This window comes from Lepidochelys olivacea (assembly GCF_965140295.1).
Source record: "Lepidochelys olivacea isolate rLepOli2 genome assembly, chromosome: 1".
In the NCBI taxonomy this organism is placed as follows: domain Eukaryota; kingdom Metazoa; phylum Chordata; order Testudines; family Cheloniidae; genus Lepidochelys; species Lepidochelys olivacea.
In genome coordinates, this window is record NC_140411.1 from 316,154,132 (window position 1) to 316,298,310 (window position 144,179).

Sequence of the window (144,179 nt, forward strand, 5' to 3'; positions counted from 1 at the left end):
TGGTAATCTTGAAACCCAGTAAAGAGAGTATCCTGTATGTGACAAGATGCTGAGTGAGAAGCACTTAATCAGCCCCTATCAAGGGGAATGGATTGGGGCTGGTTGGATAGCCCTGTTGGACAGCGCCTGTCAGCCTCATTAGCCAGTTTGGGAGGAAGCTACAGGAAGTGGGGAAGAGAAAGGCCAGGCACAGAGGGAGGTGGGAGCCAGGAGCCTTCTGCTCTGTTGCTGGCCAGGCCTACATTTGGCAAAGTTGGCTGCAAAACCTGTACATAGGTGGAAAGTGGTGGTGGGAAAACAACTGTAAATAAAGAACACTGGTATTGCATCAAGCTGAGGCTTTCCTGACTGATCAGAGAGGGCAACAGGGGCCAAAATCAGAGGGGCCCAGCGTGTGCCTCACTTATACTGTAATATGTAAATGATCGACCAGAATGGTACAAAATATGGTCAGCTGACTAGGATTGAAATGTGCACCAAAACCACCTGCAGTGTTTTTATATGAGGTTAGATGATCACCTCTCACTCAGGCCCCTTTTACACCATGTAAAAGGGCTGGAGTGGCATAAGGGGGTCCTAAAAGCCACATATCCAGCTAGGGAGGATTCCCCCTGCACAAGCTCTGTGTAAGGCTGCCTTCTGACATGCAAACCCTTGCTTAGGGGCCACAGCACATGGTGCTGCAAAGGTTCTAGGCAGTGCAGTGGATCATAGGACCCTGAGGTGCTGCTGTAATTTAGACAAGCTCGTAGGATTATTTAAATTATGCTGGGGGTGGGAGGTCTCCATCCCACAAAACAGTCCAGGATTGGGAGGGCACAAAGGTGACTGCAAACCAGCTTAGCTCCCCCTGCCTCTGGGCTGCAAGTCCTACATTGCACCCAGAATATTTTTGGTGTACTGTCAGCTCTGCGATGGTGTTTTTATTGATGGACATGTGTTGTCTAATTTGAAATATGAACACATGGAAATGAAAAAGTATAAGTCTATTAGCAAGACAAAGGGAAGAAAGATCATATCCAAAAGATTGGTTCAGAAACAGATCTCTCTGACAGTTTCCCCACACTCAGTAATGAAAATCCACTGCCCAGATCATAAGGATTCCAGTAAACGCACATTGCCAGTATTATACCAGTAGATCATTATGTATGTATCACATGTAAGTCCTAATTTGCATTTATTGTGGCCTGTGACAAGTTGGGGGCTCTATACAACTTATGAATTCTGAATGATATTCTAGAATCATAGATTTTAAGGTCAGAAGGAACCATTAAGATCATCTAGTCTGACCTCCTGCACAACGCAGGCCACAGAATCTCACCCACCAACTCCTGTAACAAACCCCTAACTTATGTCTGAGCTATTGAAGTCCTCAAATCATGGTTTAAAGACTTCAGGGTGCAGAGAATCCTCCAGCAAGTGACCCATGTCCCACGCTGCAGAGGAAGGCGAAAAACCCCCATGTCCTCTGCCAATCTGCCCTGGAGGAAAATTCCTTCCCGACCCCAAATATGGTGATCAGCTAAACCCTGAGCATGTGGGCAAGACTCACCAGCCAGACACCCAGGAAAGAATTCTCTGTAGTAACTCAGATCCCTCCCCATCTAACATCCCATCACAGGCCATTGGGCATATCTATCGCTAATAGTCGAAGATCAATTAATTGCCAACATAAAATTACTGTGTTATGAAAAGCCTGTATATGTGTAGATCCACCATTGCTGAGAGGATGTGCAGCAGGTACACTCCAGACTGAGGACAATGAGAAGGGACTTAATATTTAATGATTTTGCTTTGACCACAATGGTTATGAGTAAGAACCACTGATCTGAAGAGAAAATCTGAAGACACTGATCTGTCTGAAGGGGGGGTGAGGTGGGAGGAGAGGAGAGTGGTGGGAAGTTACCAAAAGACAGAACCAAAGGTCCAGGTGTTGGAAGTGAGGGTGTATAAATAAGGAGAGCCATATTGGGCAGCTGAGAGGATGGTCACAGAGGATGAGTAAGAAGTCTCCATGATGAAGCAGCAATCCAGCATGTAGCAGCTTCATGAGGCAGGGGACCTTACCTGCTTTCCTCAATCCACATGGTCTTCCAAGGGAAGAGTAAGGTAGTGAGGGGCACTACATCAAAAATGTTTGTTTTCTAAATTATCTGTACTCTCTCATGCTTCATTTGATTAAGTAAAGGAAAATTAGGTTCTTAGAATCTGTGTGAAGTGTGTGTGAGTGTTTTATATGCTTCAGAATTATCACAGCCCTCCAAGAGAGCTAAACAGTAAACCACAAAGCTTACACCTTAGGGTGGAGCTCTGGGAGAGGTGTGTTTGAATGTGAGCAAATCTGCAGGAAACCATTGCACCCAGGGGCTTGGCAGCAGCACTATGGACTCTAGCTCTCAGAAAGCAGTGTTAGATGGCAGGTCTGCACCTCAAGACCCCAACAATAGGGCAGTAGCTGGACTTCGTTCAGGCTCCAAAGGCGAAAACACCTTGGGGGGATCTAGGGATACCGAGGCTTGTATTCACCTCACAGCAGTAGTCTGATGGGTGGCCAGCAGGGGGTGCCTGATCAGATCTGTGACATGCACCCCATTCCTGGAAGAGCCACGAGTCCGCACTGGCACCAATACATGACTGCTCCTATGTACAGAGGGGAAAATTAAATCTTGCCTTGGGCAAGCTACAGAAAGTGGTTAGCTGACTATATGCATTGGAATGACTCAGTTTCTCGTGCTTGTTGAATGGGGCCATAGAACTCCTCAGCTTCTGTTGATGTGGAAGGCAAGTGCCCTATGCAGGGGAGGTACTGAGCTCTCTTGAAGCCAGCCATCATTGAGAAACCTGGCTGTTGAAGCAGAAGTTTCGCCTTTCTTCGCTTATGGAAGGGAACTGAGGGCTTGTCTATACTTATAGCTAAATTGGTACTGCTGCAGCTGTGTCGATTTTAGTGGGTCTGGTGAAGACAAGCTAAGTTCATGGCAGAGCACTCTCCTGTTGACTTCTGTACTCCACCTCCCCGGAAACATAAGGTAAGTAGGTAAGAGAGCGTCGCCCATCGACATAGCACGGTGTAGACTCTGCTGTAAGTCGGCCCAAGTTACGTCAACTTCAGTTACATAACAGTTATAACCTATGTAACTGAAGTAGCGTAACTTAGGTTGACTTTCAGGGCTGGTCTACACTAAAGCTGCGAGAACACAAAGTGACCTCTGTCTCCATTGCCTTCTTTGAGCAATAGAGGCCTCTCTAAAGAGGTTTCCCAGTGTAGGGAATGTCCTTGAGCTTTTCTTGGTCAAACCTAGAGTCCTGCAGCCTACCAGACCTGCAGGTGACAACATCTGTCTGTCTTAAGTACTTATATGGCACTCATCACCATAGTATCTGAGCATTCTCAATCTTTAATGTCCATATCCTCACAACAGCCCTGTCAGGTAGGGTAGTGCTATTAATCCAATTTTTTGTTTTAAACGAATAGGGAACTGAGGCACAGAGAGACTAATTAATTTGCCCAAGGTCACACAGGAAGTCTGTGGCAGAGTAGGGAATTTAATCCAGGTCTCCCAATTCCCAGGCTAGTGCCACTGGACTATCCTTCCTCTGAGGAAGCAGCCCTCACTATTTATTACTTGCACCAAAGGCCATCCCACATCCAGTGCTGGTCAAGCCCTATATTTTTGAACTGGGATAGGTATCTTACTAGAACAGAGGCTTTTTCTCTCAAAACTAAACCTCCCCTTTGGGTATGAAGGCCGGGTAGTGTGTACAGCATAAATGGCTGTAGCTGAGCTCTAGTAAACCTTCTGACAAAATTAATCCCAGCTCTAAAGCTTAGTCTGAGTGTTGGTGGATGTCAGCGACCTCACCCACTAAGCTCTCCTATTGGGGCACATGGTAGGAAATTAAGGGAGGCTATATTGCTCTCAATTACATTTTAAAAGGGCCACTGAGGTGTTATGCACCTTAACCAGTGGCCCAAAACAGAATGCAAGGACTTGGCAACCCTATTGAACAGGCTTCCTTATCCAGGGGCATCTCTGCTGTTGTCCTTGTAGATACATGGGCAGGTATTAACTTTAAATCTGCCACTTTGGCCAGCTTTGTAGGGAAACTTGATCTTTTGCATGTGGTGTTGCTGTCCTGCTGCTCCCCTGCAGTGAAGGTACACTTAGCATCAGAAAAGTTTTCCAAACAGTGCCACTGTCATCCTGATGACCCTGCTTCCATTCAGCTTGCCCTCACTGCACAGCAGTGCCAAGAAAGGCGTTCCTGCGCCCTTTGTTAAACTGAAGCACTATTTAGGCATCATGACTCACCTAAGATCTGCTTTCAGAGTTGGGGAAGTGGGTGCACCTCCTAATTTTGTGTAAAACCTGAAATGTTGAACACAGAAGGTAGAATAAAACGTTTCTACTAAGGGCAAATAGTACTTACACTAAATTCAAAGCTCACATTTCTTTGGTGAAAAAAGGTCTGTCTTTCCCAATGAAGGGAAGCAAGAATCAGTCTTGTGATGCTATTGTTCCATTGTGCTATGTCACTTGAGGAATCAGACTATCGGAGGGATTGTCTAACTACCCTGTTTCTCTGATTTCTACACATTGGAAGTCTCTGCTCATGGAAAACTCAAGAATAGAATAGGAAAGAGTGTTGCAGGTCAGGATGGCATTGTATTAACAGTGACCTTGCACAGTGACATCCCACATTCTGTCTGTCAGTAGCTGATGTTAGTCCTTAATTTTCATGAGTATCATATTTACTTACACACACATTCTACAAGGAACAAATTTTCCAATACTCATTAAATGTAAGATACTGAAATCCAGAAGGAAGGTGTTTGCTGTGATTATCCAGATCTGAAAGTGTATTTCACTAGCTTTCACTAAAGAACATAAGTTTCTAATTGTGAGTAAAGCTTACTTCATAGACAACCAGCACATTTCGCTACATTAGAAACACTTTGAAATGTTGATTTGCAGGAGGAGGAGGATCTTAGCTCAGAGGTACTGTGGGTGGGACTAATTCATATCACAGTATTTAAGTTTTGGCATGAGAGAGAGTTGTCAGAGTAGAAGGTCTATTTCTAAAGGATAAATTGAAGAGTGAGGGTGGTTTTTTTTTCAATTTAAGATGCTAGCAGTTGATATTCAGATTCTTCTTGTAATAATTTTGGGGACTTCTGATTGCCAGATAATCCCCAGGATTGAAGAATGTCGACTCTCATGTTCTCAGGTAAACTACAATTTGTTTGTAGCTGTTATCTATGAATGTAATAGTTATATGCCACTACGATATTTATAAATGACATTTGTATTTATTTGCGTGGTTTGTCTTTGAGTATTCATAGTATCAAAACAGGAATTAAAATGTTCAAGCCTTCCTTAGACATCATTTTTATATTGCTGTAATTTTGGACTGAGTAAAACAATACGATATGACAAAGATGACAGTATATAGGAATACATCAGAAAGAAACTTTATCTTATGTACTTGGAGGTCAGAAATAAAAAGTATTTTATTTGTGGCCATTATTTTGGGGATTAAATTCTTACTATAACTGCAAGTTTTACAAGAACTGAGGGTGGTGCGATATTCAAGTGTCTAAATATCTTCGGAGCACAAATTCCATTGACTTGTGATGAATTGGAAAGTTTGAAGATGAAGAGTAAAACCTGTTTGCTAGGAGGTGCAAATGTGACTCCTAATTTTCATGAGTTACATGTGTGCACAGAAGAGAGAATGAACCACGTCATTTCTTAAAGGGAATTGAATTTTGTATTTTTTCATATATTCCCACATGGGGGCAGTATAGAGATGTTCTGGTTTATAATAATTCCTGACAACTAATAACAGAAATAATAAAACAAATCACTGAATAACTTATCTAAAGTTTAAACTAAAAAAAATTCAAAAATAAGGATGCTGTGATTTTGCTATCTTAATAGAAGTCCGTCTTGACATGAAATATTTAGCTGCTATTAAGAAGTGGAAGTGATGGTATGAAACAACAGTTTGGCTACATGTACAGAGTTCTGCTTGAGAATGTCATGGGATTGTGAAGCCCTTAGGGGCTGGATTGAGACATATCCTAAAAAGCTGCTTCAATGTGGCTGGACTGTACAGATATTACAAAAGCATGGGCTTGCGTACCATGATGAGCTGCCAAAATCTTAACAACCGGTTCCCTCCTCACCTCCTCATCCTCATGACCCACCCCCCGGGACTCCTGCCCCATCCAACCCCCCACGTTTCTTGACGTTCCCCTTCCCCAGGACCCCCTCCCCTGTCCCCTGACTGCCCCCAGAACTGGGCAGGAGGGTCTCGTGGGTCACTGTAGTGGGTGCCCACCCTGCCCCTAAGAGCCAGAGGGACCTGCCGGGGGGCGAGGTGGGGAGTCCCGGCGGTGCTTACCTGGGGCAGCTCCCAGGAAGCATCTGGCAGGTCCCTCTGGCTCCTAGGGGCGGGGAAGCGTAGCTGGGGGGCAGCAGGCAGAGCGGCCGCTCCCCCCACTGATCACATCAAAAGTGGTGCCTTAGGCGCCGACTCTGTGGATGCTCCGGGGCTGGAGCACCCAGGGGGAAAATTTGGTGGGTGCAGAGCACGCACCGGCAGCTTCCCCCCCCCCCCCGCGCCCGGCCCCGGCTCACCTCACCTCCGCTCTGCCTCCACCCCGAATGCACTGGCCCGCTCTGCTTCGCCGTGCCCCCGCCGCTTCCCGCGAATCAGCTGTTTGGGGTGGGCCAGGGAGCTGCTGGTGGGTGCTCTGCACCCACCAAATTTTCACCTTGGGTGCTCCAGCCCTGGAGCACCCATTGAGTCGGCGCCTAAGGCGCCACTTTTGGCCGGTTGTTAAATTTAGAAGCCCTTTTAGAACTGGTTGTTCCTCGTGGAACAATAGGTTCTAAAAGGGCTTCTAAATTTAACAACCGGTTCCAGTGAACCGGTGCGAACCGGGTCTAGCTCATCACTGCTTATATATATTAAATGTATGCCACAGTAGTTTGTTTTAAATTTTGATAGGCTGACTATACAGTAGACTATATCAATACTAAAGAGATGAGCAACATAGAAATGCCTGGAAGATTAAATATGTTGTTACGAGTAAAATAATAAAAAGGTATATTTACATTTTCATGTGTTTTGTGTTCATGAATTCAGATCATATGTGATTCCGATGTGCTTAAATATTATTTTACCACTGTGTTTTATTGTTCTGGAAATAGAAGAACCCTTGCTATATTTTGTCCATGCGTTCATGAAGTTTTATATATTTAAAGCCTATCAAAATATTTTAAAAATCACATGGGAGGCCTGATTTTCCTTTACACTAAGGCTCGTTTACATATCTCTGGCGGAGTAAAGATACCTTAAAGTGGGTGTAAATTACACTGATATTTTGCACTCACTTTAAGACTTTTACCCTGCCCGAGTATAAATGAGAATCAGATCCATGGTATGTATAATAATAATAGCACTTCGTCTTCAAAATATTATCCAAACGTTTTCTAGTTCTGAAGGCTAGGATAATTTTTAAAATATAGAGTATACTTTTGTTAATTATGCATACTAAAATAGTTTACTCTGATACAACAGAACCAACTGTAAAGTAACCTGAAATGCTTAAAAATATGACTGTGTACATGTTCTGCATGTAATTTTTCTGCTGTATTTAGTAGAATCCTGAATTCATCAATTAATTTCAACAGAAAGATGTTTTCTTTCTGTGAAAGATAATTATCCCAGTAGGACCAATTGGCCCAGACTTTCTCCTATAGTGTAAAGCTTATATATAGCATTTTCAACCTGCTGCAAGGAGTTTTTGCTGCAGGATGCACACTGATGTTGGAAAGTTTCCTGAGCATCTTGTTAGACCAAATCCTCTTGCTCTTTTCATTTGAATATTTTTTCTGCCTCAAACACACTTCCACTGGCATTGCCTTAAATGGGAGCAAGTTCCCTCCTGTGGAAACCTGAGTAAACTGGCTTTACATGGGACACTTACGGGGGGATAACATACACCCTTGAATCTACGAGCAGGTCCAAGGTTCAGCTCAGCACCTCCCTCCATGGCTGCTAATCATGGGTAGAAGGTGAATCCCCACTTTGGGGAGGCAAGCTCACGAGCCCTGCCCCTTCCACCCAAGGCCCTGCCCCCCCGCCCACAGGACAGAACCCCCTTCCCACCATATAAAAGGAGAAACCCTGACTCTGAGGGGCCCCCCCACGACCGAAGAAGCCCTGGCCTCCCTGCCCCGCCCGCCCCAGCCATATCAGGCCAAGTTGCTGCTGCTGCTCCCCAACCCACCGCCTCCCCCCGGAGTGCTAGGCTGAGCCACCGACCTCCCCTCCTCTGACAGCCTCCCTCCGCCCAGTGCCAGGCAAGGCTGAGCCGTCTGCCTCCCCTAATGCCGGGCAGGGCCGAGCCGCTGGCCCTCCCGCCAGAGTCGGGCCAAGTTGAACCGCCATCCCCCTAGCGCCAGCTCCTCTTGCCCCTGAAGGCCCTGCCCCCTTGCCAAGCCACCGGCCCCAGCACCTGGCCAAGCCTGCTCAGTCCACCAGCCGCTGGCTCTCCACGTCCCTCCTTACTCCCCTGTCCCAAGGAGGAGGGACGTGGTGATCAGCAGGGACGGGGTGGACGTGTGGAGTGGAGAAGGCGGTGGGGGTCTCAGAGAAGGGCCGGGGCCACTGCAGCCCAGGTGTCCAGCAGCAGGTCGGCGGCAGCTCCAGGGAAGGCAAGGCCGTCCCTGGTTTATTATACCCACCACCCATGCTGTTAATTATGCCACAAACTAGTGAATTTAAAAAAGGCCATGTGGGACTTGGCCTTTGAGGCTAGCAATTTGCAGGATCAGGCCCTTAATCAGACACCATTGATTAAAAATCCACATCTGTACATTTTTTTAACCTGCTATTGTTAGAAGTAGCATCCATAGAATCATGGAAATGCAGACTGGAAGGGACTTTGAGAAGTCATTAAGTCCAGCCCCGGGGGCTGAGGCTGGATCAAGTAAACCTAGAATATCCCTGATAGGGGTTTGTCCAACCTGTCCTTAAAAACCTTCAAAGATGGGGATTCCATAACATCCCTTGGAAGCCTATTCCAGAGCTTATCTACCCTTATAGTCAGAAAGCTTTTTCTCATATCTAACCTAATTCTCCCTTGCTGCAGATTAAGCCCATTACTTCTTGTCCTACCTTCAGTGGACATGGAGAACAATTGATCACCATCCTTCTTCATAAGAGCCCTTAACATATCTGAAGATTGTTATCAGATCTCCCTTCAGTTTTTTTTTCTCAAGACTAAACCTGCCCAGTTTGTTTAATCTTTCCTCATAAGTCAAGCTTTCTAAACCTTTTGTCATTTTTTCTGCTCTCTGGACTTTCTCCTATTTGTCCACATTTCCTAAAGTGAAGTGCCCATAACTGGAAGCAGTACGCCAGCTGAGACCTCACCAGTGCCACAGAGAGCAGAACAATTTCTTCTGGTGTGTCACATACCAAACTCCTATTAATACACCTCAAAATGATATTAGCTTTTTTCGCAGCTGCATCATATTCAATTTGTGATCCACTATAACACCCAGATCTTTTTCAGCAGTCCAATTACCTAACCAGCTATTCCCCATTTTGTAGATGGGCATTTGATTTTTCCTTCCTAAGTGAAGTACTTCGCACTTGTCTTTACTGAAGTTCATCCTGCTGAATACCTACCAATTTGCCAAGATGACGAGAACTAAGATTATGGAAAAATATTGTTTTTTCTCTATGTGCATTTGACACCATTTATTATGATTAGTTTCACTGTTTCCTCGGTATGGATAGTTTCTTCCCCTGATGTTTGTGTGGATCTTTCACAAGCAACAGGGAAGGGTATTTAAAAAAATACAAAAATGCAATTGCAAAACCACAAAAATTGGCAGGGGGATTCAGGAACCTGAAACTACTTTTCAGTAGTTTTGGTAGTTGACTAGATTTCAGCGTGACTATGTCTCTGAAATATTTCTAAGCTGTTCTGAGATCCTTTGGGAGATATGGCAAAAGAGCAAAGTATTGTTTTTACTTATTAAGAGGGATATGACAATTATCTGTTTTGAGGTAAGTGATGCTGAAAACACACTGTAATGGCAGTTTTGGATTTTGATTTTATTACCATTTATTTAATCACTATCCTTTTACAATAGATATAAGGCACCACCCATTGTTGGAGATATTCCATGTTTCATAATTACTGTGTCATATTAAAAATGCTGTATGCCACCTGGATCCCAGAAATATAAATGTAAAAGGACACTGCATATTTTTCAAATGTGAGGTGATAGATGTGCATAGCAGGGGATTATAACTCCCAGTACCCTCCTTCCCTTGGCACAGCCCCTTACTCTGGGCTAAGCAGGGACCACGTTTCTCATCAGCCCCTTTATCACAGCACATCCCTTTCCCCTGGTGGTAAGGGGAAAGGTCCCTCTTCAGGAAGTGGCTACGTTGTGTTTGGGAGTGGGAGCCATACGGCAGCAGGGAGCTGCAGAGAAGTCCCAGGAACTGTGGACAAAGCTGCATGTGGAGCAGGCTGTGAGTGCCGGACATCACAGCTGGGTGCAGGTCTGTGTGGGATTTATGGGGGAACAGCAGTGGCTGGGCAGGGACCCAGTGCAAAGAGGCCCCAAAGGGAAACACTAACTAAGCCTGACTTGCCACAAATACGATTTGCTTGAATAGAGAGTGGACGGGAGAGAGTGCCAAAGGTGGTAGGCCAGAAGAGCCCTGGCCCTCCATTGGACTGCCCTAGGAACCCAAACAGGAACGGTCATTGCTCACTTTGAATTGTGACTGTCAAAGCTCATGTTCTTGGAGTATTTGCAACCTTTCCCCAGGGGGGCTGGAACAATTTGTATAGTGGGGGTGCTGAGAGCCATTGAACCAAACTGTAAACATTGCATATAATGGAAACCACTTCAAGCCAGGGGGTGTTCCAGCACTCCCCACACTCGTAGTTCCAACACCTATGCCTTTCCCCTTTCCAGCCAGCCCTTTCCCTTAGCCATGTGTCTGAGTGGTTATTGGGACCCACCAGGGCTAGCGCCTACAAGGCCTAGCCGCTGTAGCACCTACAGTGGTTGCCTCCGAGACACAGTAAACCTGGCACACTCCTGGCATCCTAGGTTTGGGGTGCAGAGTAATTATAGTTACATGAACTCTTAAAAAACATAATGAAAATGCTCAGCTGTGGGCTTCCTGCTAGATAAAGGAACAAGTAGGTTTTTGTGGTATATTATGAATGCTCTTTCCTCCCTTGTGTAAAATAGTTTGGCTTCTCAGTTCACATGACTTTCTGGCACTTGAAGGATAAACACAATGGCCCTGCCCTGCATGTGTATGATAATAACTCCTATTGTTATCTAATATGCTTCAACTGTGAAAGTCATAGGGGAATCCCAGACTGTGATTGTAATTGTGTCCACGCCTCAGTAATCTTGCAATGGACAGTGTCTGAAAACTGCACACAGAGAATTAGACTTTTGCCAAATTCTTCTGCTCCACAGTTGGTAAGAATCAGGAGCGTTACATTAAAAAGATACTAAAAACTGAAAAATTTGAAATCATGTTTGTGTTGTCGCAAGTGAGTTGCAGTGATGTGTCCAAAAGTTCACAGGGAGAAGGAAGAAAGGAGGAAGCTTTAAATTCCACTTTGGGATTTCCCTGCAATGATAAAGGTTAAGTGATAGCCAGTGAATCAGGAGTGAGTTCTTTACTTATCTGATACTGCTACAGCCTGTTAACCTCATGCAAAGTTTACTTTAGTGACACTGTGCGCCTTCTTGGAACAAGGTCAGCCCCTCTAATCAAATCAATGTTGTACAAATACCATAATACAGCCCTCGAGCCAGATCTTCAGATGGTATAAGTGGGCATAACTCCATTGTTTGCTATAGTAAGTAATCAACATTTTTAAAAAAAAGCCTTTAAACCCCTAACCATTAAAAGGAATGGAAATGAGAAGCGAGGGTAACATACATAACGAATTACATTCCCTAACAGTTCAGCTGTTCTCTAACAAAAATCTACACTTCTGAAAATCAATCTTAGACATTAAAAATGTAGGCCAGGGATCAGAGACTTATGTGGGGAGACTTACGGCAGCATGGAATGAAAGGAACATGGGGACTATTCAGTGCATGCTTTTTTGTGTGTAAAGTCTGATATTTGGAGGAGTCATTTCACTTAAAATACTTTCTCTGGTGAAACCTTATCTCAGTGGTTTGTGTTAGTTTCCTCGGTTTCCTTTCTTGTGGTGACACCATTTCTGTCTGGCAGCTCAGTGTTTTGAAGTTTAGTGGGTTTAGGTGACTTGGTTCTCCGGCCAATTCATAAAATCCACCCCTTCCAGGGTCCAAGACAGTCCAGTGAAACAATCTTTGTCCTCACTGAGTCACATAGATCAATATTATCAATCCAGCCTCATTGTACACTGACCTGGGCCTTTGCTCCGTCCAGGTAGTGGGGCCCCAATTTAATGAACTGGCTGGTCCAGCCACCAGAGTGCAAGAAAACCCAGGGAGCAGACAGAAGGCCCAATTCTGAGTTCTGGCCACATGCTTGGCTAGCCACATCCCTGCTTCTCGCACAGGCGCTGTTGTTAACCTCTCATAATTTCATCACGAGTAGCAGGAGTTTGGGCTCTGCTGCAGCCAGTCTGGGGATGACAGCACGAGAAGCTCTAATCTTCACAACATTTCCAGCCTTTCTCAGCAGCGCTGCTTTTTTGTCTTCCCCATTTCCCTGCTGCCTGGGGAAAAACAGTCAATCACAGCTGCTGCAGAAGGCAGGCAGAGCTCTCCCCTCCTCCCCAGGAATTGAGAGAGGTGTTTGGGCAGGGAGAGGGACACGGAGCAGCTGATACCATTTTTGCAGTAGAGTAGAGGAAGGAGCAGAAAGAGCCCAGAAGCTGAGGGCTGCTCAGTTGCTCTTGCCTCTCTTGTGAAATATGAGTCAGCTGCTCCCTGCTTCTCCCCCTGCCCGCCCTTTATCTTGCAACCTCTCCGACTGGAGGAGGAGGAGAAGAGCGGTCCCCCAAGCTGTTCCTGGAAGCTGGGAAGACCTTGGAGGTAACGCATCTCAACAGCTGCAGGAGGTGCAGCAGTGCACTGGGGGAAAAGGGGAAATGTGGGGCTGGACACAGAATTGATGTATGTCTGGGGGTGGGTGTGCAGAGTTCATGTGGGACTGGGGGCTGGGAATACAAATTAACTGATGTGGGGCTGGGCATCTCGGAGTTGGGGTAAAATTAATTGTTTGTCGGTTTTGGGCGAAGCTGGAAGTTGTCTCCCATCAGGTGGCATGCAGCATTGCCAACTCTCATGGTGTTTTCGGGAGTGGTGGGATTTCAGAGGGTTCTGCAGCCCATCTCGTGATGACACAAGAAGCTTCAGCCTCCTAGTGAAGTTCAGCCCTGCTGGAAGTCAACAAAATCTCTCTCTTCTGCTTGCTGTTCTCATGGAAGGAGAAGGAGGAGGGTGAGCAAAGAACCCAGCCGCTCACGACAGCTCTGCTCTCTCCTCCCTCCTCCCCTCCTGTGAGAAACCTGGATTAGACAGTGCCCACTCCCCTGCAGCATCCAGCTTGGGAACAGACGGAGTCAGGGCCAGCCCCAGGCCAAATGGTGCCCCAGGTGAGGATCATCTTTGGCACTCCCCCTCCATTTGTTAAACTTTTGAATACCTTATTTTTTATTGCATTTATAGCCCATTTCATGACTTTTATGCACGATTTGCATGCATGATTCATCCCTGTCATATAAGATGATAAATTTGCACACGAGGATCTGTAAATCTGTATGTATGCTATATATAAGCAAATAAAATAAATGTTTCCTCTAAGCTTACAGAAACTTTTTAATTTTAAGAATAACTGAAATGTACTAACATCAAGAAATTGAACTGTGCACGACCATCGGGCGGACCAGTATTAAATAGTGTGACTGTAGGTGACAGCCTTAGAATGTTAACCGTAGTCCTGTAGTTCAAAAGGTCGCTTTTCTCGCCTTTGCCCTCGTGAGCTGAAGCCCAGCGTCAGAGAGATCCAAAGACTGGCCAATGGCATTTTCAAGCGATAAAATAGCAAGCGATGTCAGTCTGTCGTCGGCCATCATTGACTGAAGATACGTTTTAATGAGCCTGAGCTTTGAAAAGCTGCACTCGCCACTCGCGATTGTGACCAGCACCACGAGTGGGATCCTCAAAGCTACCCGCACTTTAGGAAAAGTGTTGCTATCAACAAAAACAGCACCCTGAGCCCGGTGCCCCCCAAGCCCAGCACCCCAGGTGGTCACCTGGGTCACCTGCCCCTAAATCCTGCCCTGGCCAGAGCGTGGTGAAGAGCTCCTGGGAGCTTCTTTTCCCAGCTTGGGAAAGGGGAAAAGGTGACCGTGCTACAGCACCCCCAGGCCTGGGAGAGGAGGATGGGGAACTCCATCAGGAGCAGTGGTGAGTGTGCTGGAAGTTGATGGAGGTGGGAGGGAAGTTTGCCAACAGTCCCTTGATATAAGGGATGTCCCTTATTTAAATAAAAAAGTGCCTGTCCCTTGCTAAATCAGTATGGGGTGCCTTTTCTCCTGTATTTCAACCTGGTGCACAGGGTCGCACCACCACTGAAATTTGGCCTGGGCACCCCTCCATGCCAGGTGGAGAGGCATCTGGACAAAATGTGAGTGGCGTTGCTGGTGGAGGGGTAGCCAGACTAAATGTGAGTGGCGTTGTGACCGGTGCACAGGGTTGCGATGCCATTCAAATTTGACTCAGGTTCCCCTCCGTCATGCCAGAGGTTCTGACTCAGCTCCCGGCATCTGCACAGAACATAAAGAGGAGCTGCAGTGGCTGCCAGGCACAGCACCCGGACCTGGGGAGAAAGAACCCCTAGGAGAAGTGGGGAGAAGAAGGCACTTGTCCCCAAAGGCTCAAGTCAAGACTGGGGACATCTGAGGCTTGTCCAGTATTTTTGAAATACAATGTTGCCGACCATAGTGCGTAGGTGAACTGAAGTGGGGACTGAATTGAGGAAGTGCGGGGGGGGGGGGGGGCTAAACTGATGGTGGGGCCTGGTGGGGGCTGAGCTGATGGGGATGGGGGCTTGTGAGTAGCGCTGCTGGTGGGGGCTGGACTGAAGGGGGTGGGGATGATGGGGGAAGGAGAGGCTGAACTGATGAGGAGGCTGGGTGTGGACAGAATTGAGGGGGACTTAGGAACAGGATTAATTGCTGGGTAGGGAATGGGCAGATGTGGGGGTGAGAGCTCCTGCAGAAGGGGCAAAAATCGCCTTACCTAATGCTTTTGGGATAGTGGGTGACACTAACTGTTGCACACACACTGGAGACGGGCGGGGTAGTTCAAAAATCTAAAGACAGACCAAAAAACCCTCACAATAGAGCTTTTTTTTAAAAAAAAGTTCATGGTTTTTTGGGCCAATCTCATAATTTTCAGGGTTCTGACTCATGGTTTTTGATCTCGTGAGGTTTACAATGCTGAGCATTACACACATTGGTGTAATCTGATCTCAGTTGTGTCGTCTAGCTGGAGTTGCTGCAACGGGGGTCAGAATAGCTTGATTCTATACATTTGTAAGCATTAGTAACTGTAATGCTTTCATATATGTACATTGGAGGTGGGAAGTGGGTTTCAAAAATCAGAAGACAGGCCAAAAAACCACAATTTAATCTTTTTTTAAAAAAAAACCTCTCTTGGTTTTGGGACCAATCTCAAGATTTTGTGAAGTCTGACTCATGAATTTTAAATTTTGAGGCTGGCAGTCCTCAGTGGATTAAGACAAAACTGAATCCCTGATATCAATAGGGAAGTCAAAGGGGGTATGTCTCTTCCTTGAAAGTCACTTGATCTCTGGGAACTACAAGTCCCAGGATGCCATGCTACTAGGGTCCAGGCAGTGCAGGACCAGGTACCTGTCTTTAAGGTACTCAATCACACATAGAGCTGTTCATGTCCAAAGAGCTTGCACACAATTTTATACATCAGCTTTGAGAAAGATAATATCTTTTAGTATTAGAACTGGATGGAAAATTATTGTTTTTCTCATGAAACATTTTTTTTCCATTTTTTTACCCAGCTTTTGTCAAAAAATTGAAAATGTTTTAGAGTTTTGATTCTTGACGAAACCCCAATTTTTTTATGAATATGATTTGTGTGTGTGTGTGTTTCATTTTCTGTTGGAAAATAGTTTTGTTCGAAAATTTGTATGTTTTTGTCCTCTTCGGTGATGGAAACTTCAGTGATGCTCTGGGTGGACTCAGCTGTCTGCTTGTGTGTATCTAATTGCAGAATCAAGGCTTTAAATACGAAAAAACCCTGTAGTCTCTCCATAATCGAGTACACTGCACTTACATAAAGTTATGGCTAAAACATATCCCCTGAAATGCTGAGGAAGATCCAAACTGGACTGGAACTTTGTGGCTAAAGCCGATCCCTGAACTGATACAATAATGTGTGTTGGAACATTCCATTTAACCACTCCACTTAGATTATGAGATTATGGTTCTGACCTTGGATTTACACCAGCGTGAATCCATTGGACCAAATTCTCTAGTCATCTCTGAAGAGGGATTTAAAAGGGATTGGAGTCATCTTCACGGATCATCTGGGCATATACTTAGAGTAGAATGATGAGACGGTCATTCAAGCCATATTTAAGTCTGCTTCATGCTGCTGGAGCATTTCAAGGCAGACATAAGAAGGCTGAGTATCTGGCTGACTATATTCTGACCTTTCAGCATAGGCCAAAGTACTCACCCTTTGAGCTGTGTAGGAGACATACACCCACTTAAGATAGGCATGGCTAGAAACAATAAAAAATCCTCTCAGTCCCCTTAATCATCTAGAGCTTAATTCATACTCTGCAAATGATCTACAATTGTCTAACTTGAAGGAAAAGGTTTCTGTCTAGTTGCCTTGAACTCTCTGTGATAACCTTCAACTAGTTTTGGAAAACTGATTATCTGGAAAAAGAAAAGGAGTACTTGTGGCACCTTAGAGATTAACAAATTTATTTGAGCATACTGATGAAGTGAGCTGTAGCTCACGAAAGCTTATGCTCAAATAAATTGGTTAGTCTCTAAGGTGCCACAAGTACTCCTTTTCTTTTTGCGGATACAGACTAACACGGCTGCTACTCTGAAACCTGTGATTATTTGAAGTTGCCCCTACTTGCCTTCCCTTTTCCAGAAAGTATGAATCACCGGGGCAATATTTCACAGCACTTTCTGTACATTCATTGTCTTCTCTTGAAAAACATTGAGGAAGTAGAATTTATTTCACTAAATACTTTATACTCTCTTCAATTTGTTTTCCCCTTTTATCCCTAAACATGCAAACTTCCTTGTTTTTTTTCCAGCTTCTTCCCCTCCCTGACCTGCTGTTCTCCCTCCTGTTATTGCAGTTACGTCTTTCTACAGACTCATTATTTGCAACAGTTTTTAATTGTCATATCTCTGTTTTGAAACTCTTTTATGCATTTTATAGCCTTTGTTTTAGTATTTCTCATTATATCCTACTGTGCATTCATTGCTTCCTTGTTTTACTCAAGCAGTAGGTGCCCTGTATTTTGTAAAATATTTCTGAATAGTAACTTGGAAAATGTGCATATACAAAAGAACAAGCTTTGTGTTCAGAGGTAGGAGACAGAGGAAGGTTTTAAATTCTCACTAAAACATTCCAGCTAATCAATAGGTAGATTTAGACTACACTTGATGTGACTTACGTCTCTTCAGTTTTTAGCTCAATTATTTTCACAACAGGTCCTTCCAGTAGTCCTTAATGTCATCCATTGGGTAGAGCCAGTGGCTCCACATATACAGTAAAACTGAATAGTGGGGCATTCACCCAACCTTGATATTTAGGGCCTCCCTTATGTTGAGCCAGTTGCCTGTTGTGTATTTATCTGGCTGTTTGAAATAACAATGAGGCACCAATCTTAATGCTCAAGGCACCTATGACACTGAATTATAATACAAAAGATGAATATGTCAAAAAGAAAAATAACCAGCAGCCCCACAAACAAAATGCTAATCAACAAGTAACCATGAAACAAAAATAAGACAAATTCCCCACTTTCCCTCTGCCTGTCCCTTAAGTGATATTCACTTCTTTAAGAGCCTTCTTGGGGAGAGTCTGCTTTGCTGTGTGCCATGAAGGTCAACAAATGCAGGCTGCTGTGGATCAAGGAGAGAGTACATTCCTAACAAAAGAGACCAATATGGAGAATATTCTTCAGAAACCCTGTCAGACTGAGATGGGTCTATCTTAAATTGCCCGTGTAGATCATTTTTAGAGATCAAAATCGTACTCCACCTGGAAACCCACAGGCAGCCAGTTCAAAGCAGGAAGCACTGTTTGAATAAGCTATTACCAGGACATTTGCTTATCAAGCTGGCTGCCACCTTCTGCACAAGCATTAGCTTCCCAATAGATTGAAAGTGCAGCCACAAGTAGAGCCAATGGGATTAACGGCAGAGTAAATTACCACTCAAGGTGAGTAAGAGAGGCAGAATCTTGCTCTTAGGGTAAGTCTGAGATTTTACTTCTTGTGTTGTGTAAGGGACAACTTTTTGTTATGACACCCCAGGAACAGCCCTGGGAAGGAGCTGTGCTTCAAAAAGTTGCACCTCCGTCCTTGTTGCTGAGTGGAAGTAATTTACTGTAGGTCTTCACAGAATGTAGGTTACTTCCCCCACCATGCTGGCTCCACCCCTTCTCTGTCCATTTGCACATGGTGGGGAGTAGCAGTCCTGCTCAGCCTACTGTGTAACCCCACTTCTGGATCAGCGCTCCCGGCAAGCCACGTGCTTAAAACCCCTTTCTATTTCCCTGTGCAGCAACTTAAAAGGAAGTTGCAATCTTGTCCTTAATAATCTGAATAGCGTTTAGTTTGTTAAAGCTCTTTAGGGGAAAAACAAATACTTTCGTGCAGTTCTGAGTTGAAGGAATTGTAGTAGTAAGTGATGGTTCAAAGGCTATATAAGTTAGGTGATATTTTTCCCTGTTTGAGGGTGCAGAAGACCTATAATTATTGAACCATGAATAGCGTATGCATGTGCTGTGAAAATTCCCCTGCACAGCTCTGCCAATGTATCTCAGCCCTGACATGCAGCATCCCTGGTATTTATGTTGAGAAATTGCCAGCTGTGCTTTGCAGTGTCAAATTTAGGTGTGGTTCTGTGATAAGCACCAGAAGAGTTGGGATGAGCCCAGCAAATTCAGTTTCCTTGATGAAAAGAGAACTTGAAGTTAGGTCTCCAAACATAAATGCCTAGAGCACGGATCCATTTCACAATCTCTAACTTCCTGAATTTACCATCTTCTTCTCTCTGAAGTCACCTACTGTTTAACTGACTTAATAATAATTTGTCTTAATACAGGTTTTAGGTTCTTTGGTTAACAAAAATATAGGGAAAGTATTAAAGTTTGCTTTCCATTCCGGGTTATAGTCTAAAACCTGGAGCTGATTTAATCTCAGTTTACAACTGATGGCAAACTTTGGTTTTACGATTGACGTGTCACAATCTACCAGCCACTGCTGGTGCAATACTAAATGCACCTACAGAATTTGCCTTGTTCATGCCATTAGTAACAGTGTTCTCACAGGTCAGTTAAATTCACAGAGGCAAAAAGCTAGTTCTGCATTCGGGGCCTAATCCGAAGAAAGAATTCCACGGATATCAGTGGTCTTTGGATTCAACACTTAATCAGCTAGAGAAGCATGAGTGAAAACAACATGGTGTTTGGTTTTTACGAAGGCCAAACTGTACTGTATAGTAGTGCTTGGCGCCCATTTGTGTGGTACAGAGGCCGTTGTAACATCAGAGTACTAGATACCTTCCATCTGAGACAATTTCAGTCATTCATAGTGGAAAGTGGCAAATTCAAATAGCTAGTAATGCTGTATTAAAGTGCACTGGTCTCATCAGTATACAAGCAATGCTGATGAAAATGTTGCTTAGAGAGAGACTAGTTGTGCCTTTCAAATGGGTGAGCTGGTAAAATTTTTTGACATTCCAGATATGGCGTGACATTGATTTATACCAGCTGAGTATCTGGCCAATTAAGAGCATTTTGGCTGCATTTTGTGCATAGTATATGATTCTGTTTTGTCTGTCATTACTGGTGTCATGTTTCCTAAAATATCAACTCAAATGCTTAGAAAAAGAGGTTGGCACATGCTGTCACTGCAGACAAACCTCTGTCTCCAAACCTCTGTCCCATCAGCAGCTATGGGCACACTACAACGGGCCAGATCCTCACTCCAAATCAGCATCACTCTGTCTGAATTTAAGACACAGTGTCTATCAGTGCCCTTTTTTGTGTTTGTATCACAATATTATCATCACAACATATATTCAGTGCATTTGAAAAAACGCAAGGGGAAAAATATCCCCCCTGGGTGTGATGCCTGAACGCAAAATTGCTTTGACTGGTGTTTCATTTGTGTGACAAATATGCAACACAGCAAAGAAATGCCAGAGGTATAATTACTGTACTTTTACACTCTTTCACAAGCACTCTTCCTCTTAGAATGCGCGCAGTTGCAGTTGTATGAAGAAGGCTCAGGATCATCATTCTCAGCCCCAGGAGCGATTTATGTGGTGGTGTTTCTCATTTTTGGATACAGTTAGGGATGTCAAGCGATTAAAAAATTTAATCACAATAAATTGTGAGATTTAAAAAAATTCATCACAATTAATTGTAGGATTAATCGCACTGTTAAATAATAATAGAATACCATTTATTTAAATATTTTTGGATATTTTCTACATTTTCAAATATATTGATTTCAATCACTGCACAGACTACGAAGTGTATAATGCTCACTTTATATTTATTTTTTATTACAAATATTTGTGCTGTAAAAAAAAGAAATAGTATTTTTCAAGTCACCTCATACAAGTACTGTAGTGCAACCTCTTTATCATGAAAGCTGAACTTACAAATGTAGAATTATGTAAAAAAAAACTACATTCAAAAATAAAACAGTGTAAAACTTTAGAGCCTGCAGGGCCACTCAGTCCTACTTCTTGTTCAGCCAGTCACTCATACAAACAAGTTTGTTTACATTTGCAGGAAATAATGCTGCCCGCTTCTTGTTTACAATGTCACCTGAAAGTGAGAACAGATGTTTGCATGTCACTGTTGTAGCCGGCATTGCTAAATATTTATGTGCCAGATGCACTAAAGATTCATATGTGCCTTCATTTTCAACCACTGTTTGAAAGGACATGCATCCATGCTGATGATGGGTTCTGCTCAATAACGATCCAAAGCAGAGCAGACCGACGCATGTTCACTTTCATCCTCTGAGTCAGATGCCACCAGCAGAAGGTTGATTTTCTTTTTTGATGGTTCAGTTTCTGTAGTTTCCGCATCAGAGTGTTGCTCTTTTAAGACTTCTGAAAGCATGCTCCACACCTCGTCCCTCTCAGATTTTGGAAGGCGCTTCAGATTCTTAAACCTTGGGCTGAGTGCTGTAGCTATCTTTAGACTTCTCACATTGGTACCTTCTTTGCGTTTTGTCAAATCTGCAGTGAATGTGTTCTTAAAATGATCAATGTGTGCTGGGTCATCATCCAAGACTGCTAGAATATAAAATACATGGCAGAATATGGGTAAAACAGAGCAGGAGACATACTGTTCTCCCTCAAGGAGTTCAGTCAAAATTTAATTAATGCATTATTTTTTTAACAAGCGTCATCAGCATGGAAGCATGTTCCCTGGAATGGTAGCCGAAGCCCGAAGGGGCATACGAATGTTTAGCATATCTGGCACATAAATACTTTGCACTGCCGGCTACAAAAGTGCCATGTGAACGCCTGTTCTCACTTTCTGGTGACATTGTAAATAAGAAGCCAGCAGCATTATCTCCCGTCAATGTAAACAAACTTGTTTGTCTTAGCAATTGGCAGAATAAGAAGTAGGACTGAGTGAACTTGTAGGCTCTAAAGTTTTACATTGTTTTGTTTTTCAGTGCAGTTATGTAACCAAAAAAATCTACCTTTGTAAGTTGAACTTTTATGATAAAGAGATTGCATTATGGTACTTGTATGAGGTGAATTGAAAAAATACTATTTCTTTAGTTTATCATTTTACAGTGCACATATTTGTAATCAAAAGTAAATATAAAGTGAGCACTGTACACTTTGTGTTTGTTATATTAATTTAAATCAATGTATTTGAGAATGTAGAAAAACATCCACAAATATTTAATAAATTTCAATTGGTATTCTATTTTTTAACAGGGCAATTAAAACTACAATGAATCGCAATTAATTTATTTAATTGCAATTAATTTTTTTGAGTTATCACGTGAGTTAACTGCGATTAAACGACAGACTTAGTTACAATATAAAGAACAAGATCAGTTGTAGCCAAGAAGCTTTTGGTGCAGCTCTGGGGAGAAAGGGAAAACTTAAAGGTGTCCTTTATTCACCCCACATTCTGGGGTCACTGCATTTGGCCAGTGTGCAGATTTAGAATAGCCCAAAGGTTGCTGTAAAGCTGCCCCAAAGGGCAGTCATAGGAATTTGCAATTGCCAGAATGGAGGGAAGCCTTTTTTTCTGGCCACACCTTCTACATTGGCAGTCTGCATTGTGGGTAGTAGTGTGATAACTGCTATGGTGGCTCTATTTCACCCAAAGATCTGCCAATATAGGAAAGAACTTCTATTTCCAGACCACTTGACTTTAGGGCTGTTTGCACCAGTGCAGTGGTTTTCAACCTTTTTTCATTTGCAGACCCCTAAAAAATTTCAAATGGAGGTGCAGACCCCTTTGGAAATCTTAGACATAGTTTGCTGACTCCCAGGGGTCTGCAGATCGTGGGCTGAAAACCATTGTTCTATGGTAATGGCAACCTTTCGTGGACCCCTTATATATAGTCTGTGGAGCCCCAAGGGTCCGTGAACCACAGGTTGAAAGCCGCCACACTAATGGATCAATGTAAAGTGACCAGAGAATGGCCCAAGATCAAGCCCATGATCTTTTAAAAATCATTATTTTTTAGCAAGTTTCAAAGTCTGCCTCTGACACACACACAACTATCCCACTGACCTGAAGTTGCTAAGAATTCTAGTATGCCACCTTCACCTGTGAGCTGGACACACCCCCTGCAAAAGAAAGCTGGTCAAAGTTACATGAAACTGAGGGCCAGCTCCTCAGAGGTGTTTAGGCTCCTGACTTCCATTGATTTCAATAGAAGATAGGAGCCTAAATACCTTTGAGGATCTGAGCCTGAGTCTTACTTTGACTCTTTGCCATTGTCACATGTCAGAAGGCACATTCTACTGCCTCACCTCTTCTTCTCTTGCCCCCAATTCCTCTGGGCATTCGGCAGAAAGGGGAACGTTTCTGCCTCTTCTTTTCTCTGCCAGTTTCATTCAAAAAATAAACCACCCAAAAATGTAAGCATTCTCCTCCTGATCCCGCTTTGCCTTCTGCACTCCCTCCCTACCACAAAAAAAGTAAACTTGTCAACATAGCCTCCGTTCTCTGAGAACCTGCTGTGCTAGCTAAAAAGGAGTCTATTTGCCCCGCACCCTCTATTCAGAAGACTGGATTTGGCTGTATCTGTTTAGATAACCTCTATCTACAATAGGTCAATTGCATAAATGGGGGAAACCCTAGAGAAACAGGAAACCCCCTAACTGTTTCTGTGTTGCGTAAGTATTTTTTGCTTAGGCTTTTTGCCAAGACAGATATGAATCAGAGATTTTATAGGTATAAGAACACTGTAATGCACTTCCTTTTTCAGAAAGTGTTTTTGAAAGAGGAAGAAGAATTCAGATTCCTGAATTAATGTGTGGGTTTTTTCATCGGCTTCAGTTTAGATATTTCCTGAAACAAAGACATAGAAAGTGGAAGATGAACTTCTTTAATGTATGTGAGTTCTTCTTTGGCAAATGGTCTCTATGACTCTGTCAAAATGTGTATGAAGGGGAAAAAACCCAGCTCCCATATAATGGGGAAAAAAATCAGGTACGAAAACAAGAAATTGCAACCAAGTGCTCACTGTAACTGTCTGGTATTTGTGAAAATCTGTCTGATTAGCTAAGGATTTTCTGCAAGAGCTCCATGTCTGAGGAGCTCTGCATCTGCAGGGAACCCTACTGAAGTGATTGGTTCCCTGTGCAGGTGCAAGGATCTGCCTGCAAGGTTCTCATCATAGGTTCAAGGCCATAACATGCTCATCACTGTATGGTTTGTGTGATCTAGGTACCATTAATAGGAGATCTGAGGCATCTAATCACTCTGAGGATGAAAATCTGGCTCCACTGAAGTCAATGGGATTTTTGCTATCGACTTCAGTGGAGCCAGGATTTCACCAGGGAGATTTTGCACTATAACCTTCTCAATAATCTTAACCCTCCCTCCCCCACAACAAACAAACAAACAAAAAGGAAGCATAGATAGTGAAAAATAGTTAACTATTCTAGTGATCGTCTCTTGGGCAATATTGACAGGTGTCAGGGAAGTCTCCAGAGCTGCTTAACCACAGCCTTGTCAATAGCCTGACCCTAAAATGGGAGGTTAGAAACAGGGATGTAATTTGCAAGATTGTCAGCAGCAAGAGAGATTGCTTCCCCAGTGATCAGTTGCTCAGCCCTTGAACAACAGTTGCCTTAAACATCTTCCTGAGAACTCTGACCAAGGAAGCCAACATCCCAATTCACCCACTTAATTTTTACACCTATCAGGGGCTTGAGTCAATTTTGCAGGTAGTCAGTTGCAATTCTTCAAGTACATCCAGAAATTCAATTAGTGAAACTTGTCCTTCTGCATAGAGCTGCAGAGTCCAGTAAAGAAATGGATTAAAAATAGATATATGTAACAGCAGCTAAAATTAGAGAGTGAACTTTATATTGAATGATCTGTTCCATTTCTGCTTTTTTAAAGTTTACTATTGCATTGCATTTTTTCAGAGAAAGTAATAGTTTTCTTTCAACTGACTATACTGTGTTGGGAAATACAAATAAGGAAATTGGATGATATTGTTTAAGAATTTTTGTTATGCAAAAATGCTCTCTGAGTAGAAATGATTTTACATGGTTTTGTACATAAGATCTCACATGTTGCAATATGTGCATTCATTTCATTCTCCCATGATCTGGGTTTCAAAGGTCCAGGGCAGCCACAAATCCCAGTGATGTCAGTCACTTGAAATATTTTGACTTAGATATATTCCAATCGAGTGGCAATTGTGTAAAGTAAGATTGGTTTTCCTTAGGTGTTCTTTATTAGGTGACATTGATGTATTTTATAAAGGTGGTACCTGCCTTTGCACGGAACTTACACTGCGTAGGCCCTGGCTAGCCAACAGAAATTTGTGAGAAGTGTCAGTCTGTGAGAAATTTTGATTAAATTTTTAGCCCATGAAAATTCGTGGCCACCTGTTTCTTTTTATCATTGATGAAAGTGTATTTGAAACACCACCATTCGGGCATGTCTGGTTTTATGGTTCACTTTTGACTTACTCCCATGGCAAAGGTGATGGCCTACCTCAAGCCAGTAGCGGAGCTAATAGGGAAGCTGCCTCCTCCCCTCCCCCTCCCCCCCAGTGGCCTTTAGGGGTATGTGTGGCACCTTTTCATACAGGTCTTGAGAGTGAGCTTGCTCCAGACTCATCCAGTAGTGGTGGCTCCTGGCCTGTGGGGCTGGGCCCAACTCCCCGCTTGGGGCATTGTGACATACTCCACAGGATCAAGTGGTGCTGTGACCCTGTGTGCCATGTTGCAAATCCACTCATGACAGAGGGGTGGCTGGGCCAAACCCGAATGGCACTGCAACACGGTGTGCCCCTGCAATGGAAATATTGGGAGGGTGGGTCTATTTTCCGCCTCCCCAATGGATTCTGCCCCCGCAATATCTTGTGGAGGCAAGAGTGGGCCCCAGCTATGTTATGCACATGTGCGTTGCAGGAATGAGGGGCAAAGACAAGAGTGGGACCCAGAGGAGGGGCTGGAGTGGCCACGGTGGTGCATGAGATAGGGATGGCCACAACGTAGGGTTGCCAACAGTCCCATATTACAAGGGATATCCCTTATTTAAATAGAAAATTGCCTGTCCCATTCTATACAGGATGCCTTTTATCGCGTATTTCAACAGCAGGGGGCCAGCACTCATGGGTGCATCTTTCCACTCTCCTCCAGACTCTGACCCTTTAATGCTGAGCAGTGAAAGTAGACAGGGTCGTGCTCTGGGGCCAGGGTCAGGTGGGAAGTGGAAAGATGCACGTTTAAGTACTGACCCCTGCTGGACAGGGCCCCCTGCTGACTCCAGCCCCAGAGTGCGGGCTGTCTGCTTTCCCTGTGCAGGTTCTGCAGGCAGGGCAAGTGGACAGGGCTGTGTGCCCTGGAGCTGTGCTGAAGGGCCAGGGTCAGAAAGGGGCTCTGTCTGGCAGGGGGTCAGTACTTCTGGGCTGTAACCTCCTCACTTGCAGAGTCTCTGCCAACATCCCCAGCAGAGGATCATAACTGCTGGTTGGTGGCTGGCTGCTGCAGCAGTGGGGGGAATGAGGTGGGCAGGAAGCCTGGTTCTGGCAGCAGAGACCACCTCTGCAGAGACCTGTCCGCTTCCCCTGCTGGACAGAGCCCCCTCCTGCCTTTGAGCATGGCCCCAGGTCTTTGTGCCTCCCTGATAACCTTATCGTGCCCCCTTTGGGGGCTACAACCCATAGTTTGGGAACCTCCGGCTATAGCGGAACTAATATTTGTAAATCATATAATTAGTGGCTAATCATATGAGTGAAGTAGTGGGAACACCAGGCAGGTCTCTTAGACTTAAAGAGACAAAAATGAGGAGACTGTGTAGATATAAAAGTCGGTGAGAAGAAAAAATACAACTGGGCCTTTTGTACTTTGTGCTGGTGTGAATTCCCTCTCAGGCATGGAGGTGAAACTGACCTGAAGCAGCACGCAGTAGCCAATGAATGTAAGAAAAACACTCAGGCCAAAGGTATGACAAATATTAGCAAATTCTTTGTCTCTTCAAACACTGAAAGTCACAGAATTGCAGCATGGGAAATTGCAACAGTTTACCACACAGAAAAACACAGCCTATGTTACAACAGCAAGGACTGTGATAATAAGCTTGCCAGTGATTCAAATCAAGTTTTGTGATTCAAATATTGCAAACCAGTTGTGTTGTGGAAGTACCAGAGCAGAGCTATTAGTGACCAATATTTTGGCCCCAAAGTCTGTGGGGGATTGTTTATGGGATTTATTACCATCGCCACTAGAACAGCATATGTATTTCTCTGTAGTGACCGATGCTTCAAATAAGGGGAATAGGAAGATGCTTCCAATGTGCCTACAATATTTCACCATATCAGCTGGCATTCAGTGCAAGCTGCTTGATTTTTATGAAGACAGTGATGACTCTGCAAAAAGCATTCATCATGCTGTAACAAACTGCCTAGAGAAACACCATCTTCATGTTAATTGTCTTACTGCATACTCTGCTGATAATGCAAATGTGAACTATGGGAAACACAGTTCAGTGTATCAGTTATGATGTTATGAAAATGACTGCATTTTGAAGGTGAAATGCCCTGCACACATGCTCAAATAAATTTGTTAGTCTCTAAGGTGCCACAAGTCCTCCTTTTCTTTTTGCGGATACAGACTAACCTGGCTGCTACTCTGAAACCTGCACACATAGTCCACAATACTTGCAAACATGCGAGTGATCAGCTGTCGGTTGACATAGAAACAATTGTGTTGAAAATTTACAACCGTTTTTTATGTCTGCAATACACAGAAAAGAACTCTGAAGTTTTTTTGAGTTTGTTGACATTGAATAGAAAGAAGTACTGCAACATGTGAATACAAGATGACTATCCCTTAACTCAGCAGTCGATCGATTTTTGAGAAACTGACCAGCAATTACAGCCTACTTCAAGTCACTAGGGGAGGCTTGTCCAGTAGCATTAAAGAATATTTTCGCAGAAGATGGCGAGTATGCCTGTATTATGGAAACCTACATGTGTTTTTCCCACAACGTGGCTTGTATCTTTGATGTATTTGTAAGAAAGTTGGAGGAATCAAAGTTATGCATTACTGACATGTACACAGAGATCATAGAATCATAGAATCATAGAATATCAGGGTTGGAAGGGACCTCAGGAGGTCATCTAGTCCAACCCCCTGCTCAAAAGCAGGACCAATTCCCAATTAAATCATCCCAGCCAGGGCTTTGTCAAGCCTGACCTTAAAAACTTCTAAGGAAGGAGATTCCACCACCTTCCTAGGCAACGCATTCCAGTGTTTCACCACCCTCCTAGTGAAAAAGTTTTTCCTAATATCCAACCTAAACCTCCCCCACTGCAACTTGAAATGTTGCCAATTTAAGATGAAGGTACTAAGTCAGAAAGAGGATTGCGTTTTTTTTTTTTTTATTCCAAGCCAAACAACTGATGGAAAAGCCACTTCCACAACAAAACGTAAAGTTAAAGAAGACTTCATTAAATTTTATGACTCTGTGTTTTTGTACAGTGGTAAATAGTTTGATTTCTCTACTGACAATGCAGTGATGAAGCTGAAACTCATTAGTCTCTCTGAGAAATTTAGTTTCTCAGATCTTGAGAATGTAACAGGCGCAATCAAAATGAGGGAAATTGTAAACATGGACCAGCTCTATGAGGAATTCTGCACTAGTCAAGATGTGATCGAAACATCAAGAAATGACATTTCCAAATCGATCAGTGAAAAATGGGTGTACGTGTTTCAGAAGTGTGGAAAAGAAAACTTGAGAAACTTGTTCCCAATTGTGTTGTTTGTACTTAGTGTGCCAGAATCAAACGCATTTGTAGAGAGGATTTTTTCATTAATGGGGAATAAATAGTTTGACGTACGAAACAGATGCATTGTAGATTTAATTAAAAGCGAACTCCAAATTTGCATAAACTTCCAGTATCCTGAAAAGATTTCTTCATCTTTGTACAACAAGATCAGGAGTTGCTGAGTGCTGCAAAAAGCAGCAAGAAATACAACTGGCAAATGTAGGTGAGTACTGCTTATTATTAATTAATTATTAATAATAATGATAATATTGGGAGGAGGCAGGAGGCAGGGGTGCTAAGAAAACAGTCCCTTATGTTTGAAATACAATGTTGGCAATCCTACCATCAGAGAGGAGGTGGGACTCCCCAGCCTAGCCCAGTCCCACCCTACAGTCACTGTGGGTCCCAGCGGAGACACCTGGCCCAAGGAGGGGCAGGAGCTCGTGTGCCAGCTGCCCGTATGGGGTGTAGGAAGGGACGGGATAGGGCGCCAGCACTTGGTCAGGTGGGGACACTGGGCTCTACCCACCAAGTAACTGCCATAGAAGCGGCAGTAGGAATTACTGGGATGCCCTTCCCCAGCCTGGAGCCAGCCTCCCTCCCTCCCCTCAGGGCTCAGCTCACTTCCCTCCCCCTTCTATTCCCCCATTCGCTCAGAGGTTCTGCCCTGCTCAATGCATTATTTGCCATTCAAATCTTCTATTTTTAGGTGCTTATAACTTCCTCAAAAGATTTCTTTTAAATTTCATACAAATCTTTTAAGCTGTTTTGGGGTATCAGTTTTCGCTTGTAAAGAGGTTTCTCAGATGCTCCTCGGTGCTCAGATAACTAAAAATGGTTTTGATTTAGAGCATTAAACTTGCTATTTTCTTAGTCTTGGTCCTGCAAACACTTTTATTCATGAGCTTAACATTAGATACATGAGTGTCGTCAATGGACTACTATGTGCATAAAAAGAACAGGAGTACTTGTGGCACATTAGAGACTAACAAATTTATTTGCGCATAAGCTTTCATGAGCTACAGCTCACTTCATCGGATGCATGCAGTGGACAATACAGTGGCGAGATTTTATAGACACAGAGAACATGAAACAATGGGTGTTACCATACAGACTGTAACGAGAATGATCAGGTAAGGTGAGCTATTACCTGCAGGAGAGAAAAAAAACCTTTTGTAGTGATAATCAAGGTGGGCCATTTCCAGCAGTTGACAAGAACGTGGGAGGAACAGTAGGGGGGGGCAGAAATAAACATGGGGAAATAGTTTTACTTTGTATAATGACACATCCACTCCCAGTCTTTGAGTAATGACATATCCACTCCCACTCAACTTGAATAAAGACTGGGAGTGGATGTGTCATTACACAAAGTAAAACTATTTCCCCATGTTTATTTCCCGCCCCCCTTACTGTTCCACACAGGTTCTTGTCAACTGCTGGAAATGGCCCACCTTGATATTCATGACAAAAGGTTTTTTTTCTCTCCTACTGGTAATAGCTCACCTTACCTGATCACTCTTGTTACAATGTGTATGGTAACACCCATTGTTTCATGTTCTCTGTGTAAATAAATCTCCCCACTGTATTTTCCACTGCATGCATCCGATGAAGTGAGCTGTAGCTCATGAAAGCTTATGCTCAAATAAATTTGTTAGTCTCTAAGGTGCCACAAGTACTACTTTTTTTTTTTTTTTTTGCGAATACAGACTAACATGGCTACTACTCAGATATCTGCATAAAGTTAAGCATGCATATAGATTTGCAGGACAGGCACCATAGATTTGTTCACTATCTTTGCCATGTATTTTTTTAAAAAAATTAAATAAATTTACAAGCAGAGTTCGGAAATCTCATCCTGCAATTCTGTTATCACTTCCTCCCACTTTTGCATGTATTTAGTTTAAGATTTTTCTTTTTTCTGTGAAGTGGGTGTAAAATTCTATCAGATCTGAATTCTCTGTTCAGACCAGTGGTAGCATTTAACACCTTCTTTGTACTGGCTTTTCCCTGAGGTAGATGACTATACCTGGAGGAAGGCAGTGGAAAATCAGGCCCCCTCTCCCTACTGTTTTATACCCAAATCCTTGCAAACACTTACCCACTTGATTAATCCCATTTGTGGGATTGGGGCCTGAATACTCTTAAATAAAAAAGCAAGTCTTATTGATTTGGAGGTGATTGATTTGACTTGTCATATACATAAATCCTCTTAAAAATTATTTGACTAATGTTAATATTATCAATTATTATATATATATATAGCTCCAAAAGTGTATGGAGGGTAGCACAAATAGGACAAGATCCCTGCACAATCAGCTTGTATTGGAAATGCAGACAGTCTAATATACTCTTTGACACAGTAAATATCATTGCCAATTTATTAAATCATAGTTGTATGAGAACATAAGAATGACCATAGTGGTCAGATCAAGGGTCCATCTAGCCCAGTATCCTGTCTTCTGACAATGGCCAGTGCCAGGTGCTTCAGAGGGAATGAACAGAACAGGGCAATTTCAAGTGATCCATCCCTTGTCGTACAGTTCTAGCTTTTGGCAGTTGGAGATTTAGGGACACCCGGAGCATGCGTTGTGTCCCTGACCATCTTGGCTAATAGCCATTGGTGGATGTAAGATTCCTGCGTCTCAGGGTCAGGGCGCCTCCTTTGGCAGTGCTGGGAACTCAGCAACCACACCAGATCTGTGAGCATCATGGCTTGTGGTGAGGCAACCAAATGAGCAATAGCTCAGGCCTCTTGGATGTGGGGGTTAGCGCTCGTCCAGCCATGAGTGTGGGGCCCAGTATAGGGGGACCTGGGCCTACCCTGCTCCACCATGTCCTAGCCCAGGTACCTTGAAGGGATGGGTGATTCTGTCACTAGGTTGGTTTGGAAACGTTAGATTGCTGCCTTGCCTCCCGGCAACACAACAGGATCAACTGTCTCATTCCCCTGGGCTGCTTCCTATTGGTATCAGGTTAGGTTGCTCTGTGGCCACTGTGGCCTGGTACCCAGTGACCCTGATGTGTGGCTCACTCTCTGCTTCCTCTTTGGGTTCCTGGGGCAGTGGCTGGCCTTGCCTCCAGGCTGGCTCAGGAAGTCGTCACCCGCCAAGCTGGTTGTGGGCTCCATGGGCAGTTTGGCTTTCTAGGAAAGATATCTGGCTCCAACTGAGCTGCAGAGCTCTGTTCTTATACTTCCTCCCCCCCCCACTTTCTGTGAGGGGGAAGGGGTGGGGTTAGCAGAGCCCAACAAGGTGAGTTAATTCCTTCTGTGCTGGTATGAGGCACATTACAATGGACCTACCCTCCATGAACGTATCTAATTCTTTTTTGAACCCAGTTATACTTTTGGCCTTCCAGCATCCGCAGGTTAACTATGTGTTGCATAAAGAAGTACTTTGTTATTAAATCTGCTGCCTATTAATTTATTGGGTGACCTGGAGTTCTTGTGTTATGTGAAGGGATATGGTTTGGTGGAATTGTTATAATGTAGTTCTTGTAAAGAACTTTAATACACAGATTGTAAATTGATCAAATTGGCCTCATTGACTCTGCGGGGGTTGACTCAGGCCCTTATGTCTTAGCATTGTGCATGTTTCTATCGTTGCGTTGTTAAAGGTAAGTCATGCTTCAGTTTTAAAAATGATTTATCGAATGAGCGAATATGGGGACTATTTGTTAAACTATGTTTATATTTACTTGTACACTAACTTTGAAGCATCTTTTTTCCTCAAAACAGTATTTTTAATTATCCTTATTTTTATTTGCAGGGCTTTCATTGTAAAAGCAAACCTTCCAGTAAGTATAAGCTATTCCATTTTGTGTTATTCTTAAATTATGGACAAAAAAAAAGATCTCTACAAGTAATAAATCCCCTCCAAGGCCACATCAGGGCAGCGTGATCATTTGACATGGTATTTAAAACCAGTTTCACAGAATTTTTCCCTAAAGTAAAACATTTTAAAAACTGATGGGTTACAATAAATGTTAGGATAATAGTTCTTATTGGCCACTGTTGGACAACAGGATACTGGTCTAGATGGTCATTTGGTCTAACCCAGTATGGCCGTTCTTATGTTCTTGAATTATTGCTTTATTGCTTTGTAATTTTCCTTACCTAGTATAATCATTGCTAAGATTTCTTCAGCCACCCCACCCAAATGTGGTTTTAATGACCTACAATCATTATTATTATTATTATTAGCTGTAAAATAATAATAATAATAATTAATAATAATCTATAGCAACAACAACTACTACTACTATGTGATAGATAGATTGGGGGGGAGGGATAGCTCAGTGGTTTGAGCATTGCTAAACCCAGGGTTGTGAGTTCAATCCCTGAGGGGACCATTTAGGGATCTGGGACAAATATTGGGGACTGGTCCTGCTTTGAGCAGGGGGTTGGGCTAGATGACCTCCTGAGGTCCCTTCCAACCCTGATATTCTATGATTTCTAGGATAGAGTGAAGAGAATCTGCAAAGCTTTGAAAGGGATGGGGTTAAAACATCTGCCTTCTCAAACAGCCAAACATTCTTGCAGCATGTTGCTGACCAGCATGAATGGACTGTCAGGTTCTTGTGGCAGGTACCAGTGAGTCTCACTTAGGATAAGGCAGGGGTGTTGGAACAATTTGCATAGTGGGGGTGCTGAGAACCATTGAACCAAACTCTAAACCATATGATGGAAGCCACTTCAAGCCAGGGAGTGCAGTAGCACCCCCAGCAACGCTAGTTCTAGCACCTATGGGATTAGGTATCGATTCCCTGAAGACTGAATTCTGTAGCTCTCACAGAAGGAAATGCAGGACCTGATAGAAGAAGCGGGGGCTTTGACCCTGTACTCTGCCTTGGCTAAAGCAAGCCATATTATCCTTTCTTGGGGCAGGCTGAGGAAGCCCTTTAGCATGATGTTTTGGCCTTAAAGGGAAGGTCACTTGTAACATTTATTTAGTTTGTTTGTTCCCAGAATTAGAATTGGGTCCGGATTGTGCTAGATACTGTATAAACACAGAGGTAGATACTGTCACTGAACTGAAGGCCCAGTTCTGCAAGGAATTCCGTTTGGATGTGAGGGTCCAGCCAAGCAGAGCCAGTAGCAGGATCGGGCCTATATCACACTTTTGTCTGAAAATTTGTACCCACTATCATTATTACAAGACACACAAGGGTGGCTAGAAGCGAAAGAGATTAGAAAATAACTTTTCTCTTTGTCCTCATTGTATTTCATTTGTGCATCTGACAGCATTTTGTGTACTGTCATTTCTACTGTTCCCCCGTCTAGTCAGTCATTTATTATTATTATATATTATTTATATTGTAAAAACACTTAAAATGGCCCCAGTCAGGTACTAGAGCCCTAAGGTACAACACACTGTACTCATACATAGACAAAAGATGGGCCCTGTCTCACAGAGGTTGCAATCTTGAGCACCAATTTTGCAAAAAATCAACCATGCACTTAATTGTAACTGCATGAGACATCCTATTGTCTTCAGTGGGACTTCTCACGTGAGTAAAATTAATCAGATTTGTAAATGTTCTCAGGATTGAGGTCTTCATTTCCCCTTTTTTTATGTGCGTCTTTTGTCAGCAACTGGAGAGAGAAAATACTGTTTATAAAGAAGAAAATGTGATAGTAAAATCCCCATAAAAATTGGGGCTCAAGAGGATTTAGGAACAAGTGTAATAGATGAAATTACTTTTAATTCATTTTTTAAAAACTGATTAGATTTCAACTTGATGGTGTCCATTCAATAACAATGTCTATAAAATCAGATTTTTGTCAGAAAAAGGGTTTGGCATCTGTGCATCGCTATGTAATCCCATATTCTGGAAAGTTTAAAATGGTGTGATATCTTGGTCCTATGCCATTTACCATTTTTTTTGTTGATTTGGAAGAAAACATAAAACAATCACTGATAAAGTTTGCAGATGACACGAACATTGGAGGTGAGATAAATAATGAAGAGGACAAGTCATGTAGAGTGAGCAATCTGGATCTCTTTGTATGCTGGGCACAAGCAACCAATATGCATTTTTTGGCAAAATTTGAATGTATGCATCTAGGAACAAAGAATGTAGGCCATACCTACTGGATGAGAGACTCTGTCCTTGGAAGCAGTGAGACAAAGATTTGGGAGTAATGGTGGCTGATCAGCTGAATATAAGCTCCCAGTGCACCACTGTGGCCAAAAGGCTAATGCTATGCTTGACCCATACACAGGAAACTCTCAAGGAGGAGAGAGAGGTTATTTTATGTCTGTATTTGGCACTATGCAGCTGCTGCTGAAATACTGTGTCCAATTCTGGTGTCCACAACTCAGAAAGGGTGCTGATAAATTGGAGAGGGTTCAAAGGAGAGCCACATAAATGATTAAAAGATTAGGAAACGTGCCCTATAGTGATACATTTAAGGAGCTTGAAGCGGTCTTGAAGGGGTCAACAAACATGTGGACAAGGAGGATCCAGTGGATATAATGTATTTAGATTTCCAGAAAGCCTTTGACAAGGTCCCTCAAAGGCTCTTACATAAATTAAGTTGTCATGGGATAAGAGGGAAGATCCTTTCATGGATTGAGAACTGGTTAAAAGACAGGGAACAAAGGGTAGGAATAAATGGTAAATTTTCAGAATGGAGAGGGGTAACTAATGGTGTTCCCCAAGGGTCAGTCCTGGGACCAATCCTATTCAACTTACTCATAAATGATCTGGAGAAAGGGGTAAACAATGAGGTGGCAAAGTTTGCAGACGATACTAAACTGCTCAAGATAGTTAAGACCAAAGCAGACTGTGAAGAACTTCAAAAAGATCTCACAAAACTAAGTGATTGGGCAACAAACTGGCAAATGAAATTTAATATAGATAAATGTAAAGTAATGCACATTGGAAAAAATAACCCCAACTATACATACAATATGATGGGGGCTAATTTAGCTACAACTAATCAGGAAAGAGATCTTGGAGTCATCGTGGATGGTTCTCTGAAGACATCCACGCAGTGTGCAGCGGCATTCAAAAAAGCAAACGGGATGTTAGGAATCATTAAAAAGGGATAGAGAATAAGACGGAGAATATCTTATTGCCCCTATATAAATCCATGGTACGCCTACATCTTGAATACTGCATACAGATGTGGTCTCCTCATCTCAAAAAAGATATACTGGCATTGGAAAAGGTTTGGAGAAGGGTAACTAAAATGATTAGGGGTTTGGAACGGGTTCCATATGAGGAGAGATTAAAGAGGCTAGGACTTTTCAGCTTGGAAAAGAGGAGACTAAGGCGGGATATGATAGAGGTATATAAAATCATGAGTGGTGTGGAGAAAGTGAATAAGGAAAAGTTATTTACTTGTTACCATAATATAAGAACTAGGGGCCACCAAATGAAATTAATGGGTAGCAGGTTTAAAACAAATAAAAGGAAGTTCTTCACTCAGTGCACAGTCAACCTGTGGAACTCCTTGCCTGAGGAGGTTGTGAAGGCTAGGACTATAACAGGGTTTAAAAGAGAACTAGATAAATTCATGGAGGTTAAGTCCATTAATGGCTATTAGCTGGGATGGGTAAGGAATGGTGTCCCAAGCCTCTGTTTGTCAGATGGTGGAGATGGATGGCAGGAGAGCGATCACTTGATCATTACCTGTTAGGTTCACTCCCTCTGGTGCACCTGGCATTGGCCATTGTCAGCAGACAGGATACAGGGCTAGATGGACCTTTGGTCTGACCCAGTATGGCCATTCTTAAGTTCTTATGAGCTCAACCTGTTTACCTTAACAAAGAAACAGTTAAGGGGTGACTTGATCATAGTCTATAAGTACTTATATGGGAAACAAATATTTGATAATGGGCTCTTCAACATAGAAGACAAAAGTATAACACGATCCAACAGCTGGACTCATTCAGACTGGAAACAAGGCATAATTTTTTAACAGTGAGGTTAATTACCATTGGAACAGTTTGCCAAAGGTCGTGGAGCATTCTCCATCACTGACAATTTTGACATCAAGATTGGAAGTTTTTCTAAAAGCTATGTTCTAAGTATTATTTTGGGGAAGTTCTAAGGCATGTGTTATACAGGAGGCCAGATTAGATGATCACAATGGTCCCTTCTAACCTTGGAATCTATGAATTCATGAAAACATGAGTGCAAACTTTTCAGAATTTACTACATGGTGATATCTATTTTAAACGGACATTGTCAACTTGAAAATCTAGTTAACTTCAGAACTGATGTATGTAGCAAGTATGTTTTGCTATTCATTAACCACAAGTTGAACTTCAGTTGTCTTCATGTGGGAGTATAACAAGTTGATTTGGAAGTGTGTTGAATCATCATAATAAATTGATCCAGAAGATGTTGGGGTAAATTTACAAGTGCTATGCAAAATGGCTTTATGGGTTCATATTCCTGTGAAGCAGTTTTAGTATACCTTTAGATATATTTGGAGATATACTGCAAGTATACTCAATACTTTAAAACACTTATAAGGGTGAAATTTCAGGTTAAAAATAATTAGAACTATGCTAGGATGTCAGATTCTATCTGTGATTCATTTACCTTGTATGTCCTCTGATTAAGGTTATTGTCTAATTTGAGCTTCTTGCCCCAGGCTTCAAATGATTGAAATAATATATGTCCATTCCTTATTCACCTCACAACCATAGTTTCTTCAGTCCAACTTGGAAAGGGTTGAGTTGTTCCAAGCTACCAGATATCATACATTTCTTTTTTGCTTGCTGCATCATATAACAAAGAATCAGCTGTGGCTGGACTGGTGGCAAAACCACATGGAAATTGTGTTCATGCTGAAAAGCAAGCCCTTGCAGATGTCTGACAGACCACCAAATTACGGGTGTCCATAATTAGCAATATTTCTATTAACAAAACACTAGGATAGAGGGATTATAACTATAATTATAGTTATATTTCATGTTCAGGCCAAATGTAGGTTGCACCTGCACTGTGGAGAAAAGTGTATCTTACAGCTGTCCTTTAGTGTAGGTTCCATTACTAATCAGGAATGTAAAGAAGTGTGTGTACTTTCTAAAGGTAACTGTCTAATGAGGGGGAAAAATAACAAAGGTGATAAAGATAGCACTTATGATGTTGAAGAATTAGTCAGAAATAAATAGGGCAGATACTGTCAGTCTCATAGTTCTGATTTCAGGAGTGTCTGAGAACATTTACAGGAGGGAATTCTTCTTTTCTTCTGTCATCTCTTCCCTCTACTGACCATTTGTTCTGAAACAAAATATATGTAGTCATGCAAAATCCATGCTATGAGGTATTTAAAATTATTATTTATTTGTTTACAAACAGTTTTATAGAACTGAAAAAAACTAATGTGAAGGGATCACTTCACTTTTACGCAGTACTTCGCTTTTCCTACCACTTCTTGGGTTGAATGTAATAGCCATTATTAGGGACAGCTGTGATGGAGTGGGATCTGAGAGTAAAATAAAGTTGGATTTTGGCCTCTACACTACAGTTATCACCCTTATAGCCATAAAATATGACTCTTTAGTTACTACTAATGGTCAAGATCTTAGTTTTAGATCTGATCTGAAGGAACATCTTCCGCAATATTGATCCCTAGAACCACTCTTGGGCAATTGTCAAATGCTGAGCCAAAGGGAAGAATGCATATCAGCTATGCATTGCCTGAAATTCTCCCATGCAGCTGCGGAATAGGCCTTTAACCCCGGGATCTAAATTCTGGGATCCAATAATATCAAACCCCAAGATGATATAGCAAAAGGCCAAATTAAATTAAGGTGATAACAATGCCAACTGAAACTCAGAAGGAGATATTGTTGAATCCACCCAAACGGAATATTTGTAAGATATATGAATTTTCAAGATAAAGATTCTTCTGTGTTTGTTCCATTTAATAGACTATGCATAGATCTTGTGTTGGCAACAAGAAGAAAGCCAAGGAAAGTGTGGGCCCCTTACTGAATGAGGGAGGCAACCTAGTGACAGAGGATGTGGAAAAAGCTAATGTACTCAATGCTTTTTTTGCCTCTGTCTTCACTAACAAGGTCAGCTCCCAGACTGCTGTGCTGGGCATCACAAAATGGGGAAGAGATGGCCAGCCCTCTGTGGAGATAGAGGTGGTTAAGGACTATTTAGAAAAGCTGGACGTGCACAAGTCCATGGGGCCGGACGAGTTGCATCCGAGAGTGCTGAAGGAATTGGCGGCTGTGATTGCAGAGCCATTGGCCATTATCTTTGAAAACTCGTGGCGAACGGGGGAAGTCCCGGATGACTGGAAAAAGGCTAATGTAGTGCCAATCTTTAAAAAAGGGAAGAAGGAGGATCCAGGGAACTACAGGCCAGTCAGCCTCACCTCAGTCCCTGGAAAAATCATGGAGCAGGTCCTCAAAGAATCAATCCTGAAGCACTTGCATGAGAGGAAAGTGATCAGGAACAGCCAGCATGGATTCACCAAGGGAAGGTCATGCCTGACTAATCTAATTGCCTTTTATGATAAGATTACTGGTTCTGTGATTGAAGGGAAAGCAGTGGATGTATTGTATCTTGACTTTAGCAAAGCTTTTGACATGGTCTCCCACAGTATTCTTGTCAGCAAGTTAAGGAAGTATGGGCTGGATGAATGCACTATAAGGTGGGTAGAAAGCTGGCTAGATTGTCGGGCTCAACGGGTAGTGATCAATGGCTCCATGTCTAGTTGGCAGCCGGTATCAAGTGGAGTGCCCCAAGGGTCGGTGCTGGGGCCGGTTTTGTTCAATATCTTCATAAATGATCTGGAGGATGGTGTGGATTGCACTCTCAGCAAATTTGTGGATGATACTAAACTGGGAGGAGTGGTAGATACGCTGGAGGGGAGGGATAGGATACAGAAGGACCTAGACAAATTGGAGGATTGGGCCAAAAGAAATCTGATGAGGTTCAATAAGGATAAGTGCAGGGTCCTGCACTTAGGATGGAAGAATCCAATGCACCGCTACAGACTAGGGACCGAATGGCTAGGCAGCAGTTCTGCGGAAAAGGACCTAGGGGTGACAGTGGACGAGAAGCTGGATATGAGTCAGCAGTGTGCCCTTGTTGCCAAGAAGGCCAATGGCATTTCGGGATGTATAAGTAGGGGCATAGCGAGCAGATCGAGGGACGTGATTGTTCCCCTCTATTCGACATTGGTGAGGCCTCATCTGGAGTACTGTGTCCAGTTTTGGGCCCCACACTACAAGAAGGATGTGGATAAATTGGAGAGAGTCCAGCGAAGGGCAACAAAAATGATTAGGGGTCTAGAACACATGACTTATGAGGAGAGGCTGAGGGAGCTGGGATTGTTTAGCCTGCAGAAGAGAAGAATGAGGGGGGATTTGATAGCTGCTTTCAACTACCTGAAAGGGGGTTCCAAAGAGGATGGCTCTAGACTGTTCTCAATGGTAGCAGATGACCGAACGAGGAGTAATGTTCTCAAGTTGCAGTGGGGGAGGTTTAGATTGGATATTAGGAAAAACTTTTTCACTAAGAGGGTGGTGAAACACTGGAATGCGTTACCTAGGGAGGTGGTGGAATCTCCTTCCTTAGAGGTTTTTAAGGTCAGGCCTGACAAAGCCCTGGCTGGGATGATTTAACTGGGAATTGGTCCTGCTTCGAGCAGGGGGTTGGACTAGATGACCTTCAGGGGTCCCTTCCAACCCTGATATTCTATGATTCTATGATTTTCCCTAAAATTAACTATAATCAAATATGAGAAAAAGCAATATTGTACAACAAGCATGTAGCATTTCCTGGAGACTTAATGCAGATGTTATTGCTTCTGGTTGCCATTTATATTCATAGAATCATAGAAATGTAGGGATGGAAGGGTCTTTGAGATGTCATCAAGTCCAGTCCGCTGCTCTGTAGCAGGACCAAGTAAACCTAGTCCATCCTTGATAAGTGTTTGTCCAACTTGTTTTTTAAACACTTCCAAAGACGGGGACTCCACGACCTTCCTTGGAAGCCTGTTCCAGAGCTTAACTACCCTTATAGTTATAAAGTTTTTCCTAATATCTAACCTAAATCTCCCTTTACTTCTTGTCCTACTTTCAGTGGATATGGAGAACAATTGATCACCATCCTCTTTATAAAAGCCTTTAACATATTGGGAGACTTTCAGGTTTTCCCTCAGTCTTCTTTTTTCAAGACTAAATATGTCCAGTTTTTTTCAACATTTCCTCATAGCTGAGGTTTTCTAAACCTTTTATAATTTTTGTTGCTCTCCTCTGGGCTCTTTCCAATTTGTCCACATCTTTCCTAAACTGTGGTGCCCAGAACTGGACACAATACTCCAGCTGGGGCCTCACCAGTGCCACTTAGAGTGGGACAATTGCCTTCTGTGTCTTACATAGAATACTCCTGTTAATATGCCCTGGAATCATATTAGCCTTTTTTGCAGCTGCATCACATTGAGGACTCATTGTTTGCGGTCCACTATAACCCCCAAATCCTTTTCAGCAGTACTACCACCTAGACAGTTATTCCCCATTTTGTAGTTGTGCATTTGATTTTTCCTTCCTCAGTGAAGTAATTTGCACTTTTCTTTATTGAATTTCTTCTTGTTGAATTCAAACTAATTCTACAATTTATCAAGATCATTTTGAATGCTTGCAATCCCTCCCAGCTTGGTGTCATCTGCAGATTTTGTAAGCAAACACTCTACTCCATTATCTAAGTCATTAATGAAAATATTGACTAGTACCGGACTCAGGACTGACCCCTGCGGAACCCCACTAGATATGCCCTCCCAATTTGACAGCAAACCATTGAAAACTACTCTTTGAGTATAGTCTTTCAATCAGTTGTGCATCCACCTTTTAATAAATTAATCTAGAGCACATTTCCCTAGTTTGCTTATGAGAATGTCTTGCAGAACCATGTCAAAAGCCTTACTAAAATCAAGGAATATCACATCTACTGCTTTCCCCCTATACACTAGGTCAGTAATCGTATCAAAGAAGGAAATGAAGTTGGTTTGGCATGATTTGTTCTTGACAAATCCATGGTGACTATTTCTTACAACTAAGGCTAAGATTTCGTCTTGGATATTTTTAGTAAAAGCCACGGACAGGTCGTGGGGGGTTCCCCATGCCCTACCATGGCAGCAGGGAGCTGTGGGTTTCCCCCTGCCCCACTGCAGCAGCGGAGACCTGCGGGACTCCCCTTGCCTTGCCATGGCAGCAGGGAGCTGTGAGGGTCTCCCTACCCCACGGCAGCAGCGAGGAGCTGCCAGTGTCCCCCTCCTGTCACCATGGTGGGAGCTGTGGGGTCCCTCAGCCCTGCTATGGCAGTGGAGAGCTGTGGAGGTCACCCTGTCCTGCCACAGCTGCGGGGAGCTGCCAGGATCCCCCTGCCCCATGGCGGTGTCTGGGGAGCTGCGGGCATCCCCCTGCCCCACCATAGCAGTGGGGTGCTGTGGGAAGTGGCAGGGGCCCCCTGCCCTGCGGCAGTGGTGGGGAGCTTCCAGTGTCCTCCTGCCCCGTGGCGGTGGCCTGGAACCTGTGGGGGTCCCCCTGCCATCGCTACTGGTGGGGACCTGCAGGGATCCCCTTTTCTCTGGCAGCAGCTAGGAGCTGCAGGGTACCCCCCCTGCCTGCAGCTGCTCGGAGCTGCAGGGCACCCCCACAGCCCATGGTGTCTGAGAGCTTGGGGGCCTGTTGCCTCAGGCAGCGGGGGTACCTCACAGCTCCCTGCTGCTGCGGGAGGCAGCGGGACCCTGTAGCTCCCAGCCACCAGGGCTGAAGTCACAGGGGTCTTTGGAAGTCATGGATTCCATGACTTCCGCGACCTCCATGAGAATACTGTAGCCTTACTTATAACCCTATTATCCTCCACGTGCCTATAAATTAATTATTTGACTCATTGTTTAATAATTTGCTCATATGAAAACAGTGCAGCCTGGTTACTCTGGGCTGCCGTGACAGAATATGAACCATCACATGTCAGACAATACTGTTCAAGAAAAGATCTCGGGATTTTGCAGCAATTTTTTCTAATTGAAGAGCTGCAACTAAAGCTGAATGCCATCTAGGATTCATATTGTTAAATACTAGGTAGCTCTGAAATTGTATGAACTAGGGTAAAAGGGCCTGATTTTCCACTCTTTTCCACTGGTTTTACGTTAGTGTATCTCCATTGAGTTCAGTGGAGTTCCATGTGCATAAAATCAGAGTAAAGGAGTAGAGAATCAGGGCCATAATGTTTATGTATTGTGGTTGCATTTGATATATAGCTCTCTTCTGTTTGGGGTCAAATTCAGACTCAATGTAAGTGGGTACTACTCCACTGAAATCAACAGAGATGCACACATTTGCATCAGGTGTCAGTTTGGCCTCTTGTGGATCTATTATGATGGGGTTCACCTGCCAACAGCAGCTGCTGAAACTCCCTCTTAAAGTGAGAACCCCACAGATTAGTGGGGACTGTGCTCAGGAGATAATAATGCCTCTGAGTATTAATATATCAGTGATTCTCTGCATCATTGGTGGGAAGATGATGTGCCCATGTCTTTCTCCCTTCACTCCTCACCTCCCTCTGTAGGGTTAGTGTTGTGGATATGGCTCATTCACCTTCCATGTGAGCAAATAGACATCCATGTGTGGAAGCTATTCTTGGCCACATACCCAAAGGACACATTTTAGCCCTTAGATTGTAAACTGTTTGGGGCAGGCACCTTGTCTTTTATTTGTTTGGCCAGTGCCATGCACTCCTGTAGTTCTGCAGAAATGATTAATATTAGTAATCATTGCATTGTTATGCACTAACACAGCTAAAATGAAGTGGTGCTGTAGTGTATGTGGCAAAGCCAATGTATTGCAATGGAGATTTCAGCAAATGCAGCCCAGCAACTCATTCAAACAACCTCTAGGTGGGTATGTGTTAAAATTCCTCACTTCAGAACACTACCCATGTAATTACAGATCTATACCAAAGCCCGATTAATCCGATATTCTTCACCCATGATTGCAAGACAACATCTTTTAGACAGAAAAGCATAACAAATACATGAGGGGTGAAACCAACTCTGCCTGCACAAATCCTGAATAATCATGCTCTATGTGGTGGGGGCTAGGGGAGTTGAAGAGGTGGCAAAGAGCTGCTGAAGCCCAGCAAGTTGCATGGGATTTTGGGGCCACACGACCACCACTCAACCCCTCTTTGCTTTCCACAATAGTCTCACATAGGATTGGCATGGAGACCCAAGCAGTGACGTGTAGGAGATGCACAACTCTGAGAAGGAAAATAAAGGAAGAAATAGTCAATATGTCTTGGATGTAGAAATGAACCACTATCTACATCACGAACAAAACCTCAGCCATGATAAATATGCCCCACACTTATCACTGATTGTGAGCTTCGTGGGCCGAAGGGCAAAGAAAATCCTATAGGTATGAAATGTTTACCCATGAATAGGGAAGCAACGGTGCCCCCCTGTGTAAAAATGACATTTATTAGCCGCCCAGACGGTCCCCTAGCCCCCATGGAATTAAATACTAAACCCAAGAGTGCCTCTGATCACAAAACAATGCACTTAATTGTTGTGAGAAAGCCTAAAAGCACTGACAGTGCAGTCATGTTCGGCGACTGCAACTGTGGGTAGGAACCTCCTTTTCTTCTCTTGAGCTGGGCAATTTGTCCCTGAACTGTGACTGGTGGATATTTCCTTCCGAAGCTGCGACACCACCCAAATGTACAACCAATTCAAATGATTTGCTATTCAGGCCTTTGATCTTCTGTTTTACTCATGATTCTTCTCATAGAAGCATTGGGGTGAAATCCAGGCTCCATTGAAGTCACCGCAAAATTTCCCATTGACTTCAGTAGGCCCAGGATTTCACCTTTGGATTTTTTTGGCCATGTTTGTGATCTTCTTTAAAATGCCATATGGCCAGCTGGATTTATATATATCTATATGTATTTTTGACATTCACAGCTGGTATTTTTAACAGTTTCTGCCGTGATGCTCCTGCCTCTTTATCTTCTACTGTATTGAAAAGCATGAAGCTCTCAACTGTGATGAAGTGTGTACAGGGAAGCCAATGCTCTCTTCACTTAAGCATCAAAGGGACACTGACTCTTGATGGTAGGCCAGCAGATTTGTTACTAAACCATTTTGGGGTTTGTTTTGCTGTTTGTTTATGGTCCTTCAGCCAGATTTTGTTCCGTATTGCAGTGTTCATATCCAAGATGAGTTGAATTAACTATATCAGTAAGATTTTATGGAACAGCGTATCTACTGCTTTACTAAAATCCAGAAGTGAAATCCTGGCCCTATGGAAGTCAACGGGAATTTTGCCATTGACTTCAGTGGAACAAGGATTGCACCCCAAGTATATTACAATAATCATTGGCCTGCTAAACCCAGGGTTGTGAGTTCAATCCTTGAAGGGGCCATTTAGGGATTTGGGGCAAAAATTGGGGATTAGTCCTGCTTTGAGAGGGGGTTGGACTAGATGACCTCCTGAGGTCCCTTCCAACCCTGATATTCTATGATTCTTCCACTAAAGTCTTGAGCCTATGGCTGCCTTTCTGTAGGTATATCTTTGTGCCTGTCTGACACTCTATTGACTTCATGATGGCCCAACAGTCCACCCACACAAAAGCAGCTATAGTATTGGGGCCTAAAGTTGTAATTCTGTCTAAAAATAAAATAAGAGTAATCAAGCTTTTTGGCATGAGCTATTCTTTGTAAGACCTTGCTTCTTTATGTGGACAATTCTCTGATCTTCTAGCTGTTTCATTATTTTTTTTTCTCTCATGACTTGCTCCTTTATTTCCCCATGGATAAAGATGCATTCCAACCAGAACATTGGGTCCAAGCCCTCTGACCTTTGGAGTGGTGTGCATTCAGATCCAAATATGAAACCTGACCTAACAAAGGCTTATTCACATGCTTAACTTTGCAAACTGTGAGTAGCCTGATTAAAGTCAAGTGCGTAACTTTAAGCACCTCTGTGACTTTCCAGAGTCAAGACCTTGGATTTGAATTCTGTTTTCCAGGTCTTTTTGTGCTAGGGATGGGAGTTAACTGATGGGATAGTAATTGCCAGGATCACTCTTCTTTACTTTTTTGAAGTAAATTTACTTTCTCCAGTCCTTCAAGACAATACTGCCCTGTTTTATGACAAAATAATTGTCAATGACATATTAATATGCTAATTCTCTTAATATTCCAGGCTGTATATTGTCAAGTCTGGCAGATTCATAAATATAAGTTTTTCCACAGGTCCTAGTTGCTGAGATGTATTTTCTTTATTTTTCTCAGTGAAGCATGTATAAAAAAGGAGTTCAGTATCATAGCTATTTTTGAGGTATTGTTAATCTAATATCCCTCCTCTTTTATTAATGCATTTATTTAGGTACCACTCCTGCAAAATCTTGTGATTAACAAAGTTAATGGGACTACTCATCTGCTTAAAGTTAAGCATGTGCATAAGGGTTTGCAGGATCAATGCTTTAATCTCTAGCAATAGTTATACCCTATGAAAATAAGAACATATATATGTATGACCTTATTTTGACATTCAGAAAAATCTCTGTATCTTGCACATAGAAGGAAACCTATGAATGCACTGCAAGTTTTGTAGTTTAGTTTATGTTTTGTTAAGATGTTGGAGGATCATCCTTTTAAAACATATTTAAAATTAATTTCAGAAAATATTCGTGGTCTCGAAATCTGTTCTCTGTCAGTGGACACGCAGCAGTCTCAGTGTGTGAATGTGAGATTTTCTAGAAAAACAAGCAACAAGCTTGGTGGAAGGAAGGTAGGTTCCCTCTTTTTGATTTGCTTAGCATAAAAATATTGTGAGCCTTTGGAGGAAAAAAAACAAGAATACATTTAATGCCTCTCTTTTCTTCATCCCACCACTGACTTTGCCAAAGTGTGTACATGATGATTATACTTCTGTTATGTTACCTGAAAACCTGCTGATAGGAGAATATAACTCAAATTGCATCACTTCTTTATGACATATAGACTCTGTAGTGGGGTGGTCACTCCACTTCTGCCCGGAGGGCTTAAAAGCAGCCCTAAGGGAGGACTGTGGCTGGGGAAGGCTGAATGGAGAAGCAGCCTCAGCTGTGGCCATGCCCCAATCAGGGCCCAGCTGGTCCTTAGAAGAGGGCAGTGGGCCAGGAACAGACAGTCTCTCTCTAGAGGGAGAAGGGCCTGGCTGCTGGGAAGCTGAACAGAGTACCTGAGGAGAGCAGGGCTAAGGAATAGGACTGGGGAGCTCCCGCCCGGAAAAGCCCCAGGCTGCGGCTTTGTCAAAGGCCAGAAAGGTGCAAGGGCGCAGCCCAGGGTAGGCAGAGGCAGTCGGTCCAAACTCCCCCTTGCCTGGGATGATTGGCTTATACAGACTGCAGTTGGCTCCAGTGAAAGGGGGCTAGATGGTGACTGGCAGTAGCCACTGAGGTGAGGTGGGGATAGTGGGTGGGTGGGGAGACCCAGAGAGCGGGTGTACTACCGGTGGCAGGGCCCAAGGACAAGGGGCACCGGGTCCAGGAGGGACACAAGGGGGCCAGCGGCAGCGAGGCACCAGCCTGCAGAGGGTGCTCCAGGTCAAAAGAGCTAATTCCCAGGATGACGGAGAGGAGGTGCCACAGGGGTGAGTCTCGCCCCATTACAGACTTCCTTCTTTACCACCTTTAATACTTGCTTCATTTGTCCTTTTGCAAGAGCTAGTGTGCTTTATAGAGCCTAGTTTTCAAACCAGCCTCAACATGACCTTTCATTTTGTGCCTGTGTGTGCTGTTTTGAACCTGCACTTGCTTATGGACCACGTCATTTAGACAGCTAAGTATGTGTGTATTCATTACTTACCTTAGGTGGTCAGTGTCTTTGAAAAATCTGACCTAGTATGTGGGAAAACAAGATGTTTTTTTTTATTTTAATGACTGATAGATTATAGCTTTTTATTAATATCTCAAGCATGTTGTTTTTTGTGCTTGTGTATATGTTATGAAAGGACCATATTGCCTCATGATGGGTGAAATGAGGTCTCTTTGATCAGGCTAGTGTTTTGCCTCTATCGCTGTAATATTATCCTGTGATCAAACGTACCCTAGTGCAGCATTCAGTTGGCCATGAACTGCTTGTAACATTGAAATTGAGGTAAATTTCATGTGCACTTCCCAGCAGCTTGTCTTGGCTTACATCCAGTAAACAGAACTGGTGACCTCAGTTGATCCTTACTTCCCTCAATTCCATGCCACAGACTGAAAATGAATAATTCCTGGATGAAATTAATGTAATTATTGTAAATTATTACCTCTAATACACATGTAAGAGACTCTGAAATCTGAGAAACAACTGATGACCTTTTAGAGACCTCATCTTTGGGAATCCTTTGGGAAAAGGTCAGATTTCACATTGGAATTTGTTCTGCCAGCAATGACTTGTACCAGATCTATGTATCCAATGTCAAAATCTAGCTGAGTTTGGATCAGAAATTCAGAAACTCTTGGAAATCCCTTCTGAAAATGTCTGAGAAGAATGTAAAAACAAACAAACAAACAATCATATGATCTCTAAGAATGTATAGTGGTGTTGTAAACAGAAGCCCGTTTGAGCAAAAGTGACTCATTGCTTAGACCTGTGATGTCATGTACCTTGTGTTCTGGAAGTTATGGAAAAACTTGATTTTAAATACATGTTTTAAACAGGTGCATGTGCAGTTTAATTGCTTTGAAGTCAATGTAGCACAACACATCTATGTGACCATGAAAACAATACCAAATTACTGTGAAGTCCAGTTGAGTCAGCAGTACTATGTTGAAGGTAAGAAACGATCTTTAAAGTGATGTATCAGAAAAATAACAATGACTAAGGCCAGACCTTCTGCTGGTATAAGTCAGCCTAGTCTCATCTGAGTCAGTGTGCCTGGGATGATTTACAACAGCTGAGGATCCGTTCGGCTGTTATTTTAATGATTTTGTTAGGTGTGCGCAAAATGGAGTCTCAAGGTTCACACACAAGTGTGTTTGCGAAACTGCAACCACAAATGTATCTGCAAGAAATGCAATTGTGCTAGTTAAATTGTCTTTGAATGTGCAAGTGTCAGGGGGTAGCCGTGTTAGTCTGCAGCCACAACAGATGCTGAAGAAGTGGTTTTTACCCATGAAAGCTTATGCCCAAGTAAATCTGTTAGTCTTTAGGGTGCCACTGGACTCCTTGTTTTTGAATTTGCAGTTACCCTATTTCAAGTTCAGTCCTGAGGGGGCTGTTACACAACTGCTCTGCACCTTGACCTGGGACTCTGGTACCTTTTGAAAGTTTGGCTCAAAGAGTAATTTTTTACATTAGATGTAAACAGTTTCGAACAAATATATTCAAAGATTAGAATAAGCCCTTTTGGGAGATTGTACATAGAAATTCAGAAAAAATGCACAGGGCTTTCTAGGGAAGCTTTTTGTTTTCAATTAATGTTCTGATCTACTACTTGTTTCTTTGTATACAGGTTGATGATAACAGTTCTAAACTATTTAAAGCACAGTGCATGACACTTGTCTATAAAACTGGTCAAATGACATTTCACAGATTTTTATTATATCCTGTTACGTGTTGCCATAAATTAGCGCTGTTGATTAATTGCAGTTAACTCATGCAATTGACTTAAAAAAAAATTAATCGCAATTAAAAAAACCTAATCTCGATTAATCGCAGTTTTAATCGCACTCTTAAACGATAAAATACCAATCGAAATTTATTAACTATTTTTGGAAGTTTTTCTACATTCTCAAATATATCGATTTAAATTACAACACAGAATACAAAGTGTACAGTGCTCACTTTATATTTTCATTTCAAATATTTGCACTGTAAAAATGATAAACAAAAGAAATAGTATTTTTCATGCCACCTCATACAAGTACCATAATGCAATCTCTTTATTGTGAAAGTGCAATTTACAAATGTAGATTTTTTTTTTGTTACATAACGGCACTCAAAAACAAAACAATACAAAACTTTAGAGCCTACAAATCCTGTTATTCTGCCAATTGCTAAGACAAACAAGTTTGTTTACATTGACACGGGAGATAATGCTGCCGGCTTCTTATTTATAATGTCACCTGAAAGTGAGAACAGGCGTTCACATGGCACTTTTGTAGCGGCAGTGCAAGGTGTTTACGTGCCAGATATGCTAAACATTCGCATACCTCTTCAAGCTTTGGCTACCATTCCAGGGGACATGTTTCCATGTTGATGATACTCGTTAGAAAAAAATGCGTTAATTAAATTTTGACTGAACTCCTTGGGGGAGAATAGTATGTCTCCTGCTTTGTGTTTTACCCGCATTCTGCCATTCTTATTAGAGCAGTCTCGGATGATGACCGAGCACATGCTGATCGGTTTAAGAACACTTTCACTGCAGATTTGACAAAACGCAAAGAAGGTACCAATGTGCGATTTCTAAAGATAGCTACAGCACTTGACCCAAGGTTTAAGAATCTGAAGTGCCTTCCGAAATTTGAGAGGGACTAGGTGTGGTGCATGCTATCAGAAGTCTTAAAAGAGCAACATTCTCATGCGGAAACTACAGAACCTGAACCATCAAAAAAGAAAATCAACCTTTTGCTGGTGGCATCTGACTCAGATGATGAAAGTGAACATGTGTCGGTCTGCACTACTTCGGATTATTATCAAGCAGAACCCATCTTCAGCATGGATGCATGTCCTCTGGAATGACAAAGGGACATCTGAATCTTTAGTCAGGGCCGGCCCACAACATTTTTGGCACCTGAGGCAGGGAGCTCAAATGATGCCCCCATGACCCCTTGCTTGGGCCAAAACTTTGAAAGATCTCAATTCTGCCTTCTTCCTGTTCTACTGCTCTCATGGTGTTATACCAATAAATTAAAAACCAGCAGGATCTTATTAAAGGGGAAAAGGCAAAATACCACATTTATTGTGAATACAGAAAGAATCATAGTAAGCAGTTAGTTATAGCTATAACATTCCATTCAATTTCATATTTATTCACACATTCATTCACACACACACACACAGGTTCTGCAAGGTTGTTATCATAGTTACCAGCCTTAGAGTTGCTCATGCCAAGCCACTGCCCAGGTGGCCTGGACATGAGGAGGGAGCAGGGCCTTGTCAGATGCTCATCTGATGCTCCTGGAAGTTGGTTTGCAGAATCAGACCCCCCAAAGTTCTCACTTTCTAGAGTCTATTTTTATAGGAATTTCTTCCTATGCCAGTCTGTGGGAATTGCTTGATCATGCTGTTGCTGAATCAGTCAGCAGATAGCACATTCCTGACGGCTCCGTGCTGCTAGATGTTATCTTGTTCTTTGGTGCTCCCATTCTTGAGGCTGTTGGGTGGATTCCAGTCTGCCCTCCCGGGGGGGGGAGGGGGAGTCCTCTGGTTATTTCCACTTGACGCCTTCTTCAGCCGATGGACACGGGATTCTTAGGCTGGCACCTCCCTGATCATTCAGTTATTATCCACACCAAGCATCTATCCACATTCATCCTCTATCTCTATTTTAATCACAGTTGTTAATACAACAAAAGGGTGGGGAGTCTCTGGGTGCTGTTTCTGTTGTTACAGAGTATTGCTTTGAGTCTCTCTCTCTGTGAATTGCTCTGAGAACAGACTCTGTCCTAGAATGTACTAACGCAATCAGCAGCTTGCAAGTTTCACACATAGAGGGAGAGAAACAGTACCAAAAACCAAGAGACCTCTTAATTAGTAATACCCTGGAATTTAAACTCTGGGGAATCAAACTTATTTGTGATTTTAATACAGAACTTCTTTAATATGATCCAACAATGGTACTGCTCTGCTACCTACCCCAATAAAGGAGAACTAACAACTTAAAATGCCTTGTTCAAAACTTTTAAGTAACACTTAACTTTCAAACGCCTGAACAGCAAATGTAACTTTTCTTGTCTGTATAGTAAACACTGGCATTTTTATCTGTTTTAATAATCGAAGTGGTGCTTTCTGTGCCTTCTTGGTTGCAAAGATTTGAACTGCTTCCAGAAGGTCCACAGTCTGGGCCAGCTCATGCCTATTGAGATGATTGCAAGGTCAACCAGCCTCTCCTGTGTCATTGTGGAATGTAGATGTGTTTTTATTAACTTCAGCTTAGAGAAGCTGCGTTCTCCACTGGCAACTGTTACAGGAAGTATTAGAAGTATGCACAGAGCAACAAAAACATTTGGAAAGAGGACGGTCATCTTATTTGTGCACATATATTCCAGAACAGCCTTTGGAGTTGATCCTGTTGAAATGTATCTCAAAAGGGCTTTCAGTTCGTCACCTAAATCACTCGCATCAATATCACGCATGTCATCATGTGTCAACACTGTCTCTAGTGCCCTGCATTGCTCGTGTAGGTCTTCTTCAGGTATAGTAAGGAGTTTTGGAATATCATACAACATCCCAAATATACTGCTGTGTTCCTCGAGCTGCATGAAACGTTCTTCAACTGACTGTATTGCACAATCTAGCACCTGGTTAAAGAATTCAACTTTGAATTGTTGTTTGGGGTCTCTTATGGGATTATCCTGTGCCTCGTAATCAAAATGTCTTCTTCTTTGGTGCCTCTTGTATTCTTGAATAGGTGGAAAAATAGCTTCTGTGCACTCTTCAGAATGTTTTGAAATCCCTCATCTGACCGGTAAGACTGTAGGTCTGACTTTGCTTTGTCCAGTTGTTCCATTGCTCCAGATATATCAAGGTCAACACCTTGGAGTCTGTTGCTTACAACACTTATTTCAAACAGTATGTCATGCCACAACACTAAGCCACATAGAAATTTGAAGTTACGTATGTTTCTGGTGATTCCATTTCCCTCTGCCACTGTTCTCCCAGGAACAGTTCCTGTTATAGCATTATCCTCCCTAATAGCAACTATGGCATCATCTATCTTCCCAATTTGGTGTGTGTTAGGCTTTATCGCCTCCACTCAACTTTCCCATCATGTGGCTTTCAGTGGTTTCAGTGTCAGAGGGGATGTTCCCAGATGTTGTTGCTTCAAAATTTGCCATCGATGAATTGATGCAGAGAGGAATACATAGATGCTTTGAATTACATTAAAAAATTCAGCAGCATCACTAGAAGCTGATGCTGCATCACTGACCACCAAGTTAAATGAAGGAGAACTGCATGGGACAAAAAAAAAGTCGAGGGTTTAACTCTCAGATCCGTGTCTGCACTCCTCTGTCCTTTCCTTTCATTTTGGCACCGTTATCATAGCCCTGACCTCTCATGTTAGCCATCGCAATTCCTGTATCTTCCAGCTTTTTAAGAAGCACATTTGTCATACCATCTCCTGTAGTATCGTCAATGTCAATAAATTCTAGAAAATGCTCTCTGACAGTCACCATTGCAGGGACATTTTCACTAGGTTCTGTTACAAAATGCACCATTAAAGTAATTTGTTCCGTATGGTTGATGTCAGGTGTGCAGTCCAGAATAACAGAGTAATATCTTGCTGACTTCAGATCTGCCACAATCTTCAGTTTGACTTTTGTTGCCAGTAACTGTATGATCTCATTTTGAATTGTTTTTTCAATGTAGTGGTGTGTGTGTACATTTCTTGGGTGGTGACTCTTCTTAGATGCTCCTGGAGTACAGCATCAAACTCAGCCATCAGCTCCACAATTTTAAGGAAGTTTCCATTGTTTGGCACATACAGCTGATCTGAAGTGCCACGCAGTGCTAGGTTTTGGTAGCAAACATTCTCACAATGGCAATGAGCCTTTTCAAAACATTTTGCCAGTAAAGAAACTCTGATGCAATCTTCTCTTGATGCTGATCATCTATGGTGGCCTTTAATGTTAGTCTCATCTCAAGCTCTTTCCACCTATGGAATGCTCTCTAGTGATTTTTGCTGCCTTCTTATGGCATGCCAGATTTCTAGCCAGATTTTTTCCAGTCCCTTGTTCCTGTAGAACCCAATGTTTCTGGAATGTTAGACTGGAAGAGTTTGCAACAAAAACAGCATGCAGCATTCTGGGTTTTTTGAGTACATAAGCCATGGCCTCTCCACTTTGTCACCATTGGGGATTTCACACCAGTAATGTGTTGGATGGAAACTTCAATTTTATTGTCTTTGGGGAACATGAAGTTTTTCACTTGCTGTGGCTCATTCTGTACAAGGAAGTCCCTCAGGTTACTGCTCAAGTGGGTCCACAATCCTGGATCATCTAGACTTAAGGAACTAAACGCAGCAGCAGCTGTTTCTTGCACCTCCACCACACTCTCTTCTCTGATCTACACTTTTCTTCAGGAATGTGCATGGTTACATCCTTTTGAGATGGAGATATGGATGCTGCAGTAGCTGCCAGGTCACCTGTACTATCTGGAAGATCAGTCATCTCCTCACCACTCCCAGCCTCAGTGAGGATGTAAGGCTCACCGTGAACATTTGTGTCTATATATCTCAGGAGAGCTCCTTCCTGCTTAGATAGAAAAGTTTCCTTTGCTTTTTCTTTTTCTGAATGCTGCCCCAGAGGGGCATTTTCTTCTTTCACTCATGACTGCTGTTCTGTGCCAGCTATAGTAGCTCTCAACACTCAGTTGAAGGGGACAAATAAGCAGGCTGGTGGCAGGTCCTGAGTGAGGGAAGATATCAGCGTCTTAAGGACCTAACTGGCTCCTACTACTTCAGTTGACTGACTGTTCTTCTCAAGTGGGTTCAGGGAAGTAGCAGGAAACAGGAACTCCCTGAGAAGCTGGTGTTAATCAGTCCAGGCTCTTGGGGGTGCTAGAGAGGTACATAAGAGGCTCCTCCTCCTCTCTCTCCTTGCAGCTCCTGCTGCTTTGTTATTCTCTCTTCTTTTCTCCTGCCTGCCTGTTATGTCTCTTGTGCCCTCCTCCAGCACAGCACTCCACCATCTCTGTGCATCTAGAGCAGAGAGAATGCATACACACCAGCAGCAGACACAATTTTCTACACTCTGGGTCCTAGTGGCACCCCTCCACAGTCTGGCATCTGAGGCGGCTGCCTCATGGTAAGGCCAGCCCTGTCTTTAGCACATCTGGCATGTAAATATCTTGCAACGCCTCCTACAACAGTGCCATGCAAACATCTGTTCTCACTTTCAGGTGACATTGTAAACAAGAAGTGGGCAGCATTATCTCCTGCAAATGTAAACAAACTTGTTTGTCTGAGTGATTGGCTGGAGAAGAAGTAGGACTGAGTGGACTTGTAGGCTCTAAAGTTTTACTTTGTTTTGTTTTTGAATGCAGTTATTTTTTGTACATAATTCTACATTTGTAAGTTCAACTTTCACAATAGAGATTGCACTACAGTATGTGCGTGAGGTGAATTGAAAAATAGTATGTCTTGTTTTTTACAAATTGGTAATAAAAAATAAATATAAAGTGAGCATTGTACGCTTTGTATTCTGTATTGAAATAAATATATTTCAAAATGCAGAAAACGTCCAAAAATATTTAAATAAATGGTATTCCGTTATGAGCTATCAGTGCAATTAATTGTGTAATTAATCACAATTTTTTTAATCGCTTGACAGCCCTACCATAAATATAAAACCTTGATGTTTAGCAAACATTTCAATTTCATGTTACATTACCTCACTTTTTATTGCATGAGAAATATAGTGTGTAACATCAAATTGGGCTTTCTAAAAACCTGCTTTTCATTTATACCACATTACATGGAAGAAGGAACAAAGATATACACTGAAAAATTGCTCCTGGCTTTGTATGGGGAAAAAGAAAACAAAAGCCTGCTCCAGTATTGATTTAGCCAAAAAAGTTAAGTCTAGATGTATAGAGTTAGTTAAGTGCATGTTTAAATCAATCCTTAACATGCTGTCAGAAATTAGTCCTATCTGCCAGGGTCTAAATCAGGGGTGGCCAACCTCAGTTTGAGAAGGAGCCAGAATTTACTAATGTACATTGATGAAAAGCCACAGTAATATGTCAGCATCCCCCTGCCCCCATCAGCTCCCAGCACCTCCTGCCCACTGGCAGCCTTGCTGATCAGTGCCTCCCCATTCCTCCCCACACCTCCTGATCAGTTCTTTTGTGGCATGCAGAAGGCTCTGGGGGGTGGGAGGAGCAAGGGCATGGTAAGCTCAGGGGAGGGGGCAGGAAGGAGTGGAGCGGGGGCAGGGCCTGCGGCAGAGCCAGGGGTTGAGCAGTGAGCACCCCCCGGCACACTGGAAAGTTGGCGCCTGTAGCTCCAGTCCCGGAGTCGGTGTCTATACAAGGAGCCGCATATTAACTTCTGCAGAGCCGCAGGTGGCTCCGGGTCTAAATTGACCTTTATGTTGGGCAAACTTCCTAGGAAGTTTCATTTCTCATAACAATAAACCTAAGAGGAAAGCAGCATGAAAAATGTTCACAAACATTTGTATAAGATAAATTATGTTGGGAAACTAGGGAGGAATGTCTTAAATTAATTGCAGGTAACAATGGATAAAGAAATGTGGTGTAACAGCCCAGATTGCAAATTTGTGTAAGGTTCTCATGAACATTTGTAGTGAGAGAGAGAGAAAGCCCAAACTGGCGAGAACTTCCTTAATACTAGTGTGAAGTGATCAGTGCGTGAGAAGGAAGGAAGCACTTTCTATGTGCCATTATCTTCTATGACTTTTTGTACTGGACATACATGTTCTGCCTTCAAAAACAAACCAACAAACAGAACAGGGGGATGATCCTCAAGTGCATTAGAGCAATTTCCTTCTAGGAGGTGCTCAGGACTATGGTGATGAAAGCCCCATAAATACCAGATAGATTTCTTATAGGTATATAGTTATCTCAACACTGCTGAAAACTCTTGTTCTATATTTTGCAGATTGCAGGAACAATGATGTGGGAAAACATATTCCAGTCTGTTTTGGTGAGCTGAGCGTCAATGGACATAAAACACATGCATCACATTGTCATTGTGCTTGTACAGTTGCATACAGTCAAGCAATCAAGATGGATAAATATTTTACAGCTGCCAAATATTCCAATGGACCATTCCCTGTTATGTCTATACCTGTATATCTATAATATTTTCTGCATTTCCAACTGTTATCAACAAAAATTATACAATTGGTAGAGCATGGGGTATTCTGCCAAATGTAAGGGTTTGGGCACATTGACTTGGAAACTGTAGATAAAGTGGGGTTAACACTTTGTTTAATATTAAATCTTACACACACAGGTTTGGCCTCCAGGTATACACTCAGGGACCTCTGCTGCAGACTTTAACTAGCATGGGAGTATTCCTACTGACATCAGTTAAATTTATAGTGACTATTGCTGGAGTGTACAGACTACAGGAAAGGTCCCTTTCTATTTAAAGGGATATGGCCAATTTAAAAAATCATGCTGAATATTTTTCTACCTACTATTCTTACAAGTAACACTTAGGATGGTTATAACTGGAAGAGCTTAGAGGAAAACCCAGCATTTTCTGTGATTTTGTAGTTTGAACATTTGACAGAACTTTGTATACAGCTAGGTTCACAATTTCCTCTATATTGTCAATCAGTCAGTTTCTCCTGTTGTTGGTGTGGGTCTTTCACACAGCAACAGGGGAAAGAAACACATTTTAAAAAATGAGCACCCGCAACTCCCCGTAAAGTCTTATGGTAGATCCACACGACAAGGGATCTCTTGCATATTTATCTACTACAGTTAGTATATTAAATTGTTCTATACTTTCAGTGTGGTTAATGCATGTTTATAAAATAACTATTTCCTACATGGCATAACCCTGTGTCAAGTGCTATATGATCATGTAAACAAAGAACTTACCATATAATGCCATTACCAACAAAAAGGGGGGCAAGAGTTTAGCATATGCTGGCTCCTTAAAGGGCAATGGAAATTTAATCATGTGTGCACAGTGAATAAAGTTTAATGAAAATCACATGTGCCAACAATACCCATTTGCTTCAAAGTGTAATTTTAAAGAGAGAGGGCTTCAAGGGGCAGTGTCAAGGGTGATAGCCTTAAAAACCAACCCTATTGAGGATAGACCTGTTTTTTAAATTTTTATCCTTTGACGTGTGTCTATTAATTTCCACCTCCATAGCCCTCCATCACCACCAAAAAGTTTTATGTTCCCCTCAGAGACATGCAGTATTTTCACTAGGTGGTCAGCTTCTTGTAGAATGTATAGTGGACAATGTGGAGTTTATCAATACCATTCTTTAAATGAATGAATGGACACAAATGATTGGAAGACCAAAGCTCCAACTTTACGCTGAACAATGTAACACAATGAATAATTAAAAGCAGCAGGTAGGATGTCCTTGTTAAATTCTAATATACCTGGTTCCTGATGCAACCAACAAAGTCCCTATGCCCCAACTATAGCTAAGCAAAATTTGGAATGTCTGTCCAGCCAGAAAGCCAGACATTTCAACATTTGTTTTTGTCCTTGTGAACAAATAAATTTTGTTTGCAGAACAGAAATTCTGAAAAACTGATCTGAAACTATCAAAACTGTTTCATTTTGACATTTTTGATCAAAAGAAAACATTATTTACATTCCCAAAATTGAAATGTTTTGTGTTAGTTTATTGAACTGAAGAAGCATATAGTGGTGCATTGCCTCATGGCAGTCGTTGTTTGGGAGCCTGATGCCTCATTCTTTCATGGGCAAGGCTCCCTGGCTATCCCTCCCATGATGCACCTAGAGTCCTGTGACTCCTCTGATGTACCAGGCAGCTCAGTCAGAGAGAAATCTGCATTGCATTATGGGAGATGAATTCTTCTGGGGAGCCCAGCCCATAAGAGAGTTAACTCTCATAAGGCAGTGTGCTGATACGAAAATGTAGTTCAATGTTTTGTTGAACTGATTTGAAACTAAATGTTTCAGATCAGTTCAACAAAACAAAATATTCTGATTTGGGCCCAACTGACCCAAATCAAAATATTTCATTTATATTTTCCTGACAATTTTTTGTAGTAATTTTCTCATGGGAAAATTTGGATTTTGTGAAAACTGCATTATTTTTCTGTTGCCTAATTTTTCAGCTCTAGTGCCAAACTACAGGCTGCAAAGGTTCTACAGAGGAATCTAAGCCCTATTTCAGTTGATAGACTGTACTATCATCCAAGAAACCAGACAAACACATTCTAGTGCCAGAGCTGAGCCATTGTGCAAAATCCTCATCCCTCAAGCCATGTAGCAGATTGATGCTGCTACAACAAATATTTCTTTTCTCAATGATGTGTGCAGCTTTGACAAAGACCACAAGAAGTATACATAGGAGTTGTTATTCAAAGACATTTTTAGACTGAGTATCAGGAAAAAGTTACTTGTGCCACCACTCTGCTCACTATGCTCCCACTCATATGCTAATATTTGCAAATATATATTAAAAAACCCCAGACTTCTGTGCATCTTGGACCATAGTTGCAAGGGCCGGGAAGATTCCTAGTTAGACCACCATAGAGGACCCCACAGCTAGACTGAAATTAACTTACCCAACAGCCAGCTATCCTGGCCCGTGGAGGCTTGGCAATAAAAGATTTTGTTCAGAAAGTAAAACATGCTTTTGGTCTAAGAGAAAGCTGCACATCTTTTTTAAATTTAATATTTTCTAGCCATAATCAGTTTCGGGAGAGACAGGCAGGGGGAATAACCCATGACTAGATTCTTCAAGTTCTAGAATTTACAGATGGAAACGCTGTTAAGGGACAGTAACAGCTATCTTGGCCTGATAACTGTTAGTTTAATTTTTTTTTAACTAACACTGAACTTCAATCTCATGAAAATCATTAAGTAGCATAAAAGAAGAGCATATTTGTGAGGACTTAAATATACATTGAATGAAATCAAATGTATCAATATGAGGGGGAATAAACACAAAAAATCAGTGATTGACAACGTAACTAGGAACCTATGTATAATAATTTAATGTGTTTATTTTGTTCTTATCTCAGCTGGGAAGTTGGATTATAATGTGGACAGGGCGAGGAAAACCATATCTGTGAATGTATCAGACTTTCTTCAAGACCAAGACTATTATGTTCGTTTATGTCACAAATGGTTTACCTGTGAAGACGTGGGGTCATTTGCTTTGGTGAGTAAGAATTTATTACAGGCTGGGAGTCTTTTCTCATTTGAATTTAGTGGGACTACTCTTAGTAATGAGTAACATGAGTAATGTTACTCGTATTTATGTGTTTGTACGATCTGGCCTAATCTTTTTATATGTAGTTTCATTGAAAGCCAGCTACTGCATAGAAGATGGTGAGTCCAGTAATTCTATTTAATTTCAGATAAAAAGGAAGGAGTCTTTGAAGTCAACTTCTTTGCAATATTCCCAGTTACTGCCTTGTCTCTGCATTGAGGTAAAATATTTTGATAACCTTCAGCATCTATCTCAGCCTTAAATAAAGGCGATCACCAAAAGTGCATTATTCCTGCCAATCTCTTTACAGCAAATTCTGTAGTATGAATGGCCAGATTCTGAGCCAGACTTAGCAAATCAGTGAGAAACTTAGAAACTTAGGTGCTTAGAAACTGCAGCGATTGGATTCTATGTCCATGAGCCTGCAGACACTTAGATTCATAGATTCCAAGGCCAGAAAGGACCACTGAGATCATTCTCATCTGACCTCCTGTATAACACGGGCCATAGAACTTTCCCCAGATAACTCCTATAGCAGATCTTTTAGAAGAAACATCCAATCTTGATTTAATAATTGTAAGTGCTGAAGAATCCATCACTGCCCTTGGTAAATTGGCCAGTGGTTAATTATCCTCATGTTAACAATGTATGCCTTATTTCCAGTCTGCAATTGCATAGTTTCAGCTTGCGCACATGCTTAAATAATGAAGCCAGTGGAACTACGCACATGCATAAGTGTTCAATTGGTTATCAGTAAAAAGGTCTAGGGTCTGTCCTAAACTCATTGAAATCAATGGCAAAACACCCATTGCCTTAAACGTGAGTAGGCTTGGGACCCAAAATTTATAAATCAACAGTGTTACATATTAGAAATGATATTGTGTCACTTCAGGAATTTAAAAGAGTTTGCTACTAATAAAACTTAAATTGGAATGTCAAGTAAATTAAATGAAAATCCAAACATAGACATTCAATTATGGAAAATATGAAAGAAAACCAGAATAATCCAACAGCTATTGTGACACATCTTTGGCTGGGATGTTTTGATGTGTTCTGACTTTGAATATGTGGGTTGAACTGCCTCAAAAATAGCAGATTTGAGAATATAATTGACTAGCTAATGGCAATTCTTTGGGTTGCAGGGTTGGTCGGCGATCCCAGATGCAAGGAGGACACAACTTTGCCCTTTTAAAAATGGCAAGTAGATTGTAATTATTGCATGGCAGAGTATTATTAGTCAGTTCCTGACATGTACCATCTCCTTAAATGTGCTTGTATATAAAATGACACTGCTTGGATTGCTCCATTTTAAGCAGTGACAGTTTTTATTTGTAATATAGAAAATAATTTTTAAAATGAGGTATTACTATGTATATTTTTCGTCCTATTTTTTTCTAATAGGCCAAATTGTGCTCTCAGTTCACGCCAACATAAATGCTAAGTTACTCTATTGATATCAAAATTGTGTAAATGGGAGCAGAATTTGGCTCTACTAATATAATTTTTGTTTCTTAATTCAAGCACAAGGAGGCCAGAATGAAACAGCTTGGAGCTCAGTTTTGGGAAGGGTTCATGAAGAAAGTTGGCTTTAAGGAAGTATTTGAAGGCAGGGGCCTGGCAGACAAGAAGGAGGAGGCTGTTGCAAATGTAAAGGGTGGATAAAGGAAGAGGACGAACTGAGTGTGGGAGTAGTTAATAGGGAGGAGCAGAGGAAACCTGAGTGGGAGTAGGAGATGATGTGAAGGAAAACGTGTAGTGGTTTAAAGAATGTAGAGCTTGAATCTGGTGCATTAATAAATAGGAAGCCGATAATAAATGTAAAATTATTTGCAGACTGTGAGCCTGATTGCAAACCTCTTCCTTGGGTGAGCAGTTACTCACACAGGTGCTTCCACTGAAGTCACAATCTGGCTTGCGGGAGTGGTAACAACTGAAAATGAAATAGGTTTTTATTATTTTGTGTGGTGAAGGGTTTCTGTCCTGCAGGAAATTCTCATACTTCAACATACGCTTTTATCTCAAACCAGGACAAAAAGTCAGAATACCAAAACTCTTGGCAGAACAAACAGTTCTGAAAGGTTTTGATTAGGAAATATCAAAATTTTTTTGTTCTGAGTCAATTCAGCATTAAACTGTGTACTCCTCAGGCACTGCTGGGGGAAGGGATAGCTCAGTGGTTTGAGCATTGGCCTGCTAAACCCAGGGTTGTGAGTGCAATCCTTGAGGGGGCCATTTAGGGATCTGGGGCAAAAATTGAGGATTGGCCCTGCTTTGAGCACGGGATTGGACTAGATGACCTCCTGAGGTCCCTTCCAACCCTGATATTCTATGATTCATGGGAAGTTGTAGTTCAGGTATCTCATGTCCCCTATAGGCTGGGCTTCTCAGCTAGATCACATCTCCCATGATGCTGGTCATGCTTGTGTTCACTTTTTTGTGAACATTCAAAGGACCTAGTTTTACTGATGTACCTACTTGCAGAAATATATTTTCCTCTTATTAGGTATTAGACAAATCCAAATTTCCAAGTTGCTTACATGAATATTTGCAGAATTACAATTTTAAATTTGCATGCTGGAAATTCTTCCACATTCATCCAATCAGGGAACAAAACCAATCGCAAATAATTAAGACAGCTCCAGTTTTCAACAGTGAGTGTTCAGTACACTGTTTGCAAACCAGAAAGCACGCACACCTTCCCCCTCCCCCGAAAATAAGTTGAATAAATCTGTGAAATTGCAGTCTGCTTGTGATGCTCAGGGAAGAGAAAAAGAAGCTAATTATGCAGATCAGTTTACTTGTGTGAATTATTCACTTATCTCTAATCATTATTCAGAGCCCTAGAACTCCACCTCTGAGTTTATTTGCTCTCTATAGAGTGAGTCTAATTTACCACTACCATGCCCTCTTGCATAGTCATTTACAGTTAAAGTGCGTGAAAAAGTCTTCCATTCTGATTGAGCCAAGGTTGCATGGGTGGAAATGATTACCCAAAGGGCCAGGGAAAGGAGAAGCTGGTCCTTAGGTTTTATTTTAAGTGCTGATGCATGAATTTTTTTTGTTTCAATACCATTTAGATTCATTTAATTGATCTCAAAAAATGCTTCTACTGTTTGTGCATAGATACAAAGGCACTGTGGGATAACATTGTATATAATTCAGCCACACAAACACTGGCCTGGAAACCAGCCTGTCCCGTGCACGTCACTGTTAACCTATGCAGGTTAACACAGTCGAATGACCAATGTGTAGATCTACAAAACGCATCAACTACAGCTCCAGAGAAAGTAAGCATTATTTAGTGTCATTAGGACTGTAAGACTAAGGGTGATATCCTAAATCCAATGCATAACATAAGTAGCTAGGATATGGAATAAGGGCAGTTGCAAATACTTGTTTCTGTTCTATCCTATCTACACAGGTTCTTATACAGCAGTCAGTTTGTTATTGTATAATAACAGCATGAGTTATTCAGAGAACTGAATACATGCTGTTGATAAAATGGTTTCATGGTAGAAATTCTTGTGAACCTAGAAATTTTTGCTGAAAACAATTTTTTTTGTTTCCTAAAATAACTGTGGCTTGATTTTCATGTACAGCAAAGCCCCTTTACACCACACTGAAAGTAAAAAAAAAAAAAAAAAAAAAGGAGTACTTGTGGCACCTTAGAGACTAACCAATTTATTTGAGCATAAGCTTTCGTGAGTTCACGAAAGCTTATGCTCAAATAAATTGGTTAGTCTCTAAGGTGCCACAAGTACTCCTTTTCTTTTTGCTAATACAGACTAACATGGCTGTTACTCTGAAACCTTCACACTGAAAGTGTAATGGCACCTTAGCATTTGTACCCACTTTAAGGTACAGTTGCACTCCCAGACTTGTGTAAAGAGCCTTAGTGTAAATAAGAATCAGTCTCCTTGAAATTGTGGGTGGCTTGATCCTTTCTGAAAAGTTATTTTCAGAACTAAGAGAATTTATAACTCAGCAGTGTTGCCAACTCTTGTGATTTAATCATGAGTCTTGTGATACTGAGTGCTTTTCCTAAAGCCCCAGATTCTGGATTCATATGGTTAGACAAGAATCTCAGCTTTCATTTTTTTAAAAAAAAGTAAGGTTCTATCTCTGATGGTTGTGGAGAAAAGATTGAAAATGTGACACCTAAAGACTGTAACACCAGAAGGCAAATAAAAAGAACCACAAATTCTTAATTTTTAAGTCTCATAATTGTTAAGCCAATCGTATGATATCCTGGCCGGGTGGTTAGTGATTATTCAGCCTTTACAATTGTCCTGATGTCTAGCTTTTAATAAAGCCCTGATCCACAAACACATGCATGCTTAATGTCACACATGTCAGTGGTCCCAGTGGGACTTCTTGTGTGCTTACAGTACAAGTCTTTGCAGAATAAAGGCCTAAGTTTGCTATGCTTGGCAATTGTCATGTAAAATTACCCAGCATTCAAACGGACAATGGATTTGCCACCAGAAGATAAATATTAAAATAAAAATGCCCTAGTGAATTTTGTATTTTCACTTAACGCTTTCCCCATTGTTGCTATTGGGCTAATTTTAGTGTTCAAACGCAGGGTGCATTCCCCCCCCCCTTTTTTTTTCTTTCTCTTTCTCTTTTCTTTATAAAGGGATTTGAGCTGAGTTGTGGACATGGTCTGGGTACAGAAGTGCAGCCAATGACATTCTTCACATTGTCCTCAAACTGTCTACGGCATAGAAATCAAACTTAGGTCATGACACTGCAAGCTGTTACCTGGGCACAAAGCCCTTACTACACGAGCACTTCCACTCGTTTCAATAGGATTACTTACATGAGTAAGGGTCACTCACTTGAATGAGTCTTTGAAGGATGTGGCCCCTTTTTAAAAAAAAACTGAGGCCTCGATTCTGAAAAACAACCTTTTCTGGAAGGGTACTTAAGCGCATGCTGAACTTTAAGCATGTGTGAAGTCCTAACTGAAGTCAGCGGGACTTCAGCACATGCTTGAAACAACAAGAGCTGTGTAATCGGTTTGTTATTGAATTAAAGAAAGCAAGTCATGACCAAATCAATTAGGTTTAGATTCAATGGGTCATATTCTCGTGTTTGCACAAATCTCCCATTGACATCATAGGAATTCCTATTTAATTAAGAGGGTAGAGTATGACCCATTGTATAAAACATACTATAAAAAAATTAACTACATTTCACTTCAAAATTAACTAGTTGTTTGTAATGTGATTTGAAAATGAGACATGCTATACTCATGCTAGGTATTACCAGATTAAATCCTGGTACCTTTGTATTCAGTGAAAACTCCCACTGAAGGTAGTGATTGGTCCATTATAATTAAATTGCTCTATGTGATTAACTGATTGACACATTTTAAAAAAAGAGAACACCTTCAGTTCCTTTTCTAATACATCAATTGTACAAGTGTTTGCAGCTCAGTGGTTTGTTCTTTCTGTTGATACTGGTTTGTAAAGCTGACTAATTCTGTGCACTCTCTTTTTCAAGCAGGTAAAATATTCCCGTGTAGACACTCATCCAAGACTTTGCATGAAGGTAAATTGCTTTTTTTGTAGATTAACCATTTACACCATCCCTCCTCATTTTGCAGGTATCAGCTACAAAAGATGCATCATAAATCTTTTGGAAGAATACTCCTTACCATATAACCCATGAAAAGAAAATAGGAATAAGAAATATTAGAATATTAGAAATATTTAGAAATATTTAATATGAAATATTAGAATAGGAGGATGTTGTGTTAAGGAAGTCAATAAAATGTCAGATATGAAAAATGGCTCATATGGGACCATATTCTGGCATCAATTTTTTTATTTTAATGGGCTTTAAAGCTGATGGCATAACATGGCTAATAGAAATGTGCTTTTACAATACGGCAAATTTGAGAATGAGAAGATGTAGATAAAAAGCAATGTATATTGCCATTCATTTGTTCTGTTTTCCCTGCTGTTACAAAGAAGGACTTTAGTACCTATTCCTGCCACCAGAACTGAAATTAAAATTCAGGGCCTGATTCTCCATTGCAGTGTGTAGTTATGGACACCTGGGCAAAGTGGGTGTGCAGCTCTGTGCTTCTGTTTGGGTAGTATTTTATACAGACTTTACACAGATGTAAATCGCTAGGCAAGGTAGAAAGCTATGGAAAATAAAGCACACAGAATTCAAGACTCCTCTCATTCATGCTGGTGCAAACTGGAAGTAACCCTATGGGAATCAGTGGAAATACACCAATATCAAAGTAATGGAAGGGAGGTCAGAATCAGGTCCTCAAAGCCAGTATTCCAAGTGTTCAACTGCAGATGAGAGAAATAGCGCTTGAGACACTGAAAAATACCAAAACTCCAGACTCAGTGTCTCTCCAACCCTCATAAGAATTTCATAGGTAAAGCTGAACCAAATTACATTAAATCATATGAATATTTGCCTAGTGTTCACCTGAGTCCACACCCAAGTGTGGCTTTGTTGGATTCTACATCCACACTGGAAAAGTTTCCAGTCCTAATAGTGGACCTGGTCTGACTTTTGAGTTTGCAGTGAAATACAAAATGAGGTGCGATTTGACATGTTTCCAGTATCATCATGAACATTTACCATATGCAGCTTTAATGATTGATAGTATCAAGGCCATAAAATAGAATAATAAAACTAACAGCCAATAAAAGAAATATGACTCAAGATAAAAACAAAACAATATTCATTAAGGGGAAGAAATCAGGATAGTTACTGTTCCCTAAGAGATAGGAATGGTTACGGCACAGCTTTAAGCTGACAATACTAAAAAGCAGAATAGAACGTTTTATGCCCTCATGCTGCAAGCACTCAAGCATGTGTTTAACTTTATGTACTTGAGTAATGGTGAATTCTTTGAATACTATGCATCCCTGGACCAAATCATACTGCTGCTGTTCAGGCAAAATAGCCAATGAAGTCAGTATAGGGCTCCCTATTGTTGTTTTTAAAATGCTTTTAAGCAACGGATTTTCTAAGTCAGTGGGACTGCATAGGAACGTAAAGTTAAACACTTGCATAAATGTTTGCAGAATTTGGCCCTTAGCGAGTATCAGAGCTTGGAGCATAACGTGGGAGGTTAAGCTGTGAATAATTCTTTTGCTGCTTTCTGGAATTCAGTGGCTGGCTTTAGCTGGATCTATAGCCACAAGTTCAAACTTCAAAATTCTGTTCTTCTAACAGCTTTCTTTATTTTCAGTTTACAACCAAGCAAGGCTCTTGGGTTCGATGCCCATTTGCTCATGGGAATTTCCCAGGTAAATAACTTTATTTTATTAAATTAAAATGACACATTAATAATTATATTAAATTAAATTAACCACTAGACTACAACCTCTCTCATCGAGTAAAGCTTGTGGTCTTGTTATATCCTCTGAATTGCATCAATAATATTTAACAGTGCAGGTTTTCCATTTGTAAGCTCCCACAGTTAATCAAGTATTTGTAAAGATAAATAATAACCTGTTCAAAATCAAGATAGCTATTGATATAACAGTTGACGGTATTCAAGCTGATAATGGTTTTATTTTAGCACAGCATGGTATCTACTGTTATAGTATCTCATACGTCATTCATTGTGTGAGTGATTACATTTAAAAATAACAGCCTTTCTCCCCATTTTCAAAGCTTGGAAAATGAGAATTGCTGCCCGGGCAGAACAGATACAAGTCTCCTTCATGTCGCAAACCAAGGCAAAATTTTCAGTGCTGGTGTGTAACAAGGCACAGCTGTCTTCATGTGACTCTGTTGGGATACGCCACTCAGTCTCAGCGGTTGGTATGCGTTATTTATCAGAAGTTGCTATCAATAAGGCAGCTTCAACATGTTTAATTTGAATTTATTGCCATCCATAACTCTGATGCCTGGACAAAACTAGCAAAAGCCAGGCACACGCACTTTGGAACAATATCCATAGTTAAAGCATTTAGTCCTAGTTCTGATCTCACCCTGATGTAAGACAGGAGTAACCACTGAAATTAAGTGAGTCACACCAGTGGAAGTGACTTTTGAGTGCTTGACTTTGTAACTTGAATGTTCTTTTAATGTTTTGTTGTTGTACTATTATAAATATGTGCACTTCATAGGCCCAATTCATTACTACTGGTGCAGGGATGTTCCAGAGCTATACCTCCCTGTGCCAGCTTGATTTGCTGTGCTGCAGGCAGTTTACACAAGACAGGGCCATACAGTGGATCCCACGTCTGACCTCCTTTGAGGTTTCTGATAGGGAGGGCAGCTTTATGCTCTGCTGGGCTTTTCATAGGACACCTGAGGGAATAGACTGCCTTGTGGATGCAGTACCACTGTACAGCCTATCCTTGAACTCCATGGACACAGCTGGCTATTTTTGACCCTTATTTTCTTGAAGAATTAGCAAGCACTGTGGGCCTCATTCTCACTTACACTAAGACATCTTTACACCAGTGTAAAGGAACGTTAAAATGGACATATATTATCCCCCCCACACACACCCTAGTTCCCTAGTTAAGGCCCCTTTCTTTGCCAGTTTGGTGTAAAGATGCCTTAGTGTCACTGAGAAACATGCACTGCATGTTATACAAGTACAGTGAGAGAATTGCGGGAATATCCTCAAGCCAACAGTATTTTTATAGAGCTGGTTGTAACTCAGAATTTCTGTTCTGTGGGAAATTCCGACATTTTGAAAAATGCTTTTGTTCTGATTTGGAATGGAAATGAGACGTTTTGAAATTTCTTGCAGGAAGGAAATTCTGAACAGTTTCATTTAGAAACAACATTCAGTTTTTGATGAATTGGCATTTTCCAATGGAAAAACCATTTTTGTTGGAAAATTCCTGACTACCTATACTTGTTCACATGTTACACTCAGTTATTGTGGCTGCAAGCCATTGTTTATGGTTATGGAAATAATAGCTTGTGGTTAATTCATCAGCAGACTAGGGGAATATGCTTGCAGTCTTCTGACAGGCACTCCATGTAGTTTACTCATATTCCTATTAGGCTAGAGCGCTCAATGCGTGTTTCTAAACCTACTCTGTGTGGAATGCCTAGTTTCACATTCGTATTTGGCTATATTCAAATAGGAAAATATTCTCTTTATCAGTGAATTTTCTGTTATCTAAAGTCCATTATTTTATTATTATTACTAAGGCACCTATCTTGGTAGCTAAGCATTGATCCTGGATGCACTTGGCCATATATGTATTCATTTCTGCATTGCTATGGGGAAACTGTTAGCGATCCCTATATTTAAATTTCCATTGTAAAGGATTCTTGCAACCTTTTTTTGAGACGCTCTCATGGCCTTCCTTTCTAGCAGGTCTTTGTTGTTCTGCAGGGAGAATGCCCTTGGCTAGCAAAGTGCCTCTTCCTGTCCCATGGCATTCTGATCAGCTTTTGCTGAGATTAAAAATTGTTGTTTCTCCTCTCCTCTCCCTTACATTCCTCAGGAAGTTTTGGCAGCATATCAAAATAATAATTATACACAAACATTCTATGGCTGGCCTCATGTTGCTACCAGCACAGCATCAGCAGCAGACACTGTCCTGGGAGCTCATAGAGCAGATGTTTTGGGTGGGGGAGAGGAGAGAGCTGGTCTGGTCTGGTCTGGGGGCACCACATGGGGCAGGAATCAGGCTGGACTTCTCTGGGACCCAGAGGCGTATCTTTGCCCCTCGGGCAACCCACATTGGGCTTGAGCACCCCCAACTCCTCAGGAGGATGGAGGAGAGAGAAGAAGAGAGTGAGGCTGGGTTCCCTGAACCCAGCACCTGGGCCCAGGAGAAGAAAGGAGAGCAGCAGAATACGGACCCTGGACTTCAGAAAAGCAGACTTTGACTCCCTCAGAGAACTGATGGGCAGGATCCCCTGGGAGAATAACATGAGGGGGAAAGGAGTCCAGGAGAGCTGGCTATATTTTAAAGAATCCTTATTGAGGTTACAGGGACAAACCATCCTGATGCGTAGAAAGACTAGTAAATATGGCAGGCGACCAGCTTGGCTTAACAGTGAAATCCTTGCTGATCTTTCAGCAGACGGTGCAGTAGGACTGCTAACTGTCATCGAACCACCACTTCCGCTGCCACTCTGCTTTCCTGCTCTTGTCTCGATAGCGAATTTCTCCATGTTTTGTCTCATGGGCTCCCACTTCCACTGCAACTCTACTCTCCTGAATCCATCTCGCAGGTCATCAGCCACTGCTTCTACTTCCACTCTGCTCTCTGGCTCTCCTGGTGGTCTCGCAGGGCCGCTTCCGCTGCAACTATGCTCGCTGCTCTTGTCTCGCCATAAAACAGCAAGCGTGCAGCCCGCTCAGCTGTTGTGTCCTGGCAGCAGACGGTGCAGTAGGTCTGCAATCCATCGTCATTGAACGACCGCTTCCGCTGCCACTCTGCTCTCCTGCAGACGCCATACCACGGCAAGCATGGAGCCCGCTCAGATCACCTCGACAGTTATGAGCATTGTAAACACCTCAGGCATTATCATGCAGTATATGCAGAACCAGAGCCTGCAAAAACAGACGAGGAGGTGATGGCAGCGCGGTGACGAGAGTGATGAGGACAAGGACACAGACTTCTCGGGCCCAGGCAATTTGGCCATCCTGGTGGCAATGGGGCAGGCTCATGCTGTGGAATGCAGATTGTGGGCCCTGTGAAACAAGCACAGACTGGTGGGACCGCATAGTGTTGCAAGTCTGGGATGATTCCCAGTGGCTGCAAAACTTTCGCATGCGTAAGGGTACTTTCATGGAACTTTGACTTGCTTTCCCTTGCCCTGAAGCTCAAGAATACCAAGATGAGAGCAGCCCTCATAGCTCACAAGCGAGTGGCAATAGCCCTCTGAAAGCTTGCAACAGCTACCGGTCAGTCGGGAATCAATTTGGAGTGGGCAAATTTACTGTGGGGGCTGCTGTGATCCAAGTTGCCAACGCAATCACTGAGCTGCTGCTACCAAGGGTAGTGACTCTGGGAAATGTGTGGGTTATAGTGGATGGCTTTGCTGCAATGGGATTCCCTAACTGTGGTGGGGCGATAGACGGAACACACATCCCTGTCTTGGGACTGGAACACCAAGGCAGCCAGTACATAAACCAAAAGGGGTACTTTTCAATGATGCTGCAAGCACTGGTGAATCACAAGGGACCTTTCACCAACATCAATGTGAGATGACCAGGAAAGGTACATGATGCTTGCATCTTCAGGAACTCTGGTCTGTTTCAAAAGCTGCAGGAAGGGATTTACTTTCCAGACCAGAAAATAACCGTTGGGGATGATGAAATGCCTATAGTTATCCTTGGGGACCCAGCCTACCTCTTAATGCCATGGCTCATGAAGCCATACACAGGCAGCCTGGACAGTAGTTAGGAGCTGTTCAACTACAGGCTGAGCAAGTGCAGAATGGTGGTAGAATGTGCATTTGGACGTTTAAAGGCGCGCTGGCGCAGTTTACTGACTCGCTTAGACCTCAGCGAAACCAATATTCCCACTGTTATTACTGCTTGCTGTGTGCTCCACAATATCTGAGAGTAAGGGGGGAGACATTTATGGTGGGGTGGAAGTTGAGGTAAATCACCTGGCTGCTGATTACACGCAGCCAGACACCAGAGCAGTTAGAGCACAGCAGGGCACGCTGCGCATCAGAGAAGCTTTGAAAACCAGTTTCATGGCTGACCAGGCTACAGTGTGACAGTTCTGTTTGTTTCTCCTTGAGGAAAACCCACCCCCTGGGTTCCATCTACTTCTCTGTAAGCCAACCACCCTTCCCTCCCTACTTCAATCACCGCTTCCAGAGACAATAAAGTCATTGCATGAATTTGAAACATTCTTAATTTGTCACACAAATAGGGGGATAACTGCCGAGGTAGCCCGGGAGGGGTGAGGGAAGCACCAGGTGGGGTAGGGGAGGAGGGAAGGACAAGGCCACACAGCACTTCAAAACTTATTGAATGCCAGCCTTCTGTTGCTTGGGCAGTCCTATGGGGTGGAGTGGTTGGGTGCCCAGAGGCCCTGCCATGTTCTTGGGTGTCTGGGTGAGGAGGCAATGGTACTTGGGGAGGAGGGTGGTTGATTACACAGGGGCTGCAGTGGCGGTCTGTGCCTTTCCTGCACCTCAACCATATGCCAGAGCATATCAGTTTGATCCTCCAGTAGCCTCAGCATTGCATCCTGCCTCCTCTCATCATGCTGTTGCCACCTCTCCTGTTGCTCCAGCCATCTATCCTCTCGTGCATCCCTCCTGTCCTCATTCATTTTGTGCTTTCCTGGCCGCTGCCATTGTCTGCCTCCACTCATTCTGCTGGGCTCTTTCAGTTTGGGTGGACTGCATGAGCTCAGAACACTTCATCGCGAGTGCGTTTTTTTTCACCTTCTTATCTGTGCTAGCCTCTGGGACAGAGATGCTAGTCCCAGCGTTGAAACATTTGCAGCTGTGGGAGAAAAAAAGGGAGATTAAAATTGAAAAAGACACACTGGCCATTTAAAAGGAAGGGCTGATGTTTTCAGGTTAATGTGCAGCACAAACACAACTACCCCCCCCCAATTCTCTGAGATGATCACTTCACCCCTCCCCCGACCCCGTGGCTAACAGCAGGGATGATTTCTTTTCAGCCACAGGCAAACAGGAATGGCCACCTCTGAATGTTCCCTGAATAAAACTCCCCTATTTCAACTAGGTGACTATGAATGATATCACTCTCCTGAGGATAACACAGAGAGATAAAGAACGGATGTTGCTTGAATGCCAGCAAACACCGGGACCACATGCTGCCATGCTTTCTTATGCAATGATTCCAGACTACATGCTACTGGCCTGGTGTGGTAAAGTGTCCTACCGTGGAGGACGCAATAAGGCTGTCCTCCCCAGAAACCTTTTGCAAAGGCTTTGGGAGTACCTCCAGGACAACTTCATTGAGATGTCCCTGGAAGATTTCCGCCCCAACCCCAGATACATGAACAGACTTTTCCAGTAGCTGTGCTGGCCACAAATACATCCCAAGTCTTCAGGGCAAAGTAATCATTAAACACGCTTGCTTTTAAACCGTGTATTATATTTATAAAGGTACACTCACCAGAGCTGCCTTCTCTGCCTTCAAGGTCTGGGAGCCCGGGTTGGGAGGGGTATTGGATCTCGGGTGATAAACAGCTCCTGGCTGTCAGGGAGAATGGCTTCTCAGCGCACACCAGGCAAGCGATCTTCAACCTCTCCCTCATCTTCCTCATCCCCAAAATCCTCGTCCCTGTTGCGTGAGACTCCCCACCCTTGCAGGAGTTCATGTACAGGGGTGGGGCACCTACAGTGGTAGGGGCACCCCCTAGAATTGCATGTAGCTCATCCAAGAAGCAGCATGTCTGGGGCTCTGACCCCAAGCAGGCTTTTGCCTCTTGGGTTTTTTGGTAGGCTTGCCTAAGCTCCTTAAGTTTCACGTGGCACTGCTGTGGGTCCCTGTGATAGCCTCTGTCCTTCATGCCCTTGGAGATTTTTTTTTTTCAAATATTTTGGCATTTCATCTCTTGGAATGGAGTTCTGATAGCACGCAATCGTCTCCCCATACAGTGATCAGATCCAGTACTTCCCATTCGGTTCATGCTGGACCTCTTTTGCAATTCTGGGACTCCATGGTCATCTTTGCTGATATCTGCACGGTCATCTGTGCTGATCAGCTTTCCACACTGGCCAAACAGGAAATGAAATTCAAAAGTTCGCAGGGGTTTTCCTGTCTACCTGGCCAGTGCATCCAAGTTCAGAGTGCTGTCCAGAGCGGTCACAATGGACCACTGTTGGATAGCTCCTGGAGTCCAATACAGTTTAATTGCGTCCACACTAACCCAAATTCAACCTGGCGATGTCTATTTCAGTGCTAATCCCCTCGTCGGATATTAGTCGATTTTAGGAGCCCATTAAGTTGACAAAAATAGCTTTGTTGTGTGGATGGGTGCAGGGTTAAATCGATCTAATGCTGCTAAATTTGACCTAAACTCATAGTGTAGACCAGGGCTAAGTAGGATTGGATCCGAGCCAGATATTATTGTGAAACTGGACATATCAAACAGGGTGCCAGTCTGTTCAGAAATGTCCATTGTTTCCATTGTCCTGTGGTACAGATTGACCTGGTCTCTTTAGTGACGATACAATGGGAACTCGCGTAGATTACACATGGTTCCCTGCCCCAAGACCATGAGCAATTTCCACCAGGGTCTCATGATGACTTAACACTGAGCTATTGTTCTCATAAACAATTGTTCATAGCCTGAATATTAATGTATTCACAATAGTTTTGGGTTAAGGCCATATTTACCTAATTTATCCCTGTCGTCTTCAGGAGCTTTGTTGAGGAAGGAAAAGCAGTACAGGGCCCATAGTTCCAGAGAAATAGTCATTTTCCTTTTTGCGCACAAGCCACAAATAACTATTTTAAGCAGCAGAACAATTTTTTTAGGGTAACTTTACCATCAGGTGCAAGTTTTTTCATGAAGTTGATAGATTTCCACTCCATACAGCTAAATTCAGTGCCTTGCACAATGACAGGTTTCAGAGTAGTAGCCGTGTTAGTCTGTATTTGCAAAAAGAAAAGGAGTACTTGTGGCACCTTAGAGACTAACCAATTTATTTGAGCATAAGCTCAAATAAGCTTTCGTGATGAAGTGAGCTGTAGCTCACGAAAGCTTATGCTCAAATAAATTGGTTAGTCTCTAAGGTGCCACAAGTCTTCCTTTTTTTTTTTGCGAATACAGACTAACACGGTTGCTACTCTGAAATTTACTATCAGGGTAATCCTTTCTCAGAGCACAGCCTGAGTAGCTGGCTGTGGGATGGGGAGATCTGCAGCACACAGGGCTCTCCCCTCTGGCCCAGCTAGGCCATGGAGTACAAGTAGAAGCCTTCGATGGCTTCTGCCATAGCCTCCCATCTTTAGCAACCTCCACGACTGGCATCCTCCCCTTCTGGGAGTGTGGGGGAAATGGAAAGTGGATCATTACCCAGTCTCCCTTCCTGGTCCACCCCCCAATCCACCTTATGCACTTCGACACAGTGCTGTGCTCCATAATGTGCTGGGATATGGGCCCTCTTCATGGGTTCCTCAAATCCTGCACCTCCTGAACCAAACTGGCTGCACTGTGCTCACGGCGTTCCGTACCCCTGAGGGAGGGAAGTCCTTAAAAGGAAAAGAACCTTCAATAATGAAAACAATCTGCCACATATTTTAAGGTAGTTAAATACATAACATTACTGACAAAAGAGCCAAAGAGCTGGAGGGAGACTATGCATTTTGGTTGCCCACAAGCTCTGAAGTTAACAGCTTTCCACTTTGTTTTCATCAGGGTGACTCTCAGCCCACATCTGTCAATATTTCAGGTGAAATATGTGGCTCAGAAGTTTGCATTCAGGTAGGTCTGCTGATTTGTAGATATACTCTGCACTAAATAAACAAGCTGGCGTGGAAATAAGAAACTGTGGGCAGTGTCGCAGCTGCCTCCTCCCAGCCAAATCTGACCATGACCCACTTGTAGGTTGCAAAGAGCATTATTAATAGTTTGAATGTGCTGCTGTTGTCCCTTGCTGAGCTTGTATTAATTATTTAAGGTCCATTCTTGATCTCTTATTTTTGTAGATGGCAACAGTGGAATATTAAGGGCTATTAAATTAACCCCTCCATCTATAAAACCTCTTATGATGAAAAGATTGGAGTCAGAAGGGCAGAGGGAAGTAACAAATGTATTAACATTTTCTAAAAAACAAGTCTAAGGACTTTAGCGCATTCAGGCATATGTATACAATAGTAAACAAGGAGACATGCAGCATACTAAGTGTACTGATACATATTTAAATGACTATTATTGAAACAGAGCTGGGCAAATAATATGCAAAAATGCCAGCACATATCTGTAGAACTGAGTTTTACTAACAGATATGTTCATAGAAAATGAATTTAAAACTCAAAGGTCTGATTCCACCTGGAAAGTGAGTGTTACATTTGTTTTTTATGAGTATTTTCACCAGAAACTTAGAACTATTTTTATTATTGTATAGCACCCAAAAGTATGCTAGGCACACTGGAAAACAAAAATCACTTTTTTAAAAACTAAACATCCAGAGTCAGATGGGCTTGGAGGCATGGGGAGGTAGAAAGTTCTTCTGGTGCTCTTCTTCTGGCAGCTGGCCTGGAAGGCTGTTGTCACTTTCTGTCTTTAGTCAGAAAGTGAAAGTGACAAGGGCCATCTAGAAAGGCAACTAGGGAACCCTTATTTTCCATCAGAAAATCATTCCAGCAGAAAATTCCCTCGTAGCTACATCTTCTGTAACCCTGAAAGTGACTAAGAGTGACACAAGTATAAGCTAAACCATTAAACAGATTTTTTTTTTAAAATCTGCATTCATTTCAGTAAACTAACAAGCCAATGTTTATTTTGCCAAAACAAATGATCATAAACAATATTGTTGAGAGGGATATAACCATTTTTTTCTTTCTTTTATAAAAGGTGGGGAGGACAGATGTAGATTATTCTGTTCCACTGCAGATCTGCGATATCCAATGCAGTAAGTACTAATAATGTGTCACATGAAAGATTGAGATAGAAGATGAGATGGGTTTGACAGCAGAATCAGGGTCTCCTGGGACTGACACAACAATCCCCATCCTTCTGGGCTGCAGATTTCAGAGTCAAATCCTGATCTCTTTACTCCGTAAGTAAAGGAGGAAGGGTGACATTGTGACTAAGACACGGAACTGGAACTCAGTAAACCTTCAAGGGTAAATTCCCAGCACTGCCACAGACTTTCTGTGTGACTCTGGGCAAGTCATTTAATCCCTCTGTGACTCAGTTCCCATTTGTACAAAGGGGATAATAGCACTTCCCTACCTCATGGAGGTATTGCAAGGATAAATTAATTAATGGTTTGAAAAGTTCTCAGATACAATGATGGGCTCAACTGTGTTTAAGTTTAAGTCCTAGCAATAAGCAATAGTGAGGTCAGATCAGGGCTCACAGCAGGGATAGCCCTGAGACAGGGATTTTGGATCTAAGGCACAATAGGAGAAGCGCTGAACTGAGAACTCTAGGTGCAGTCAAGCTGGGAAGAAGACTCCAATTGCACTTGGTCATCTTATTGTTCAGTTGCTGTAATAAATCAAATCAAATCACAGGAAGGGAGTGAGGGTTGAGACCATACATTGTCTATGGAGTGTTAAAAGCAGATGCGAAAATCACCTGCTCATAAGGCCCTTTGAAAAACATAGCTTTAGAGATATAATTCCTAGTACACATTTTGGTTGTACCATAAAAGCTCTTCACAGTTCACTTTAAGAAGCCTGGCTCTAAAAACGTTGGGGCCTGTAATTGTATCCTGGTGGCAGAGCTCTGAGGGAGTGCTTGTATGGGACTTGGTAACTCATTTTCTTTGAAAAATACAATACCGCATGAAGTCAAATACTTAAACACATTCATCACTACAGTTGAGGTTATCAGGATATAACTTTCCAGGACATGATAAAAGCATATAAAATAATGAAAGGTTAGAAAAGGTGGACTGGGAGATTCTGCTCTGTCTTTTATAACATAAGAACAAGGAGACATTTAATTAAATTGAAAGGTAGGAAATTAAAAACTGATAAAAGGAAATATTCTCCCCCATAATGTGACTAAACTGTGGAACTCCTTGCCATAGGAAGTTTTTTGGACAAAGGACTCAACAAGATTAAAAAAAGGCATTGGACACATATATGAATATTGAGAATATCCAGTTATAATTAAAGCTAATTAAAATTTTGTAGAGGGACTACAAAACCTCATGCTTTAGGTTTTAAGGCTAAGCCAATCTCTAACTATTAGAGATCAAGATAAGATCTAATGTGTCATGCAGATTATCCCACATTTGCCTACTGCAATGTTCACATACCTTCCTCTGAAGCAACTGAAACTGTCTACTTCAGAGGCAAGATACTGGACTTGATGGACCTCACTGTGATCCAGTATGGGTGCCTAGTTCCAGCTATTTGTTTGGAGGCTAAAAGAAATGCACTTTGTGGTCTGCAGCAAGTGTTATGTTTTTAGTGAATAGAGTCACTATTTAGAAATTATTTATTCTCAGATGTGCATTTTCCATAACAACAAATACATTTTTCCCAGCATTATCTTCCGAGAGTCAAGAAGATGATGAAAACTCCATAAGGATCATGTCCCTGTCAGCAATAATTTTAATCCTGGTGACAATGATGGCTCTCCTTGGACATAAAATTTTAACAGGTACATAATGAAGGGAATGTTAATTGGAGAATCAGTCCATATTTTCTTGACAATCTGGAATATAGATTTAAAAACAAATGGACATTAATGGTATATAGTGGAAAAATAGTTAAAAATCCTTCCCTAGCCTCCAGAATGAAGCTTTCCTCATTATCCATGCCCAGATGCCCCACCTGATCATTCACACAGTACCCTGGACTCCTGCCCCAGATAAAACCCTGGGAGAAGAGGCATGTTTTGTAGCATCTGCTGAGGGTCTCTAGATCTGGGCTCTGGTGAACTAAGGGAGAGGAAGTTAATGCCAAAGCTCAGGGCCTGCAACTGACAATGTCCTCTTGCTAACCCCTTTCTTCTTAAACAAGGGGACTGCTTGCTGAAGTCTCTGCGATGGTCATGGGTGCCAGGGTATTGCACAGAGAGGGAGGCAGTCTCTCAAGCAGCTAGCTTAAACAAAACTTGCTCCCAAGTATGTACCAAGAAGTATATGTCTGCAAAACATCAGGACAATTAGACTTCATTTACTCCCAGCCAGATTCTGGAATCCTTAATCACCTTGAATAGTGCCTTACTCCAAGAGTTGACCCATTGATTTCAATGGTACTATTTGTGAAGCAAGGTGCTAATCAGCATTTTATTATTTATTATGGTAGTGCCTAGGGATCAACCAAGATTAGGCCCCATTGTGCTAGGCACAGTACAAATATGGTGTAACAGACAATCCCTTCCCTAAAGAACTTGTAGTCTAAGGCAATGTCTACACTTAAAAACTTAGTGGCACAGCTGTACCGATACAGCTGTGCTGCTGTAGGGCTTGGTCTACACTGGGGGGAGGGAGGGATTGATCTAAGATATGCAACTTCAGCTACGAGAATAGCATAGCTGAATCTTAGATCGACTTAGAATCACTTACTTTGCGTCCTCGCGGCGTGGGATCAATGGCCGCCGCTCCCCCATCAACTCTGCTTCCGCCTCTCACCCTGGTGGAGTTCTGGAGTCGACGGCAGAGCGATCAGGGATCGATTTATCGCGTCTACACTAGACGCGATAAATCGATCCCCGATAGATCGATCACTACACGCTGATCCGGCGGGTAGTGTAGACGTGACCTAAGAGTGCTCGTGCAGAGAGCTCTCCCATTGATATAATAAAACCAGCTTAATGAGTGGTGGGAGAGCATCTCCTGCCAACATAACGCTGTGCACATGAGCACTTATGCCGGCGAAACATGTCGCTCAGGGGTGTGTGTGTGTGTTTTCCACACCCCTGAGTGACAAAGTTTTGCCGACATAAGTGCTTGGGTAGACATGGCCTAACTAGATAAGACAGGCGAAGAGTGGGGGAAAGGGAAATAGCATACACAGAGTAATCAGTGTGATGGCCTGCAAATATCCTGTTAATTCCATAATCTCTCTCTCTCTCTCTCTCTCTCATGGGTGGGGGATGGGGTTTAGTTGGAGGGGATTAGCCAAACAGCACAACAAGGGAAGGGAGAGGGGACAGTGAAGAGAAGAGGTGACTGAGGGGGACAGGGCAGTAAAGACCTTGAGGAGAGAGAGAAGGGTGTGAGGGGAAGGGGAGGAATGAGGCAGAGGTGAGGAGACTGGGAGAGAGCAGGATGGGGTTGGAGAAAACAGCCAGTCAATACAGGGCAGAGAAAGTGGAGTAAAAACTGTAGAAAATACTCTGAGCATGAGTTTAGGTATCAAAATCTGGCCCTCAGCATTCATACTTCATCTCACGTTTTTTTTACTGGGTAAGAGTAGGATTTGTCCTACATTGTAACCGAGGTTTTCATGCAGAGGGTGGCTGTTGTAATGATCAGTATAAGTACTGTTGGAGCTATGTAAGGGGTGCAAAACCATACAAAGAGATAAAAAACTTTAGTCAAAGTAGATACTTCAAACTCCCCCATTAACACTGCGCTTTCTCGCTGGTAACAGTCAGCGGCCGTGCTATTTTTCAGTTGTGACTCATGGTGCTAGAATGACTATCAGACCCTTTCCCAATCAGATCACTGTGCAAATATTTGTAAATGATTTTTCCTGGTTTGCTGTGGCATGGGATTGAGAAGAAAAGATCATCTTTATAGTTTTATGCCAGATATATTGCATGTCTTTACAATGAAATTATCATGTACATCTGTAAAAGCATCATCCAGCAGCAGTCCTCTCAAAATGGTTTTAATGTTTCCACTCTATTTTTCTGCCAGAAATTCAGCATCCAATAATTACAAAACCCTTATATCAGAGGTAAAATTAGTTCATGCTCATGAAGGTTAATCTATTTCCAAATTCAAGGCAACGTGTCCAACTGGCATATTTAATACATTATATTTTTTTCATCAGACATTGAAATTTGTATTCAGCATGACTTTCCCTCTGAAGCAACAGAGCTTAAGGAACTGGGTAGTCAGACCCTCATTTTTAAAAGCATTGCCTAAGACACAAGGCTTCTCTAATTTATACATTCTTTTCCATTTGACTGCTGTTTGCTTTCCCCCCTGCAATTTAAGGGATATGAATATTTCCAATGAGCTACTGCAAAAATAAATGTATGAATTAAAGTGAAAATAAAATGGCATCTTACATTATGATTTATTTCTCAGTTTTTCACAGAAAGAAACATGAAGGCAGAAGTCCAGCACAGATCATAAGGCAGAGGTAGTCAGCAATTCTCTTCAGTGTACAGCATGTCAGTTTTTTAATGTTCGTGAGAGATGTGGGATTGACAGTCCTGAAGAAGCCTTGGTAAAACCCTCTGTCCACAAAGCAGAGGCAATGGCTTTGTAATATCTGTACTGGAGTTAGTATTGTAGATCCCATTATACCTGGAAGTGGTCCTGATATTTCTCTGTCATTGACAAAACTCTTGCCCCTGCTGGAAGCACATGTTTCTCTTTGGGTTCCTGCCTGCACCTCATGATGTCAGAACTGACTGGGTACCATTGCAGGGAAAGGAAAGAATAAATGAATAAAGGAAGAGAAAGAGGGGAAAGTAGACTTCTCCATAATAAGAGTAGAAGGAAGCTCTGGACCCTCCCCCAGAAGAGGTGAGATGAACAGAGATAGAGAGCACCTCAAGCTCTCAAACTGAAAAGGCCCAGCCCAAAGAGGGAGGCAAAGGAGGGCAGGGGGAGAGAGGGAAACAGTCAGGGAAGAGGAAAAAAATATACTTTAAGCTTGATATGGAGGGATCATTGCTCAGCTGAGAGGGTGCTCCCATTCTCACACCATGCCAATCGCTGCCTTTCCAGAAGGAAAACTATGCCACTTAGCATGAAGTGTAATAATTTCTTTCTTTTGGACACCTGTGCACTCAAGCAGCCAAGTCCCTGAGTTGCTGAGAAGGGCTTAGAACTGTATAAATCCTAATGCTATACTGTTGCAATAGACTGTTCCAAATGAGGGGAAATGCCAATCTCCTGTCCTGTTTAGTTTCTCCACTAGAGCGAAGAGTACCTCTTCCTTGCATTGATGATGGTGGCTGGTGAATTTAGCAGAACTCTTTCAAGATCCTCAGCGTCCTTCTCAATATCAGGTTGACTTTACATGTTACTTGCTCACATGAATAGTCCACTCTCATGCAAACCGACTTTGGTAGGACTATTCACAAGTGTAAAAGGCTTTACAAGTGCAGAGTGTAACATTTTACATCTTCAGATGAGGGAGTATCAGTCTGTTTGCCTATATCTCAAGAACAGTAAACGTTGGTTAGATCATGTGGGTAGAGAATCTGTCCCACATTTTCCTGTGAATTGAATGGTTTATTTAAGATGCCAGAAATGGGCAAGTTTTGCACTCTAGTTGCCGTATTATGGGTACTTCAAGAATTACACATTTCTAATCTTCCTTTTAGAACCATAAACCTAAATTACTAAGTTATGGAATGGAAGAGATTTCTTATCAATGTTAATACATTTACTTCCCTCTAGTGAACTGAACCGTAGCTTTCTTTATTTTCTAGAGCCTTTCTGATAACTTTAGAGCACTGTGGCAAATCTTGCCATAGACAGACCTGTATCCCTGAAATTCTTCTCAGGTCTATCTCATAACTGCATTCAGTATTTTATGTATTGTATTTCTTTGAGTCAAAGGCATTTTTCCTGTTTTATTTTCTGGAAACAACTTTACAGCTTTGTTAAATAATTCCAAATTAAAATGACATTTCCTCTCCAGGGAACTAGATCCTCCTCCCATTAAGTTAATGGGAAAACCCCCATTGACTTCAAAGAGAAGCAGATCAGGCTTCTGGTTTCTTGGTTGTTTAAAACTTTTACATGAAATACAGTTCTTAAGAAAAGTATTTTGTCAAAATAATGAACTGAAGTGTTTGTCTTGTATTATAATGCTACTATTTATACTTGCAACTGAAAATAATACCACATACGATACAAAATGTTTAGTGTTTGTCATTTATTTCTTTTAAAACTCTCCAAACTCCTATCAAACATTCTTAATTCCTTTTGTGTAATAAGGAAGTGACATTAACAAAGACATGAACAATGTTGATGCCTGAAACCCATGTGGGATTGATTATGGGAGGTTGGGAGCAGGGGAGGGAAGGAGGGAGTGGAACAAGTGTTTGATCAATAAAATATATTTTCCATCTGCATGCCTTTTTGTTTTAGGATCCTCCAGGGGCAATTTAAAAAAGAAAAGAAAAAAGTGTGTCAATTGAAGACATGTTTGCCGAGCTGAAACATATGGTTCGCTAGGAGCCTGAGGGAGGAAAAAAAATTCTTGGCTTCTTTGATGTTAAAGCATATTACACCAAATGTGCATTTTACTGAGATGGTAGGGAGGATTGGGGTTGGGGAAGGTCTGCCTTATGCAGGACTGGAGCTCAAGGAGCAGGGGGGCACAGATAGCCTCTCTAAACCCTCCAGTTAGCTGAAAGTGTGGAGCTTTGCACTATGAAATGGATTTATAATTGAAGCACTGGTTAATTTACATATCTCTTTCCCCCTATAACTGTATACACACTTCTATCAGAATCAATGCAGGACAGTGGAGATAAATACCCTCCTGATATTTTACAGTTCTTTGCTCATATTGGACCAAATCCTGGCTCCTCCCACTTAGAATCCTAGAATCATAGAATATCAGGGTTGGAAGGGATCCCAGAAGGTCATCTAGTCCAACCCCCTGCTCGAAGCAGGACCAATTCCCAGTTAAATCATCCCAGCCAGGGCTTTGTCAAGCCTGACCTTAAAAACCTCTAAGGAAGGAGATTCTACCACCTACCTAGGTAACGCATTCCAGTGTTTCACCGCCCTCTTAGTGAAAAAGTTTTTCCTAATATCCAATCTAAACCTCCCCCACTGCAACTTGAGACCATTACTCCTCGTTCTGTCATCTGCTACCATTGAGAACAGTCTAGAGCCATCCTCTTTGGAACCCCCTTTCAGGTAGTTGAAAGCAGCTATCAAATCCCCCCTCATTCTTCTCTTCTGCAGGCTAAACAATCCCAGCTCCCTCAGCCTCTCCTCATAACTCATGTGTTCCAGTCCCCTAATCATTTTTGTTGCTCTTCGCTGGACTCTCTCCAATTTATCCACATCCTTCTTGAAGTGTGGGGCCCAAAACTGGACACAGTACTCCAGATGAGGCCTCACCAATGTCGAATAGACGGGAACGATCACATCCCTTGATCTGCTCGCTATGCCCCTACTTATACATCCCAAAATGCCATTGGCCTTCTTGGCAACAAGGGAACACTGCTGACTCATATCCAGCTTCTCGTCCACTGTCACCCCTAGGTCCTTTTCCGCAGAACTGCTGCCTAGCCATTCGGTCCCTAGTCTGTAGCTGTGCATTGGGTTCTTCCGTCCTAAGTGCAGGACCCTGCACTTATCCTTATTGAACCTCATCAGATTTCTTTTGGCCCAATCCTCCAATTTGTCTAGGTCCTTCTGTATCCTATCCCTCCCCTCCAGCGTATCTACCACTCCTCCCAGTTTAGTATCATCCGCAAATTTGCTGAGAGTGCAATCCACACCATCCTCCAGATCATTTATGAAGATATTGAACAAAACTGGCCCCAGGACCGACCCTTGGGGTACTCCACTTGATACCGGCTGCCAACTAGACATGGAGCCATTGATCACTACCCGTTGAGCCCGACAATCTAGCCAGCTTTCTACCCACCTTATAGTGCATTCATCCAGCCCATACTTCCTTAACTTGCTGACAAGAATACTGTGGGAGACCGTGTCAAAAGCTTTGCTAAAGTCAAGAAACAATACATCCACTGCTTTCCCTTCATCCACAGAACCAGTAATCTCATCATAAAAGGCGATTAGATTAGTCAGGCATGACCTTCCCTTGGTGAATCCATGCTGGCTGTTCCTGATCACTTTCCTCTCATGCAAGTGCTTCAGGATTGATTCTTTGAGGACCTGCTCCATGATTTTTCCAGGGACTGAGGTGAGGCTGACTGGCCTGTAGTTCCCAGGATCCTCCTTCTTCCCTTTTTTAAAGATTGGCACTACATTAGCCTTTTTCCAGTCATCCGGGACTTCCCCGGTTCGCCACGAGTTTTCAAAGATAATGGCCAATGGCTCTGCAATCACAGCCGCCAATTCCTTCATCACTCTCAGATGCAACTCGTCCGGCCCCATGGACTTGTGCACGTCCAGCTTTTCTAAATAGTCCCTAACCACCTCTATCTCCACAGAGGGCTGGCCATCTCTTCCCCATTTTGTGATGCCCAGCGCAGCATTCTGGGAGCTGACCTTGTTAGTGAAAACAGAGGCAAAAAAAGCATTGAGTACATTAGCTTTTTCCACATCCTCTGTCACTAGGTTGCCTCCCTCATTCAGTTCTCAGTGGTCTGTCACAATCTGGGTATATGGGTTAGTATTCTCTTCATCTGTCCCCAGCAGAGAACCCCTACCCAAAGCCAAAACCTGTTCACTAGGAAGGAAGGACTGGGTCCAATGTGCTTTGTTGCAATAACATCTTAGCCTACAATGTGACCCTGTCACCCTTCAAACTGAAATTGAATTGGGGTTTCTCACTATGAGTAAATGTGGTGGAATCTGGCCCCTGTGCTTGTGTAAAACTGCACTGAACTTAATGGAATTAAGATGGATTTACATGGGTGTAACTACAGAAAATGTAGCCTCCAATTACTAGTTTCTGAGAGGGAGAGTTGATGGCTATGCCTATAGTTAAGGTTGCCTGACACTTCCCAATTTATGACCCTGTTTTCATTTGCCTATAATTTTTTCAAACTTTAACCATCCCTACTGTCAGGGATGTGCCTTTTGCTATCCCTATGAAAAGCTGCACAACATGGCCAAGCTATGTGCCTTTGGAAAACTCCACTTGGTACATGCTCACTAGAGATGTTAGAGTTTAGCAGCTAAATTCTTTGAAGAAGCTAAGCCATACTTCCCCTGCAATTGCTTCTCCCAGCAGCCAGGGGCTGCTGTGGCAGCAAGTACCGGAAGTGAGAGCAGGGAGGAGAAGGAGAAAGTGGAATTAGTTATGTAGGAATGCAGAGTAGTGAGAAATGAGGGCTTGGGGGAACAGGTTGCAAAAGTCAGAGGATGGGGAGGAGCAGAAGAGAAAGGGGATAGCAGCAAAGGAGGAAGGGGGAGAGGGAGTGGGAGCATTGAACAGGAGCAGAGAGGGATTCGGGCAGGAGCTGGAGGGGTGGGATAGGAATAGAAGGGGACAGAGGCAGGCGGGGGCTGCAGAGGCAGAAGGGTCTATAACCACTATAGAACACTCTCCTCCAGAACCTAGAATGGGACCCAGGAGTCCTCAGTCTCAGTTTTCCAATATTTTTCACAGCTATTTCCTGGAAGTAGAGGAATGCTATGTCCCCACACCCTTTTAATAACTGGTCCACATAAAGGATAACAGTTTACTAATGCTGCCAGTTACAGCTGGTTTAGGAGACTTAACCAGATGACACTACACAAAGACATGTACAGCTCCTTACTGGCTAATAATGGCTAAAGCAAAATAAGAACTGGATCAAAACTACACCCTTTTCTGGACCTAATTCTGGTCGGGGACAGGAGTCCTGGCGGTGCCTTGCTACCACTCCAGCTGCTCCCAGATCCTGCTATAGCCCCATCTGGGGTCAGGAATCTGCTCCTTAGAGTGATCATCCTCCTCCAGCTGCACGATTTATGCTTTGGTGAACTTTCCACTGCTCAACCCTCTCTTTCTGCGCAGGGTTACAATGTCCTTCTTAAGGAGATGGTGACAGGCCATCACTCCGCTCTTCCCAAGTTGCTGTGGACTCACAGGCCTGTGTGCTCTCAGCTTCCCACGGTTTCCAGGGAGAACCCCTAGTGCGCCAGCCCTTCTCGAGGTCACCACCTCTTTGCCAGGGTCGAGCTGTAGACTCCTCTGCCCCTGGGACTGCTCACTACAATCCCCAGGGGAACCCTGTTACTGCAAATGTCCTTCTCTCTCCTAGGGCCAAGCCGCAGGCTCCTCCGCCCCTGAGACTGCTCACTGCAGTCCCCAGGGGGACCCCATTACTGCACAGTCCTTCTCACTGGTCACATACTCCCAGGGATTAACCGCCCCCCGAAACCACTCCTCTCTGAGCCTTCAGCACGCCTGGTCCTCGTCAATCCCCCTTCGTTTTACTGCTCCCCAGACACTTACTGCAGGAAGTGCCATCCATGGGGTGCAGTACATCCCACCGCTGCCACCAGTTGTCACGGAGTCCCTGAGCGATGCTCTGGAACTGCTCCCCATGAAGCCAGTCAGGACTCTGGGGCAGTCGCCTTCCTGTGAGCAGCCTGTCTTTGGGACACAAAGCTCACACAGCTTCCACCTTCCTGGGTCTGTGTTAAGAGGGAGGTTTATTCCTGTCTTCTGTAACTTTAAGGTTTTGCCCAGAGGGGGACTCTCTGTGTTTTGAATCTGAATACTCTGTAAAGTATTTTCCACCCTGATTTTACAGAGGTGATTTTTACCTTTCTTTTTTTAAAATAAAATCCTTTTAAGAACCTGACTGATTTTTCCATTGTTCCAAGATCCAGGGGTTTGGGTCTTTGATGATTTTTGTAACAAATTGGTTAGGATATTATTCTCAAGCCTCCCCAGGAAAGGGTGTGTGTAGGGCTTGGGGGGATGTTTTGGGGGAAAGACATCTCCAAGTGGTCTCTTTCCCTGTTCTTTGTTTAAAACGCTTGGTGGTGGCAGCATATTGTTCAAGGACAAGGCAAAGTTTGTACCTTGGGGAAGTTTTTAACCTAAGCTGGTAAGAATAAGCTTAGGGGGTCCTTCATGCGAGTCTCCACATCTGTACCCTAGAGTTCAGAGAGGGGAAGGAACCCTGACAGCCTCTCTCAACCACCTTTGAAGATCTGCAAGTGGAATCCAGCAGTCTGTCTGCTAAACCCATTATTGCTTCTTTGCACTTAGAGGTCACTTTGGGGTTTCCCTAGTGAGTTGGGCCCCACCAATTGTGATGATGTGCCTAAAGCATATCAGATTTTTGTCCATGTGCGATTAGCAGTTTCAGCGAGAAAGGAAAGACTTCTTGCAATCTGGGGATTTCCCAGAGGCACATCATGCTGTTGAGGGTTCATCTCAAGGGCCTGCCCCAAAGAAGTCCTAGATTTAGGAAAAATCTACAGTAGCTGATTCTGCTACTTCTGGGGAAGAGCCTTCAGCCTTTTCCTGAACATCTCTCTCCTGAAGAATAGTTGTGGCTCCCCTTCTACAAAGGCTTTGCTTCCACTACTGCGTGACAGGGAGTTCAGCCTAAAGTGATGGACTATTCAGGTTGCATTTAACTGAAGTATGAAATCTACGCACATTTGAAAAACCACATGAGGTGCCTGTCTGCTTCTTTCAATACCTAAATACCCTTGAAAATCTGGCCCTAGATGATTTGTCCAACATCATGCATGAAGTCTGAGGCAAAGCAGGGACCTGAACCTGTGTTACCCAAACCCCATGGTCATTCCCAACCAGTAGACCACCCTTCCTTGACTACACTGAAAGTAGTGGTCCTGGAGGGGAAGGACAAGAGTCTAGTCCTTTCTTTTTTCAGTAGCCTGGGGATGGGCCCCTTGTCTGCTTTGGGAATCTGTTCTACTATGAATGAAGTAGGAATGAATGTCTCTCCTTTCCTCTCTGTCACCTGTTCACCCCTTCCCTTTTCTTTTGTCTTTGTTTCATTCGGGTTCATCTAGACCCTCTTTTCTGTATTCCGAGACCTGAAGAGGCTGCATTTTCAATTAGGACCAGCTAGAGCTAAGGAATCCTGTGGAGAGGCAAGTGCTCCCAAGATGCTTAGATAATGTGTTCCAGTTGCTATAAAAACTGGATCAGGAAACTAGAACTGAGACTGGGACAATTCAGAGAAGGTTAGTTTGGAAGTCCATATTACATCTGCTCTCAAGCCATGGGGGAACTATGAAGTTCTTGGCTGTTTCATTATTTTCCTTGATTAGTAAATGTTTGGCATTTTACTTTGTGAGTAGCCTGCTATCAGCTGATCCTGGATGCTTGCTAGAGACACAGGGCTTGTCTACCTGGCCTTGCAGTGTGAGCTGCAATGCCCACTGAAGTGTTGAGCTGTAACTGCCTCACATAGAACCTGCCAGAACCAACTGTAAATGGGGCTATGTTCATGCAAACTAGGCACTTTTTCATTTGTGGTAGGAGGGTCTACATGGGGCAGTTACGGCTCTACACTCCGTGTGCACTGCAGTTCATTTCCCCCCCCGCTGCCCGCAGTCTGCACTGTGGGGCCATGTAGACAAGCTCACAATGCCTGGTGGGAAATGATTGCACCAGAACAGCTGCTATCATGCTGCTACCAGAGGGGTGGCCAGCTATTAGAGTGACCCTAAAGCACCAGCCATGCTCAGCAGCAGTCAGTGCCCTCTACAGAGGAGATATATAGTAACTGCAGTAGGAGAGGGCCAACCACTTGCGGGACTTATGCTTTGGTTAAACTGAATCAGCGCCTGCATTTCTGGCTGCTTAGCTCTTCTCAGTTGATGGATGGGATCCTCAAAAGCATATGGGAGGTCGCCCTGCTGATCCTTCACAAAACCCACCCACACTCTTCTGTTACCTCCCTGCTCAGAAAGGCAAATGATGGGCTGATGGGTCTGTGACAGTTCCCATTGTTGGTGCTGTGCTTTCCCAGAGGCAGAGTTCTGGAAGGCTGGGTTAAAAAGGCAGCAGCATTCATTGTAATAGCTGCAGAGAGATTTTTTAAAATGAAAATTTAGAATTGCTGGCTTTTAGAAAAACACAGCAAAAATTGGAGCGGGCCTAAAATGTTGTGCACAGAATTTCTCTCCTATCCCCATGTCACCGTGCCTTTGTGGGTCACAACTGAGAATACCAAATTCAGGACAAACTGCTGAGAAATAGGACGGACACACCCCAAAACTGGTGGTTATTCTCCCATAAGATATACCAAACCAGCAAGAAAAGTAAATTTCTGCTTCACCACACTAGCTAACAAGAAGCCAGAAAAGCAGTCTCCTTAGGCATTTCAGTCCTGTAGTCAACACCCAGCCACTAGACTTAAGGATGAGTGGTTCTTTAAAACCAATTTGATCAAACTAAAAGGTTCTTCTGATCCCAAAGGGCCAGCCACATACCCAGGTCAATATGCAACTCGGATCTTACCCAATAATCATGCTGTTGCCAAACCTTTAGTATCTAAAAATCTGAGTTTATTTATAGAAAGAAAGGTGAGTGTTAAAATTGGTTAAAGGAATCAAATATATACACTAATTACAAAGTTCTTGGTTCAAGCTTATGGGAGTGATGGAATGTAGAGGAGCAAAGACTCACTGCTGGTCATCTTGGGAATTAGGTCTTTCCAGCCCAGAGCACCCACTGCAGGCCAATATCTCGTTTGCTGCTGGCCCCCATGTACCTCCTGGACCCCAGTGCCCCTTTACCTTGGGGGTCTGCCCCAGCAGTACCCCCACTCTGGGTCTCCCAATCCAGGGGAACCCACAACCCTTTATCCCCACCTTGCCTCAGTGGCTAATGCCAGTCACCATCTAGCCCTTTTTCACTAGGGTAGACTGCAATGTAATAGCCACTCGTCATTGGCAAGGGGTTAGGACCAGCTGCCTCTGCTTATTCCCAAGCTGCCCGTCTACAGCCCCAGTACCTATCTGGGCCTTTACCAAGGCCTGCAGCCTAGGAGTTTACCAGGCTAGAGCTCCCCAGCTCACTTTGCCCTATCCCCTGCCCTGCTCTACTCAGGCACCTTTAGCTCCTAGGTAGCCAGCCTTTCTCCCTTTAGGGCTAGAGTGAGACTCCTCTACTTCTGGCCCACAGCCCTCTTATAAGGGCCAGCTGGGCCCTGATTGAGCTAGCCACAGCTGTGGGCAGCTACTCACTCAGCTTCCCCAGCTGTTCTTAATCCCTTTTACACAGCCACAGCCCTCTCCAGGACTGCTTTAACCCCTTCAGGGCAGGAGCAGGGTGATCACTCCTCTACATGGAATAAACTGCTGGCTTCCGAATCATTGGAATATCCTGAGTCCCTTGGTTAGAATGCTCCCATTAGTATAAGTTCATAGTTCAGAGGTTTGAGCAGGAAAAAGCAAAATGGAGCTGTTTCCAGAGCCTTTTATAGCTTCTGCCAAGTGAAGGGAAACCCACTGTCTCACTGTGGAAAATTACAGGTAACAAGATGGTGCTTGGAGTCATATGTCCACGCATGATTTCGCTTAGTATTAGCAGAGGTCACCGCAGGAAAGGCTATTAAGTGTAGATAGGCATCTTCCATGGCCCATTGTGAGTTAAGTGTTCCTCAGTGAGTCATTTAACTTGAATAGAATCATAGAATCATAGAATATCAGGGTTGGAAGGGACCCCAGAAGGTCATCTAGTCCAACCCCCTGCTCAAAGCAGGACCAATTCCCAGTTAAATCATCCCAGCCAGGGCTTTGTCAAGCCTGACCTTAAAAACCTCTAAGGAAGGAGATTCTACCACCTACCTAGGTAACGCATTCCAGTGTTTCACCACCCTCTTAGTGAAAAAGTTTTTCCTAATATCCAATCTAAACCTCCCCCACTGCAACTTGAGACCATTACTCCTCGTTCTGTCATCTGCTACCATTGAGAACAGTCTAGAGCCATCCTCTTTGGAACTCCCTTTCAGGTAGTTGAAAGCAACTATCAAATCCCCCCTCATTCTTCTCTTCTGCAGGCTAAACAATCCCAGCTCCCTCAGCCTCTCCTCATAACTCATGTGTTCCAGTCCCCTAATCATTTTTGTTGCCCTTCGCTGGACTCTCTCCAATTTATCCACAAATAGTCCCTTCAAGATGTGCAAGCTAAATACCTTGTGGGCATTGCCACAGGAGCAAACATATTTGAAGTACAGGTATAGAGCCAATACTCATAACTTCAAATACAAAAATGATACATGCATACAAATAGCATAATCATATTCAGCAAATCATAACCTTTCCCTAGACACTTTACTCAACATACTTTGTACAAGATTTGTTGCAATTATATAACAGTGTTAGCAACAATGATTTACATGGTCATATTTTATCAGATAACGTCACACCCCAGTCTTATAGGAGGGGGAGTGAGGTCCGGGTCATGTCTGAGTGAAAGAAAAATTTCAGCAAAACACATTCTGTCTTGTAGACATTGCCCCTTCAGCTGCAGCTTGCGATCAACAGTGCATGTATCTCCTAGAGAGAATATTCCACTACCCCCTAAATTAGGTCATGAAGGCGGCCAGACCTCATTAGGCTCAGGAAAAGAATATACCTATTCAGCAATTCATTAGTAGTAATTGGTAGTTTACAATAATTGGAATTAAATGTGTTTTTATGCTAATTTACTTGACAATGTGTGCCACAAATTATTTCCTGAAAGGACAAATTCCTGGGAAATTCAGTGCTCATTTCCCAGTAATTATAATACCCTGTAGTCCCTTGGCTATGCAACATAAGGACCAGCTTGTCAACCAATCAGGATTTAGCAAGGTTTGCTACTGCCTTTATGGGTGTGCAAGAAAGGGAGAGGACTCAAGGATCCTCCCCTTGTAAAGGCAAGACACATGCTAGAATTTAGATAAGGCTTTATAAGCCTATGGGCTCTCTGCTGTCTTCCCGGGAAGTGCTAGCCATCTGAAAGGGGTTGAGTCATAGCCTTTGTGGCCCCCACTCCCCTCCATTGTCCACAGGAGGTTGCTAGGTACAGAGCTCTTCCACACCCCATATCTCCCCACACAAGGCTGTCCCGCAATGACACAATCTAGCCCTTTATTTGTATCAATGCAATGTACCTATTTTTATAACATTTAACCAAAATTGTTATTTTCTTGGCCTGCATGTCCCCTTCCTGTCCACAACTTACTGCACCTGTAATTATTCTTGTCTCCCTATGCATTGCTGAATAATACAACTGGTGACATTAAATAAAGCTAAGGGCTGGAATATGTCACTGAATTCAACCAGTCATTCATTCCATAATGTGCTCCAAAGGGAAGTGTTCAGTAACATTTATTCTTTAACATGTCACTTGATAATTATTTCCTTAAATTATGCAAAGTACTGTTTGCTTTGGATGAATCATCCCCCTTCATCTTTTCAGTTGCAGTTTCTATCAGGTGTTTTCTGGCAGCTGCGGGAGCTGAACACTTATTTGATTAAACATGAAACATTTAACACCACAACCAAACCCAGCTAGAGCTGTGGGAGATATTTGGAAAGTAGCCAACAAAAAACACACTGAGTCTGGGTTCAAGGTTTGCTGCATTTCAGGTGCCTGAGAGGAGGAATTTTACCCTGTGATGAAATTTGCTTTCCCATTCAAAGATTTTTCCCAGAGTTGCACAGCCAGCTTCTCTGGCCAAGACCTGACACCCCTTATTTATTTATTCATTCCATCTTCTGGACTGTCCTATAGCCCACCACCTCCCCACTGCCTGCTGAGTCTTCATGAGGCACTGACAGGCCACTCAGACATACCTCTTGGGTGGCTACTGTCCTCCATAATCTTAAGGCCCTTGTGGGGGCTCTCATAAGCAGCCTGACTCACCCTCTCCTTGACAGGGCGGTGGCAGAGGATGGGTCAGGGAAACCCTCTCTCTCCTGCTGTAACAGGAGGGCAGACTAGATGATCAAAATGGTCCCTTCTGGCCTTGGAAGTTATGAACTGAGTCTTAGGGGTTGGTTGTATATTGTAAGGTCTTGAGTGGTGGAGTTTTTCTACAAGCTTCTATGATAGAAAGTGAAGTCCCATAATTGGAAGCATGCAGTTAGTTCCCAAGCTATAGTATTAGGCCATAGCTGCATCCTGAGGCATAGCCCCAAACACAATGAGAGGAGGGATTTCCTCTCCTCCTGACCTACAAGGTGCTTTCTAACAACACTTTCTTGTAGGGGAAAAAATGACCTTGTCTAATGCTCCCTCCCCACATCTAGATTAGCGCACCCCTCCACAGCACTGCCAGGGCCCACCAGAGAGTAAGAGAGGGAAGGAGGTCTCTAATTTCCTGGCAAATATAAACAAGGAGTCTTAGGATTTGATGAGGAGTGGCCAATGGTAATGTGAATTCCCTTTGGAGACCTGAATACCTTGAGGTTCAAAGCCAGTCTGAAGGGGAGTGGACTGTGGCTAACCCCCTGCAAATGGATCTGCAGGGTTCAGTTCATGAGCACCATTCTGAACTGAAAAGCCTGTGGTTTGCATGGCACCAGCAGGCACGGAGGAGAGAAGTCCATTCTCAGCAGGAAGCTGAGCAATTGACTGTGTAGTCATATTTGTTAAGACAGAATAGTATCTACAGGTGAGTGAATGACAAACCAGGTGAGGAGAGGAAGATTCTTACCACATGCTGTGTGTCATTAAAATCCAGCCATGGGGTAATCTGGGGGCATGCTCCTGAGAAAACCCCAGGTGTTCCAGGAGCATGTTTCTAAATAATTCTGCTGTGTGTGGGAGAAGGCCAGGTGGTGGTATAAATGAAGGGCCTTATCTTCTTGTTGCAACATGCACCAAATGAAATAACAATGCATTCATGCAACACCAATTAATATAAGCATTTCCAGGAGAAGACCAAGGTGGGGCACTTCACCTGGGTTCCTCTTACTCCCAGATGAGAGTTTGATAAATGGAACTAGCACCTGATTAACTAAAGCTAGCAGGCATTCACGGTAGATGCATTGCCCATAATTAATTAATGTCTTCACAAAAGGCAGAGGTGGTTTTGTCTATAATAGCTGTGGGGCCTGATTTTACTCTTACACTAGTGCAGGTCTTCTGACATCAGTAGAGTTACTCCAGCTTTAGATTCTAGAGAGGAAATAAGCTCATGGTAGTGCATCTTTCCAAGAACCTGGATTTATGACTTGACTAATAGGGGATTTTTAAAAAATCTCTGGTGTTACTATGCGCTTCAGTCACTAACCTGTTTAATTTGTAATTAACTTTTAATTTAGGGTTAGGGTTAACTTGTAGTTTACTTATGAACCTATGTTTGTTTTTAATGCAGCGACAGGGAACATAGACTGCAAGAGAAATCCATCCACTTCAGAGAGAGGAGACTGAGATAGCGCATGAAAATTTACTAGCCATCTTGCTATGAAATCACAATTCTACATAGTTTCAGGTGGAGACTAAAGAATGTAAACTAAAACAAGGGATAAGAGAGAGAATAAGGAAAGAGGAGGAAGGTGCAGCCTATGCTTAATTTGGTGCACATAGTCTCTAGCTGATGATATAGAGGAGGTGTTGCCTATCAGCTCTGTGTTCTTGGGGAACCAGGGCACAGTGGCCAGACTCACAAAAGACCTTCCAACCCCAGCCTCTGCTTGAACCAAAACCGATCAAAAGAAAGACTTACAAAAAGCATGAAAAGGCAGTGGGAGACGCACCTAAATCCCTGGCACAAGGGTGACAGGATTAAGGAAACTCCCCTAGCCTCATTTGCTTTGAATATGGGAAAAGGAGGCATCTCCACTAGCATACAGAATGGAGAACAAAGATTCCAAGGCAAGAACCACACGAAACTCTGGGACCTGAAAAGCAGGGAAGCACTGAATGATGGGGGATCTCTGCTCCAGATGTTAATGAACCCATACCTGCACACACCCACGTCAGTAGTTATCAGACCAATTCTAGTAATAAATCCTTTATTGGTATCCAAAATAGTGACGCTCCCTAATTGCATTGTGAGCTGCCTCCAAGGAACACTGCCAATAGCCAGGAATGGTCAGTTCCTGTTGCCTAGCCTGAACAAAACAACTTTGGTATACTCCCTTGAGCCATCAGTTTATCCATAAACAAATCTAGTGTTCTCCCTTGAGCCAAAAACCCCTACCTATGTTCAGGTAAGTGTTCTGATGCCTCGATTCAAAATCTGCAGCAGTTCCATTGGGACTTCATCTTCTCCTGACTTATCATGCTGGGGGCTCTACCTGACTCCAGCATTCTGGACCCTTAGCTACCACCACCATCTGGGACCCCTGATCAAGTCAAGCTTCATGGAGTGCCCCAAAATCCTGTGGGGTTTGCTCATCAAGTGGGTTACTATCATAACAATTGTAACGGGAAAGTGGGGATAGGGATGTGATGAACCTGGGACATATGAGGGTGGCAGCTTGGAAGTGCTACTTGAGCCAGTCAGCTTGGGAGTGCTGATTAACCCGGTCCTCTCAGATGTGCTCTGTTAATGAGTGTGTGTGTGTGTGTGTTTGATTCTGGGGCTGGAGGAACCCAGCCCTGGGGATCCTAGGTCCTGCAGCATAGCTCTGTTGGGAGGGAACTTGGAGAAGGGAGAAGTAGAGCTCCGTATGAGAACACAAGTGACGCAAGCAGTACATTGATAGAATTACAGAACACGCTCCCCTCCTCGCCAGAAGAGTAACCCTAATAAATGAGCATACCCCAAAGTAACGGGCAAATCTGGTAACAGAGGAATCTAGGCTTTTAAACATTATCATTATAATTTAGTTTTTCATATGAGGTTGTGTACAGGATATACATAGCTGCTTGAAAGCCATTCTCTGCTAAGGCCCAAAGATGTTGGTGTGGTCCAAGGAGTCAGAAATGTGTGAATTTCAGTCCTGGTTCTGAGAGTCACTTGACTTTACTGCCTCAGTTTCTTCATCTGCAAAATGGGGATTGTATGAGTTACTGTTAGTAAAGCTGCTCCCTACAGGTGGAATTATATCATCCCCACTCGATGGCAAGCACCTTCAATCCGCTCAAAATCCACCGCGTTTAATACTACTGACTTCAGTCCTTTGCTGTCTATTCTTCCCCTTTTCTCCTGTCTCACTCTGTATGGACACTATGAGGAATTATTACATTGGATTGCTCTCTATTCTTGTTTGTTCTAACTCTTGTCCCTTTTCCTCACTTCTTTTGTCTGAGAGTTTTCAAGATTTACATTATATACGCTTTGGGGTGGAAACTGGCTGTTAAAGAACTCTCTGTAGAGCACCAAAGTAATGGCACTATATAAAGATTTATTAAGTAGCTATTGCATTATTTTCTTAAAAATCATCAAATTTTAGTTTTAGCCACTTCCCCCGCCCTCCGTATTCCATTTTTCTGAAACCTGGTCAATATAATATGACACTCTGTATCTAAGGGGCATGTTGATTTCAATATTTGACTTTAATGTGGATTTCATTTCATCCGAAGTCATCTTGCAAGACTCTTTTGTAATCAGAGAGGAATATGAAAATATAAACCAAGTTGCAGAACCTGCTACCAGCACAACTTTGTTGCACTTTTAGAGCTGGGAGGAAAATGGTTTCCAGTGCCATGAAAATTTTTGAGATTTTAAAAAATATTCCTATTCCTCACTGAGATGAAACTGAGACCTTCCAATGAAAGAAAACAACAGAGGATGCCCTCCATCCCAGGGTAACTAATAGCCTTTATGGCACTCACCTGGAATGTAGGAGACCCATCTCAAGTCCCTATTCCAGAACAGGTTGAACATGGATTTAACACTTCTCAACTGAGCGCCCTAATCACCAGTTGCTTGGGTAGGGCATCTATCTCATTTTGACCAGGAATTCCATCATGGACCTGGACCATTTGCCACTGAAAGTTTTGTTGAAACTGCCATGTTCTTGTGAAAAGTTTCTAATGAGAACCCATTTTGTTGAAAAATTCCTGATCAGTTGTATTTTCTTTCCCTTAATCCTGCACTTTTAAAATTTTCTGGAATCCAAAAGTTGTTTCAGTTCTTTTTTATATTATTATTTTTTTTACTTATTTTATATCTTTGCTTTTCAACACAAACATCACAATCCAAAAAACTCCCCATAAAGTTGTAATTAGCACCTGTAACTTAGCTTCAGGCTAAGTACATAGAATACTTTAAAATCTAAGACTCACAAATTATCTTTTATATTAATTGTAGCTTAGACTGACATTTTGTTTTTAGCTATGGAAAGTCTTGACATCCAAGTCAAATAGTTAAATGTATAAGGAGGATGCTTGGTATGGTCTGTTAGGTTTCAAACTCTCTTCCAAAATAGTTTATTTGGGGCAAGAGAGTTGTGTCAAATACTTTCTATGTAATTGATACAAGCAATGTCTGTCATGTTCCCTGCTATGGCTGATCTACTAAAGGATAATAGCATACTACTGCTAACAACTAATGGAGTTACTTCCTTAGCTCAAGTGGTAGGCGTCTGTGTCATGGAGCTGCAGGTCCTGAGGTCAAAAACATTGCTGCTAACCTATATAGGGGTTTGTTATGCATACAGTTTCAAAGTTTATTATACTTGACCCTCGCATTGGCATTAAGTTTTGACTTGTATTCTACTTCATTTCAGGGGTGTAGCCACAGGTGGGCCTGGGTGGGCCGGAGCCCACCCACTTAGCAGCCAGGCCCACCCAAATCTGAGCAGGGTATGCAGCAGCCACGCACAATGAAGTGGTGAAGGACAGCGCCGAAGAGACATATTAGTGCCCCAGCTGTTCTGCTGCCCTGCCCCCCCTCCTCCCGGCCATACCATCCGGGATATGTGGTGGTGGGGAAGCAGGAGGATTGAAAAGGAGGTGACGGGAACCACCACCCTATGCACAGAATGCGAGGCCTGGGACCTCCCCCATGCAAAACACAGCATGGGCTGTTTGTGCTGGGAAATTAAACGCGTGAGGGGTGGCTGCCATGTCTACCCCCTGCCCCTGGAGGGGGAATGGTTGGGCCCCCATCGGCAGCTGCTCTGATGGGAGGGGGGTCACGGTACACGGGGGTGCTGCGTCGGGTCCCTGCCGGGTTCAACAACATGCAGCACCACGTCTGTGAGCATGGGGGGGAGGAGGAGGCGGCGCCGTGGCACCCACCAGGAGAGGTGAGCTGAATCTGTTGGAGAAAGAGCGGCTGGTAGTGATTGCCCAAGGTGAGGCTTGGGTGTACCCAACTCGGCAGGTGAAGCCCTGTGTCTGGGGGCACCAGGGCTAGGAAGAGGCTCTGGCACTGGGGGAGAAGCTGAGCTAGCACAGTCTGTCCTTGCCTGTCCAGCTGAAATTTGGGGCCCACCCAAATTTCCACTCCTAGCTACGCCACTGCTTCATTGCAGAAGATGATGGCTCATATAAAGTAAAACCGCTCATAATGTAATGACAAAAGCACAACCAATTTCCAGTTCTCTTTAAGAAAGCTTAATAGAAACCTGCTATGCCTTCATTTGCTGTGAAGTAGAATATAGTCTGGATGATTGGTTCAAAGTTAAGAAACGCCATTTAACAAGTAATTATGAACGTCAGACCAATAAAGGTAACAATGTTTCCTCTAAAGGGCACTGTAAATTAACCTATCCTCCATCAGAAAGTGCTTCCCATAATATATGAATCATAAAAGCTGGCCAGCCAATTCTGGGAACACCTGACAGAACCACAGAGCAACGTAATGTCACTAAGAGAAAAGCACAAACAATACGACAAATGTCATTGATGTCAGTCATTTTCCATGTGGGTGTGTGAGGAAGTGCAACTTCCTCTTCCAAGCAGGTCGTGGGTTTTCTGGGACACATGAGAATGATTCTGAGAAAGCCCCTTGGAGCCTCTGCAGATAATATTGAACAAATTGTAGTATAATTCCACGCTTGCCGAGGGAGTTTTCATTATTCTTGGGTGTCAGAGGTTAAAACAGCACATCTGAATGTTTTCAACCAATCTGTTTTATAATTTAAAAGTCATATAGTTATGGAAGAACCCTATAGTACTAGAGGTTGTATTAAATAGGCAAACCTGTCACGTTGCTGCTCATGGTCATAAGTATACTGCTCCCAGCCTCTTAAATAATTACTTTACATTGTAAAAACACAGTCACACCATCTCCTCCCGTGGATACATCCACAGAAAGGCCCATGGAGTACTGCAAACTGCAAGATTTACTTTGCAGAATTTCCTTCATGTTACCTGCAGCAGAGGTAAAGCAAACCCAACTCCATGGATCCCTGGGATTTCTGGGGAAACAGGCTTCAACTTTATCTTAGTCTAGTCTCTAGTTGCTGGGGTCTGCTCCCTCCAGCAGCCTGCCTTCTGCAGGAGCCATGCAAAAATTGGCAGACTTCCCCCAAAGGGCTGTGCAATAGCAGTCCTATCAGGGAACCAGCCCATCATTGCTGCCTACTTGGAGTTCCAAATAGATATCCAAGGGTACAGGGAGTCACTGAGCCTACATCCTACCCCCAAAGTGCCATAACACTCTGCTATCACAGAACTCCAGAGAAGCTTCTATGGGAGAGCTGGAGAGCTGGGATCAGGCCGCAGAGCTAGCAGTCACCCTGCACCCAATCTACACCTCACGGCTTTTCATATCTACTGCATGTGAGTGTGGCGGGGATGAACTGGCCCTTTTTGTTTTTAATGAGACATAGTAAAAAAACAAGGAGAGAAAGAGAGAGCACTAACATGATTTTAAAAACATAGTATGCAAAGCCACATTAGGACTTTCACTGTGCTGTGGCAGGTCCACATGGCCAGATACTGTGTGGCAAACTGCTGAGCTGTAGATTCATACCCTGACTTGCCATGCAATAACTTGCTCTGTAGCTATGCCCTTTAAAAGGAGAGAACTTCATGCTCATTTTATCCACTACAGAATGGCTATGCTCTATATGTTTTAGTGGTTAGTTTAATACTCCCCAGCAGTCTAGTTTGTGTCAGGTTACTAAGTGATGATAAGCTGAGTTGAGTTATGAAAATACTTAACACAAACTCTATTTTAATACGGAAGCATGATTAGCATGAGCAAAGCAAAGGTGATAAGAAATACAACTTCCTCTTTCCAGTGAGCATTTCAGCTTTCACATATTCACTGAACAGATTTTATAATCCTAGGGATTAAAACAGTATCCACTAATTGAGTCAACTACTTTATTGTCTGATGTCTTTTGCAAAAAATAATTATCAGTAGGGTCTACAGGACTTGTTAAACATGTCCTAAATTTTCTAAAAGTCAAGTTTTTGACAAAATTCCAAATTTAGATGAAAAACATTGGTGAAGTTTTGGACATTTTTTCTGTGTTTTGAACCACTATAAAGCTAATGAAAATAGCATACAAATTTCATCAAAAATTCAAATTTTGGAGGAAAATGTGCAAAAATGTTTTCCCCCGAGTTAAATTTTCCTTGTTTGTGTGCATTTTTTGACCAACTCTAGTAGTGATGTTGATGTGGGATCACCTGAAAAGGGTCAAGTTCATTTGAAAAATCTTGACAACAATAAATGCTAACTGCAAAAGTTACCTCTGTGCAAATAGCCAGCACAAGGTCTGCCCATTGCTCCAGACCTGTTTCAGCCAGTAGGGTTTGTGCTGGCCTGCTGCATGGGGGTGAATTTTTACATAGAATTAGGTGCCATGGAATTTTGTCAGTCTCCATGGTGTGCGGAAGCACAAGCCATGCCAGTTCAGCAGCACTTGGGACCGTAGTGGGGCAACTGCCCCACTCCTGGATAACAGGGGTTAAGGCTAGGCTGATCGGGGAAGCAGCCACAGCTGGGGCCACACACCAATCAGGCCACACCTGGCCCTGTTATAAGGGCTCGGGGAGGAGCTGGGTGACTCTCTCTAGCTGTGGAGAGAGAAGGACCTGGCTGCCTGGGAGCAGGGTACCAGGTGTAGAGCAGTGCTGGGGCAAAGGGAGCTGGGGAGCTTCAGCCTGGTAAACCCTCAGGCTGCAGGCCTTGGTGAAGGCCTATGAAGAGGTACTGGGGCTACAGAGGTGCAGCCTGGGAATAGGCAGAGGCAGCTGGTCCTAACCCCTTGCCAATGATGAGTGGCCATTACACTGCAGTCTGCCCCAGTGAACGGGGGCTAGATGATGACCAGCAGTAGCCACTGATGCAAGGTGGGGATAAAGGGTTGGGGGTTCCCCTGGGAGGGGAGACCCAGACTGTGGGTTAATGCTGGTGGCAGAAACCTAAGGTAAAGGGGTGCTGTGGTCCAGAAAGGACATGGGGGCCTAAGACAGGTGAGACACTGGCCAGCAGAGGGTGCTCTGAAGCTGGAGTAGAGCTAATTCCCTGGATGACCAGCGGGAGGTGCTGCGCTGGTGAGTCTCTCTCCACTATAGAGACAAAACATCTTTTGCACTGACCTAGACAGCAAGAAGCTTTGCAGGGCAGCCTGGATGACTATGGACTTGCATCATGAGCAATCTGCTGCTGTGAAAGCACAGAGTATAGTGGAGGTGTGCTGCCATAATCTTGTGTGGTGTATACAATTCTACTCTCTCCTGTATTGTCAGCTGAAGAGGGATACTTGGCTAGCTCTGTGCCAGCTGGCTGTGTCAACTCAGAACACCTGTTCAGCACAGCACGTGCAATAGTGACAGGTGCACTTGCTGCTCTACAAGGTGTGTGGAGAGACTTTCATTCATAAAGATGAATGGATACCTGTTGCCCAGGCAAGACACTACACCAGAGCATGTGGTTGCTAGCTGCTTTCCTGATGAACAGCAGCCCATGGGTAAAGAAGAGCAGGGATGCCTGGAGGGGATATTTCAGCTCTGGTGGGTGAATTTATTCACCAGTTTCCTCCATACACTCCTGCCTGTACCAAACCCAGCATTCCAAGTAATTAACCTCATTGACTACTCTGGAATACAGGTTGTGCATCACAGAAACCAAATCAAATGTCTGATTTTTTTTTTTTTTTTAGTGGGGGACCACAGTCAAAGAGAGGAGAGGGGCCATCTCATCCCTTGTCTGCCTTCTATTTTCACACCTGAAATAACAAACATTGCATTTTGGCCGACTGGCTGTGTGTGCCCCACAGGCTTTGCTGTGGCTCTGTCTTTCTCTCACTCAAATTTTTAAATGTAGGTTTCAATGTTGTTGCTGCTGTTTCTCTTTTGTAAGAGCCTGGCTGTTGAACTGATGCATCACTTCTTTTTCTTTTCCTTCACACGGCAATTTTAGCACATGGGTGCCTGTTTACTGCAAGTACAAGAGCCAAAATGGAGTATTTACAAACCCTAAGGAAAAATGTCTTATTAGTAAATGATTTTTTTAAATTACCAAAAAAAAAAAAACTGTTAGGAGGAAAGATGAGTGTGAGTAAAGAGGGGAAGAGAAATAAGTTATTACATGCACTGTGTAAGCTGGTGGGCTGTTTCACCATACCAGAGAAAGGAAGCAAACACCACACCCAAGTCCTGGTAAGGCCCTTGCCTCACGGTACAATGTCTTCTTTGAAAACAAGACATAAATAACAGAATAAAACAGCTGAACTGACAAATGCAGCTTGCAGTCCCTGGAGACATTTCCCTTGCCTCCACCAGCCAGTGGAAAGAGAACATACTTTATCCCCTAGACTCTCCTCTTCCTTTGGATATCCTGCCCTATGTAGTGATAGTCAGGGGTCCTTTAACTCTTTTCAGGTGGCTACTTCACCTGTCACACACCTGCAAGACAAATTTCCTTGTTCATGTACTGTACTTGAGGAGTCAGGGTAGCAAATGTTGTTCCTATATTTTTAAAAGGCTCTAAGGGTGATCCAGGGAAATACAGACCTGTAAATCTTACATCTGAACTTGCAGAACTTGTGGAAATGATCGTTAAGAATAGAACAGTAAAACACCTGGGAGATTATGATCTGCTAAAATCTAACTGTCATGGTATCTTGAAAGGATTATCACATCTCTGAAATCTGTTAGAATTTTTAATGTGTCAGTAATATAGTGGATGGAGGATAGCCAGTTGCCGTAACTTATTTAGCCATTCAAAAGGTCTTTGACCAAGTCCCTCCCAAGAAGCTATTAAAGAAACTAAGTAGTCATGGAGTGATAGGCAGTGTATTGTCATGGCTAAAAAGTGGGCCAAGAAACAGGACACAAAGTGCAGGACTTTCATTGTGGCAAAAGGTGAACACTGGAATACCTTGAGGTTCTCTATAAGGTCTGGTATTTAATAATTCATCCTCTGAAGAAGGGGTTGGCAATGGGGTGACAATTTTCAGATGACATAATTTAGGTGAGTCTAATCCAGCAAAGACTGCAAAGAACTTCAAATGGAAGTAATATGGCTAGGTGAAATTGCATTGACCTGCACTGAACTTTATCTGACATTGTATTGCTAAGTAAGTAACTTTGGAGTGAAATATAAACTACTAATATACCTGACAGGGTTCTAAAGTAACTATCCACACAGGAAAAAGGAATGAAGCATCAGTAAGGACAGCTCAATCAAAACCTCTACTCAATGTCCAGCTGAGGTAAAAAAAGAAAACATAATGATACATAAGGAAGAGGATGGAGAATAATATGGGAATATTACAGTACTGTTGTACAAACCAATGGTGCAGTCTTACCTGAAATACTGTGTGCAATGCTGGTCACCCTATCTCAAAACAGATGTTGCAAAATTAAAGGGAGTTCAGAGAAAGGTGAGGAGAATGATTAGAGACCTTGGAAAATCACTAATATGAAGAGATTGAACAGACTGAGATTGTTTTCCTTGGAAAAGAGACAAATGAGGGAACATGATAAAAGTATATAAAATGAATGGCCTAGAGAAGGGTGTGAGCTTCTGTTTTCAGTCTAATAACACAAAAACAAGGGGACAAATCTTGACGTGATAAAATGTGATTTCCCCCCCCCATTCAACATGTAATTAGACAGTGGAACTCATTGCCACAAGATAATATTGATATCAATAATTTAGCACAATTCAAAGATTCACGATTCAAAGATAGCCATTTATTTAGATAACAAGAATATTCAGAGTTATAATAGTGAATACCAAATGTATAGTTTTGGAAGTGATATAAAAATCTCATGCTTCAGGTTAATGGCAATCTCTAACTATGAGGAATTAGGATGAGATTTTTGAGGGGGATTATGCCACACCTGCCTACTATGGGGTTCTTACACTTTCCTCTGAAGTCTGATCCTGGCCACTGTCAGACACAGGACAGTGGCTTAGATGGAATTTGGCTCTGATCTAGTCTGGTAATTGGAAACTTTTGTTTATGCTGTTGTGAAAGAAGTGAGAATTTCTTCTTTTTCTCATTGACCTTTCCTGATTCTCCCCCTTCCCCCATTTTTAATAAAGGCTTCACAAATGTGAAAGACATTAAAAAGGAAAAATAAAATTAAGAGAAAAACATATATTCATATTCTATGACCAATGTAAGCACATAGTCTATGTAAGTGTTTGATAACCAGGGTTATGTAGAAAAGATTAAATATGAGAAACTACTAGTTCATAAAGAAATTGGACTACTGAACTCTGGAGAGACCAGGTTCAGCTTCACTGAGCCTATTACTAAGAAAACAAGAGGAAAGAGCTAATATCTAAATTATTTACCTAGCATTTAAAGAGTTAAGTAGTAATAAGAGTGGGCATTTGTACAATTAATTGTGCTTGTGCCTACATGTAACCAGGAAAGATATACCTATTCCAGAAAAGTCATCAGTAAAGAAATTGTAAAGTGAAAGAGAAATGTCTGGAGAGAAACTCTGTAAATCGCAATTATAGATGCATGTCTGAGGCACCCAGTCATCGCATGTGGCTATCATTCCTGAGGAACACTTCCTTCTGCTTCCCATAACCGTGTGTCTCATTTTGTGGGTTGGCCTCAGGTAAACAATTGCTACATTCCTATTTTCCTGTCTCTATCTGGAGCTGGGAATAGTGAGGAACTATACTGCAGCTGGCAATTGCTCATGAATGACTATTTGGTGAAGAGGCTGTGTATGCATGCAGTATGTATGGGAAAATCTTCCCCTTTCTTCTCTCCCATGGTTATTTTGTCCTCCTTTTTCTCCTCTCCCTGAGATCCTTCCATTCTTCACTACTGGGGTTCAGGCACGATGGCTGACATGCTATTTTCACTTTCTTTCCAGTCCAAAAACCAACAATTTTTGTTTTTCGGAAACCATGACAAATTTTGAAAAACAAAAAGAAACCCTATTTCCATATTGAAAACTTTGAAATTGGAGAGAAATTGGAGAAAAACTAAACCAGTTCTAGTCAATAACTATGATTTAGCTTAAATAATAACAATGGAAAATAGAGGGAGTCAGTGATAATAAAAGTAAATCACAAAGGTTCATCCAGAAGATATCACAATAGGAGTCTGTGGTGGAAAGGCTTTCTGTGTGTGTGTGGGTGGTGGGAAGGCAGAGAGGGATTACCAATACAACTTGAAAAACTTGCATCCTCTGGTCAGCCAGATCCCTCCTTTTTGGTCTCACTCAGCTCCTGTTTTGTCTATCTCCCTGTGAGAGACAGTTCATGTGAGTTACTCCCTTTGCTTTCCTACTGGCTGGCTTTTCAAGTCCAGTTTCAAATAGTTCTTGAGTAGGGCAGTGACCACCCTCCAAACCCATTTTGATGACTTGTATTCCAATATCTTTGGAATATGATTCCTTCCTAGAAACTGGCCTCCTTAGCCTTTATTTTAATAACTGAGCATTAGCTCTGCCAAACTAGTTATTGTTCATACGTGATCCCAATGCCTCTGCAACAACTTTAATCTCTGCAGCCATTATATTAGCTATTTCATCAGGCACTCTATAAAATGACCACACACAATGAATTAGTTTATCACTTCTCTCTGTCCAGTATGTTTCTCTGCAGATGGTAGCCCACACAGCCTTTTATATGTCTCTCTCACAGTCTGGCTGTGTGGGCTAACATCTGCTGCCAGGGTGTTTCCCACTCGATAATTGGTGTAATTGGCTAATGCTGCTGCTACTAATCCTGTAGCAGTTGTGCCCTGGGCTTCCGAAAAGGGTGATGGTTACAGTAAGGATGATGGTTACAATGCTGCCGAAAAATGGAAATGACATGCTTTCTATTTGGACATGAGGTACTGGTCCATATCACACATTGCCGATCCAGAAAACTTTCATTGAGAAAAACACTTTTTGACATACTGACTTTTCTGAATGCTCTTTTTTAAAAATCTAAATCTATAAACTTTCTATATTGCATGTGGAAACTCTCAACTTAAAAATGACTAACCCAAACATGTTAAATCAATATTAATTTAAATATACTCCATTCACTCCTGCCAAAAATATAAAATCATGCTTCTGAGTAGCAATGCTGTTTTGAAGCTTGGGCCTGAGAATTAATTTTATGGTCAAGATAAGGAGTTTTGATAGCAGACACTAATAAATCCTTTATTATAGTGGCTCTGTACGAGGCACTGTTGTAATAGTCAGATCACTGTAAAACAGATGATGGTCTCATTTCATCTGCAAATGTTCCCTCTTACCCTGCAATAGTGTTGTTTCAAAGATTAAAGCAGTAAACTTAGGCAAAACTGAATGGCTTCTGATGCAGCATTGAAGGTTTTAAGTTACCAGTTTTTGCATAAAATTGTATGTTCAGAGTCCCCTTAAATTGGTGGTAATAAAAAGAGGTGAGCCGAAGAGGCTTTGTTTTGGCTTTCCAAATCTTCATTGGTAAGGTTTGGTTGCATAAAATTAAAGCCAACTGTGGCTTGGATGAAGGGTCCATTTGAGCTGAACCTCCAAACTTTGGGGAATCCCTGAATCTGCTTCGATTAGCACAAGGAGTCTTTTGCTGAAGTTAATGCCATGACTCTTTAGTGCCAGTTACACAATGAAAAAGCTACAAAGCCCTGGTCTACACTAGGACTTTAGGTCGAATTTAGCAGCGTTAAATCGATGTAAACCTGCACCCGTCCACACAATGAAGCCCTTTATTTCGACTTAAAGGGCTCTTAAAATCGATTTCCTTACTCCACCCCTGACAAGTGGATTAGCGCTTAAATCGACGTTGCCGGCTCGAATTTGGGGTACCATCGACACAACTCGATGGTATTGGCCTCTGGGAGCTATCCCAGAGTGCTCTATTATGACCGCTCTGGACAGCACTCTCAACTCAGATGCACTGGCCAGGTAGACAGGAAAAGAACCACGAACTTTTGAATCTCATTTCCTGTTTGGCCAGCGTGGCAAGCTGCAGGTGACCATGCAGAGCTCATCAGCACAGGTGACCATGATGGAGTCCCAGAATCGCAAAAGAGCTCCAGCATGGACCGAACGGGAGGTACGGGATCTGATCGCTGTTTGGGGAGAGGAATCCGTGCTATCAGAACTCTGTTCCAGTTTTCGAAATGCCAAAACCTTTGTGAAAATCTCCCAGGGCATGAAGGACAGAGGCCATAACAGGGACCTGAAGCAGTGCCGCGTGAAACTGAAGGAGCTGAGGCAAGCCTACCAGAAAACCAGAGAGGCGAACAGCCGCTCTGGGTCAGAGCCCCAAACATGCCGCTTCTATGATGAGCTGCATGCCATTTTAGGGGGTTCAGCCACCACTACCCCAGCCGTGTTGTTTGACTCCTTCAATGGAGATGGAGGCAATATGGAAGCAGGTTTTGGGGACGAAGAAGAAGATGATAGCTCACAGCAAGCAAGCGGAGAAACCGGTTTTCCTGACAGCCAGGAACTGTTTCTCACCCTAGACCTGGAGCCAGTACCCCCCAAACCCACCCAAGGCTGCCTCCTGGACCCAGCAGGCGGAGAAGGGACCTCTGGTGAGTGTACCTTTTAAAATACTATACATGGTTTAAAAGCAAGCATGTGAAAGGATTACTTTGCCCTGGCATTTGCGGTTCTCCTAGATGTAGTCCTAAAGCCTTTGCAAAAGGTTTCTGGGGAGGGCAACCTTATTGCGTCCTTCATGGTAGGACACTTTACCACTCCAGGCCAGTAACACGTACTCGGGAATCATTGTAGAACAAAGCATTACAGTGTATGTTTGCTGGCATTCAAACAACATCCGTTCTTTATCTCTCTGTGTTATCCTCAGGAGAGTGAGATATAATTCATGGTCACCTGGTTGAAATAGAGTGCTTTTCTTCAGGGGACACTCAGAGGAGCCCATTCCTGCTGGGCTCTTTGCCTGTGGCTAAACAGAAATGTTCCCCGCTGTTAGCCACAGGGAGGGGGGAAGGTTGAGGGGGTAGTCACGCGGTGGGAGGAGGCAAAATGCGACCTTGTAACGAAAGCACATGTGCTACGTATGTAATGTTAACAGCAAGGTTTACCCTGAAAGAGTGTAGCCACTGTTTTATAAAATGTGTCTTTTTAAATACCGCTGTCCCTTTTTTTTTTCTCCACCAGCTGCATGTGTTTCAATGATCACAGGATCTTCTCCTTCCCAGAGGCTAGTGAAGCTTAGAAAGAAAAAAAAAATGCACTCGCGATGAAATGTTCTCTGAGCTCATGCTGTCCTCCCACACTGACAGAGCACAGACGAATGCGTGGAGGCAAATAATGTCAGAGTGCAGGAAAGCACAAAATGACCGGGAGGAGAGGTGGCGGGCTGAAGAGAGTAAGTGGCGGGCTGAAGAGAGTAAGTGGCGGGCTGAAGACAGGGCTGAAGCTCAAATGTGGCGGCAGCGTGATGAGAGGAGGCAGGATTCAATGCTGAGGCTGCTGCAGGACCAAACCAGTATGCTCCAGTGTATGGTTGAGCTGCAGCAAAGGCAGCTGGAGCACAGACTGCCACTGCAGCCCCTCTGTAACCAACCACCCTCCTCCCCAAGTTCCATAGCCTCCACACCCAAACGCCCAAGAACGCGGTGGGGGGGCCTCCGGCCAACCAGCCACTCCACCACAGAGGATTGCCCAAAAAAAAGAAGGCTGTCATTCAATACATTTTAAAGTTGTAAACTTTTAAAGTGCTGTGCTTAAAGTGCTGTGTGGCATTTTCCTTCCCTCCTCCACCACCCCTCCTGGGCTACCTTGGTAGTCATCCCCCTATTTGTGTGATGAATGAATAAAGAATGCATGAATGTGAAGCAACAATGACTTTATTGCCTCTGCAAGCGGTGATTGAAGGGAGGAGGGGCGGGTGGTTAGTTTACAGGGAAGTAGAGTGAACCAAGGGGCAGGGGGTTTCATCAAGGAGAAACAAACAGAACTTTCACACCGTAGCCTGGCCAGTCATGAAACTGGTTTTCAAAGCTTCTCTGATGCGTACCGCGCCCTCCTGTGCTCTTCTAACCACCCTGGTGTCTGGCTGTGCGTAACCAGCAGCCAGGCGATTTGCCTCAACCTCCCACCCCGCCATAAACGTCTCCCCCTTACTCTCACAGATATTGTGGAGCACACAGCAAGCAGTAATAACAGTGGGAATATTGGTTTCACTGAGGTCTAAGCGAGTCAGTAAACTGCGCCAGCGCGCCTTTAAACGTCCAAATGCACATTCTACCACCATTCTGCACTTGCTCAGCCTGTAGTTGAACAGGTCCTGACTACTGTCCAGGCTGCCTGTGTATGGCTTCATGAGCCATGGCATTAAGGGGTAGGCTGGGTCCCCAAGGATACATATAGGCATTTCAACATCCCCAACGGTTATTTTCTGGTCTGGGAATAAAGTCCCTTCCTGCAGCTTTTGAAACAGACCAGAGTTCCTGAAGATGCGAGCATCATGCACCTTTCCCGGCCATCCCATGTTGATGTTGGTGAAACGTCCCTTGTGATCCACCAGAGTTTGCAGCACTATCGAAAAGTACCCCTTGCGGTTTATGTACTCGGGGGCTTGGTGCTCCGGTGCCAAGATAGGGATATGGGTTCCGTCTATAGCCCCACCACAGTTAGGGAATCCCATTGCAGCAAAGCCATCCACTATGACCTGCACATTTCCCAGGGTCACTACCCTTGATATCAGCAGATCTTTGATTGCGTGGGCTACTTGCATCACAGCAGCCCCCACTGTAGATTTGCCCACTCCAAATTGATTCCCAACTGACCGGTAGCTGTCTGGCATTGCAAGCTTCCACAGGGTTATCGCCACTCGCTTCTCAACTGTGAGGGCTGCTCTCATCTTGGTATTCATGCGCCTCAGGGCAGGGGAAAGCAAGTCACAAAGTTCCATGAAAGTGCCCTTATGCATGCGAAAGTTTCGCAGCCACTGGGAATCGTCCCAGACCTGCAACACTATGCCGTCCCACCAGTCTGTGCTTGTTTCCCGAGCCCAGAATCGGCATTCCACAGCATGAACCTGCCCCATTAGCACCATGATGCATGCATTGGCAGGGCCCATGCTTTCAGAGAAATCTGTGTCCATGTCCTGATCACTCACGTGACCGCGCTGACGTCGCCTCCTCACCCGGTATCGCTTTGCCAGGTTCTGGTGCTGCATATACTGCTGGATAATGCGTGTGGTGTTTAATGTGCTCCTAATTGCCAAAGTGAGCTGAGCGGCCTCCATGCTTGTCTTGGTATGGCGTCCGCACAGAAAAAAGGCGCGGAACGATTGTCTGCCGTTGCTCTGACGGAGGGAGGGGCGACTGACGACACGGCTTACAGGGTTGGCTTCAGGGAGCTAAAATCAACAAAGGGGGTGCCTGTACATCAAGGAGTATTTCAGGCAGGACTTCACGGAGGGTTCCAATAAGAAATGGTGCACCTAAGTTATTGTTCTTATTGGAACAAGGAGGTTAGCCTGGCCTCTGATTGATACATGGCTAGATTTACCTCGCTGCACCTTCTCTGTGAATGACTGCAGTGTGACCTAGAGGAATGAGTCCCCTAGACAGGGGAGGAGGCAAATGAGTACAAAACAAATCTGGTCTATTTCTTGTTTTGATCCACTCCATCTGTCTTTTACATCTTTGGCTGGCAGCAGACGGTGCAGAAGGACTGCATGCCATCCACATCTCATGGCTGCTCGGCAGAAGATGGTACAGTACGACTGCTAGCAGTCTGTATCGCCTGCCCGCTCACCATAAGACGGTTCAATAGGACTGACTGCAGGACTAAAGAGAATGACCTGGTCAAGTCACTCCAAATTTAGTCCCTGCGCCCATGTCTGCCCAGGTGCTCCCAGCCGACGTGGCCAGGAGCACCTCGGACATGACGATGACGGCTACCAGTCGTACTGTACCGTCTGCTGCTACAAGGCAAGGGGTTGCTGCTACTGTGTAGCAATGCCGTACCGCGTCTGCCAGCACCCAGGAGACATAGGGTGACGGTTACCTGAGCGGGCTCCATGCTTGCCGTGGTATGGCGTCTGCACAGGTAACTCAGGAAAAAAGGCGCAAAATGATTGTCTGCCCTTGCTTTCACGGAGGGAGGGAGGGAACGGGGGCCTGAGAATATGTACCCAGAACCACCCGCGACAATGTTTTAGCCCCATCAGGCATTGGGATCTCAACCCAGAATTCCAATGGGCAGCAGAGACTGCGGGAACTGTGGGATAGCTATCCACAGTGCAACGCTCCGGAAGTCGACTCTAGCCTCGGTACTGTGGAAGCGCTCCACCGAGTTAATGCACTTAATGCACTTAGAGCATTTTCTGTGGGGACACACACACTTGAATATATAAAACCGATTTCTAAAAAACCGACTTCTATAAATTCGACCTTATTCCGTAGTGTAGACATACTCAAAGTCATTTGAATACAGTAGATGCCTCTTTTGGAATTCCTTGGTGCATAGTTTTGAGACCTGGTTAACTGAAATCACTGTATTATCAACAAAGCTGACTGAAATTCTGAATTTCAGTCCCATGGGAAATTTCAACATTTACTCTTTGGTCAAAAAGTAGAAATGTTGAAATTTTTCACAGAATCCAAATTCCAAAAAAATTCTATTTGGAAATGTCAAAACATTTACATACATACAAAACATTTCAGAATATTTTAATTAGGGTGACATACTGGTTGGGAATATCCTATTGCCCAGAATCCTGGAGCAAGCAGAAATGCTATCTGAGCAAGTCAAAGTATCAGCTGTATTAGCTGCCAGAAGAAGACACTAGGGGAAGCTGGGAGTAGGCGGAGGGTCATCAGGTGTAGCGGCATTACCCAGCTGGTTGGCAGTAGGGGATGAGTGGGAACTGAGCTGCCTCTGTGTGGTGGTGGTGAAGGAGTTGAGCAGACCAAAAGCAGTGAACTGCCATTCAGAGGGAAGAGGTGGAAGAAGGAGGGGCTGAGCAAAGCACAGATAGTCCGTGAGGAGGAAGGGGAGAATGCCCTACATTAGTGGTTGCCCCTGAAATACCATCAAGTCCACAAATGACACTGCACATGCATATTTCACAGAACTTTTAACCACCAGGCCACCTGCCTTTTGGGATATATTCCTAATGGTGGAAATACTGCGCCAAATCCTTGGTCCTGTTCCATTGGCTTTGTATAGCCAAACAGATTTAAACCTGGCTTAAAGGGCTAATTGGGGATTCTCCCAAAGTGGGGAATATCCTGGTGATGTAGGGGCAGCATAGCAGTTCTTACACTGTTCCAAGCCCTAATATAAGGTTTTGTCAGGAGAAACTGTTCCTTGGATGCAGGAATGGCCCTGGATGCAGGAATGGTAGCCAGTAGAAGAAAGAGAAGCCTTTAGGCTGCTCTTTTTTTGTGCCAGGGGTTGGTGCCGGTGCCTGCCAGCCCAAGATTGAGAAGCTGTAAAGGTGGCGTAGTGTCGCCTTTGTCTCTCTATCTGGGCTTGCGCCAAGAACAGATCGGCCCACCTGGAGCATACAGGCTATTGTTCTCGTCCTGCAGCACTGTAGTGGTAGAACCGGGGTTTTCCACACTAAACTTAAATCAAACAAGACCACAGATGCATATGCAGCAAAGCAGGCAGAGATATGTAAATGATGCAGAGATAAGTAAGTGGCCAAATGTAGCTGCTTTCCAGCCTATTGTGTAGCGGTTCGAAGGAGGAGCTGGGAAAAAGCATATTTGTGGATAGTCACAGTGAGGGCTCAACTGCAACAACAAGCAGTGCTAGCAGAGGACTAGCATAGTGCTATTCTGGATTTCAAACCAGTTAGACCTAATGCATGTCATTTATTGATGAGATTTTTCTCCTTGGATTTGAAAGAAATGACTGTCATCTCACTTCTGACTTGCAGCCTCAGACTGGTGGTGACAGTAGCATTTTAATTTATATTAAAAGAAGAAAAACGAAACATCTAAGATGAAGGGAGAGTTGCACTATAGTAAACATAAGGAACAAGAGTCCAAACCAGAAGAAGCAGAATGCAGAGGAAGGCTTTAGCTAATCACAGGAGCCATCATATTTAGGGTTGATTTATCTGAAAGAATGAGGCCATGGCCCCAGAATTAACGGAAACATGTCATCTTGATGGAAAGCTAACCATGAAGTTTTAAATGTTCATGGAGAAATGATCAGAATGTTTTCCCCCTAGGCTGGTCACAAGTGAGTGACAGAAATCCTTCTAGTTTATAAGTACTTTCATAGACTCATAGAATCATAGAATATCAGGGTTGGAAGGGACCCCAGAAGGTCATCTAGTCCAACCCCCTGCTCGAAGCAGGACCAATTCCCAGTTAAATCATCCCAGCCAGGGCTTTGTCAAGCCTGACCTTAAAAACCTCTAAGGAAGGAGATTCTACCACCTCCCTAGGTAACGCATTCCAGTGTTTCACCACCCTCTTAGTGAAAAAGTTTTTCCTAATATCCAATCTAAACCTCCCCCACTGCAACTTGAGACCATTACTCCTCGTTCTGTCATCTGCTACCATTGAGAACAGTCTAGAGCCATCCTCTTTGGAACCCCCTTTCAGGTAGTTGAAAGCAGCTATCAAATCCCCCCTCATTCTTCTCTTCTGCAGGCTAAACAATCCCAGCTCCCTCAGCCTCTCCTCATAACTCATGTGTTCCAGTCCCCTAATCATTTTTGTTGCCCTTCGCTGGACTCTCTCCAATTTATCCACATCCTTCTTGAAGTGTGGGGCCCAAAACTGGACACAGTACTCCAGATGAGGCCTCACCAATGTCGAATAGAGGGGAACGATCACGTCCCTCGATCTGCTCGCTATGCCCCTACTTATACATCCCAAAATGCCATTGGCCTTCTTGGCAACAAGGGCACACTGCTGACTCATATCCAGCTTCTCGTCCACTGTCACCCCTAGGTCCTTTTCCGCAGAACTGCTGCCTAGCCATTCGGTCCCTAGTCTGTAGCTGTGCATTGGGTTCTTCCGTCCTAAGTGCAGGACCCTGCACTTATCCTTATTGAACCTCATCAGATTTCTTTTGGCCCAATCCTCCAATTTGTCTAGGTCCTTCTGTATCCTATCCCTCCCCTCCAGCGTATCTACCACTCCTCCCAGTTTAGTATCATCCGCAAATTTGCTGAGAGTGCAATCCACACCATCCTCCAGATCATTTATGAAGATATTGAACAAAAACTTTAGGTACCAAGATAAAGAGTAAGTCACATGGGATAAACCAAGAACATTTTAATCATTTTTATTCAAAAAGGGGAAAAATGAATCAGAATAATAATACTAAAGCAATATAGTTTAAGAAAAAGAGAAGTTTGACAGATAAGCTGGCTTCCTGATCCAACTTCTTCTTCCAGTACAAGTGATGAAGTGTAGTTAAGTGGGTAGAACCTGTCATATGTACGATCATTTAGGCTAGTCATTTTTCTATGGCTAAAAGTTTCCAAATGTTGTTACACCATCTGACCAGTGTAGGCATAATGGTTTTTGCTTGGTTCTCAGTAATGGAAGGGAAGGGCTTTCAATTTCCTTTAAAATTCTGAGTATATTAGCACAAATAGCATAAATCTGAGTGAAAGCCCCTTATTCAGAGTTTGGGAATAAATGACAAGGATTTCACTTTCACAGTATGAACAGCCATTAACTGGTCTGCTAAATAGTAATAATTAGAGTGGACTAAGGCTAATTCCCCCTGACTCTCCAAAGCCTTTCTCAGGCAGGATATTTTTGTCTATTCCAAATGGGAGTTAATGGGAAAATATTGAAGATGTGTCTGATAGTTCAGCTAACCTAATGAAGAAAATGGAAGAACTAGCCTGGAGTATTTCTTTGTCAATGTCTATGCTATGTCAGAAATTATATAACTGCAACAGAAGGGATGTTTAATCAAACACGCGATACCTTGACACAATCATAATGAAATAGCAAGTGGATGTTTATTGTGCCCTTTGCAGAAGATAGGGAAAGCTTAAACACATGCTAACGTGAATGTGACAGTTATTGATCAAAACAATGCAGTGTAATTCCCGTAAAAAGGAAGTAGTGAGGGGAAGGACACATTTTCAGAGAAGTTTGTCATTGGGAGTTACCTGTGACAAGCAGAAGGGCAGAGGTTACAAGAGACCTCTTAATAACTTCTAGTATTTTTAGTTAACCTGTTTCTTTTGGCATCTTTCCTATGCAGTTTAAAATTATAGTTTTATGCAGAACCCTCCCCCCCCCCAACTGTTGTTGCAATGCTAAAGATGCAAAGTTAAGCTCCCCAAGGTTAGGAAATGCAAAGATTAAGGCTACATGTGCAAGGCTAAGGTGAAGGACTGACTTTAACAATGGCAGTGCAAGCTCCTGTGTTTGTTTCTCACTGATTTTCAAATCCAGCTCACTCAGTTTGCAAGTAAGAAGATGGCTTTTCTACCTGCTGAGCATGTGGCCTCCATCTGGAATTGGAAGGGCATTCTATGAATCTTCTGGCTTGCATATCACCAGCTACAAAGGTTTTTGTGGCAAATTTAACTTGTAGTTAAACCTGTAGCAACTCCAATGTCTTAATCTGGGACTGCCCATGCACAGCCAGAGGGCATATATAATTATGTATCTAATATATATTTTATGGTATGTATATATTTGGTGTGAATTCACTTTCCCTAGCTCAAACCTGATTAGTTACGCTTTGTGCAGGATGTTAAGTGGAATCTGGGGGATGGAATAGCCTGGGATAGGCCATGTGGTTGCAGAGTGATCCCTTCTGATGTACTACCCAGCTTACAGGCTGTAAGAATGGCCACTGACACTTCATATATACTATATAGAGTACTAGGGCCGCTGCTCTGATCTGTGTCACTGCAGATCCCCTGGGCTGTCTTCAGCTGATGTTAAATCTGTTTCAGTGTAATGTGTCCTGCCTTAACAAACATACTGATGTCAGCTGCTGCCCCATGACCCGATCACAGAATGATGTTCCTATCTTGTGGCACAGTACAGTGAGCATAGTGCTCATCCGACCCAACATTTTCCTATACTGTACTCATGGGGTCACTTTCTCTGAGGGACACTGGTGCAATTGACATTGCAGTAAATGGGAATGGCGTCCATGTGCCATAGGGCAGAATCTAGCTCCAAGCATATCATTCTTTCTCGCTTGGTGTGCCCTGAAGCGAAATGCTGCAGTGCTGACTGCGGGAATAGTGTCATCTAACCGGAAGAACTTGAGTTTTAATAGAAAAATTGGTATTTCTCAAGCTGCTTTGGAAGTCAATACTGAAGCCCTACGTGCAATTTTTGTCCTGGGACAATTCTGAGGAACTGGTAAATACAAAAATAGGAAGTGACATTGTAACATGGGGCTATTTCATCAAAGAACAAGGCTTGTCTATCCTTTGCTTTGAAATCTAGGGATGAAACAGCCACATGTAAGTGGTAAATGGGTCCTTGCTAGGAAGGCTGGTTTAAAAAGAAATATAAAATCTTTTTCATTAATTATTCTTAGGCCTGGTCTACACTGCGAGGGGAATTGATCTAAGTTAAGCAACTTTAGCTACATGAATAATGTAGCTGAAGTCGACGTACTTAGACCTACTCACCGCAGTGTCTTCACTGCGGTGAGTCAAGTGCTGCCGCTCCCCTGTCGACTCTGCCTGAGCATCTTGCGGTGCTGGAGTACAGGAGTTGATGGGAGAGCACTCGTGGGTTGATCTATTAAGTCTAGACTAGACGCGATAAATCGACCCCCGCTGGATCGATCACTGCCCGCCAATCCGGTGGGTAGTATAGACATACCCTTACTATGAATAGTCTGTGGGGAAAAAATAATCAAATTTGCTGTTTACCGAAACCTACAAACCTTTTCAGAATTTTACCTTAAAGATAATCCTCATCTGTCATGACTCATTACCACATTTTGACTTGCTCAGTACCATTTGGCAGCAGCATGAAATAGCATACACCTTCTAGGATTTCGTCTGCTCTTGCCAGTAAGACTGAACAGAAAGAATCAACACCAGAGATTAGGAAGCCAGCTAACTTCTCTAGTTTCTATTCTCCTTTTAGATACTCTCTTTTTGAGAAGAGAGAGCTATTATTCTGAAGTGGGCCACCACAAAGGCAGCTAATTCCACTGCCTTAGAGAAATTATATAAAATCGTTTCTGAATCAACATCCTCGCAAGCCTGATATGTTGAACCCTGCTCTCACCATTTCCTTGAATAAACTCCACTTCACAACTTGACCCACTAGCAGCAGACTTCCTATTCCTTAGAGCCTCTCCTTCAAATCTTAGAAGGCTTCTTCTGATTCAGGGTGTGTCTCAAATGGGATTGCTCTGACCTCGTCCCGGGGAATTTGAAAATGGGTTTTATTCCAGGGTTTCATGTACTATTAGAACAAACCTTGTCACACATTTCTGTCTTCTATCTCTGGTAAGACTTGCTGCAGTCTCACCCCCAAAACATAGTTCCGTTGAACATAATTTAAAGGGAAAATCACAAAAGAGATAACTAAAAAGAACAGGAGTACTTGTGGCACCTTAGAGACTAGCAAATTTAGTTAACTGTTATCAGGCTTATATTTGAAAATTCTGAAGACCATCTAATTCTGGCCATGAGACATGATGATTGTCTCCTTGGAGGCACTCAGCTTTTCAATTCCCAGTGGTATTTGATCGTTCTTAACATTTCCAAGGGGGGACTCAGCACCTCAGATGAGTGGACCTATATTCTCAAGTGAAGCTTAGCAGCTTGACGTATACTACTGCTTCACATGCTAAAAATGCCACTCCTGTTATCTTTAGTGCCACTGGGAAACTGTTCAGTGAAATACAAAGCCCTGAGAGGCAGCTTGGTATAGGGACTGAATGCCAGATTGAATGGGTCAATGATATTATTCAGCACCACCATTGTCCCGCTGTTCCTTCCCCTCCATAGACCTCTTTAAATAAACCAAACAGTCCCTCCTTATTATTAACATGTTCAAATACTTGAAGAATGATGAATGATGTGTCAGCAGTTAAAATAACCAGTGTAATGGTATGAAATGTTACATATGCTAATCTGGTAAAATTAAACAATCCTTAGTATAAATATTTATCTCTCAAAGCCTGATCTAAAGCCTATTAAAGTTAATGAAAGTCTGTTTCCATATGTTGTAGGGAAATTATAAGCCAAGTTTTCAAAATCACAGCACCTCATCCTTTGCGTGAAATTTGTCAATTTGCTCAGGATATGCATTATAATAACACTGCCCTGCCATCTAGTGGTTAGACAGAAGAATGCCTTCAAAGCTATTCAGAATATTATAACAATTAATTATTTAATTAATAAATATTATTAATGTTTATCTTAGACTGGCATACAGAAGGTTCAGTCAGGATCAAGCCTCATTATACCTGGTTGTGACTAGCAGTTCTAAGTGTATAGAATTTAAGTAATAAGTCACTTTAGTAATGAAAATGATTTAACTACAGCAACCTCTGGGAGAGAGCAGAATCAGCCAACCCAACCCCCTCAGAATAGCTTCCAGCAAACTGGCTAATTCCACCTAGTACGTGCACATAGCAATTCATACCCATTGGCTGTACAACAATGGGACTCAGCGTATGAAGAAATAGGAAAAAATCTCAGGTATGAAATGTTTCACTCAGACCACAAAATTGTTTAAAAAATCAGCCTTATTTTGAATCTGAGCTTCAAACTAGCAGGGATTTGTTACAACTTTCTTCATGATCATGAGCTATTTGTTGAGATGTCTGTGTGATTTTTTTCCCCCCGCCCTCTATTTGAACATTCACCAGTATTGTGAGGCTGCTGCTCATTGGTGAATCTTGACTTTGAATTATCTTTGCAGGGAAAAGTCACAAAAGGTAAGTCACATGGTATTTTCCAATATGGCCATGAGTCCCACTTCCAGTTACAAAGAACTAGTGAACCCAATCATGAGGGCTGCTTGATTTTATGTCAGCTGCAAACAAGGGGCCGAAACTGCAGCCAGGACCTAGTATGCTGTAAGGGTAATCTCTGGCCATGCCTCCATTCAATGCTATGCAAGTGGCAGGAGTGGTGTAAGAATTGCTTTGTCAGAGGTACACCGCTGGAGGATTATCTTTGCACTGGGATGATCCTGCCTGGGCTGGTTCCATTTGATTTACTACACAGTTCTGCCAGGGGTGTGGTACAAAGCAGCTGCCCTGTACTGGGGAATTTCTGATCTTGCAGCTTCCTTTATGGAAAAGTGCCATCGAATTTAACAGGAATTTAACCAATAGTGTTCTCTACGAATAAAATCCTACAGAATTTAGTAGAGCATTTTATCTTTGATAGATTATATTATAGACTGGTGTTTCTCAAACTGGGGATCCTGACCCAAAAGGCTATTGTAGAGGGGGTCGTGGTATTGCCACCCCTATTCCTTCACTGCCTTCAGAGCTGAATGACCGGAGAGTGGTGGCTGCTGGCCAGGTGTCCAGCTCTGAAGGCAGTGACACTGGCAGCAGCATCATCCAAGTAAGGGTGGCCTGGTATGGAGGGGTCTTCACTTTTTTGTGGGGGTCATCACAGCCTGAAATACTTTCAAAGGGGACTCAGCAAAAAAAAGTTTGAGAACTCCTGTTCTAGACCATCCAACAGAATTCTTAGCAGGAATATCATACCTTTCCTATAGATTTTTGAACCACCTACATCATTTAATAGAGATTACTGGTTTATCCTATATATGGACTATATGGCCCCCATTACTGCAGTATCTAAGCACCTCACAATCTTAAATGTATTTATCTTCACAAATATCCCTGTGAGATAGGGAAGCATTGTTATCCCATTTTACAGATGCAAAACTGAGGCACCAAGGGTGCAATCCACAAAGCAATCTAGACAGCTAAACTCAAGCATTAGGTACCTATGTCCCTATGCATGGCACCACAGTGGTCCATGAAAACTCTCCCTGGCTGCGGCCTAACGCAACAGGTGCCTAAATTCACTCTGTGCCTGACTTTCTGCTATAAACGTTCCCTAGCCACCTAAATTTTAGACTTTGGCGCATGTGCACTGTTGCCCTACTCTAGGCATCCACACACCTATCCCGTGTCGAAGGCCCAGTATGATTCATCAACCCAGGGAAGTCAGGCATCTGGCTGCTTAAGTCGCATAGGTGGCCTCTGAGCATGCCTACCAGATCAGGACCCATCCAAAGTCTACCTGGTGGTGGAGGAGAAGGACTTAACTAGTCATTGGGCCTGAGAGAGAGAGAGAGAATGATTCTGTAGTCCAGTGGTCAGGGCACCAACCTGGGAGGTGGGAGACCCTAGGTCTAGTTCTCTTGCTCCAATCACTCTTTCATAATTTAGCCATACTAGAACAGCTTCAACAGGAGAGACTGAGAGAGTCCCATATCAGACTACCCCTTAGCTCAGTGATTAGAGTACTGAGAAGTGGGAGATCCTAGTTCAAACCATTTCTCCCCCTCTGGCAGAGAGGTGGGAATTGAACTTGGGTCTCTTACATCACAGGCAAGTCATCTAACCACTGTATGAAGGGTTATAAGGTAGGCACCTCCCCTTCCTCCTATTTTGTGTGGAGTGAGGCAGGTGCCTACTTCATTCCCGCAAGCACAAGCTTAGGTGTGTAACTCCAGTCGGTGGGTTCCTGTTGTGGATCACATTGTGCATCTCCCTGCATCCTGGATTTAGGCACCTATCTCTGTGAGAGGGTAGGGCTTAGACAAACCCTCCTATCAGCATCTCCCATTGGCTAGCTTCGGTAACTTTGATCACATTGTGCATCTCCCTGCCGAGCCTGCTGGCTTTTGTGTATTGCATTCTCTCCCCAATAATTGTATAGGAAGCCTAAGCATCACATTCAGCTTTATGGACTGCTCTGTTGCTCCTCTGATTGTCTAGGTATGGTGACACCCAGGCCTTGTCTACACTACAGGGGGAGATCGATCTAAGTTCTACGTGAATAATGAAGCTGAAGTCGATGTACTTAGATCTACTTACCACGGGGTCCACACTACGCTATGTCGACTGGAGACACTCTCTTGTCGACTCCGCTTGCGCTTCTTGTTCAGGTGGAGTACAGGAGTTGACAGGAGAGTAATCAGGAGTTTTCACTAGACCAGCTAAATCGACCGCCGATGCATCCATCACCGTGTGTTGATCCCCTGGTAAGTGCAGACTAGCCCTCAGTATTGCAACATCTAAGCCCCTACGTAGATCCCACCGAGAGAGATTTGTCCAAGGCCACACAGGAAGTTTGTGGTAGCCCAGGGAATTGAACTTAGGTTTCCTATAGCCCAGGTTAACCTGCTAACCACCAGACTCTAACTTTGCTATAGAATGACATAGGTACTCCATATGGTAGGACATTTCTGTAAGAGGTCATGCTTGGAAGCATGGATCCTCAGTTCTGAATGTCATATTGATGATATGTATTTAGTAATCACTATGTAGACTTACTTGTGTAAGCCAGTGGTCTCTCCCCTGCCATCTACTGATGAACTTGAGGAAAAGACCTTTTAAGCACACTGTATTTGCAGAGACAAATCTACTTTGCCTAGGTGATCAGCAGACATATTTGCTTTGCCAAAGTAATCAAGTTTGGCTGTTTCAGGTTAAAATTCACTTATGTCTTGGAAGAAGGGGAAATGAAATAATGTTATTCTTATTGTATGACCAAAGATAATCAGAACTGTACTTAATATACCCTAGTCAAGGGAGGGGCACTGGATCTGTAACCTCACTGAAACTATAACCTCACTCACTAAGCAGGGGAAATGATGCCAGATCCAAGGGAAAGTTAGAGGGGGGTGTAGATTTGTTTAAAAGGTCCTAGAAGCTATTTTATCCTTCTCTTCTAACATAAAAAAATGGTTATCTACACCCAGAGTCCGTGTTTCTGGTCAGTGATTATTAAAGCTAAAATCCCTGATAAGATGGTCTAGGACATGAAGCTTTAGATCATAGAATGAATCATAGAATCCAACCCCCTGCTCAAAACAGGACCAATCCCCAACTAAATCATCCCAGCCAGGGCTTTGTCAAGCCTGACCTTAAAAACCTCTAAGGAAGGAGATTCCACCACCTCTCTAGGTAACCTATTCCAAAGCTTCACCACCTTCGTAGTGAAAAAGTTTTTCCTAATATCCAACCTAAACCTCCCCCCTGCAACTTGAGATCATTACTCCTTGTTCTGTCATCTGCTACCACTGAGAACAGCCTAGATCCACCCTCTTTGGAACCCCCTTTCAGGTAGTTGAAGGCACAATAAAAACCATTTATTGTGCGCAATATTGAAGGCACAATAAAAACTATTGTGGGCCAATAACACCCAGCGCCCATTTCTCAAACCAAAATAACCAAACTCACATAGGGTATCAGAAAACAAAAGCCTCTAGCTGGGGATTGCTTCCTTCCTCTGCTCTAATGATGGGATAATGGGAAATAGCTGGCATTTACCAGAACTCAGCCTGGGAAAGGAGGAGTTAAACCAAGAGCTTGGCCTTCTCTAAAAAGGAAAAGAAAGAAAAGAGTGTGGCTGGGGAAAAGGTTTCCCTGGCTGACTGCTAAAGGCTGAACAAATATGAGTTTTGCTTACCTTTGTTTGTTATTGATTTGACTTGAGTATGCATCTGAGAAATTCCTGGTCAATGTAGCTCAGGGTTGTGATGCTTTCATTTATCAGCCAGATAGACTGAACACAAGCCCTGCAAGGGTTATTCTTGTTAGAAGATTAAAACTGATGTGAACTGTGTTGTGTTCTGGTACTAATTAATCTTCTACAGTGATATTGGAAGTTGGCTTGGTCATTGTCTCCTTTAGGTGTCAGAGGAGCAGCCATGTTCATCTGTATCCGCAAAAGGAAAAGGAGGACTTGTGGCACCTCAGAGACTAACCCATTTTTTTGGGCCTAAGCTTTCCTTTTCTTTTTGTCTCCTTTAGGTTGGTCCAAATCGCTGATAGCTCATGACCCCTTGAGTAACTGCTCTTTATTTTTTGTTCATGACACCTTTTAAAAGTTCATTTTAGTTTGTATGTTTTAAGTATTTGGAGGACTTTGGGACAGATGCATTTTGATTTTAGTTATTGTTTAAAAAAATAGGTTCTCTTTGGAATGGCTTTTCCAGCTTACATAAAATATGTTACACGCTGCGCCACCCAGTGGCTGAACAGTATAATACAGTTTAACATTCTGTTACGCTGGATCAGCTGAAGGGAGTGGTTATGGGAGGATGAGCAGTAGACTGCATTTGGGTTATGGACGTCTATTATTCACGCATGGCAGACTAAAATGAAGTGAGCATTTTTCTCCAGATACTCCAGATACAATCTGAAGCTGGTATTTTCTTTAAGGCAGGTATCTCTTTTGACATTGGATTTTTTTTCTCCTATGAATAATACATACAAGATTTGTATTCTCACTGTATGCCCATGTAATTATGCCACAGCTGTATTTGGTATGAAATAACTGAAGATATTCTAAAATTTTCAAATGAGAACCTTATATGCTCACTTTTGACTTTTAATCAGGATGGTTTTTACTTAGTTATCACCTAGAAGCTATGCTTAATAATCCTAAAAAAGAAATCTCTGTAATCCCATGTTTTTTTTCTAGGCATTTATTTCAGAGGCAATGTTAAGAATGGGGATTGGGTGTGGGATAGAGAATTATTCTAATAGTGATCTGAAATGCATTTTTTACTACCTTGAAGTAAAATTAGGTTTATTCAGATAAAAGTCCCCTCCTGTCTTCTCCATGTTTTGTCTTTGTCACAGAATAGGCTGTCCCTTTAGGGGCAGATCTGTGGCCAGCCCATCCCTGATCCAAGTTCTGGCCCTTTAAGCTTATGCATTCTGGGACTTGTAGTTCCCCTGAAAGATAGTGCAACAGCAAGCTGAAAGAAAGCTCTGATGGGAAACGATGGCAGGACAATATAAGGCAACTCTGTGCTCAGTCTGGGAGATTCAAGTTAAGTCAACAGTTGGTGTGCAGCTCTCCATTAAGAGAACTGGGGAGGGAGTTGTAGTGGCAAGTGTCAGAGATTGCTCTGGGCAAAAGGCCTGGGAGGGGTTTGTTTTGAGCCCAGAGAAGTGGCCTAGGTGACGAGAACTCCAGGAAGGAGTCCAGGAGAGCTGCAGTAAAGCAGTCTGGGAAGGTGTGGGGGTGGGATGGGAGACCAGTAACATAGGAAGTGGCCCTAGGAAATGGGGAAGCTGTGGAGGGCAGACAGCCCCTTTTCTGGTTATGGTCTGAACCCTGGGACCTTATGGTTCAGGGAAGGTACGGATCCCCCAACAGTGCCACAAGGAGAGGTGGTGCAAAAACCCCTGTGACTGAGGGTGAAGTGTTTGGAGAGCCCTGTACTGTGGTGAAAGGAATATTTAACTAACCTGGGGAGCAACACTGTCAGTTTGTGAAGCTGTGTGTTGAGAGGTGAAGGTTGCAGCCCCTGGAGGACTAAGGATATGCTAGATCTGTTTTGGATTTTGATTGAACCTGGAAGAAGATGGCTCTTGCTTTGTTGTGATTTAGTGCTTTGGCTCTGCAGCCAAGTGTTACAATCACTCAGCTGTCTGAGAGCAGGGATGGGAATTGAGGCAGAGGATGCATCCTGATGCCAGACCAGATAAGCCGCTGTTACAGCTTTGTATGGTTGTCATGGTCTAGTTGGTGAGTGTGTAGGCATGAGGGGTTTGTGGTGCAGGAGGGGGCTCAGGGCTGGGGCAGGAGTTGAGGTGTGAGAGGGTGAGGACTCCGGCTGGGGGTGTGGGCTCCGGGGTGGAGCTGGGGGTGAGGAGTCTGGGGTAAAGGAGGGGGCTCAGGGCTGGGTGCGGGGTCCCTGTGGCCCCTAGACACACCGGCAGCCAGGGAGGCTCCGCACACTGCGCTCGTGCCACCCCTGCAGCTCCCATTGGTTGCAGTTCTTGGCCAATGGGAGCTGCTTATCCGGTACTCGGGGAGCAGGCAGCATTCCGAGCCTCCCTGGCCACCCATGCCCCTGGGGGCCACAGGGACCTAGTGGCTGCTTCTGGGAGCCATGCAGGGAGTCTGCCTGCGCTGCTGACTGGACTTTTAATGGCCTGGTCAGTGATGCCGACCAGAACCGCCAGGGTCCCTTTTCAACCAGGCGTTCCAATAGAAAACTGAAAACCTGGCAACCCTAGGCATTCCAAATATATGAGGATCTTTGCTCCTCTTAGGGAATCTATGTACAACAGTCTGCTACCTCAGATGGAGTCACGCAAACAATTCACAACACTGGATTAGTTTTAATTAAACAATAAAACAAGTTTATATTATTACAAGGAGACAGGTTAAAGTGAATACAAGCATAAAGCACTAAAGTCAGAAATGGTTACAAGAGAAATAAAGATAAAACCCTTCCTAATACTAAAACTTAACAAACTAGACTTGGTTCAAAGTGAAGTCCCTTACCACATGTTTCCAGTAACACTGGCGACCAAAATTGGAGGCCAGGATCTGCTCCCAAAGGTTGTTTTTTTTTTTGTCTTCTTAGATGAAAGAGAGAGAGAGATGGATAGGAAGCGAGAACTTCTCGTGCTTTTGCTCCTCACTTTTTATGGTTCAATCACCTTTTGAAATGCATTTTCTGGAGGGTTATCCCTAGATAAAGTTCATTCCCACAGTGAGAACAGAGTCAAGGAGTCACTGGTGAAAGGGTTTGCTTACAGCTTGCTGTTGTTTGCTAAGATGCAGATCTGTTTGTGCCTGCCCCCATTCCTTGCCCAGGAATGGCCACTTTATAGGTGATTCCTTATCAGCTTTGACACCTAGCTAGAGGCATCAGTTTGTATTTTGTCTTTGAGAAACAGGTTTACCCACTCCTCAGAGTTGCTGATAAGCTGAAGTCATGACTGAAGTGTGTTTATGTCCAAAACTTTACATATAATGTTGCTACACACATTTCACCATGATATTGACCAGTGAGTTATTATTTTTCAAATGATACCTCACAAGGCATATTTTGTACAAAGATTATTACAATAGCATGTAGGGTCAGAATACAGGGGTGCATTCAATCACACCCAGCACCTTCTGTGCTCATAGGGTGACCAGATGTCTCGATGTTATAGGGACAGTCCCGATTTTGGGGTCTTTTTCTTATATAGGCTCCTATTACTTCCCACCCCCTGTCCTGATTTTTCACACTTGCTGTCTGGTCACCCTATATGCTCATCATTGAGTAGAAAGACTAACATTAACAAAATTAACTGATATGAAATAGTGCATTAAAATGAAAGCAAAGGGCCAGCCTGATCTGTAGCTCATGAAAGCTTATGCTCAAATAAATTGGTTAGTCTGTAAGGTGCCACTAGTACTCCTTTTCTTTTTGAGTCCACTAGATGTCCCTCCAGCTCTTAATATGGATAACAAATGGTTGATTTGCTCAGACCAACCAGATCTCATTTTTAAGAACACTGCATTAATGACCCCTTTTAACTCCCATACATATTCTCAGATTCCTAATGAAAGTACAATATTACGACTCTGACTTAATTACAGAATGAGAGAAAAATTGGTTTAGTTTCAGCAGGTGAAGCTATGCATCTTTTTCAGCATGCTAAATCTATTTTTGACCTTGAATTATTTAAGTTCGTTACTACTGCATTTCTTTATGATTGAAATGATATAGTAATTTAAGTGGAAAAATGCAATTCCTGACTCTACTGATGGTAGGGTAGTAGAGATAAGAATGTGTTGAAACAGTGAATCCTTTTCTAGTTTGACTGGTTCTGTACCTAAGAAGGCAAAGGTCAGATGTTCCATGCTTAAGCCTAATAGCTTCAAATTCCTACTCTTTAAGTGGATAGAAAGTAGGAATTGCTACTGGAACAGACCACCTCGTTTAGTACCATGTGTCTGACTGTGGCCATTACCAGATCTTTCAGGAGAACCACCTAATTCCTCGTAGTGAGAGACTGGCTTAAACCCTGATGCATGCAGTTTAATCTCCCTTCCAAAATTTATTATATTAATTACTATAACTCTGGTTATTCTTATCCACATAAATGTCCAATCCTTTTTTGCATCTTGCTTGGGTTCTTGGCCACAATGACCTCCCATGTCAAGGAATTCTAAAGTCTAACTCAGTGTTGTGTGAAAAAGTGTCTTCTCCTTATCTTGAATTTGTCATCATTTTAATTTGATTGAATGTCCTCTTGTTTTTGTGTTGAGACTCTGAGCTTTTGTTATCCCTCCTTACCTTTTCTGTACCATTCATTATATTCTATGCTTTCATCATGTTTCCTTTCTAAGGTAAATGATCACAGTCTTGTCATGAGTTTGTTTCCATGTCCCTAATCATTCTCCTGACCCCTCTCCAACTCTGCAGTATCCTTCATTTAAGTTGGGGGTAATCAATGCTGCACACAGTAGTCCAGATGATAGAGCAAATGGGGTTGGAGTTGAAATCTTGTTAGCTATTCAAAAGGCTACCAATCCATACAGTGCATCTCACCCTGTCAACAAAACTCATGGGATAATGACACTAAATTTCTGCAGTTTAACTAATACAGACAGAACCTTAAAAGTTGGCAGAATAAGCTAAACAGCATACAAGAAAGTAACATCTCCTATAGCTCCCTCTTCGTGTTTTAGCACTTTTCATGTAAATTATTTACAACCGGGAGACAACCTTTTTGTTGCATGGGCTTAGATCTGGGTTGAAAACAAAGGCTGTTCGTTAAGATGAAGGCTAGTTAGGAAGTACCTAGCCATGCTGTCATACAGCACTTTAATAACCTGCCTCATGTACTCATCTTTTGGAGAAAGGTGCTGTGAGCATATAGCTAGCAGAGAATAAATTCTACATACTATAATTGCCACTCTGAGATACAAAAAAACAGGGCATCTGAAATTAACCTGAGCCCATCAAACTGGACAGCGGGCAGCGTGTACTGAGCACCCTTACAGATTTCCCAGAACAGTCACCCCCCAAAAAGGGATGATCCTTGGAAAACCCAGTGTACTACATACACTGGCCATTCCATTAGTCCCTGATTGCTGTGTATCTGTGATTTCCCAAAGCAGATGTGCCATTACACACAGTATTATCTAGCAGGTGTATCTTGACATAGAGCTCTAGCAATATAATGAGAGGTCCCATGAATAAGAAACTCAAAAGAACCTTGAGCCAGAGGATGGCAGCACTGTAAGACCAAAGAGAAAGCTAAGCCATCAATTATCCTGAAATATTGAGACTCCCTAAGAATAGCAGTTTCAAAGTAGAGAAAATAATATACCTGGAAAAAAAGTGTAACCCACATGTTTATACGGCAGCATTTGACTTTGTTTGGCTCAAAGAAAGGGAGGAGGAGACATGGATTTTACTTGGATACGCTCTCTGCACACATGTACGGGGCAGGGCAGGGCATTTCAGCTAGAAGACAGCCCCAAAAATGTCCAGAATAGGGTATGGCAGTTACTGGCCATGCTTAATACCTGTAAAGGAAGTTTCATTGTGGACAATCCATAGAGCCTGGAGCGGATACAAAATGTATATCTGCAGATGTGGATATCCACGGATATAAAGCAGATATCCACGGGGCTGCAGGGCTCCACCAGGAACTGCAGCGGTGAAAGCAGCAGCATGTCGGGCTGACACTCACAGGAGCCAGTGCCCAGCCCTGCCCACTGCGGCGGGCACCAGGCTCACTGGGAGCTGTCCCTGGTCACACTAGTGTGTGCAAGTGGCTCTCACACTCCAGGAGAGAATGCACACTGCTGCGTGGAAGGGACTCCTGTCCGGGAACGTGCAAGCCCCTTGCACACACAAACATGAGCAGGGACAGCTGCCAGTGAGCCTGGTACCCACCCCAGTGCGCAGGGCTGGGGGCAGTACAGCCACGCCGGAGGAACTGCCAGGGCTGGGCGCTGACTCCTGTGTGTGGCAGCCTAACATGCGGCTGCTTTCGCTGCTGCAGGTCCTGGTAAAGCCCTGCAGCTCCATGGATATCCCCTTTATATCCCTGGACATCTGCATCCATGGATATACATTTTGTACCCACGCAGGGCTCTAACAATCCACACTCAGTCACCCTCTTAGAGCTGAGACAATTGGAACTTGGGTGTGGAGGAGGGGAAGGTTACAAAGAGAGGTGTTACTAGCGTGACCAGATGTCCCATTTTTATAGGGACAGTCCCGTTTTTTGGGACTTTTTCTTATATAGGCACCTATTACCCCCCACCCCCTGTCCTGTTTTTTCATAGTTGCTATCTGGTCACCCTAGGAGTTACAGACAGCCCTTTAGACTCAGCAGCTGATTCATACAGGATCAAGGGATGTGGGCTGGGTCCCAATACCTGTGCCACTTAGGAGTACAGGCTACAGATTTATTTCACCACCACCTGACTGCCACTCCTCTGTTAACCCAAGAGCTGGAATGCTGCTGGCTGTAGAGAATCCCAGACTCTCTGTTTGCTGGTAGGGTTCTGATGTGTTCGGAAAGGAGCTGAGATGCTCCCATTCTTCTCAAGCTCTGAAGAGTCCAGGTGGCACATGTTACATATTATTGTCACACTACAAAGAGTGAGAAATCATCTCGAAAAGAAGATCAGAGGGGAATGGGTTTTATGTGTGTGCTAAAGTATAGCAGTGTGAATGTTATGTTGAAACCTCACCTTTGAATTTAAATACGTAACAGCAATGGGTAGGGGAAGGGGGGTGTCTGTATGAGGAACATCAGTAGACTACTGCCTAGCAACTTTTGTTTAATAGTTGTTCATAGTAATTCCTAATGCTATATACAGTGTCTTCCGTGTGCAGTAAATGTTTCTTTACTAAAACTGCATGGTATGCTCTCTTTGAAGCTGATTGGGAACTGTTAACACCTGTGTATTAGGATTCTACATATCATAGCCCTGAGGTTTAACTCTTTGTAATGCTTTTTGAAAAGACAGACCTCTGGCCTGTGCTTCAGCAACAAATTAAGCTGAGGTGTGGGAAGAAGGGGGTACAATAGAGTTACACACAATATTGTCTCAGCATCATCCTACTGATTACAGAAGGAGAGAAGGCAGTATCTCCTGGTCAATCCATAAAGAGAAGGTCCTAGCCTGCAAGATTCTAGTGATGTAAAAGAGACTGGGTAGCACAGTCCAGGAAATGAAGACATGAACAATCGTTCTTCAGACTTGCAAAGCCATTTCTTCAGGAGGATAAAACCTCTCAGTGAGCAAAAGACACCAGTGAAGCAGTCTGAGAGTACTGGGGCTGAGGAAACGGAAGTGAGACAGGATAGAGGCAAACTATTTCTCATAAGCGGAGAGGCTCGTTGTCTGTCTGTGTGTGAAGACCCTGAATCCCAACTGGCAACAACAACAAAAAGAGAGAATGCATGTAGAAGCAGCAGGGGAACTATGCTGATATACACCAGCTGAGCTTCTGGCCTGTCAAGTTTAAAACAAATCTATAGGCACCTGAACCAACTTCTTGAATATGTTAATGTTAAAACTTACCTAAAACAGAAGGAAGTATTTCCATACTTGAATAAGTGGTAATGACCAAATTGATTGATTTTTTTTCTATCTAAAGTTAAAAATCAAACCACACCCCCCATTTTCTCTGATCACAAGCATGTGTCTTCATCTTAGAAAAATGATTAACTCATCTGGGGGGAAAATAATGCAAACCACAGGTATTTAGTCGGGGAGAAAAAGTTGGACAGGTCACTAAAAGAGTTATTGTCATGCAAGCAAAATGTTCTTGCAGATCATCTCAATATATTTTTGTGTGATATTTATCATGTGAAGAGGGTATCTGTGTTGTATGAAGTGGGTTTTTATATCGTGGTAGGCTAGAGGCCAGGACCTAGTTGTGCTAGGGATGGTGCAAAGACGTAACACAGATGGCTCTTACCCTGAACAATTGACACTCTAGGTCAGTGGTTCCCAAACTTTTTCAATCACCCTTCCCCCTTACCCAGTCTGTGTCCCCCCCAGGAGCCAGGGTGGGGGTGAGGATGAGTGGGGCAGTACGAGAGAGGTGGAGCCGGGCGTCGGGGATGGAGGGATGATTGGGACAGGGCAGGGGAGGGGGAGCTGCTCTCTGGGCAGGATAGGGGACCGTTGGTACCTCTCTTGCTGGAGCTATCCCTGAGTGCTCCTCCAGGCTCCAGCAGCAGCTGCTCCTCTTTCCGCCCTCCCAGGGGCGGAGGCCAGTTACTGTGGATAACCAGACATCCAGGTGGCTGTGGCCAGAGGGGAACTGGGAGCAGAGTGAGGCTGGATGGTGCTCTTTCTCTGCCTCCCGGGGGGCTGGCCCAGGCCTACTGCTGCACCCCCTGTAATTTCCTCTGCACCCCCCCAAGGGAACACGCCCCACAGTTTGGGGACCACTGCTGTAGGTGGTCTCATGCAATTCTGAAAATTAAACCCATGCTCATTCTGACCACTGGTGGAAGAGGCGCCCATAGCTATGGCCCTCAGAAGAGACTGGTAGCTCCAGCATTCCTGATGAACTCAGGTGTCTGCATAGGTTTTTTATACAATGTCTGTCCCATATCAGTGGTGGATAATATCCAAAATAACCAGTGGGACTTAAGGAAGAAACTTTCCCATACTTCTTGTCCCCTTTTTACACCCTGCAGGATGATCATGTTTTTAAAAATGAAAACTGCATCTAATAGTCAGGGGTGTTACAGAGATGGGAGAAGTACTCTTCCCATCCCTTCTTCCTTTCAGAACGAGAAACTATGACACCTTACAGGAAAGGGGCATGATGGGGAAAACCTGTATTATCCCTTTAGTCCCTCTTATTCTTTTCTTCTATTCCCTCACCCCCCCAAATCTAGCTTTTGACCTACTATTTTTCCCTTCTGCCTCTCCCCTCCCTTAATCCCATCAATTCACCCAAACCCTTGTTCACCAACTCCTACACTTGGGGATTATTCTGTATTATATAATTTTTAAATGTATGAAGGAGAGATGTTTCTTAAATTCTCTTCTCTTGAGGTCTGTTCATATTTGTGTAAAATTCATATTGACACAATGGGACCTGAAGATAGATTTCAAAATCAGGTTATTTTCATAACAATTGCTTCATGTCACAGAAGTGAAAAACTTGGTGTGTATGATGCTATCTACCACTTTGGGTCAGGGTTGCTAGTTGATGTACTTGTGATGCATTGAGGGTGCTATTTCCCATCTTGTACACATAAAGTGGGCTGCATAAACTTTTGTATTACTTTACAAGAGGAATTACACTACGGAACATCTGTCATTCCTGAACAGATGGTTGTTGTTTATCATGTACAAAGAAGCACCAATTTTTTGTGTAATGTAATATACTTCATGGTGATTACCACAAAGAAATAATTCATTTTTATTTTGAGGAAATGGTTCTTACTAAATCTTTTTCTTTTATATTCATTTTGCATGTATCCGTCTTTGTAAAATCTAACACCAGGGGCAAATAAGCAGAGCTAAGATATGAATTTTTTCCAGTGAGAAGATGAAATATTTTGGGCTGACAGTTCAGGATAATAGTACTTTTTTATTAGTGTTTAAAAAGAGAGAAAATAAGAAACTGATCGGCTGGTAATAACTTATGGGACAAACTTCACTCTTTAAACTGGACCTTTTAGTGCAGTTTCTTAAATTCTTTACAAAGTACAAAGAGACATCACATGAGTAGATGGATAGCTCATTGCAATACAGAAAACCAAAGTAGAAATATAAATAAGTATATTACAGTAGTACATGATCAATTCTACAATATAAGGACTGTATTTGGAGTCATGAAATTTAACTCTAAGCAGTTCAACAGCAACTAGAATTTCAGTCTTATATTGCAATGCATTGAAATAAGTTAGGACTATAAGTGTCAAAGTCCCTATATTAACTTTCCCTGAATAGGATAAACAGGAGAACTGATGTTAATAGCTCTGAGCCCCATACTTGTTCCCTAGTAAACATTTCCCAGGTATAGTGAGCAAATGGTCCACGATTGCCCTCTGATACTGCAACTTTAAAGAACACAAATAAGAACCAACCTACTGGTAGGCTTGATGTTAGGGTTTCTAGAGCTGATGGTTAGTGGAAAGCATGGAGAAAAGAGGGTCCTCTTACAAACTTTCCTGAATATGACCATGCAGTAGCTTAGCTGAATTTCCAGTAGGAGCTAACTGTCAAGGCAAAAGCAACCTGCTTGCCTCTTCCACCTGTGTCCCCCCTCTCTTAGGAGAATTATCCTAAGCATTTTGAGTGAATACATTTCATGTGGTGGGTCAGAGGGGAAGGCAGTCTCTGTAGAAGCTGGGCCAGACCACTGAAGGGCTCTGTATATCAATAGCATCTTGAATTTGACCAGAAACCTGCCTGGCAGGCAGTATGGTGCGTGGAGCACAGATATGTTTTTTGCCAAACCATCATGGTAAAATGCAGACAGTGACTATGTAACTTCTTGAGGCTTCCAAGGAGCCATCACAGCGACTCTAAGAGTAACGATGATGCTAGTGACCTCGATTTCAAGGACAACATTGACAATCATAGTTTATACTAATGAGTCTTTGTGTGACTCCATAGACCAAGTTGGGAAGAAAAAAGTTTATTGCACTGGCCACAGAATCATTTATCTAGTTGTGTTGATTGAGCTGCATGTTGTTTCTGTGGCAGTTGCTCAAAAGTTGAGTCAGAAATATTTGTTTTGCAGTTTGTTTTAGGATGTCTTTGAAGTGTTCCATCTGACCCCCATGCTTATGAGGATCTTAATTCAGAATATAAGACCCATTTTGAAAAATGGGTCTCAGGCATATGAATTACATGTCCAGTCTGTCTCATTTGGGCACTGATCAAATGAGCCTTGATGCTGACCAAACCAGCTTTCACCAGGACTTCCGTGTTGGAAATCTGGTCCTGCCATTTCATGCCCAGCAATCGTCGTAGGTGGGGCCAAGTGGAAACCATCAAGCTTTTCAATGTCCTATTATCAAAAACACCATGTTTCACACCCACAGAGTAATGTCATGAGGATAACAGTGTTATACACTTGGATTTTTGTCTCCAGATAGATTCCACATTACTTCAAAGTTCAGTGTTGGAGGAGACAATATGCAGCACTGGCTTTCTTAATTCTCACATCCACTTTGTAGTTGATTGGAGCTTTTTGTTCAATATGCTGCCAAGATATGTAAACTGTTTCACAGCTTGGAGCATAAAACCTTCCAACCTTATTGATGGGTCTTGGTAAAGTTGCTGAGGAGCTGGCTGGTACCTAACTTTGGTTTTTGTTCAATTGATGGTGAGGCCAAAGTTATGAGTCACCAAAGTAAAGCAGTTTGTAAGATCTTGTAAGCGGTGATTCAGTGTGCAGCATCAAGGCACAATCATCCATGTAGAGCAGTTCCTGGGTCAATGCTTTTCTCACTTTGGTGTTTGCACTTAGATAGGAATGACTAAAGAGCTTACCCATGTGGAAGCATATAAAGATGTCATTTGAAGAGCCATGAAGGGCTTCCTCTAGTGTCAGAGCAAATAGATAACAAAGGCTAGGAATGAGGACACATCCATGCTTCACCCCTTTCATGATTGGAAATGGGTCTGTTAAATCACCATCAAGGCTAACTCTTCCAGCCATGCCTTCATGGAATAGCTTCATGGAATTTTTCTGGACATCCAAATTTAGTGAGTAATTTCCAGACACCAGTGCGATTGACAGTGTTGAGTGCTTTGGTTAGATCAAGAAACACAAAGAACAAAGGTTGGTGCTGTAATTTTCCCTGTAATCATGTCAATAGTGCTCCGCTGAGCATGAAAGCTGCATTGTGACTCAGATAGGATGTTGTAGATGATTTGGGTCAGGAAGATCCATGCAAGAATCTTGCTGGTAATGGAGAGCAAAGAGATACAACAGTAATTACCATGGTTGCTCTTTGAGCCTTTACAGTTGTAGATAGTTACGATGTTGTCATCTTGCAGTTTTCGTGATATGATTTCTTGAAGCAAGACGTGTAAGAAAAATTCAAAAGGCCATTCAAGGATAAGATTTCCTCCATGTTTGAAAACTTCAGCTGCAATGGCATCAGGACCAGGAGATTTGTTATTTTTCATTACTAGGGCAGCCTTCAACACCTTCATGTGGGTGGACTGGAGGTGCATTAGATGTGACCAATTTGTGGACATTATCCAGCAACTCATCAGAAACAGTAGATAAATGATTAAGCAGTGTTTATGCCACTGTTGGTGGATGGCAAAGGGCAGCTTGACTCGCGTCCTTCCTGATAAGAACTGTGTTGAAGTTGCTGATACATACATTTTAGAAGAGCAGGATGTGCCCCAGGAATGTCTATTGGGGGCCTCAAGGCTGCAAACTCTGGAAAAACCCACACCTGGTTAATCAATAATTAGAAGGAACCTCTTGCTTGACCACTGAAACTGCTTACTTAACAAGTTTTCTTTAAGGGACATGTCATTCTATTACTAATGTATAAATAAGGGGAAAAAAGTTTGAGGTAGTTGGACTCTTTTTGGACTCTCCCTTTGGATACATCTTGCAGTCCCCAAGCAGACGGAAAATTTGGCCACTGGAAACCTGCTGCTGTGTCACTTGAGAGCCACACTCAGCTTTGGTAATTATCAAGGGTTGGGGGTGTTTTACTAACCTGTTGTGGACATGTGTAAGTGCTTGAGACTAAATAAAGTTTAGCTTTAAGTGAAAGCACTCTTGTGTTGTCCTGTTTGTGCCAGCCATCTATTGGTCGGACGGTCGTGTCTCCCCTGATTTATTTCCTGACACCATCTCGCACAGAGTAAAAGTTACCAGGAGCTTTGGTTTGAAAGAACCCTGGGTAACAGTCAGCAGATAAGTTACCACTGATTGTTGGAAGAGTTTCTAAAACAGTAGTTAGCTGTATTGAAGATTGTTCAGCAACTGACAGATATTTCAGCTGGGCAATAATTTACACACTTACCTGCCTGGTTTTCGTGCATTTTTTGGTTGAATAGAGAGTGAAAAATTTGATCAGTGGTCAGTCCAACAATAAGCTGTGTGTAATATCTGAGTTGTATGCATATCTTGTAGACTGCACTGTCGGACCAACACATAGTCGATCAGATGCCAGTGATGTGATTGAGGGAGTTGGAACAGTGTTTGTAATAACTGGCTGGTGCTCAGCAGAAGTAGGCTGTTACTGTTCATCTGGCTGACATCATGTGTGCCAAGTATGCCACGCCACACAGAATAAGAACATAAGAATGTCCATACTGAGTCAGATAAATGGACCATCTAGCCCAGTATCCTGTCTTTCAACATTGACCCAGGCCAGATGCTTCAGAGGGCAATAGTCAGATGATGCATCCCCTGTTGTCCAGTCCCAGCTTCTGGAAGAGATTTAGGGACACCCAGAGCATGGGGTTGCATCCCAAACCATCTTGGCTTATAGCCTTTGATGGACCTATCCTCCATGAACTTATGTAATTATGTTTTGAACCCAGTTATATTTTTGGCCTTCACAACATCCCCTTGCAACAAGTTCCACAGGCTGACTGCATTTTGTGAAGTTCTTCCTTATGTTTGTTTTAAACCTGCTGCCTAATAATTTCATTGGGTGACCCCTGGTTCTTGTGTTATGTGAAGTGGTAAATAACACTTCCTTCTTCACTTTCTCCACATCATTCATGATTTTATATGGATTGTTACGGCCAACATGAGTGTTAGTCATCTAAAATAATGAACTTGTCTTCACAGGGAGACAATAGAATCAGATCATTTAGTTCAGAATAAAATTGCTCCTTACCATCATCAGGTTAGTCACTGTTGGTGCCTAAGCACTGATCAGTGAAGCATAATGTCCATCTCTAAGTGGCAGTCAGAGCTTCATCAGTGTGTCATTTACACTAGTGTTTCTCAAAGCCGGGATCGTTGGTTTGTTTACCTGCCGCATCTGCAGGTTCAGCCAATCGCGGCTCCCACTGGCCACGGTTCACCGCTCCAGGCCAATGGGGGCTGCGGGAAGGGCGGCCAGCAAATCCCTCGGCCTATGCCGCTTCCTGCAGCCCCCATTGGCCTGGAGCGGCAAACCGCAGCCAGTGGGAGCCACGACTGGCCTAACCTGTGGACGCGGCAGGTAAACAAACCGGCCCGGCCCGCCAGGGGGCTTACCCTGAACAAGCGGCGGACCAGCTTTGAGAACCACTGATCTACACCACTGGATAGGCTCTTCAAACAAGAGACAAGAATTTTCTGATTGCAAAGCTGACTCCTGTGCCACTTGGCTTGTTTTGTAGGCATGAGCGTTACGTTAACCTCCCATTTAGGGAGGCTAGCCCCCTGCCTTGCCCCTTGCACCCAAGCCCTGGCCTGCCTACCCATCCCACCTGCCTGCAGTCCTGGACTGCAAGCTGGCCCCAGCTGCCCCAGCCCGCCCGCCCGCCCCAGCCATCCTCAGCCCTGAACCCTGGCCCACCAGCCAGCCTGAGCCCCAGCCCACCCACCCCCAGCTGCCCTGAGTCCCAGGCCCCTGGCCAGCCAAAGCCCCACACTGGGCCCTGGATGGCCAGAGCCACCATGAGCCAAGGCCCGCTGGCTGTCTCGAGCCCTGGCCCGCTGGCTGTCTCAAGCCCTGGCCTGCCCACCCCAGCTGGCCTGAGTCCCAGGCCGCCGGCTGACCCGTCCAAACCCTCACTTGCTTTGAGGGAGAGGCAGAGTGAGGGCGGGAAGAGGAGCCTCGGGGCGGAGCATGGGTGGGGCCAAAGCCTGACTATTTGGGGAGGCTTAGTCTCCCCTGGCCTATTATACCCACCACCCATGTTTGTGGGTGTGCCTTCCAGAAGAAAGGATACCTAACACTTTCCCCAGTCAGTTGACTCTCTTCAGCAAGTCAAATCTTGCTCGTTGTCACAGTGTCAATACGATATCTGCCCAGCTCTGGAGCAACTGGAGCACTTCACCTTTCAGGACAATCAGTTTGCTTTGGATGATCCAGGAGTGTACGAACATTTCACGTCACAACACTGAGACAAAAGTAAGATTTTCAAGGCTTGTTTGAATTTTGACTGCATGAAGGGACACCCTCTAGCCATGGTCCAGGCTTTTCAGGATGAGCATTTTTTAGGGCACCTTTTCTAGCTCCTTTTTTAGATTGAGGTCATTTGTGCTGTACTGGAATAGAGCAACTGAGTCAAGCAAAATGCTGCCAGGCTACGGTGTCTCCCCAGGTCAATGCAGAGTGAGCAAAGTCTTGACCTGCCCGCAGGCAGGTTCATGACTATGATTCCCAGCAATGTCCATTGCCTATTACCTTCACCGTTTCCGCCATTGCTGTGGGGTTTGTTGGATTGTCAAATTTGTGAGAATGTGTGAGGATTTTGTTTGAAGTGGATGAGCAGTTGCTCAGCAACTCTCATTCTCTCTTTTGCACAACAAGAGGCAAACTGAGACAACTGAAAGACTTGCAGGCTGCAGGTTTATTTTTGGAGTGACCTTCTCTTAGACCATTTGCCCAGAATAACGAATGTAGTCTGCCTGGCCAGAATCCCATTAGCCAGGGTGTTCTGGAGTAAAACCCTGTAGTCCTTCATGGATAGCATAGCAGCTTGGATAGCAGAGCTCACCACCATACTTTGCCCTACAAGGCAATTCCCTACTTGCACCATATGGACTTATAGGAGGCGACTCACAGAATACCACCACACCAGACAGTAATAATTGTCTTTCATTTGCTGCCTAGACATCTTTAAGCCATTAGCACTTAAATTAAAAATGCATTATTTATTATTAACATTAGTAGTTGTGAGATTAATTCCAGAAGGTGACACAGGATATCTAGTTGGCCATGTGGCATAATAACTACCAGTGATGTAGGCTTTTGCTTTTTAGTTGCTTTTTAAAATTTGCTTTTTAGTTGGCATTATTCTGAACTAGTAAGGCCACTGGAATTTGGCAAGGTTTGGATGGATTGCTTGGGCTTGGATATCCGATCTAAGAACCAGTTCACAAGTATGTCCCTCCTGGTAGATTACAGAAGTAGCTGAAACTTTTAAAGACTTTCTTAATATAGGATAGCAAGGCCCTGCTCTGGAAACCAATACTCCAGTGAAGTCAATGGAGCTATGCTGATTTGTACAAGTTAAGAATTTGGACTAATCGTACAAGTAAGAATTTTCAGTGTCAGATCTCCAGTTAAGGATCCAATATTGTTATGATTGTTTTTACCTCTTCTGGATTTAGTTACTTGTCTAATTTATGTTAAGGAAAGTTAATCTGGAAAGCTAGATTCCTTGTTAGCTGTTTTTTAAATAGATTTTTTAGCCCACAATTTACATAGTCACTGTGATGATGAAGGCTTTATAAATATCTGGATTTATTTCTGTGTGTTCCTTTATAAATCTATGGATTTATTTTTGTATGTTCCTTTGCTTTTATGGTTTCTATTTCTTGGGAACAGAAAGAAGGGTCAGGAACCTAAGTCTACCTCTCTCACTTCCAAAATACACTGTTAAAGATCTTATGGGTATTTTATTGAAATCTCTAACTTAAAAAAAAAAGGTAACTGTATTAAATATTTTACTACCATTCTCCCCTACTCTACATTCTCCACTATTTTTATATATATTGAATAATTTAATTTGCAGAAGTCACATATTAGTGCTTAGAGAGCTTTCAGGCATTCCAGTCCCTAATCCTTTATAAACTTTAGAAAAAGGGTGCCATCAAGATGGATTTATATATAATAAAATTTACTGTAACCTTTGACCTCACCCACCCTTCCCACCACACTTCTTTTCTAATTTAGGGCCCAGCTCTGCAAGGTATGTGTGCCTCCTGGGACAGGCTGATACCCTTGTCTCCCATTGAAGTCAATTGGAGATGGGTGTGCCAACCCCTTACACTGAGAATAAAGGAGGGCACTCCTTCAAGGTGATAAATTTCCCAGGTTGGGAACCTGTCTCTTGAAAGTATCATGTATGCCTAAGGTGCTAGAGAAATCATAGTAGCGCATAATAATAATTTGCATGAAGGGTGTTCGTTGAGAATAGAAACCTAGCTGGCTACTCATGAATTAGGTTCTTTAGAGAAGTCAAGGCCTTGTCCATGCTGCTGAACTTCAGGGAAAACTTTGTTTTCCATTTTAGTCATCCCATTTTCTACATATTTGTCCTTTCCTCTCATATTAATCATATTCCTTATGTACATTAGGTTATTTTGATCCCAGGTTGTTCTCTGTTTAGTTGAGTAACAGATAGAACTGACTCCACTCTTTATTCTTGCATTGCATTTGCCTTGTTGTTTCTGCCCTGCTTTTCCATTCATACATCAAAGATCTCTAGTTACAAACCGATTCATATTTACTGGAAGTTGTGTGTCGGGGCCAAATTTATCCCTGGTGTATTTTCCAATGATGTTAATGAAGTTACACCAAAGATGAATAATGGCATGGTGGTTTAACCTAGTTACATTAATCTGGTTCTATTATTCTCATAGCAGTTATAAGGAGTGTGTGTGTGTGTGTATATATATATATATATATACACACACACAAATGATTATATAATATTTGAGTTAAGTAATATTAAATCTAATGACATTAGCTTGGGTTTCTTTTGCAGTGATAGAGACAAGGAAATAAAATGTGGGAGTCACAGACCTAGGCTAGACCAGCTTCTGTCATCTTAATGCAATTATGACTCATTCTAGTGACTACCTCCTTTCAACTTAGTTTGCTGGCTAGTGCAGCGGGAGAGGGAGAAATAGATTTTGGAGAAGCTAGTGCACTCAAGAGCGCAAAGGATGCAAAATACGTCTGGCCCTGTGTCCACCCTACACGGGATTGGAAGGGGTTAAGATGGCCAGGTTGGCTAATTAACTCCCCAGGCAGGTTGCACCTGGAGCCATGGAGCAGGAAACTAATTGATTGCACACAGGCCCACCTTTGCAGGAACAGGTGGGGCCTGTAAAGCTAGGAAGCTGGCTACAGATGATGGAGGTGGGAGGGAGGGAACTAACAAACTGCCTGTGGGAAGGCAGGGAAGTTGGCTGCAGTTACTTCCTGAGTGGAGGGAGTTGGGAGGCTAGCAAGCCCAGAGAGGGGAAGCCAGATGTGTAGGAAGCAGCCCAGGGAAACAGCAGCAAGGAGTTGGACTTTACAGGAACTGTGGCTGTTTGTTATCGGGTCCCTGGTCTGGAACCAAGTGTAGAGGGTGGACCTGAGTCCCCTACCAGCCACTGGGAAGTGGTGCAGGGTGTTGGAGATGACAGCCAGACTGTAAGTCTGGAAGGACTTTGAATTCCCCGGAAAGGGAGGACCTTAGTGACCTGACTGGAGGGCCAAGCCACAAAGAGGAGGCTGCAGATTTAAGAGCAAGTGAGGCCACAGAGTGAGACAGGACGGGGAAGACATCACAGGAGGGACAGCACAAGCCTAGTAGAGCTAATTCCCAGGATGGCCAATGTTAGGGGGCTTATTCCTTCACCCACTTACTTCCCTGGTCCTTCTCGCATGAACAGAGAGCAACAATACCCGAAGTCCAAAGGTGCAAACAATTCGATGTTTATTGGGGTGAACTTCCAGCAAGCATGATTCCAGTTTCCTTCCTTAGTATCCTCCTTCCCAGCTCTGACACCACAAAGCCTTACACCTGTGCCCCTGTTCCCATTCCTGCCCTTAGCCAAACATGATTCCAACTTCCTTACTCCCATTCCCTGTTCCCATTTCCCCCTTTAGCAAAACATGATTCCAATTTTCTTATCCCTGTTCCCATCTCACACACCCACATGCCGACCCCCACCCACACCCCAGTCACTTCCTCATTGACTACAGATTATATAGTAAAACTTGAGTTCTGCTTAGCTATACCTTAACCAATCATTTTCCTGAAATTTAACTAACCAATCCTAACATATTGTAACATGATTATGTAACCAATTATATCCCACCACCTCAATTAGTTTACACCCAGCAAAATTAATTATACAGCAGACAGGAACAATCACAGAACCAGACAGAGATTATACAGACAAACAACAGCAAAGTGGGAACTATAATGACAAAACAATACAGAAGTGAGGATTTCACATCCCAGCTATTGATAAGTGAGTTCTTGCCAGACAGGATGCTATCAAACTAAGTTTCCTTTTACATTTTCTAGGCACTTCCCTTTCTCTGGAGGTGATAGGAATACAATCCTGTCCTGATAGTGCCTAACAGCCCAATAGCACCTTATTTCAGTGTGACTAGTTTGGAATGTGAGGATGTGACCGTTCGCTTCCCAGCTTATGGTTGCCTCTGCTGCTTAGCCAAAGGCCTTAGCCTAAGAACAGGGCCTCAGACTGTCACAGTAAGAGAAGGACCTTACACCAGCAGACAGTGGTTTTGATTCTTTCTTTTATACCTCTATCACTAGCCAAGTGATAAGAATACACCTAAATTCTTAGAGTATAGGCCTTTACAGACAGGACTGAATGTCTATATCCTAACAGCCAGTAGGAGGTGCCATTAGCAGTGAGTGAATCCCGTGACAGGCTCTGTACAGAAGAAAAAAGGGGTGCAAAACTAACAGCAATCTTTCCCTTAAAGTAATATTGTTTTTTTGTCTGTGTTTTGTCGTCTGTGTTTTGTCATTTGTCTGTGTTTTAAGATTGTGAAGTCGAGCATTGAAAGATTAGGAAATACCTGAATTAGGGTTGCCTGTGCAACTTAAATTCGGCCCATTTGTGCATATGCATTATGATGAGGAGGAAAAAATAGTACTGTCTATGATCATATAATTAAAGACTGTCATAATGCGTACACACAAGGGGGTTGAATATAGGTTGCACAGGCACAGCCAATTCCAGTTTTCTCTGTCACACTTCAACTTATTGTCCAATCTGTCCCTCTTCCCACTGGCTACCAGTCTCCCTACTCCTGGGTCAGAGTCGCAGCCTTCTTGTCCAGCCAGTGTCAGCCTCCTCTCCCCACTAGCTTCCAGTCACAGTTTCTCTGCACAACCCCCGTCTTACCAGACTCCTTGTCCCAATCTACTCCTTTCCCACCCTCCTGGTCAGGCTTTTGTCCTCTCTACGTTCGAATTAGATGGTTTCCTCTTCCACACTGCCTGGGCACAAACAATGGGAGATAGAGGCTGACTGAGAGCACAGGGTACAACAGCTCCCTAGTCTCAGTTCCAGTGTGTGCCCAGGCCAACTTTGACTTGGAGCAGCCATTATTTAAAGAAATAAGTATAGAGCACCCCTATAGCCATGGGCTGGAAAATGCTCAATAGCTCTGTGGGATGCTGAATGCTCAGATTGGTCAGTGCTAGGAGCTGTGAGGCTGAAGCATGCTCAGTCAGGATGAAATCTTCAGAGACTTTAGCTATTAAAAGTCTGTACAGAGCATGTGTGATTGGCAATATTTCATAGGCTTATAATTTGGGCAAATTTTCACTGGGAGGACCACAAGCACATCCTTGACAAAAAGGTCACTCCTGGCCAAATTATAAGTCCCTGATCCAAAGTGGCCACAGGTGGAGGAGGGAGTTCTAGAGCTTTAAAAAAATCACCAGGATGTTTTAACATGGGCAAAACAATGTATTTTCACATAGCCTCGTTCTTGGAAAAAGTTGAACTGTTTTGACCGACTTTTTTTTTTTTTTTTGAAAATCGGCCTAAGGCAGACACCCCTC

General features: G+C 43.2%; 1 protein-coding gene across 4 annotated transcripts; it reads left to right on the top strand.

Annotated features, from left to right (window-relative positions):
• Positions 1-5,096: 5,096 nt before the first annotated feature.
• On the top strand, positions 5,097-82,506 carry IL17REL (interleukin 17 receptor E like). 4 transcript variants are annotated; one of them, XM_084613577.1, is made up of 18 exons: positions 5,097-5,229; positions 32,589-32,616; positions 44,765-44,914; positions 46,486-46,595; positions 48,496-48,610; positions 56,619-56,663; positions 59,711-59,850; positions 60,050-60,121; positions 61,044-61,098; positions 63,025-63,188; positions 65,410-65,457; positions 67,130-67,187; positions 67,558-67,703; positions 75,228-75,293; positions 76,386-76,443; positions 78,033-78,149; positions 80,755-80,809; positions 81,584-82,506. In XM_084613577.1, exons 1-18 carry the CDS (start codon positions 5,128-5,130, stop codon positions 81,621-81,623), a joined length of 1,569 nt encoding a protein of 522 aa, XP_084469703.1. In that variant the 5' UTR covers positions 5,097-5,127; the 3' UTR covers positions 81,624-82,506. The 4 variants fall into 4 exon arrangements, with proteins under 4 accessions (XP_084469703.1, XP_084469704.1, XP_084469706.1 ...); XM_084613578.1 differs by having other exon boundaries at positions 65,413-65,457; XM_084613579.1 differs by lacking the exon at positions 5,097-5,229 and adding an exon at positions 10,537-10,596 and having other exon boundaries at positions 44,781-44,914.
• Positions 82,507-144,179: the final 61,673 nt, after the last annotated feature.

Coding starts and splice junctions, on each gene's coding strand:
- IL17REL (XM_084613577.1), top strand. CDS start 5,128: ATGCTAGCAGTTGATATTCAGATTCTTCTTGTAATAATTTTGGGGACT. Junction 48,611..56,618: donor TCAGCAGTACTATGTTGAAG/GTAAGAAACGAT, acceptor TATATTTTGCAG/ATTGCAGGAACAATGATGTG. Junction 56,664..59,710: donor ACATATTCCAGTCTGTTTTG/GTGAGCTGAGCG, acceptor TTCTTATCTCAG/CTGGGAAGTTGGATTATAAT.